Source organism: Pan paniscus, chromosome X (assembly GCF_029289425.2).
Source record: "Pan paniscus chromosome X, NHGRI_mPanPan1-v2.0_pri, whole genome shotgun sequence".
Taxonomy (NCBI): domain Eukaryota; kingdom Metazoa; phylum Chordata; class Mammalia; order Primates; family Hominidae; genus Pan; species Pan paniscus.
The window spans coordinates 67,509,453-67,648,693 of NC_073272.2; the positions used below are offsets into that span (position 1 = coordinate 67,509,453).

The following is a 139,241-nucleotide window of genomic DNA, read 5'->3' on the forward strand; positions in this document are numbered from 1 at the left end:
TTTTGGCTTTTGTTGCCGTTGCTTTTGGTGTTTTACTCATGAAGTCTTTCCCCATGCCTATGTCCTGAATGGTATTGCCTAGGTTTTCTTTTAAGGTTTTTATGGTTTTAGGTCTTACATTTAAGTCTTTAATCCATCTTGAGTTAATTTTTGTATAAGGTGTAAGGAAGTGGTCCATTTTCAGTTTCTGGCATATGGCTAGCCAATTTTCCCAACACCACTTATTAAATAGGAAATCCTTTCCCCATTGCTTGTTTTTGTCAGATTTGTAAAGGTCAGATGGTTGTAGATGTGTGATGTTATTTCTGAGGCCCCTGTTCTGTTCTATTGGTCTATATATCTGTTTTGGTACCAGTACCATGCTGTTTTGGTTACTGTATCCTTGTAGTATAGTTTGAAGTCAGGTAGTGTGATGCCTCCAGCTTTGTTCTTTTGGCTTAGGATTTTCTTGGCTATATGAGATCTTTTTTTTTTTTTTTTTGTTCCGTATGAAATTGAAAGTAGTTTTTTCTAGTTTTGTAAAGAAAGTCAAATTTTCTAGCTCTGTAAAGATAATCATGTGGTTTTTGTCTTTGGTTCTGTTTTGTGATGGATTATGTTTATTTATTTGTGTATGTTGAACCAGCCTTGCATCCCAGGGATGAAGCCAAATTGATCATGGTGGATAAGTTTTTGATGTGCTGCTGGATTCAGTTTGCCAGTATTTTATTGAGGATTTTTGCATCAATGTTCATCAGGGATATTGGCCTGAAGTTTTCTTTTTTTGTGTATGTCTCCTCCTGGTTTTGGTGTCAAGATGGTGCTTGCTTCATAAAATGAGTTAGGGAGGAGTGCCTCCTTTTCAATTGTTTGGAATAGTTTCCGAATGAACATTACCAGCTCCTCTTTGTACCTCTGGTAGAATTTGGCTGGGAATCCATCTGGTCCTGGGCTTTTTTTGGTTGGTAGGCTATTAATTACTGCCTCAATTTCAGAACTTGTTATTGGTCTATTCAAGGATTCAATTTCTTCCTGGTTTAGACTTGGGAGGGTGTATGTGTCCAGGAATTTATCCATTTCTTCTAGATTTTCTAGTTTACTTGCATAGAGGTGTTTATAGTATTCTCTGAGGATAGTTTGTATTTCTGTGGGATCAGTGGTTATATCCCCCTTATCATTTTTTATTGTGTCTATTTGATTCTTCTCTCTTTTCTTCTTTATTATTCTGAATAGAGGTCTCTTTTTTATTCTTTTGGTTTGTTTTTGACAGAGTCTCGCTCTGTCTCCTGGGCTGTAGTACAGTGGCGTGATCTGCAAGCTCCACCTCCCAGGTTCATGCCATTCTACCACCTCCGCCTCCTGAGTAGCTGGGACTACAGGCACCTGCCACCACACCCAGCTAATTTTGTTTTTTGTATTTTTAGTAGAGACGGGGTTTCACCGTGTTAGCCAGGATGGTCTCAATCTCCTGACTTCGTGATCTGCCCATCTCAGCCTCCCAAAGTGCTGGGATAACAGGTGTGAGCCACTGCACCTGGCCCAGTCTATCTATTTTGTTAATCTTTTCAAAAAACCAGCTCCTGTATTCAATGATTTTTTGAAGGTTTTTTTTGTTTCTAACTCCTTCAGTTCTGCTCTGATATTAGCTATTTCTTGTCTTCCTCTGGCGTTTGAATTTGTTCAGTCTTGCTTCTCTAGTTCATTGAATTGTGATGTTAGGGTGTTGGTTTTAGATCTTTCCCGCTTTCTCCTGTGGGCATTTAGTGCTATAAATTTGCCTCTAAGCACTGCTTCAGCTGTGTCCCAGAGATTCTGATACATTGTCTCTTTTTTCTTATTGGTTTCAAAGAACTTTTTATTTCTGCATTAATTTTGTTATTTACTCAGTAGTCATTCAGGAGCAGGTTGTTCAATTTCCATGTAGTTGTGCGGTTTTCAGTGTGTTTCTTCATCCCGAGTTCTAATTTGATTGAACTGTGGTCTAAAATGCTGTTTATTATGATTTCCATTCTTTTGCATTTGCTGAGTAGTGTTTTACTTCCAAATATGGGGTCAATTTTAGAATAAGTGTGATGTGGTGCTGAGAAAAATTTATATTCTGTTGATTTGGGGTGTAGAGTTCTGTAGATGTCTATTATGTCCGCTTAGTCCAGAGCTGAGTTCAAGTCCTGAATACCGTTGTTAATTTTTTGTCTCGTCGATCTGTCTAATATTGACGGGGGGTGTTAAAGTCTCCCACTATTATTGTGTGGGAGTCTAAGTCTCTTTGTAGGTCTCTAAGAACTTGCTTTATGAATCTGGTTGCTCCTGTATTGGGTGCATATATACTTAGCATAGTTAGGTCTTCTTGTTTCATTGATCCCTTTACCATTGTGTAATGCGCTTGTCTTTTTTGATCTTTGTTGGTTTAAAGTCTGTTTTATCAGAGACCAGGATTGCAACCCCTGCTTTTTTTTTTCTTTCCATTTGCTTGGTACATATTCCTCCATCCCTTTATTTTGAGCCTATGTGTGTCTTTGCATGTGAGATGGGTCTCCTGAATACAGCACACCAATGGGTCTTGACTCTGTATCCAATTTGCCAGTGTGTGTATTTTAATTGGGTCATTTAACCTGTTTACATTTAAGATTAATATTCTTATGTATGAATTTGATCCTGTCCTTATGATGCTAGCTGGTTATTTTTCCCTTTAGTTGGTGCAGTTTCTTCATAGTGTCAATGGTCTTTACAAGTTAGTATGTTTTTGCAGTGGCTGGTATGGGCTTTTTTTTTTCTTCCATATTTAGTGCTTCCTTCAGGACCTCTTGTAAGGCAGGCCTGGTAATGATAAAACCTCTCAGCATTTGCTTGTCTGTAAAGGATTTTATTTTTCCATCAGTTATGAAGCTTAGTTTAGTTGGACATAAAATTCTGGGTTGAAAATTCTTTTCTTTAAGAATGTTGAATATTGGCCCCCACTCTCTTCTTGCTTGTTGGGTTTCTGCAGAGAGATCCACTGTTATTCTGATGGGCTTTCCCTTGGGGGTAACTCGACCTTCCTCTCTAGCTGCTCAAAAAATTTTTTCCATCTTTTCAACCTTGGTGAATCTGGCAATTATGTGTTTTGGGGTTGCTCTTCTCAAGGAGTATCTTTGTGATGTCCTCTGTATTTCCTGAATTTGAATGTTGGCCTGTCTTGCTAGGTTGGGGAAGTTCTCCTGAATAATATCCTGAAGAGTGCTTTCCAACTTGATTCCATTCTCCCCATCATTTTCCAGTACAGCAATCAAACGTAAGTTTCATCTTTTACATAGTCCCATATTTCTTGGAAGCTTTCTTCATTCCTTTTTATTCTTTTTTCTCTAATCTTCTATTCACGCTTTATTTCATTAATTTGATCTTCAATCTCTGATATCCTTTCTTCTGCTTGATCAATTCGGCTGTTGATACTTCTGTGTGCTTCATGAAGTTCTCGTGTTGTGTTTTTCAGCTCCATCAGGTCATTTATGTTCTTTTCTAAACTGGTTATTCTAGTTAGCAATTCCTCTAGCCATTTTTCAAAGTTCTTAGCTTCCTTGCATTGGGTTAGAACATGCACTTTTAGCTCAGCGGAGTTTGTTATTACCCATGTTCTGAAGCCTACTTCTGTCAATTCATCAAACTCATTCTCTGTACAGTTTTTTTTCCCTTGCTGGCAAGGAATGGTGATCCTTTGGAGGAGAAGAGGCATTCTGGTTTCTGGAATTTTCAGACTTTTTGCACTGGTTTTTCCTCATCTTCATGGATTTATCTACCTTTGGTCTTTGATGTTGGTCACCTTCGAATGTGGTTTTTGTGTGGACGTCCTTTTTGTTTATGTTGATGCTATTTTTTTCTGTTTGTTAGTTTTCCTTCTAACAGTCAGGACCCTGTGCTGCAGGTCTGCTGGAATTTGCTGGAGGTCCAGTCCAGACCCTGTTTGCCTGGGTATCACCAGAAGAGTCTACAGAACAGCAAAGATTGATGCCTCTTCCTTCTTCTGGAAGATTTGTCCCAGAGGGTCACCCACCAGATGCCAGCCGGTGCTCTCCTGTATGAGGTGTCTGTTGACCCCTGCTGGGTGGTGTCTCCTCACCAGGAGGCACAAGGGTCAGGGGCCCACTTGAGGAGGCAGTCTGTCTTTTAGCAGAGCTCGAGCGCTGTGCTGGTAGATCTGCTGCTGTCTTCAGAGCCAGCAGGCAGGAATGTTTAGGTCTCCTGAAGCTGCACTTACAGCTGCCCCATCCCCCAGGTGCTCTGTACCAGGGAGATGGGAGTTTGATCTATAAGCCCCTGACTGGGGCTGCTGTCTTTCTTTCAGAGATGCCCTGCCCAGAGAGGAGGAATCTAGAGAGGCAGTCTGGCTACAGAGGCTTTGCTGAGCTGTGATGGGCTCCGCTCAGTTTGAACTTCCCAGCGGCTTTGTTTACACTGTGAGGGGAAAACCACTACTCAAGCCTCAGTAATGGCATTCCCCTCTCCCCTCACCAAGCTCAAGGATCCCAGGTCAACTTCAGACTGCTGCACTGGCAGCGAGAATTTTAAGCCAGTGGATCTTAGCTTGCCTGGCTTAGTGGTAGTGGGATCCACTGAGCTAGACCTCTTGGCTCCCTGGCTTCAGCCCCCTTTCCAGGGGAGTGAATGGTTCTTTCTCACTGGCATTCCAGGTCCCAATGAGGTATGAAAAAAATCTCTGGCAGCTAGCTCAGTGTCTGCCCAACCAGCCACCCAGTTTTGTGCTTGAAGCCCAGGGCCCTGGTGGTGTAGGCACCTGGGGGAATCTCTTGGTCTGTGGGTTCCGAAGACCATGGGAATGTATAGTAGCTGGGCTGGAATGCACTGTTCCTCACAGCACAGTCCCTCACAGCTGCCTTTGGCTAGGAGAGGGTGTTCCCCTATCCCTTGTGCTTCCCAGGTGAGGCAATGTCCCACCCTGCTTCAGCCCACCCTTCGTGGGCTGCACCCACTGTCTAACCAGTCCCAATGAGATGAGCTGTGTACCTCAGTTGGAAATACAGAAATCAACCATCATCTCCATTGATCTCACTAGGCACTACAGACTGGAGCTGTTCGTATTCGGCCATCTTGCCAGCCACCTATTTTTGCTCTTTGTTTTTGTTTTTTTTTTTAATCAATTTTTCCATAGCATTTGGTGTTGTTAAAATTGGTATCACTCCTTGAAACTGTGGTTTTATGTCTTTTAGAGGTATTCAAAAAGTCTCAACCATAACTTCTTCACATAATGCTTCTCCTTTTTCACTCTCATTTCCTTTGATAATCTATTTATACCTATGTGATACAGTTTGGGTGTTTGTCTACTCCAAATCTCATGTTAAAATGGGACCTCCAATGGTGAAGGTACGCCTAGTGGGATGTGTTTGGATCACAGGGTAGGATACCTCCTGAATGGCTTGTTGCTTTCCTCATGGTAATGAGTGAGTTCTCATTCTATGAGTTCACATAAGATCTGGTTGTTTAAAAGAGCCTGTTAGCTCCTCCCTCTCTCTCTTTCTCATTCTTGCCATACTGTGTGCCTGCTCCCTGCTTCACCTTCAACCAGGATTGTAAGCTTCCTGAGGCTCTCACCAGAAGCAGATGCCAACATCACGATTTCTGTATAGGCTGTAGAACTGTGAGTCAAAATAAGCCTCTTTTCTTTATAAATTGCCCAATCTCAGATATTCCTTTATAGCAAGGCAAATGGACTAATACACTATGCTAGACCTTTTCACTGTTTTTCATACATCTCTTATTCTCTCTAGTTACCACTTTTCTTTATCTAGCCTTCTTTGTTAATTGTGTTTTAGATTCAGAGGGTACATGTTCAGGTTTGTTATAAGGTTATGTCATGTGAATCTGAGGTTTGGGCTTCTATTGTTCCCATCACCAAAATAGTAAACACAGTACTCAATAGGAAGTCTTTCAGCCCTTGACTCCCCCTTCCCTTCTCCTTTTTTGAGTACCCAGTGTCTGTTGTTCCCATCTTTATGTTCATGTGTATCTAATGTTTAGCTCCCACTTATAAGAGAGAATATGCAATATTTATTTTCCTGTTTCTGTGTTAGTTTGCCCAAGATAATGACCTCAAGCTGCATCTATGCTGCTGCAAAGAACATGATTTTGTTCTTTATTATGGCTGCATAATATTCCACAATGTATTTGTACCAAAATTTTTTAACCCAATTCACTGTTAATGGGGACCTGGTTTGATTCCATGTCTTTGCTTTTATTTTCATTTGTTTATGTTATCTGTGATTTCTTTTAGCAATGTTATGTAGTTTTTTGTAGAGATTTTTCACCTCCTTAGTTAGATCTATTCCTAGCCATTTTATTTTTTATGGCTATTATAAATGGAATTGCATTTTTCATTTGGCTCTCAGCTTGAATATTACTCATGTAGAGAAATGCTACAGATTTCTGTATGTTTATTTTGTATGCTGAAACTTTATTCAACTTGTTTATCAGGTCTATTAGTCTTTCAGGAGTCTTTTGGACTTTCTAGCTATAGACTCATATTATCAGCAAAGAGAGATTATTTGACTTCTTCTTTTCCTATTTGGATGCCTTCTATTTCTTTCTCTTGACTAATTGCTCTGCTATCATTTCCAGTACTCTGTTGAATAGGAGTGGTGAAAGTGGACATCCTTGTCTTTTTGCAGTTCTTAAAGAGGATTCTTCCAACTTTTGCCTGTTCAGTATTATGTTGCCTCTGGGTTTGTCATAGATAGCTCTTCGTGTTTTGAGGTATGTTCCTTCAGTGCCTAGTTTGAATGCTTTTATCATGAAGGGATGCTGGATTTTATTGAAAGCTCTTTCTGCATCTATTGAGATGATCACATGGTTTTTTTTTTAAATCTGTTTATATGGTAAATCACATTTATTGATTTGTGTATGTTGAAACAAACTTGCCTCCCAGGAATAAAGGCCACTTGCTTGTGGTCCATTAACTTTTTGGTGTGCTGCTGAATTTGGTTTGCTAGTATTTGGTTGAGGAATTTTGTGTCTATGTTCATCAGGGATATTGGCCTCTAGTTTTCTTTTTCTGTTGAGTCTTTGCCAGATTTTAATATCAGAATAATACTGGTTTTGTAGAATCAGTTAGCGAGAAATATTTTCTCTTCAATTTTTGGGAATAGTTTCAGTAGGATTTGTACTAGCTCTTCCTTGTATATCTGTTATAATTTAGCTGTAAATCCATCTGGTTTAGGACTGGTTTTGGTTGGTAGGTTTTTAATTTACTGATTCAAGTTTGGAAATTGTTATTGGTCTGCTCAGAGTTTCAATTTTTTTTCTGATTCAATTTCGGGAGGTTGTGTTTTACCAGGAATTTATCGACTTCCTCTAGATTTTCTATTTTGTGTGCATAGAGGTGTTCATAATATTCTCCAAGGATCTTTTGTATTTCTGTGAGATAGGTTATAATGTTAACGTTGTCATTTCTGATTGTGCTTGTTTTGATCTCTAAATTTTTCTTTGTGCATCTAGCTAGTAGTCTATTGATCTTGTTTATTCTTTCAATTAATCAACTTTTTGTTTCATTGACCCTTGGTAGTTTTTTTCTCAATTTCCTTTAATTCTGTTCTGATTTTTGTTATCTCTTTCCTTTTGGTAGCTTTGAGATGCTTGTTCTTGTTTTTCCAGTTGCTTTAGGTGCAGTGTTAGGTGGTTAATTTGAGACCTTCTATCTTCTGACTGTAGGCATTTAATGCTATAACTTTTCTGTTAACACTGCTTTTGCCACATCCCAGAGGTATTTGTATAATGTGTCTCTATTTTCATTTGTTGCGAAAAGTTTTTTAATTCTTCCTTAAATTCATTTTTTACTCAAAAGTCATTCAGGGTCAATTTGTTTAGATTCCATATAATTGTGTGTTTTTTAGAGTTCCTCTTGGTACTGATTTCTATTTTTACTCTACAGTGGTCCAAAAGGATGGTTGGTATAATTTTAATTTTTTTAATTTATTGAGATTTGTTTTACATCAAGCATGTAGTTAGTCTTATAGTATATTCCATGTACTGGTAAGAAGAATGTATATTTTGTGGTTGTTGGGTGGATTATTCTGTAGATATCTATTAGATCCAATTGGTCAAATGTCAGATTTGGGTCCAGAGTTTCATTGTTAGTTTTCTGATTCTGTCAGTGGGGCACTGAAGTCTCCTACTATTATTGTCTGGCTGTCTAAGCCTCCTCCAAAGTCTAGAAGTAACTTATTAATCTTGGTGCTTTCAATGTTGGGTGCATATATATTTAGTATAGTTAAATCTTCTTGTTGGATTGAACCATTTATCATTATGTAATGTATTTCTTCTTTTTCACTGTTGTAAGCTTAACATTTGTTTTATCTGATACAAAAATAATGACTCCTACTTTTCTTTGTTTTCCACTTGTGTAATAAATATTTCTCTATCCTTTTACTTTGAGCCTATGGGTATTATTACATGTGACATGGGTCTATTGAAGACAGCAGAAGGATGGGTCTTGTTTTTTAATTTAATTTTCCACTTTATGTCTTTTATGTGGAGTGTTTAGATCATTTACATTCAAGGTTAATATTGATATGTGAAGGTTTGTTTTTGTCATAGTGTCATTAGCTAGGCGCTTTGTAGTCTCAATTATGTAGTTACTTTATAGTGTCCATGTGCTGTGTGCTTCTGTGGTAGTGAGTATCATTCTTTCATTTCCATGTTTAGAACTCCCTTAAGCATCTCCTGTGGTACCAAACTGGTGGAGATGAATTCCCTTAGTAATTGCTGGTCAGGGAAAGGCTTTTTTACTCCTTCATTTATAAAGCTCAGTTTGGCAGGATGTAAAATTCTTGGCTGTCCTTTTTTTTTTCTCTAAAAATGGTAGAAATGGACACTCAATATTTTCTAGCCTGTAAGTTTTCTGTTGAGGAGTCTGCTATCAGTCTGAGGGGTTTTCTTTTATACATAATATGACCTTTTTTTCTGGCTGCCTTTAAGATTTTTTTCTTTCTTGTTGACCTTGGATAGTCTGATGACTATATGCCTTGGGGTGTCTATGCTTCTGTTTGAGTACTTTCTACTGACTTATCTTCTAGTTCACCAGTCCTCTAATTATCCATATGTTACATGCTGTTAAACCAATTACTAAGTTCTTAATTTTAGTTATTGCATTTTCATTTCTGAAGTGTCCATTTTGATGCCATTGTATATTTAATTTCTCTATTGAAATTCTGTATTTTGTTATTTATTTTGTTGAATGTATAATCATGTTACTTAAGATCCAACTGTGATCGTTGCAAATATAGATCTACTGTGAGTCTGTTTTCTATCTATTCTTTTCTTTTAATCTTGTCTCCATGTGCATTGGTAACTTTTTTATTGATTGCTAGGCATTGAAAAACTACAGAGGCTCTGGGTGATATTACTTCTGTATCTCACAGACCAGACAGGTAGACTAGAAGCAAGTCACTTTAATTCAGTTTGGGATTAAACTGGTTTGAAATTGTGTTTCGGTATTCATTAAAACTGGTCTATTTTCAGTTCACTGTTATTCCTAGGAGCCAGACTTCACGCGTCCCATCTGAAAATATGAGGGGTTCATCAAGGCCTCTCAAACTTAATGGGTTTTTGAAGCAAAAAAAAATTCTTTTGCTCTGTAAACTGTCGAAGTTCTGTTCACCTGCTCAACCCCTTAGTTGTGGCTTTGACCAAGATTCCAACTTCTTAGCTTTGTGCCAGTTACAAATTAGTAAAGGCCTTCAGAGAAAAAAAGTGGTACAAATTTCAGACTTATTTTGTGCTTTTATTTCTTGAAGATCTTGTCTACTCAAATGCTGGTGGCCATGGAAGCTCTACAATTTATTTATATTTATTTTTCCCCATAATCATGTTTATTTTAACAATTTTATTTGCTTTCTTTCAGATAGGATTAAACTTTCTGTAAATTTAAGTTTATAAAATAAAACTAATAAGTTGATTAATTTTTAACAGAGTTTTATAAATACATGGCTTTTTCATTTTAAAATACTGGTTTTCTTATTTCAATATTTGTCAAAATTTTAGAATTACAAGATATTTATTTGATGGAATCATTTAGTTTTCTTTGATGTAAAGTTCTTTGATGTAAAGTTTCTTTGATGTAAAATTCTTTGATGTAAAGTTCTAAATTTTATGATGGTAAAAAACAAATAACATGAGAACTACTCTTAAAAAATTTTAAGTGTACAATACAGAATTTTTTTACTATATGCACATTGTACAGCAGACCTCTAGAACTTTTTTATCTTGCATAACTGAAACTCTACACCCATTGAACGCACTTCTCTGTTTTTCTATTTCCCCAACACCTGGCAACTATTGTCCTATTTCCAGTTCCTATAAGTTTGACTACTTTAGATACCTTATGCAAGTAGAATCATGCAGGAATTGTCTTTCTGTGACTGGTTTATTTCACTTAGAATAATATACTCAAGGTTTATCTGTGTTGTAGCATATCATAAAATTTCTTTATTTTTAAAAGATAAATAATATTTCATTTTATGTGTATAGCACTTTTTGAAAATCCATTCTTCCATTGATAGACATTTAGTTTGTTTTTATCTTTTGACTATTGTGAATAATGCTAAAATAAATATGCATACAAATATATCTTTGAATCCTGATTTCAATTATTTTGGATACCTGAAAATGGGATTGCTGGATCACATGGTAATTCTACCCTATTTTTTTTTTTAAGCCTTCATGTTATTTTCGGTAGTGCTGGGACTATTTAACATTTCTACCAGCAGTACTTAAGGGTTTCAGCTTCTCCACCTTCTCACAATACTAGCTATTATTATTGTTAATAATGACTTTCATAAAGGTTATGAAGTGATATCTCATGTGGCTTTAATTTGCATTTCCCTGATGATTAGTAATATTGAGCATATTTCTGTTTACCTTTGGCCACTTTATATGTCTCCTTTGGAGAAATGTCTATTCAAGTCCTTTGCCTATTAATTAAATCATTTTATTGCTATAGACTCATACTTCCTTATGTATTTTGCATATTAACCCTTATCAGATATATTGTTTGTGTATATTTTATTCCATTCCATAAGTTGCTTTTTTACTCTTAATAGTTTAAATGCTTTTGAGTATGGTGTAGTTCTACTTGCCTATTTTTGCTTTTCTTGTCTATGTCATTGGTATCATATCCAAAAATTTATTGCCAAAACCAATGGTATAAAGCCTTTCCTCCAATACTTTCTTCTAGGAATTTTATACTTTCAGATCTTAAGTTTAAGTCTTTAATCTATTTTGAGTTCAAATTGACAAATAGGATCTAATTAAACTAAAGAGCTTCTGCACAGCAAAAGAAGCTAACATCACAGTGAACAGGCAACATCCAGAATGGGAGAAAATTTTTGCAATCTACTCATCTGAAAAAGGGCTAATATCCAGAATCTACAAAGAAACAAATTTTGAGAAAAAAACAACCCCATCAAAAAGTGGGCAAAGGATATAAACAGACACTTCTCAAAAGAAGACATTTATGCAGCCAACAGAAACATGAAAAAATGCTCATTATTACTGGCCATCAGAGAAATGCAAATCAAAACCACAATGAGATACCATCTCACACCAGTTAGAATGGCAATCATTAAAAAGTCAGGAAACAACGGGTGCTGGAGAGGATGTGGAGAAATAGGAACACTTTTACACTGTTGGTGGACTGTAAACTAGTTCAACCATTGTGGAAGACAGTGTGGTGATTCCTCAAGGATCTAGAGCTAGAAATACCATTTGACCCAGCCATCCCATTACTGGATATATACCCAAAGGATCATAAATCATGCTGCTATAAAGACACATGCACACGTGTGTTTATTGCAGCACTATTCACAATAGCAAAGACTTGGAACCAACCCAAATGTCCAACGATGATAGGCTGGATTAAGAAAATGTGGCACATATACACCATGGAATACAAGGCAGCCATCATAAAGGATGAGTTCATGTCCTTTGTAGGGACATGGATGAAGCTGGAAACCATCATTCTGAGCAAACTATCGCAAGGACAGAAAACCAAACACCGCATGTTCTCACTCATAGGTGGGAATTGTGCAATGAGAACACTTGGACATAGGAAGGGGAACATCACACATGGTGCCCTGTCGTGGGGTAGGGGGAGGGGGGAGGGATAGCATTAGGAGATATACCTAATGTAAATGATGAGTTAATGTGTGCAGCACACCAACATGGCACATGTATACATATGTAACTAACCTGCATGTTGTGCATATGTACCCTAGAACTTAAAGTAACAACAACAAAAAAAAAAATTGGCCAGCCTTCTTGGAGGTTCTGAAAGTTAATCATTTCAGGGAATATGAACATACAATGGAACATTGGCCCAAGAACATTTTAAAAATTTCTTCTTATTATATCAATAATAATCAGTTGCAATTTGATCCCTGAAAAAAAAATTTAAAAAATTAATACTGAATCTCTTATATCTTAGATATTTTTCATTCAATCACTCCGTCTTTTGAATGGATAAATCAATCCGTTTACATTTATAGTTACTGATAGAAAAATCCTTACTCTTGCAATTTTAATTGTTTTCTGTATGTCTGATACCTTTTCCTCTCTTGCTTTCTTCTTCTGTGTTCTGTTGATTTTTGTAAAAAAAAATTTATTTTTTCTCTGTCTTTATTTTATTTTATTTTATTTTATGTTCAGAAGGTACATGTGTATGATCGTTACATAGGTACATTGCATGTTGGTGGGAACTGGGCTTCTTACATACCCATTAACCAAATAGTGAACATAGTACCCAATAGGTAATTTTTCAAACTTATGCCACCTAATGTCCTCCCTTTTTGTGGAGTCCCCATTGTCTATTATTTCAAACTTTATGTCCATATATATCCATTGTTCAGCTCCCACTTATAAGTGAGTATATACAGTGTTTCATTTTGTGTTTCTGAGTTTGTTCACTTAGGAGCCACCAGTTCCATCCATGTTGCTGCAAAGTACATGATTTCATTCTTTTTCATGGCTGTGTAGTATTCCATGGTGTATACATACCACATTTTCTTTATTCAGTCAATGTTAATGGACTCTTAAGTTGGTTCCATGACTTTGCTATTGTGAATAGTGCTGCAATTAATATATGAGTACTGGTGTCTTTTATGTATGATGATTTCTTTTCCTTGAGTAGATGCCCAGTAGTGGGATTGCTGGATTAAATGATAGTTCTATTTTTAGTCCTTTGAGAAATCTTCATACTGTTTTCCACAGAGGTTGAACTAATTTACATTCCCACCAACAGTGTATAAGGGTTTCCTTTTCTCTGTATCTGTGCCAATATCTGTTGTGTTTTGAATTTTTAATAATAGCTATTTTCATTGGTATAAGATGACATCACATTGTAGGTTTTAATTTGCATTCGTCTAATGATTAGTGATGTTGAGCATTTTTTCATGCATTAGTTGGCCATTTGTATTTCTTTAGATAAACGTCTGCTCATGTCCTTTGTCTGATTTTTAATGGGGTTGTTTTTCTCTTGTTCAATTGTTTGAGTTTCCTGTGGAGTCTAGATATTAGTTTTTTGTTAGAGGCATAATGTGCAAATGTGTTCCCCCATACAGTAGATTCTTTACTGTGTTGATCATTTCTTTGTTGTGTGAAGCTTTTTAATTTAATCCAGTCCCATTTGTCTATTTTTATTTTTATTGACTATACTTTTGAGGTATTAGTCATAAATTGTTTTCATAGACCAATGTTCAGGAAAGTTTTCCCTAGGTTTTTTTTAGTATATTTATAGTTTGGGGGTCTTAATATTTAAGTTTTTATTCATTTGGAGTTGATTTTTGTATATGGTGAGAGATAAAGGGTCCAATTTCATTCTTCTGCATATGGTTGGCCAATTTTCCCAGCACCACTTATTGAATAGAGTGTCCTTTACTCATTGTTTATTTTTGTCAACTTTGTCAAGATCAGTTGGTTGTAGGTGTGTGGCTTCATTTCTGGGTTCCATATTTTGTTCTATTGATCTATGCCTCTATTTTTATAGTAGTACCATGCTATTTAGTTACTATTGCCTTATAGAATAATTTCAAATAACTTCAAGTTAGACAACGTGATGCTTCCAGGTTTGTTCTTTTTGCTTAGGATTGCTTTTTCCTTTTGGTCTCTTTTTTGGCTACCTTGGGATTTTTTCTAACTCTATGAAAAGTGATGTTGGTAATTTGATAGGGATTACATTGAATCTGTAGATTGCTTTGGACAATATGGTCATTTTTACAATATTTATTCTTTCAATTCATGAGTATGGGATGTTTTTCCATTTATTTGTGTAATTTATGATTTCTTTCATTGGTGTTTTATAGTTCTCCTTGTGGAGATCTTTCACCCCCTTGGTTAAATTTATTCCTAGATAATTTTTGTACCTACTGTAAATGAGATTGTCTTCTTAATTTCTTTCTCAACTAGATCATTGTTGGTGAGTAGAAACGCTACTGATTTTTGTATGTTGATTTTTGTACTGCCACTTTATTGAACTTATTTATCACATCTAAGTTTTTTGGTGGAGTCTTTAGGTTTTTCTAGGTATAAAATCATATTGTCAGCAAAGAGAGACAATTTAACTTCCTCTCTTTCAATTTGGATGCCTTTTATTTCTTTCATTTGCCTGCCTGCTCTGGCTAGGACTTCCAGTACTATTTTGAATAGGAGTGGTGAAAGTCAGTATTCTTGTCTTGTTCCAGTTTTTAGGGAAAATGCTTTTAACTTTTCCCCACTCATTATGATGCTGTTTATGGGTTTGTCTTACATAGCCTTTGTAATTTTGAAGTATGTTCCTTCTATGCCTAGATGAGAGCTCTTATCATGAAAGAATGTCAAATTTTATCAAATGCTTTTTCTGCATCTATTGAAGTGATCATTTGGTTTTTGTGCTTCGGTCTGTTGATGTGAATCACATTTATTGGTTTGGATATGTTGAACCATTCTTGTATTCCTTGTATGAATCCCGCTTGATCATGCTGCATTAACTTTGTGACGTGCTGTTGAATTTTGTTTACTAGTATTTTGTTGAGGATTCTTGTATCTGTGTTTATCAGAGATATTGGCCTATAGCTTTATTTTCTGTTGTTGTTTTGTCCTTGTCTGGTTTTGATATCAGGATGATGCTGGCCTCTTGGTTAGGGACATTTCCCTCCCCTTCAATTTTTAAATAGTTTCAAGAGGATTGCTATTATTTCTTCTATGTAAAATTCTTAGAATTTGGCTGTGAATTCATCCAGTCTTGGGCTTTCCTTTGCTGGGAGATTTTTTATTCCTGATTCAACCTTACTCCTCATAATTGGTATGCTTAGGTTTTCTATTTCTTCCTGATTCAATCTTGGTAGGTTGTACGTTACTGAGAACTTACCCACTTCCTCTAGGTTTTCCAGTTTGTCAGCATATAGTTGTTCATAATAGTTTCTGATGATCCTTTGTATTTCTCTGGTATCAGTTGTAATGTCTCCTTTATTATTTCTGATTTTATCTGAGTCTATCCTTCATTCATCTAGTTAGTGGTTTATCAATTTTGTTTATCTTTGAAGAGTCAACTTTTCATTTTGTTGATCCTTTGTATTTTTTAGTCTCTATTTTATTTAATTTTTCTTTGATCAGTTTAATTTCTTTTCTTCTGCTTCTTTGCAGTTTGGTTTGTTCTTGCTTTTGTTATTCCTCGAGATGCACTGTTACATTGTTAATTTATAATCTTTCTACTTTTTAAAAGTAGATATTTATTGCTATAAGCTTCCTCCTTGGCCATGCTTTTGCTATATTCCACACGTTTTGGTGTGTTGTCTTTCAGTTTTATTTGTTTCAAGAATTGTTTTGTAATTCCATCTTAATTTCTTTGTTGACACAATGGTCACTCAAAAGAATGTTGTTTAATTTCCATGTATTTCTATGGTTTCCAAAAGTGTGAAAATTCTCAAAGTAATATCCAACTTAATTCAACAGCACATTAAAAGTACTATACATTATTATCAAATGGGATTTATTCCTTGGATACAAGGATCATTCAACATATGCCAATAAATAAATGTGATATACCACATTAACAGAATAAAAGAGAAAGATCATATGATCCTCTCAATAAATGCAGAAAAGCATTTGACAAACTCCAGCATTTCTTCATGAAGCAATTCTCAACCAACTGGGTATAGAAGAAATGCCTGTCAACATAATAAGGCCATGTATGACAAACCCACAGCTAGTATCACTCAACCATAAGCAGCAGAATGTTTTTTCTCTAAAATCAGGAACAAGACAAAAGTGCCCACTCTCACTTCTATTTGACAGAGTAGTCAAAGTCTTAGCCATAGCAACAGGAAAAAAAGAAATAAATGCCATCCAAATGTAAAAAGAAGTAAAATTGTCTCTACTTGCAGATGACATGATCTTGGATACAGCAAATTCTAAAGATTCCAACAATAAATGTGTTGGAAATAAGCAAATTTAGAAAACTAGCAGGATGTAAAATCAACATAAAAAATCAGTGTATTTCTATACACTAATAACAAAATATCTGAAATTAAATTTCTAAAAAATCTTCTTTAAATATCATCAAAATAATAAAATATGTAGGAATATATTTAACCAAGGATTTGAAAAATCTGTACCTTAAAATTGTAAGACATTGATGAAAAAAATGAAGAATAGACACAAATAAATTTTAAAAGTCCTTTGTTCATAAATTGGAAAATAAATATTGTTAAAATGTTCATAATTCCCAAAGTGATATATGGATTCAGTGCAATTCCTATCAAAATTTCAATGGCATTTTCCACAGAAATAGAATAAACAATCCTAAAATTAGTATGGAACCACAAAAGATCTCAAAGACTCAAAGCAATCTTGAGAAAGAGAAAGCTAGAGCCTTCACACTTCCTGATTACAAATTATATTACAAAGCCACAGTAATCAAAATAATATGATATTGGCATTAAAAGCTGACACATAGACCAATGAAACAGAACTAAGAGCCCAGAAATAGATCCGCACATACACTGTTAACTAATATTTGATAAGGATACCAAAAATGCACCACGGCAAAAAGATAACCTTCAATAAATGGTATTTGGAAAACTGTATATCCACAGGCAAGTTAATAAACTTGGACTCTAAAACTCACAAAAAGCAACTAGAGATAAATTAAAAATATAAACATAATACCAAGAACCATAAAACTTTTGGAAGACATTGGGTGGAGGGAAACACCTTCACATTGAGTTGGCAATTATTTTCGGATCCAACAGCAAAAGCACAAGCAACAAGACAAAAATAAACAAGTGTAACTACATCAAACTAAAAAGCTTCTGCATAGCAAAGAAACAGCAGAATGAAAAAGTAGCATATGAAATGGGAGAGAATATTTATGAAGCATATATCTGATAAGCAGTCAATATTCAAAATATATAAGAAACTCAAACATCTCAATAGCAAAAAAACAAACAAACAAACAAAAAAACAAATGTTTTAAAAAATGGACAAAGGGGCTGAATAGACATTTCTCTAAAGAAGACATAAAAATGGCCAATAGATACATGAAAAGGTACTCAACTTTACTAATCATCAGGGAAATGCAAATTAAAAGATTTACCTCATACCTGTCAAAAAGAGATAAACAAGTGTTGGCAATGATGCAGAGACAAGGGAAGCCTTTAACACTATTGGTGGAAATGTCAATTGTTATAGTCACCATGGGGAAGAGCATAGAGGCTCCTTCAAAAATTAAAAACACAACTGCCATATAATCCAGCAATCCCACTTCTGAATATATATCCAAAGGAAAGAAAATGAGTATCACACAGAGATACCTTCTCTCTTATGTTCATTGCAGCATTATTCACAATAGCCAAGACCAGGGAACAATGTCTGTTTATGGATAAATTAATAAAAGAATTGCGAGACCCATATATAGAATAGAATATTTTCCCTAAAAAAGAAGTAACTCCTTGAATTTGTAACAATGTGGGTAAGCTTTGAAGGCATTGTGCTAAGTAAAATAAGCCAGACACAGAAAGGCAAATACTGCATGATGTTATTTATATGTGGAATCCATGAATGCATTAGAAACAGAGTAGAATGGTGGTTACCAGTGTTTGGGGGTGAGGGAAATGGAGAGATATTGGCCAAAGGGTAAAAACAAACCCTACAGTTATAAGATGGTTAAGTTCTGTAGACCTAATTTACAGCATGGTAACTCTAGTTAGTAATAATGTATTATATACTTGAAATTTGCTAAGAGAGTAGATCTTAAGTATTCTCACCGCACAAAAAGGTAACTATGTGAAATAATAAATATGTTCATTAACTTGGTTGTGGCAATTATTTTAAAATGTATACATATATCAAATCATTACCTTCTGTATCTGGGCTAAGCTGACTACCATTGTCTGACTGAAAACTCATTCTTAAGGTGACACGCTTGAGAAAGGCTTAGGGGCCACAAGCTTATCTCCTGCTGAAGCTACTTCTACAAAGTCATCACTTATAAGCAGCTGAAGATTATCTCTTTCATAGGACCTTGCAAATGGCAAAAAGCAGCTAACACATACCAGTACCAGAGTTTTGGTCTCTATTAGCATGCGGTCTGGCTTTCGAAGTATCACTAGCAAAACTATTAACAAATATTCTTCCATAGCATAAATAGGGTTACTATCTTTCTAGCCTACACTTTTTGTGTTCTCTCTGCATGCTATTCACACACTAAATCCTATAACAGTGCCTCAACTCTCATACCAAATTCTATATTAATTAATTAATATATATAATGAGATTGATATAACAAAGAGACCCCAAAATACAATAGATTAAAAAGATAGAAGCTTATTTCTCACATAAAATTCAGGTAAGTGGAAGGAGGAAGGTAGAGCAAGATGGTAAAATAGAATCCTCTAGCAATCATTCCCCCAACCCCACAGGAACACCAAATTGATTATCTACTAAAACAAACACAAACAAACAAAAACAAAAAACTCCTTTACAAGAACCAAAAATCAGTTGAGAGATCACAGTACTTATTTTTAACACCATATTAAGAAAAGAGACAATGGAGACATGGCATGAAGACAGAATCTGTGCTCTCTGGGGAGGCAGAGTGCAGAGCTTGTGAGACTTTGCATTGAAATTCAGTGCTGCCCTGTCACAGTGGAAAACAACGTAGGCAGAACTCAGTCAGCATCCATGGTAGGAGATTTAGACCAGCCCTAATTAGAGGCAAATTGTACATCCCAGCAGTTGGAACCTGGTTTCCCACCAACTTTGCCACGGTGAACTAAAGTATTCTGGGATGCTAAATAAACTTGTATGGCAGTCGAGGTCACAAGGACTGCAATTCCTGTGCAAGTCCTAGTACTGTGCTGGGCTCTAAACCAGTGGACTTTGGGTACATACAAGTTAGTGAGACACAAGCTGGGGTGGTCAAGGGAGTGCTTGCATTACCCCTCCCTCAACACTAGGGAACACAGCTCGCAGCTCTGGTAGAGACTCTTTCTCTCTGCTTGAGGAGAGGAGAGAGGAGAGTAAAGAGGACTTTGTCTCACAACTTGGATACCAGCTCAACCACAGTAGGATAAGGCACCAGGCAGAGTCTTGAGGCCCCCATTCCCGTCCTTAGCTCCTGGATGATATTTTGAAACACATCCTGGGCCAGAATGGAACTCACTGCCTTCAAGGGAAGAACCCAGTTTTTGCAGAATTTATTATGAGCTGACTAAAGAGCCCTTGGGCCCTCAATAAGCAGCAGTGGTAGATGGGCAGTATTCACTGTGGGCATTGGGTAAGACTCAAAACCATGCTGACTTCATAACCAGCTGTGGTGGTTATGGGGAGAGACCTCTTCCACTTGGACAAAGGAGAGAGAAAAGGAAACTTTCTCTTGCAGTTTGGGTAACAGCTCGGCCACACTGGGGTCTTAGCTCCTGGATGGCATTTCTGGACCTGTCCTGGGACAGAGGAGAACCCATTACCCTGAAGACAGAGACTCAGTGAGGCAACAGAATAGGACCTGGAGACAGGGAACCTAAGGACTTCCTAGAATTAAATCAAATGGTAACACTTCAGCTATGAAAGGAAAAATGTCCTCTTCATTTACACAGGGCATACAACAAGTAACAAATGGGAACCTCTAGAGGATATTTAATCCCCAGAAAATTATGTAACTGGGCCCTTGAGCTGCTTGTCCGGGCTTGCTGAAGAGCCCTGAGGCCTCAAGTGAACGTTGGGGATAGGCAGTACTAACTGTGGACCTGGCATGGTGGTGGCCAAGGGAGAGATGTCTCTGCTTGAAGAAAGGAGAGGAAACAGTGGGAAGGACTCTGTCTTGTGGCTTGTGTGTCAGCTCAGCCCCAGTAGAACAGAGCACCATGTAGATTCCTAAGGTATCTGACTACATGCCCTGGTCCCAGACAGATTTCTGGGACACAGGCGGAACTGAGGAGAACTTGCTGCCCTGGAGGGAAGCATACAAACCTGGCTGGATTTGATAATTGCTAATTGTAGAGCTCTTGGGCCTTGAGTGAACATAGGCAGTGGTCACTGCAGGCTTTGAGCAAGATCCACTGTTATGCTGGTGTAAACCAAAAAGTATCTGAGACAAGTCTCAATCGAGTTAGAAAGTTTACTTCGCCAAGGTTAAGGACACATCAGTGAAACAGCCTCAGGAGGTCCTTACGACATGTGCCTATCATGGTTGGGGTACAGCTTGCTTTTATACATTATAGGGAGACATAATAAATCAATCAATACATGTAAGATTTACATCGGTTCAATCTGGAAGGGCAGGACAACTTGAAACAGGGACTTCCAGATCAGAGATAGATTTAAACATATTCTCATTGGAAATTAGTTGAGTTGTTATCTAGAGAAAGGAATGTACGGGTTAAGATAAGGGTTGTAGAGACCTAGGTTTTATCATGCAGATGAAGGCTTCAAGTAGCAGGCTTTAGAGAGAATAGACTGTAAATATTTCTAATCAGGCTTAAGGTCTTTTGTGTTGATATTAATGCTGGAGGAGTATAAAGAGACATGTCCAACCCCCACTTCCCATCATGTCCTGAACCAGTCTTTCAAGTTAAATTTTAGGGTGCCCTGGCTGAGAAGGGAAAAGAAAATTTCACAGGGCCTTCAAATTTTATTTTTGGTTTACATTCTTTCACTTCTGGCCAAGAATTGCTACATCAATGGCCACCAAATTTTAATTTTGTTCCATAGTATTGCTGGGGTGGCATGCCTGCCTGCCCCAGGCCCATCCTGTCCTTCCCTGGGATTCTAAATCCCACTGCTTAGGGACTTAGAGTCAAAAAGACTTACAGCCAATTAATTGTTCTAGGCCAGATAGGAATAGATATGAACAGGCATTCATTACCCCTTAAATTTATTATTATTTTTTAAGTAGAAAGCCAACAAACAAAAAGCCAAAGGCGAGGTTACAAAACGGACATTTTTAATTTATATGCTTTGAGTTACTCTAATCTTGGTTTTAGCTACAGACGTATGGCAATTAACTATACAAAATATACATATTGTTCTGAAAAAATATTTTAAGAAAATATGTATCTATTGGGACAACTCCTAACTGGGAGTATTATGCTTAGGAGGCTTTGTCACAAGGTATCTTTATCTTATCAGTAATTATTTTCTTCTAATTCTGCAGGAAGCAGGAAATTCTTTATGGTTGGGTAGATGCAAAGGTGCCACATAATAATAGCTCAGGAGGCAAAGTCCCTTGTTTTGCAAGCAGTTTAAACATCTTTGTACCCATCCTTGATTTGGAGGGTCTGAGCTTGACCTAATTTTACCCCTCAAAAGCAGCCCTTACAATCTCACATGACTGCCTCTTTTGCATCAGTCCCTGGGTGAAGAGGGAAGGTGCTTATACAGTCTTAGCAGTAGTGCATTTGCAGTGAAAAACAGATCAGGCCCAGTGGGATACCAAATGAGGGAGATTCACATTTCTGGTTTTCAGAATACGATGATGTTGGTTTCCTTGGAACTAAAACACAGAGAAATGAATAACAGTAATATTTTGACAATGAAAAGAGTATTTGCATGTCAGAACAGAAAAAGAAATCAATTCCATTAGGGTACCAACGAAAAATATCAAGAAAAATTATAATCTGGTACTCTCTAGGGGATAACTGTAGCCAAGAAATAATCCATGATTCAATCTGCACTGAAAGAAAACAAAACTTAGGGCTGAAATCTCGTATCAAGTGTTACACTTCTTCTTTGAAACAATTTCTTTTTCTCTCTAACCCTCCTTTTCTATTAAATAGAAATTACAGTAAGACCAATTTGTGTACAAAATGCGTTTTAAGCTTATTATACTTAGTCTGATTATTCGCATAAGGTGTAGCAAGAATTGATTGGCTATGTAGGCTCCTCTTAAGTTGGCTTTGCTGGAACTTTACCAAAAATGTGCTGTTTTAGTCAAAGTCTTAGTAAAATAACCAGTGTCTTCAATTGTTCTGTTCTAAAAGACTCTTAATAAATTTAGGCAAATAACTCTATTGTCATAACATCACAATCTGGATTTTGGAGAACTCAGAGAGAAAAGTAAATTTGCTTACAAAAACATATTTTACCCAAATGCTCTAAACTATAAATAAATTAAAAGAAAAACAAATTTGACCCTTCTTTAACCAGAGCAGCAGCCTTCCAAACAAGATGTTTATTCACTTTGGAACTGCCATTCACAAGCCAAACAGCTCATGGGAGCTATCAACTGCTATGGAATCCAGCAGCTCCTCACATAGTTAGAATCAGTACTAGGGAAAAAAGAGGTTCACTGCTCATGAGTATCTCCTCCTTTTATCCCCAGGTAACACGAGCCTATGTAAACCATTTATATTTTATCATGGAACTCTTTTGGGCACCATTATTTTTATTAGCACAGGGGTAGCCTCAGTTAACATTCGATAGCGAGACAGTAAGTGCTGCTGAAGTGGAAATTTACCAGTCCAGCCGTTGTTATTGGGAAGTACTCACAGCCTTTTGCCATAAGCCCCAATAAATGCTCCACAAGAGGTTACAAAGCGGAGAATTTTTCCTGACTAGCACTCCAGCTTCTACCCTGTATTTTTAGGCTCAGACAATCTTCTTAGTTTCCATTTAGTGTGTCCAGTGAACATTTCTCAAAAAGCAGATTTACAAATAGGGGAAACATCCCCTAGTTAGATGCAATACCCATTTTCATAAGACATTTTGGTAAAGGAATTACAATTATCTCACATAAACTCTTTTTAAATATCTCACATGTTATAATTCTATTAACTTGTATGTTTTTCATGTTGTGGTCCCAGGAAGTTTTCTACTCCCAGATCATTTTACCTTCTCTGGTGAAAAACAGTTTTGGGTTCCCAGCAGGGAGTGAGCCTAGGAATTTGGGCTCTGTTAAAAATTTTTAACTTGATTTGGCTCAGCATTGCCCCAGGCAATGTCAGCAGTCTCATGATAACATATGCCTTCTGATTTTTCTTTTTTTAATTTTCCGATTTGGGGCAAACAGTGAATAACCATCCAAAAATTTCTACCACCCTTCTGGGGAAATTAATTTAACTCATTTTTCCGTTCCTTTTTTATTTTTATTTTTTTGTTCATTATCCCCAATGCTTTAATAAGCAACTACAAGACCCATGAGAGATAGCAAATTTGATAAGGCTTCTCAAAGAGGCATATAATTCTGTGAGGGGGTACCCAAGTAAAAGGGGCCCACTTAAATTTATCATGACCTAATTATAGGCATATTCTTTATTATTATTATTATTGTTATTATTATACTTTAAGTTTTAGGGTACATGTACACAGCATGCATGTTCATTACATATGTACACAGGTGCCATGTTGGTGTGCTGCACCCATTAACTCATCATTTACATTAGGTATATCTCCTAATGCTATCCCTCCCCCTCTTCCCTGACCTCACAACAGTCCCCAGTGTGTGATGTTTCCCACCCTGTGTCCAAGTGTTGTCATTGTACAATTCCCACCTATGAGTGAGAATATGTGGTGTTTGGTTTTCTCTCCTTGTGATAGTTTGCTCAGAATGATGGTTTCCAGCTTCATCCATGTCCCTACAAAGGACATGAACTCATCCTTTTATATACCTGCATAGTACTCCATGGTGTATATGTGCCACATTTTCTTAATCCAGTCTATTATTGATGGCCATTTGGGTTGGGTCCAAGTTTTTGCTATTGTGAATAGTGCTGCAATAAACATACATGTGCATGTGCCTCTATAGCAGCATGATTTATAATCCTTTGGGTATATATCCAGTAATGGGATGGCTGGGTCAAATGGTATTTCTAGTTTTAGATCCTTGAGGAATCGCCACACTGTCTTCCACAAAGGTTGAACTAGTTTACAGTGCCACTAACAATGTAAAAGTGCTCCTATTTCTCCACATCCTCTCCAGCACCTGTTGTTTCCTGACTTTTTAATGATCACCATTCTAACTGGTGTGAGATGGTATCTCATTGTGGTTTTGATTTGCATTTCTCTGGTGGCCAGTGATAATGAGCATTTTTTCATGTGTCTGTTGGCTGCACAAATGTCTTCTTTTGAGAAGTGTCTGTTCATGTCCTTCACCCACTTTTTGATGGGGTTGTTTGTTTTTTTTCTTGTCAATTTGTTTGAGTTCATTGTAGATTCTGGATATTAGCCCTTTGTCGGATGAGTGGGTTGCGAAAATTTTCTCCCATTCTGTAGGTTGCCTGTTCACTCTGATGGTAGTTTCTTTTGCTGTGCAGAAGCTCTTTAGTTTAATTAGATCCCATTTGTCAATTTTGTCTTTTGTTGCCGTGCTTTTGGTGATTTAGACATGAAGTCCTTGTCCATTCCTATGTCCTGAATGGTAATGCCTAGGTTTTCTTCCAGGGTTTTTATGGTTTTAGGTCTAACGTTTAAGTCTTTAATCCATCTTGAATTGATTTTTGTATAAGGTGTAAGGAAGGGATCCAGTTTCAGCTTTCTACATATGGTTGGCCAGTTTTCCCAGCACCATTTATTAAATAGGGAAGCCTTTCCCCATTGCTTGTTTTTGTCAGGTTTGTCAAAAATCAGACGATTGTACATGGGTGGTATTATTTCTGAGGGCTCTGTTGTGTTCCATTGGTCTATATCTCTGTTTTGGTACCAGTACCATGCTGCTTTGGTTACTGTAGCCTTGTAGTATAGTTTGAAGTCAGGTAGCGTGATGCCTCCAGCTTTCTTCTTTTGGCTTAGGGTTGACTTGGTGATGTGGGCTCTTTTTTGGTTCCATATGAACTTCAAAGTAGTTTTTTCCAATTCTGTGAAGAAAGTCATTGGTAGCTTGATGGGGATGGCATTGAATCTATAAATTACCTTGGGCAGTATGGCCACTTTCAACATATTGATGCTTCCTATCCGTGAGCATGGAATGTTCTTCCATTTGTTTGCGTCCTCTTGTATTTTGTTGAGCAGTGGTTTGTAGTTCTCCTTGACGAAGTCCTTCACATCCCTTGTAAGTTGGATTCCTAGGTATTTTATTCTCTTTGAAGCAATTGTGAATGGGAGTTCAATCATAATTTGGCTGTCTGTTTGTTTGTTGTTGGTGTATAGGAATGCTTATGATTTTTGCACGTTGATTTTGTATCCTGAGAATTTGCTGAAGTGTGTATCAGCTTAAGGAGATTTTGGGCTGAGATGATGGGGTTTTCTAGATACACAGTCATGTCATCTGCAAACAGGGACAATTCGACTTTCTCTTTCCCTAATTGAATGCCCTTTATTTCTTTCTCCTGCCTGATTGCCCTGGCCAGAAATTCTAACACTATGTTGAATAGGAGTGGTGAGAGAGGGCATCCCTGTCTTGTGCCAGTTTTCAAAGGGAATGCTTCCAGTTTTTGCCCATTCAGTAATATATTGGCTGTGGGTTTGTCATAAATAGCTCTTATTATTTTGAGATATGTCCCATCAGTACCTAGTTTATTGAGAGTTTTTAGCATGAAGGGCTGTTGAATTTTTTCAAAGGCCTTTTCTGCATCTATTGAGATAATCATGTGGTTTTTGTCTTTGGTTCTGTTTATATGATGGATTATGTTTATTGATTTGCATATGTTGAACCAGCCTTGCATTCCAAGGATGAAGCCAATTTGATCGTGGCGGATAAGCTTTTTGATGTGCTGCTGGATTCAGTTTGCCAGTATTTTATTGAGGATATTTGCATCAATTTTCATTAGGGATATTGGTCTAAAATTCTCTTTTTTTGTTGTGTCTCTGCCAGACTTTGGTATCAGGATGATGCTGGCCTCATAAAAAGATGGGGATTCCCTCTTTTTCTATTGACTGGAATTGTTTCAGAAGGAAAGGTACTAAATCCTTTTTGTACCTCTGGTACAATTTGGCTGTGAATCCGTCTGGTCCTGCACTTTTTTTGGTTGGTAGGCTATTAATTATTGCCTCAATTTCAGAGCCTGTTATTAGCCTATTCAGGGATTCAACTTCTTCCTGGTTTAGTCATGGGAGGGTGTATGTGTCCAGGAATTTATCCATTTCTTCTAGATTTTCTAGTTTATTTGCATAGAGGTGTTTATAGTATTCTCTGATGATAGTTTGTATTTTCTGTGGGATCGGTGGTAATATCTCCTTTATCATTTTTATTGTGTCTATTTGATTCTTCTCTCTTTTCTTCTTTATTAGTCTTGCTAGTGGTCTATCAATTTTGTTGATCTTTTCAAAAAACCAGTTCCTAGATTCATTGATTTTTTGAAGGGTTTTTTTTTTGTGTCTCTATCTCCTTCAGTTCTGCTCTGATCTCAGTTATTTCTTGCCTTCTGCTGGCTTTTGAATGTGTTTGCTCTTGCTTTTCTAGTTCTTTTAATTGTGATGTTAGGGTGTCAATTTTTGATCTTTCCTGCTTTCTCTTGTGGGCATTTAGTGCTTTAAATTTCCCTCTACACACTGCTTTGAATGTGTCCCAGAGATTCTGGTATGTTGTGTCTTTGTTCTCGTTGGTTTCAAAGAACATCTTTATTTCTGTCTTCATTTTGTTATGAACCCAGTAGTCATTCAGGAGCAGGTTGTTCAGTTTCCATGTAGTTGAGTGGTTCTGAGTGAGTTTCTTAATCCTGAGTTCTAGTTTGATTGCACTGTAGTCTGAGAGACAGTTTGTTATAATTTCTGTTCTTTTACTTTTGCTGAGGAGTGCTTTACTTCCAACTATGTGGTCAATTTTGGAATAAGTGTGATGTGGTGCTGAGAAGAATGTATATTCTGTTGATTTGGGGTGGAGAGTTCTGTAGATATCTATTGGGTCTGCTTGGTGCAGAGCTGAGTTCGATTCCTGGATATCCATGTTAACTTTCTGTCTTGTTGATCTGTGTAATGTTGACAGTGAGGTGTTAAAATCTCCCATTATTATTGTGTGGGAGTCTAAGTCTGTTTGTAGGTCTCTAAGGACTTGCTTTATGAATCTGGGTGCTCCTGTATTGGGTGCATATGTATTTAGGATAGTTATCTCTTCTTGTTGAATTGATCCCTTTACCATTATGTAATGGCTTTCTTTGTCTCTTTTGATCTTTGTTGGTTTAAAGTCTGTTTTTATTAGAGACTAGGACTGCAACCCCTGCTTTTTCTGTTTGTTTGTTTGTTTGTTTGTTTTCCATTTGCTTGGTAGGTCTTCCTCCATCCCTTTATTTTGAGCCTATGTGTGTCTCTGAATGTGAGATGGGTCTCCTGAATACAGCATACTGATGGATCTTGAGTCTTTATCCAATTTGCCAGTCTGTGTCTTCTAATTGGAGATTTAGCCCATTTGCATTTAAGGTTAATATTGTTATGTGTGAATTTGATCCTGTCATGTAGTTAGCTGGTTATTTTCCTCGTTATTTGATGCAGTTTCTTCCTAGCATCGATGGTCTTTACAATTTGGCATGTGTTTGCAGTGGCTGGTACCAGTTGTTCCTTTCCATGTTTAGTGCTTCCTTCAGGAGCTCTTGTAAGGTACACTTGGTGGTGATAAAATCTCTCAGCATTTGCTTGTCTGTAAAGGATTTTATTTCTCCTTCACTTATGAAGCTTAGTTTGGCTGGATATGAAATTCTGGGTTGAAATTTCTTTTCTTTAAGAATGTTGAATATTGGCACCCACTCTCTTCTGGCTTGTTAGTCTGATGGGCTTCCCTTTTTGGTAACCCGACCTTTCTCTCTGGCGTCCCTTAACATTTTTTCCTTCATTTCAACTTTGGTGAATGTGATAATTATGTGTCCTGGAGTTGCTCTTCTCGAGGAGTATCTTTGTGGTGTTCTCTATATTTCCTGAATTTGAATATTGGCCTGCCTTGCTAGGTTGGGGAAGTTCTCCTGGTTATTATCCTGCAGAGTGTTTTCCAAGTTGGTTCCATTCTCCCCATCACTTTCAGGTACACCAATCAGGCGTAGATTTGGTCTTTTCACATAGTCCCATATTTCTTGGAGGCTTTGTTCATTTCTTTTTACTCTTTTTTCTCTAAACTTCTCTTCTCACTTCATTTCATTCATCTGATCTTCAATCACTGATACCCTTTCTTCCACTTGATTGAATTGGCTACTGAAGCTTGTACATGCATCACATAGTTCTCATGCCATTGTTTTCAGCTCCATCAGGTCATGTAAGGTCTTCTCTACACTGGTTATTCTAGTTAGCCATTTGTCTAATCTTTTTTCAAGGTTTTTAGCTTCTTCACGATGGGTTCAAACATCCTCCTTTATCTCGGGAAGTTTGTTATTACCGATCGTCTGAAGTCTTCTCTCAACTCATCAAAGTCATTCTCTATCCAGCTTTGTTCTGTTGCTGGCGAGGAGCTACCTTCCTTTGGAGGAGAAGAGGCACTCTGATTTTTAGAATTTTCAGCTTTTCTGCTCTGGTTTCTCCCCATCTTTGTGGTTTTATCTACTTTTGGTCTTTGATGATAGTGACGTACAGATGGAGTTTTGGTGTAGATGTCCTTTCTGTTTGTTAATTTTCCTTCTAACAATCAGGACCCTCAGCTACAGGTCTGTTAGAGTTTACTGGATGTCCACTGCAGACCCTGTTTGCCTGGGTATCACCAGCAGAGGCTGCAGAACAGCAAATATTGCAGAACAGCAAATGCTGCTGCCTGATTGTTCCTCTGGAAGCTTCATCTCAAAGGGGCACACAGCTGTACGAGGTGTCAGTCGGCCTGTAGTGGGTGGTGTTTCCCAGTTAGGGTACTCAGGGTTCAGGGACCCATGTGAGGAGGCAGTTTGTCCATTCTCAGATCTCAAACTCTGTGCTTGGAGAACCACTTCTCTCTTCCAAGCTGTCAGACAGGGACGCTTAAGTCTGCAGAATTTTCTGCTGCCTTTTGTTCAGCTATGCCCTGCCCCCAGAGGTGGAGTCTACAGAGGCAGGCAGGCCTCCTTGAGCTGCAGTGGGCTCCACCCAGTTCGAGCTTCCCAGACTCTTTGTTTTCCTACTCAAGCCTCAGCAGTGGTTGACACCCCTCCCCCAGCTTCACTGCTGCCTTACAGTTCAATCTCAGACTGCTGTGTTAGCAGTGAGCAAGGCTTCGTGGGTGTGGGACCCTCCAAGTCATGTGCAGGATATAATCGCCTGGTGTGCTGTTTGCTAAGACCGTTGGAAAAGTGCAGTATTAGGGTGGGAGTGTCCCTATTTTCCAGGCACCGTCTGTCGTGGCTTCCCTTGGCTAGGAAAGTGAATTCCCTGACCCCTTGCACTTCCCAGGTGAGGCAATGCCCCGCCCTGCTTTGGCTCACACTCCATGGGCTGCACCCACTGTCCAACAAGCCCCAGTGAGATGAACCTGGTGCCTCAGGTGGAAATGCAGAAATCACCCGTCTTCTGCATTGCTCACACTGGGAGCTGGGAGCTGTAGACTGGAGCTGTCCCTATTCAGCCATCTTGGATGGTTACAGGCATATTCTGTAGGAGAATGTCCCAGTCATCATAAAGTCAGTCCCACATGGCTTGCATATGAAGCATATCAACTGCTTCACCCGGGGAGCTCCACTTGATATTTTTTAAGAAGAGTCAGGCAGTCCCCTTCTCAGGGTAACAGACCTTACTGTGGTGTAAATCCAGTCTACTAGCCTGGGTATTCTCTCAGGAATAACCACCTGTGCATTCATATTATATATGTTCATCAGTAATTGTTCAATAGTGAGCTGTAGGCCCTGCATCAACTCAAACATAGTGTTTCATTCTGCAACATTTAAAATTGAGAATTCTGTCCTTAAAGTGTTTATTTTTACAATCCATTATAGTAAGGGTTTCTCAAGAAGCTGATGATATCTGATATGGTTTGGATTTCTGTCCCCACCCAAATCTCATATCAAATTATAATCCCCAATGTTGGAGGAGGGATGTGGTGAGAGGTAATTGTATCATAGGGGTGATTTTCCTCCTTGCTGTTCTTGTGATAGTGAGTAAGTTCTCTTGAGATCTGCTTGTTTAAAAGTGTATAGCACCTCCCACCATGATTGAAGTTTTCTGAGGCCTCCCTAGCCAGGCTTCCTGTACAGCCTGTGGAATTGTGAGCCAATTAAACCTCTTTTCTTTATAAATTACTGAGTATCAGGTAGTTCTTGATAGCAATATGAGAACAAACTAATACCAAAAAATGGTACTGGGAAGGGGGGCATGACCATAAAGATGCCTGAAATTGTGGAAGCAGCTTTGGAACTGGGTAGTGAAAAGGTTGACACAGTTTGGAGGGCTGAGAAGAAGACAGAAAGATGAGAGAATGTTTAGAACTTCCTAGAAACTTGCTGAATGACTGTGACCAAAATGTTGATGGTGATATGGACAGTGAAGTCCAGGCTAAGGTGGTCTCAGATGGAGATGTGTAACCATTTGGGAACTGGAACAAAGGTCACTCTTGCTGTGCCTTAGCAAGGAGACTGGAAGGATTGTGCCCCTGGTCTAGGGATCTGTGGAGTTTTGAACGTGAGACAGATGATTTAGGGTATCTGGCAGAAGAAATTTTTAAGCAGTAAAGAATTAAAGATGTGGCCTGAGTGCTTCTAACAATATATTATCATATGTGTGAGCAAAGAGATAATCTGAACCTGGAACTTATATTTAAAAGTGAAGCAGAGCATAAAAGTTTAGAAAATTTGCAGCCTGACCATCTGGTAGAAAAAAAAAGAAAGAAAAACCTGTTTTCAGGAGAGGAATTCCAGTCAGCTGCAGAAATTCACATAAGTAGAGGAGCCAAATATTGATAGCCAAGATAATAGGGAAAATGCCTTGAAGGCATTATAAAGACCTTTGTGTCAGTCCCTTCCATCACAGGATAGGAGGCCTAGGAGAGAAGAATGGTGTCCTCAGCTGGGCCCAGGGCCCCAATGCCCTGTGCAGCCTCAGGAAATGTTGCCCTGCATCACGGTTGATCCAGCTCCAACCATGGCTAAAAGGGGCCAAGGTACAGCTTAGGCCATTATTTCAGAAGTTGCAAGCCATAAGCCTTGGTGGCTTCCATGTGGTGTTAAGTCTGCAGGTGCACAGAGTGCAAGAGTTGGGGCTTGAGAGCCTCTGTGTAGATTTCAGAGGATGTATGAAAATGCCTGGATGTTCCAGGAAGAAGTTTGTTGCATGCAGCCCTCATGGAGAACCTCTACTAGAGGAGTGTGGAGGGAAAATGTGGGCTTGGAGCCCCCACAGAGAGTCCCCACTGGGGCACTGCCTGGTGGAGCTGTGAGAAAAGGGCCACCATCTTCCAGACTGCAGAATAGTAGATCCACCAGCAGCTTACACCATGCACCTGGAAAAACCACAGGCACTCAATGACATCCCTTCAGAGGAGCCATGAGAGCTGAGCCTGTGGAGGCAGAGCTTCCCAAGGCCGTGGGAGCCCTCCACTTGTATCAGTGTGGCCTGGATGTGAGACATGGAGTCAAAGGAGATTATTTTGGAGCATTAATATTAATGGCTGCCCTGCTGGGTTCAGACTTGCCTGGGGCCTGTAGCCCCTTTTTTTGGCTGATTTCTTCCTTTTGGAATGGATATATTTACCTGATGCCTGTACCTCCATTGTATCTTAGAAATAAATAACTTATTTTTAATTTTTCAGGCTCATAGGCAGAAGGGACTTGCCTTGTCTTGATGAGACTTTGGACTATGAACTTTTGTGTTAATGCTGAAGTGAGTTAAGCCTTGGCAGACTGTTGAAAAGGGATAATCATATTTTTCAATGCAAGAAGGATATGAGATTTGGGAGGGGCCAGAGGTGGAATGATAAGATTTGGATTTGTGTCTCCACCCAAACCTCCTGTTGAATTATAATCCCCAGTGATGGAGAAGGAGCCTGGTGGGTGGTGATTGGATCATGAGGGCAGATTTATCCCTTCCTGTTGCCATAACAATGAGTGAGTTCTCACAAGATCTACTTGTTTAAATGTGTATAGTGACTCACCCTTCACTCTCTTCCTCCTGCTCTGGTCATGTAAGATGTGCCTCCTTCCTCTTTGCCTGATAGCATGATTGTAAATTTCTTGAGGCCTCCCGAGCCATGCTTCCTGTACAGCCTGAAGAACCATGAGCCAATTAAAACACTTTTCTTTATAAATTATAGTCTCAGGTAGTTCTTTATAGCAATATGAGAGCAGACTAATACAATACCAATCTACACAATGGAAAAATTCCTTTATATTATTGCCTCTGATTTTAATAGTTACTTGGTTCTGCCCTTCCCCAACAAACTATGTTATTGGTAACCACATGTCATAGAGGTAACTTTTGTTGCCCTGGTTTAATTTTTCCTTCTACCCATTTAGTTTTCTTTATATAATTTTTTATTTAATTTAAATTGACTCTTAAATATCTCTTAACTAGGAAAAAAATATATTTTCTTCAGCAAAAACCACATCCTTGTGTGTTATAACTTTACCAAAAACAACTATTATGCTCCTATTATTTTAATTCTTAGTAACCCAAATTCCCAGTGCCAGGAAATGAAACTCAGGTTACTTAATTTAACATAATATGACTTTAAGATTTTAAAATATTGCAGAGAATTTTGAAATTAAATTTACCTAATTAATCTTACCAAAGATTGCCAAAGTCATCTGAATTAAAAGGCATCTTAGCTAGCTTTTATCAGTCTGATAAGCCCTTAATTTTAAGTCAAATGATTTGAGCTCTGTCTAAGAGTTTAATAGTGAAATATTACTTTAACATGACACATAAACATAACAGACATTCAGACAAAAGCAGACCCAAAAGATTTTTTACTTGCCTGTTTTTAAAAATTTCCTTATTTACTTTGGATTATTAATAAATAAAATGTTACAATAAAAGTTGAAGGGGAGAGTTACCATCCCAGGTCTTCTCAAGAGAGACAAGGAGCTGAAGCAGCACATTACAGTTTGTGAGAAGTAAATCTGAATATTTTCAAGAAGAAACAGATTATAGAATTTAAAATTAAAAATTTCTTGCATTAAAAATAACTCCATTTTTTTGAGACAGAGACTCACTCTGTCACCCAGGCTGGAGTGCAGTGGCGCGATCTTGACTCACTGCAACCTCTGCCACCTGAGTTCAAGCGATTCTCCTGTCTCAGTCTCCTGCATATCTGGGATTACAGACATGCACCACCCTGCCTGGCTAATTTTTTGTATTTTTAGTAGAGATGAAGTTTCACCATGTTGGCCAGGATGGTCTTGAACTCCTGACCTCAGGTAATCTGCCCACTTTGGCCTTCCAAAGTGCTGGGATTACAGGCATGAGCCACCACACCCAGCCAAGAATAACTCAATATTTTTAATGAAGTCTTTTTTCAAGCAGTTATTTGGTTTTTGTTTAAGTGTATTTTTAATACTATAGTCAAATATAATAAATAGTGCAATTATTTATTATAAATTCCTTAATTGTAGCCAATTAATCATGTAACATTTTCATAAATTACTTTTTTTACTAATCTTATTATGACTTAGACCATTCACGTCATGCTTGGACTTTCTCGTTTATCCTAAATATCCTGTTCTTTAACAATCCAGTCATTTAATTTTAGGAAAAAAATCACCATACAGACTCTTTCTCATATAAATTACTTTTTTAAAGCTTTCTTACCAAAAATACCTCTTTAATTCTGTAACTCTCTTTATATCTCTCTTATTTCCTGGTTCCTTTTGCCCTGTTTTATACATAAAATTTAAATAAGCTTCTAATTACACAAAATTATTTAACTTTTAACAAGAACACACAATTTTTAGAAAGAGTGTTTTCTACAATATATTTTTTATTGGAATATGCCAAGGCATTTAATGAAATATTTATTAATTATATTTATTAATTTAATATAACTTTATATACTTTTTTTTGAGACAGAGTTTTACTCTTGTTGTCCAGGCTAGAGTGCAATGGCATGATCTTGGCTCACCACAACCGCCACCTCTGGGGTTCAAGTGATTCTCCTGCCTCAGCCTCCCGAGTAGCTGGGATTACAGGCATGCACCACCATACCTGCTAATTTTGTATTTTTAGTAGAGATGGGGTTTCTCCATGTTGGTCAGGCTGGTCTCGAACTCCTGACCTCAGGTGATTCACCTGTCTTGGCCTCCCAAAGTGCTGGGATTACAGATGTGAGCCACTGCACCCAGCCTAGATTCTAAATTATAACAAGTTTGTCTGCAAGTATTTATACCATTACATTTATCTAATCATTTTATTTTAATAGTTTACCTAGACTATTTATAAAAACTGCAATAGTCATCATTTAAACTTATTTCCCTTTCAACCATTTTATAGCCTGAATTTCAGGTGCTTACCTAAGTAAGACCCTTAAGTATATGATTTTTTAACAAATAATTCAAGATTTACTTGTTTTCATTAAACCAATATTAATGTCTTATTTATCAAAAATTACACAAGCAAAGATTATTCTGTTTTGGGCTGCATTTATAGTTTAACAACCCTTATGCCAAATTTTGACACCTTCTCGTATTTGGCAGGAATAAGTATGAAATCTCATGATCAATAAATGCAAACAAAAATGTATGCTGAAAATTCTTAAGAAATTTATAATATTACTTTACCAATAATTTTAAAGCTAGCTTATTAAAGATTTTACTTAAGTCATGTGAACTTGGAAAGCATCTGAGCTCATTATTTAATTTATGAGTACTCTTTAAGCCAAATTTCGTACCTTGTGACCAAAAACACATAACAAAATACATATGTGTACATATAAACACACACATACACACTCATACAAAGATTCTATAGCTTTTACTTCAGAATTATGGCCATGAGATATAAATACAAATTCATTGGTTTTCAAGCAATAACCAAAAATAGGTTGAATGCAAGCAGTGGATTTTATCTCAGTAGAAAAGTAACCACAGACTTAAAGCAACCCGAAAAGAAAGCAGAGAGAGAAAGAATTCAGGAGCTTTATAGCTGCAGGTTAACCTTTGGGCTCTGAATTTTCCTTGATGTAATTTTGCACAAAAAGTCCATAATATGACCACTTTATACAAACACTTGAATGGAGAGTTGCCACAAAACCAACAGAGCCCCTGAAATGGAGTCATTCTCCTTGATTTTCTCATTCTTAGATTATTAGCATTCTTTATTTCTTACCTTTTCTTTTTTTTAAAGGAGAAACTATGCTGTGGCCTAGGGTTTAGTGGAGTGAGTTGAAGTGTACTGGTTGTGAGTGGGACTCCCTAGTATATCATCACTGCGTTATTTCCACCTTCTTATGTGTCTCAGTTTCTATCTCTGGAGGACTAGCACCTCTGAGAGGGCTCAAAATGTGGAGTGACCAGCTCCTATATCTGTTCCCTGGATGAGCCTTTTAAAACTAACTTCGTTGGGGGATCCCTGTAGGGCCACTGCACATCATGAGGGGGTCAACCCCCCAGACACTCCCAATCAGCCTCCAGTCACACAGGGTGCCTTTCATCTGGGAGGCGCAAAGTGCCCTTTCTCTTCAGAGCTGAGAAAACTCAGTCTCTCATTTATCCATGAAAACAACGGTTGAGGTCCACATGCAAATGCACAGAGAAGCCAGTTGAGATTAATTTCAGGAGGAAAGACAATGGAGAAGACTCTTTAGAATGCACCTTTAAATTAGAGTTAGGATCCTAAACAACAATTTCCTAGGAGGAAAAAAGACCACTTCCTGTAAACTGTCAGCAGCCACCTTTAACTTTGCAGTTCACGTCCACAATTACACCAAGGTCAAATCATCTTATATACAAGGTCATCTCTGGTACCTCCAAAACCCAAAGAGGTCAGGTAATGCAATACAGAAAAGCAGAGCTGTAGGCCTAAGAAGAACCTGCCCATGACCCTTAAAACTCCACAAGGAAAATGGAACACCCTCAAAAGGGCCAAAGTGAGTGGCACATTTGTCTGAGTTCTTTAAGAAGATCAAGTCATTAGAAGTCTTCTCTATATTTTTCTTGGTACCAAAGATAGCAAAAGGCAAAGGAGAAATAGGGTGGAAGAAAAGTAAATGAGAGAACTTTTTTTTTTAAACGGGAAGCAAATACAGAAACCTAGTGCGTAGTTTTGTTTGTTTTGTTTTGTTTTGTTTTTCTCTTTTGCAGCTGTGAGGAATTTTAGCTAATTCAGAGTTCTTGTTCCCCATAATTTGGAATTCTCATTTAGATTTGGCCAAGTCAGGTAAAGTTGGTCAAGTCTAATGGGAGAAAAAACAGAACAAAAAAACCCTACAAGAAACCCCTACAATATGATTACTGAGCACTCTGATGGTAAGAATAAATTAAGGCCAGCTGGTTGTTAATTGTAACTTTAGCCAAAACAAAACCCCAATTCCACTACTTACCTAGGAATTGGTCTCAGGCTGAAGAATCCTCTCTACCATTATAGGAGCAGAAAAATCTCAAACTCACCTTCACTGTTGGAAGTGAGCTCAAATTCCAGAAAGAAATTACCTGCCTTCCATCATCATGGAAGCAGGAAAACTTGCCTTCCTTGTTAGAAGCAAGTAAAATTCCAGAAAAGGAGTTGGACAGCACAATAAACTTTAGATCTCAACCAAATTTTGGGAGATCAGGGGTTCTCTGAAAGGAAGAGAGCTCCCAGGCCTCAGAAAAGTGTCCCACTGGTTTGAGTCATAAAGATAGCTCAAACTGGTATCAAGCACTAATAGGAGATTTGTCAAAAGTCAGGGCCACCTCCACTCAGTCACTTCACGGTCACGAATTTGTAAACCAAATGTTTCTGAGACAAATCTCAATCAATTTGGAAAGTTTACTTTGCCAAGGTTAAGGATGTATCTGTGACACAGCCTCAGGAGGGCTTGATGACATGTACCCAAGGTGGTCAGAGCACAGTTTGGTTTTATACATTTTAGGGAGATATGAGACATCAATTACTATATGTAAGATGAACATTCATTCGGTCCGGAAATGTGGGACTTGCCAAACCCAGAGAAGACTACCTGAAGGCATTTAATAATCAAACTCCCAAGGTCAAGGATAAAGAAAGGCTTCTAACAGCAGCAAGAGAAAAATAAATAGCATACAATAGAGCACCAATATGTCTGGCAGCAGACTTTTTAATGAAAATCTTACAGGCCAGGAGAGAGTGGCATGGCATGTTTAAAGGGCTGAAGGATAAAACATTTTACCCTAGAATAGTATAACTGGGAAAATATCCTGCACGCATGAAGGAGAAATAAATAGCTTCCCAGACAAATAAAACCTGAAGGATTTAATGAACAGTAGACCTGTCCTAAAAGAAATGCTAAAGGGAGATGTTTAATCTGAAATAAAAGGATGTTAATAAGCAATAAGAAATTATCTGAAAGTACAAAACCCACTGGTAAAAATAAGTACTCAGAGAAATGGAATATGATGACACTGTAGTGGCATTGTGTAAACTACTCTTACCTTAAGTAGAAAGACTAAACAATGAACAAAGCATAAAGAATGGCTATGACAATTTTTCAAGACATAGTATAATAAGAAATAAAGTGAAACAAAAAAAGTTTGAAAGTGGGGTGATAAATTTAAAGTGTAGAGCTTTTAGTAGTGTACTTTCTGTATGTTTGTTTGTTTGCTTGTTTATGTAATCAGTGTTAAGTTGTCATCAGTTCAAAGTAATGGGTTATATAATAATATTTGCAAACCTTGGGGTAGCCTCAAATCAAAAAACATACAATGGGATACAAAAAATATAAAGCAAGAAATTAAAGTATATCAGCACAGAAAAAATACCTTCATTTAAAGGAAGACAGGAAGGAAGAAATGAAAAAAAGAGAAGACCACAAAACAACTAGAAAACACATTTCAGAATGGCAGAAGTGAGTCTCTACTTATCATTAATAACATTAAATATAAATGGATCTCCAATAAAAAGATATAGAGTGGCTGAATGAATGATAAAACAAGACCCAATGATCTCTTATTTGCAGGAAACACTCTTCTTCTATAAAGATATACATAGACTAAAAATAAAGGGTTGAAGAAAGATACTCAATGCCAATGGAAACCAGAAGAGAGCAGGAATATGTATACATATATTAGAAAAATAGATTTCAAGACAAAACATGTAAGAAGAGACAAAGAAGGACATTACATAATGAAACATCCTGAAACATTATATGATTGTGGGTATATATGCACCCAACACAGGAGCACCCAGATATGTAAAGCAAATATTATTAGAGCCAAGGATAGACCCCAGTACAATAATAGCTGGAGAATTCAAAACCCAATTTTCAGCATTAGACAGATAATCCAGCAGAAACTCAACAACAAGAAAGAAAATTGGATTTAATCAGCACTATTGACCAAATGAACCTAATAGATATTTACAGAATATTTCATCCAACAGCTGCAGAATACACATTCTTCTCCACAGTAGATGAATCATTTATGACATGGTCACTTCTTCCTTACAGGCCAGTAGAGAGTGGTGTGGCATGTTTAAAGTGCTGAAAGAGAAAAAACATTTTATCCTAGAATAGTATAACTGGGAAAATAATCCTGCAAGTATGAAGGATAAATAAATATCTTCCCAAACAAATAATACCTGAGAGATTTTATGAAATGTAGACCTGTCATACAAGAAATGCCAAGACAGACCAAATGTTAGGCCAAAAAATAAGTCTTAAACATTCCAAAACCTTTAAATAATACCAAGCATCTCCTCTGATCACAACAAAATAAAACTAGAATCAACAACAAGAAAAATGTTAGAAACTACACAGATACTTAGAAATTCAATGATATGCTCCTGAATGACCATGAGTCACTAAAAAAATTAAGAAGAAAATTTAAAAATTTCTTCAAATAAATGATAATGGAAACACAACATACCAAATCCTATTGGATGCAGTAAAAACAGTACAGGGAAATTTGGTCTTGGCTGTGAGTTTGTCATAAATGGCTCCTATTATTTTGAAGTATATTCCTTCAATACCTAGTTTATTGAGAGCTTTTAACATGAAGGGTGTTGAATTTTATCAAATGTCTTTTCAGCATCTATTGAGATAATCATGTGGTTTTTGTCTTTAGTTCTTTGTATGATGGATCACATTTATTTATTTGCGTATGTTGAACTAACCTTGCATTCCAGAAATAAAGCCTACTTGATCATGGTGGATTAGCTTTTTTATGTGCTGCTGGATTTTATTTGCAAGTATTTTGTTGAGGATTTTTGCATCAATGTTTATCAAGGCTATTGACCTGAAGATCTCTTTTTTCGTTTTATCTCTGCCAGGTTCTGGTATCAGGATGATGCTGGCCTCATAGAATGAGTTGGTGAGGAGTTCCTCCTCCTCAATTTTTTGGAATAGTTCCTGTAGGAATAGTATCAGCTCTTCTTAGTACATCTGGTAGAATTTGACTATGAATCTGTCTGGTCCTGGGCTTTTTTTGGTTGGTAGGCCATTTTGTCACTAATTCAATTTCAGTGGTTATTATTGGTCTGTTTAGGAATTCGATGTCTTCCTGGTTGAGTCTTGGGAGGGTATATGTTCCAGGAATTTATTCCTTGTTTCTAGGTTTTCTAGTTTGTGCGCATAGAGGTATGCATAGTAGTTTCTGAAAGTTATTTGTATTTCAGTGGCATCAGTAATAACATTCCATTAATTATGTCTGATTGTGTTTATTTTTATTTCCTCTGTTTTCTTCCTTATTAGTCTAGCTAGTGGTCTATCTATCCTATTAATTTGTTCAAACAAAAAACTCCCAGATTTGTTGATCTTTTGAATGGTTTTTGTGTCTCCATCTCCTTCAATTCATCTCTGATTTTGGTTATTTCTTGTCTTCTGCTAGCTTGGGGGTTGGCTTACTCTTGGTTCTCTAGATCTTTTAGTTGTAATATTACATTGTAAACTAGAGGTCTTTCTAACTTTTTGATGTGTACACTTAGTGCCATAAGTTTATCTCTTAAGACTGCCTTGGTTGTTTCCCAGAGATTCTGATATTTATTATCTTTGTTCTCATTCGTTTCAGAGAACTTCTTGATTTCTGCCTTAATTTCATTATTTACTCAAAAATCATTCAGGAGCAGGTAATTCAATTATCATGTATTGCACGGTTTTGAGAGTTTTTTTAAGTTTTTATTTTTATTCTGCTATGGTCCAAGAGTGTGTTTGGTATGATTTTGGTTATTTTGTACTTGGTGGTGATTGTTTTATGTCTGATTATGTGGTTCATCTTAAAGTATGTGCCATGTGACAATTAGAAGAATGTATATTGTGCTGTTTTGGGGTGGAGAGTTGTGAAGATGTGTATCAGATCCATTTGGTCCAATGTTGAGTTCAGGTTCTGAATATCTTTGTTAATTTTCTGCCTTGATGATCTGTCTGATACTGTCAGTAGAGTGTTGAAGTCTCCTACTGTTTCTGTGTGGGAATCAAAGTCTTTTTGTAGGTCTCTAAGAATTTGATTTATGAACCTTCATGCTCTTGTGTTGAGTGCATATATACTTAGAATCGTTAGGCCTTCTTGTTGAATTAAACTCTTTACCATTATGTAATGCCCTTCTTTGTCTTTGTAAACATTTATTGGTTTAAAGTCTGTTTTGTCTAAAATCAGGATTGCAACCCCTGCTTTGTACTGATTTCCATGTGCTTGGTAGATTTTTCTCCATACCTTTATTTTAAGTCTATGTTGGGGGGGGTGGTCATTGAATGTAAGATGGGTCTCATAAAAACTCCATATCCTTGGGTATTGCTTTTTTATCTAGCTTGACACTCTGTGCCTTTTAAATGGACCATTGAGCCTGTTTACATTCAAGATTTGTATTGACATGTGTGGATTTGATCCTGTCATTTTGTTGTTAGCTGGTTATTATGCCAGCATGTTTGTGTGTTTTTATTATAGTGTCACTGTTCTGTGTACTTAAGTGTGCTTTTGTATTGGCTGAAAATGGTCTTTCCTTTCCATATTTAGTTATTCTTTCAAAATGTCTTGTAGGGCAGATATGGTGATAACAAACTCCCTCAGCATTTGCCTATCTGAGAAAAAAAATTATTTCTCCTTTGCTGAAGAAGCTTTGTTTGGCTGGTGATATGGTTTTGATCTGTGTCCCCACCCAAATCTCATGTTTGATTTTAATTCCCAATGTTGGAGCTAGGGCCTGGTGAGAGGTGATTGGATCATGGGGGTGGTTTCTAATGGTTTAGCACCATTTTATTGGACCATTGCTGTCCTTGTGATAGAGTTTTCATGCGATATGGTTATTTAAAAGTGTGTAGCACCTTCTCCCTCTCTCTTTTCCCCCTGCTCTGGCCATGTAAGATGCTGCAGCAGGAGGAAGAGATTCACCTATCACCATGATCGTAAGTTTCCTGAGGCCTCCAAGAAGCTGTGCAGAAGCCATCATTCCTCCTGAACAGCCTGTGAAACCATGAGCCAATTAAATCTCTTTTCTTATAAATTAGCCAGTCTCAGGTATGTCTTTATAGCTATACAAGAACCAACTAATACAACTGGACATGACATTGTTGGTTGAAGATTTTTTTTCTCTTTAAGAATGTTGAATATAGGCCCCCAATTTCTTCTGGCTTAGAGTGTTTCTGCTGAGAGGTTCATGGTTAGCCTGATATGGTTCCTTTCCTAGGTGATGTGCCCTTTTAACATTCTTTTTTTCATTCCAACCTTGGAAAATCTGATGACTGTTTCTTGGGGATAATCTTCCTGTGTAAAATCTTGCAGGTGTTCTCTGTATTTTCTGAATTTGACTGTTGGCCTCTCTAGCAAGGTTGGGAAAGTTTTTATAGATAATATCCAGAAGTATGTTTTCCAAGTTGTTTACATTCTTCCTGTCCATTTCAGGGATGCCAATGATTCATAGATTTGGTCTTTTTATATAATTTCATTTTTTCTCATGGATTTTGTTTGTTCCTTCATTCTCTCTTTTTTTTTTTTCTGACTGTCTTATTTCAGAGAGCCAGTCTTCACATTCTGACATTCTTTCCTCAGCTTGGTCTATTATGCTATTAATACTTGCAATTGCATTGTAAAATTCTTGTAGTGTAGTTTTTAGCTTGATCAGATCAGTTAGGGTCTATATTGTACTGGCTATTTTGTCTGTCAGCTCCTGTATAATTTTATTATGATTCTTAGTTTCCTTGGATTGGATTTTGCCATTCTAGTGAATCCTCATGATCTTGTTCCTATCCATATTCTGAATTCTATTTCTGTCATTTTAGCCAACTCATCTTGGTTAAGAACCCTTGTTGGAGAACTAGTCCCACTGTTTGGAGGACATAAGACACTCTGGCATTTGAGAGCCAGAGTTCATGCATTGGTTCTTTCTCACCTCTGCATGTGGATGTTTCTTTAACTGCTGGGCTGGGTTTGTTTGTGGTTTTTGAGATGAAGTCTCACTCTGTCACGCAGGCTGGAGTGCATTGGCACGATCTTGGCTCAATGCAACTTCTGCCTCCCAGGTTCAAGCGATTCTCTTGCCTCAGCCTCCAGGGTAGCTGGGATTATAGGTATGTGCCACCATGCCTGGCTAATTTTTGTATTTTTTTTTTTTAGTAGAGATGGGGTTTCAACATGCTGGCTAGGCTGGTCTTGAACTCCTGACCTCAAGTAATCCACCTGCCTCAGCCTTCCAAAGTCCTGGGATTACAGGCATGCACCACCATGCCTGGCTAATATATATATATATATATATATATATATATATATTTTTTTTTTTTTTAGTAGAGTTGTGGTTTCACCATGTTGGCCAGGCTGGTCTCGAACTCCTGACCCCAAGTGATCCATCTGCCTTGGCCTCCCAAAATGCTGGCATTACAGGCATGAGCCACCACACCCAGCCAAACTACTGAGCTGTTTCTGATTGAAGTGGTCATGTAGGGGCAGAATGGTTTTCCTGGCATCCCAGGCCAGGCAGCCCTGCCCAGTGAGGAGAATTGAGGACTGGAAACTGTGTGGAGAACAGTCTGACCACTTTTCCATGAGGTGGGTGCTCTTCTGGGTGTCCAGACAAGCCCTTGGGCCTGCACACTCTCCAGAGCCTGGAAACATCAAGGGCAAGAGCTGCAAGACAGCAAAGATGGCAACCCACCTCTCCCACTGGGAGTTCTGTCCCAGGGAATTACAGAAATGCTACTGGCTTGATAGTCCCAGGGGGTGGGTGAAGACCCAAGCCACAAAGATCCTCCCAGTGAGAAGATATGGGATTCAGGACCCTCATAACAAACAGTCTGGGCAGGTTTTTTGTAGGGCTGCTGCAGTATGCTGAGGATCTGCTCTAGTTCCTAGTCACCTGGGATTTTTCAGTACCTGAAGGTATCAACAATGAAGGCTGCAAAACAGCAAAGACTATAGCATGCCTCTCCATCCGGGAGCTCTGTCCCAGAGAGGTATGAACCTGTTGCCAGTCCAAACACACTGATGGGAGTGACTGGGGACCACAGTCAGGAGATCCCACCCCGTGAGGAGGAATGGGCCCAGGGACCTGCATTAAAAAGCAGTCTGGCTGCATTTTCATAGAGCAGCTGTGCTGTGTTGGTTGTCTACTTCAGCCCCCAGTCACCTTGGACCCTCCAAAGCTGAAAGGAAACTACTGATAAGGCTGCAAAACAGCAAAGATGGTGGCCTGCCCCTCCCTCTGGGAGTTCTGTCCCAGGGAGTTTTGGAACTACTGCTGGCTGGAAAACACCAGCAGGGGTAGCTCTAGACCTTGGTCAGAAGGTTCTGCCCAGTGAAGAGAAATGGGATCCAGGACCCAAGTGAAAAAGCAGTCTGGTTGCCTCTTCGTAGAAATGCTGCACTGTGCTAGGGGGCCACTCCAGTCCCTAGTCAGCTCAGACTCCCAGGAGCCTGAAGGCATCAATGGCTAAGGATGTAAAACAGCAAAGATGATGGCCTTTCCCCTCCCTCTGGAAGCTCCTTCTCAGTGGGGTGTAACACTGCTACCCATGGCTGGCTGGAGTTCCAAGTCAGTGGGTCTTGTTCTTAGAGATGCCATGGAAGTGGGGCTGGCAGACCATCACTGCTCAGCCCCCTGGGTTCAGCACCTTTTTTATAAGTATGTATTCAGCCACTTTTGCTGGGAAGCCTGGGTATCTAAAGCTTCCAGGGCTTTGTACGTGCCTAAGCTGATGCTCTGCCAAGACTCCATGCAGCTCTGCATGTCAGACTGAAGGCCCTGGTGGGGTGGGATCGCAACAGGATCACCTCACCCAAGGGTTGAAAGATTCATGGATGAAGCATGGGTCCCTGGGGTCACTCACTCACCACTTACCTGGGCAAGGGAGACTTCACTGGCTTTGTGTTGCTCCCAAGTGGGCAATTATTCAGCCTTGCTTTCTCTGTTCTCCATGGGTCGAGTTATTTTCTTAATTAATGCCAATGCATGTAACTGGGTGTTTCAGTTGAAGGTGCTGTATTTACTTGCACCTTTTATTTCTCTCCGTCAGAGTGGCACACACTAGGTGCTTCTAGTCAATTAATTTGGCCAGTAATTGGTCTTTTTAAAAAGATGAACAAAATTGACAAACCTTTAGCTATTCTAAGAAAAAACAGAGAGGAACTAACTAACTAAATAAATACAGAGATTAAAAAGAAGACATTACAACTCATATTGCAGGAATTCAAAAGATCATTAGTAACTACTATGAGCAAGTATATGCCAATAAATTGGAAAACCTAGAAAAAATAGATAAATTCCTGGACACCTACAACCTACAAAGATTGAACTGTGAAGAAATCCAAAAACTGAACAGACCAATAACAAATAACAAGATCAAAGCTGTAATAAAGAGTCTTTTGGTAAAGAAAATCCCAGAATCCAATGGCTTCAGTGCTGAATTCTACCAAATATTTAAGAAGAACTGACACCAATTCTACTCAAACTCTTCCAAAAAATAAAAAAGGAGGAAAGTTAAAAAGCTTCTGCACAGCAAAAGATATGATCAACAAAGTGAAGATACAGCCCATAGAATGGGAGGAAATCTTAGCAAACTATCCAACTGACCAAAATATAGAAGGAGCTCAACCCAGTCTATAGGAAAAGAAATTCAATAATCCAATCAAAAATGGGGGAAAATTTGAATAGACAGCTCTCAAAAGAAGACACACAAATGGCAAACAAAGCATAAGAAAAGATGCTTAACATCATTAATCATCAGAAAAATGCAAATCAAAACTACCATGAAACATCATCTCAACCCAGATAAAATGGTTTATATCCAAAAGACAGGCAATAACAAATGCTGGTGAGAATGTGGAGAAAACGTAATCCTCATATACTGGTGGAGGGGAGTAAATTAGTACAACCACTACAGAGAATAGTTTGGAAGTTCCTCAAACATCTAAAAATGAGCTACCATATGATCCAGCAATCCCACTGCTTAGTAAATACCCAAAAGAAAGTAAATCAGTATATTGAAGAGATATCTTTACTCTTACGATTGTTGCAGCACTGTTTACAATAGCTAAGTTTTGGAAGAAACCTAAGTGTCTGTTGACATATGAATAGATAAAGAAAATGTGGAACAGACACACAATGGAGTACTATTTAGCCATAAAAAGAATGAGATCCAGTCATTTGCAACAACATGAATGGAAATGGAGATCATCATGTTCAGTGAAATAATCCAGGCACGGAAAGACAAACATTGCATGTTCTCATTATTTGTGTGATCTAAGAATTAAAAGAATAAAACTCATGGACATAAAGAGTAGAACAATAATTACCAGAGGCTGGAAAGGGTAGTGGGGTCCTTGGGTGGGGGACAGAGGAGTGAGGATGGTTAATCAGTACAAAAAAATAGTAAAAATGAATAAGACCTATTATTTGGTAGCATAATAGAGTGACTATAGTAAATAATAATTGTACATTTGAACACAGTTTAGAGTGCAATTGGATTGTTTATAATTCAAAAAATAAATGTTTGAGGGGATGAGCACCCCATTCTCCATGATGTGCTTATTTCACATTGCATGCCTGCATCAAAATATCTCAGTTACCCCATAAATATATACACCTACTATATACGGTACACACAAAAACTAAAAATTAAAATTAAAAAAAGAAAAACTGAAGGTATCACATTACCTGACTTCAAATTATACTACAGAGCTATAGAAATCAAAACAGCATAATACTGGCATAAAAACACACACACAGGTGAACAGAACAGAGAACCCAGAAACAAATCTACACACCTACAGTGAACTCATTTTTGACAAATGTGCCAAAAACATACACTGAGGAAAAGAGAGATTCTTTAATTAATGGTGTTGGGATAACTGAATATCCATAGGCAAGAGAATGAAACTATGAGCCTACCTCTCACCATATATAAAAATCAAAATAAGCTGGATTAAAGACTTAAATCTAAGACCCCAAACTGCGAGGAAACATTGGGGAAACTCTCTAGGACATTGATCTGGGCAAAAATTTCTTGAGCAATAATTCTCAAGCACAGGCAACCAAGGCAAAAATGGACAAATGGAATCAGAAGATATTGAAAAGTTTCTGCACAGCAAAGAGCACAATCAACAAATTGAAGAGACAACCCACAGAATGGGAGAAAATATTTGCAAACTATCCATCTGACAAAGAATTAATAACCAGAATATATAGGAGCTCAGACAACCCTCAAGAAAAAAAATCTAATAGTCCAATTAAGAAATGGTCAAAAAATCTGAACAGACAGTTCTCAAAAGAAGACCTACACATGGCAAACAGGCATATGAAAAGGTGCTCAACATCATTGATAGTAGAGAAATGCAAATCAAACCTACAATAAGATATCATCTCACTCCAGTTAAAATGCCTTATATCTGAAAGACAGGCAATAACAAATGCTGATGAGAATATTCAGAAAGGATAACACTCATACAGTATTGGCAGCAATGTAAATTAGTACAGCTACTATGAAGAATGGTTTAGGGATTTCTCAAAAAACTAAAAATAGGGCTACTATATGATACAGCAATCCCACTGCTGAGCATATAATCAGGAGAAAGGAAATTAGTATACCAAAGAGGTATCTACACTCCCATGTTTGTTGCAGCACTCTTCACAATAGCTAAGATTTGAAAATAACCCAAATGTCCATCAATAGATGAATGGATAAGGAAAATGTGGCACTTATACACAATGGAGTACTATTCAACCATAAAATGAATGAGGACCTGTCATTTGCAAGAACATGGATGGAACTGGTGGTTATTGTTAAATGAAATAAAGCTGGCACAGAAAGACAAATGTCACATGTTCTCACTTATTTGTGGGATCTAAAAATCAAAACAATTAAACTCATGGAGATAGAGAGTAGAAGGATGGCTACCAGAGACTGAGAAGGGTAGTGGCAGGGAGAAGGTGGAAATGGTTAATGGGTACAGAAAAAAATAATTAGAAAGATTGAATAAGACCTAGTATTTACTAGCACAACAGTCACCTGACTTAAATTATTATAGTCAAAATAATTTAATTTTACATTTTTAAATAACTAAAAGAGTATAATTTATTGTTTGTAACACAAAGGATAAGTGCTTGAGGGGATGGATATCTCATTTTCCATGATGAGATTATTATGTATCACATACCTGTATCAAAATATCTCATGTACCTCATAAATATATACACCTATTATGTACCCACAAAAATTAAAAATAACAAAATAAACTTAAATCCTTTCTGAGACTTCTCCTGAACCCATCATGTACAAACAATTCTAACAAATTTCCTCTCTCCCACCACATATTTATTCTCTACCTCAGTATTTGCTTATGTTTATAGCACTTCAAATTTTGTACATATGTTTAATTTATTCATTTGTTTACTTGCATATTCTCTCTTTTCCCTACTAGACTATAAACTCAACAAGGACAGAGATATTTTCCCACTCACAAACATACACTCAACTTCTGACATATTTCTGTCATATTCTAGGCTGACAACTAATGCTTCTCAAGGGATTGAATCAATCTATCAGTTCAAATGTCATCATTGCTCATCTACCCAGGTGAGAGATAGAACTTGTAGTCTAAGGATCCTTCCTATTCTCACATGCTATGACACTGTAATTTTGTTATTACATTCCATTAAATTTTCTAGGCTCTTTGGTGTGAATTTATTTAATTATGTTTATTCCAAAAGGAATTGACCCAAGAACTGTGATTGCAGACATATACCACTGGGTAGGTAGCCAGAGCTTCCCTGCTGTTAGATATCAACTCTCAAGCTAGAGCTTATATTCCTTACTCTCTATTGTAAAACCAAGAAGAAAAACAGCAGAAAAGGTCATTACCTACTATTTTTTCAGCCACGTGCTGGCCATATTCACATCCAGAATTTCACTTGATCTCCCCAAATGTTTTTCATTCTTCACTGGAAGGGAGATTTTTCTCTAATATTCCCCAATTGGCTAATTATGCTCTGGATAGAGCCCCATTCAGAAATGTATGAATCCAGTCTTTTCTCTTTCCAGGGAAAATACATGGGGAAGAAAATTTTTTTCATATTTATTCTTCATGGAGATAGATGGCTGGATGCTGACTTATTCCAGCAGTCTGCCCCGCTATACCTGGTCAAAGTAAAGCTGTGGCAGCACTTTGGAGTTTATGAAGTACTTTTACCTGTGGTTCTTGTCACAGCCCAGTGAGATAGATGAGCTGAGCCTTATCAATCATCCCTGTTTCTTAAGTTGAAGGAACTGAAGACCACGAACCATAAGGGATTCCAACAAGCAGTAATGATAACTACCTTTTATTAGTTATGTATTTTTCTTGACACTTTGTCTACATTACCTCACTTGAGCCTCACAACAACCCTAGAAAGTGAGTATTACTAGACTCTTCATTGCACAGATATTAAAACTGAGGCTCTGAGAAACTTGCCAAAGCTCACACAGCTACTAAGCTACTAAGCCAGGACACCATGGTGTGTCTAATTATAATCCCATGCTCTTAAAATCACTCTACAATAAGAAAGGTTAAGATTGGAATTCAGACATCCATCCTGCCAAATCATTGTTCAGCCTTTCCTTTTATACTAGATGGCCACTCTGCCCCAACTCTGGGAGGACGAGTAGGACAAGGTCCTGCCATCATTGCTTTCCCAGTCAGTGTTGCCCTCCACTCTCTACTATGGGGAGTGAACTCCTCTTTACATTGTTGCCAATTGCTTGTTTCATTGCTGGGAGTGTAAAATGTTTTACAATTATGAGCCTTTGATGATAGACTTCTAAACGGCCTATCTGAGGGACAGGTGTGGGGAAGCTGGTAACCATAAGGGGGAAGTAAGATCATGCAGGAACATTCACTGGAATAGGCAGGTAGTGGCCCTCATATGAGAGAGGCAAGAGCCTAACAACTCTGAAGCAGATATACAGAGTATAAGGAAGAGGCTGAAAATTCAGCTTAGATGCTGTGCTTTAAAATCAGGTCATCTGAGCCCAGGCTGACTAGGGACCTCACAGGGACGTCGTGGCTGGGTAAAATAATAAAAATAAAATAAGATCAGCTCATCTTACCAAGGAAAAGAAAAAAAACAAGGCCAACCCATCCATAAAACTATCAATAAAATGAAACTTGGACACTACTGTGATCCCATTCAAGGCCATTATTTTGCCCTCTTATTTTATTTTTGCCATCTTTGCTTGTGACTCCCTTATACAGCCTATCTGGCCTATAATTTTTTGTCTTTTCCTCTCATCACTGGCTTGTGCTCATTCATTGGATTTCATGATAGAATATGTCTTCCCACATGTATGCTTGAGGTAATGGATATCTCAATTATCCTGTAATGATTTGATCATTGCACATTGTATGCACATATCAAAAATATCACATGCACCCCATAAATATGTACAATTATTGTGTATCAATTAAAAAATCAAGAATATATCTTTCCAGGTTTGACTGCTGGCCTTTCTCAGACGAATGTTGTGCTTGCTTTTCTGTGGCTTTTCTCCTTGAAGCTGTAGTAGCATGCTAAGCAAACCAGCTCTTCTCTAGGGACTCCAGACCAATATTTGGAGCTTTCCATGGAGGATGTCTTGGTTACAAAGTTAGAAAGGGCAAACCCATCAGCTGCAATCAGCAGGTGAAGGAGTCCAGTTTCACAGGGGGACAGCAGAGCCTTAATACGAAGGAGTTAATGTATATCAGGCAAATGGAGATCCCCCTAAAGATCTGGCCCCAGACACAAAATCAGGTTTCTGGGAAATGAAGCCTTTTAGGCCCTCCAGAGGAAGAGCAGCAGGAGCTGGATGCCCAGTCAGTAATGGTCATCCACCAAGATCCCAAGTGAGAGAAATATCTCTCTTGAGGGTGAGGGTAGTCTTGGGTCATAGCAGTTGCAGGACAAGAGGGTAGCACAAGCCTCAAACAAAGGGGACTGACTAGTAATTGGGGCTAATTTCCAAAGACCTAGCACAACAGCCTGCATGAATCTACCTTGCGCTAAATTCTGGACATCTTTGGCACCACTACTATCCAATATTTCCATCTTGAGGCAAAGAATGAGAATTGGGACCAGATGCCTTGTAAGCTGTGAGTCAGCCAGGCCATGCAGCAGCTAGATTGAATTTAAAATTATGTTCTCTGTTAACACCACTCTGCTTTTGTGATTGCTTCCTCTTCCTTTAATTTCCTCATAAATGTTTCTTTTGGAAAATTTCAACCCTGCCATAGCTGAGCTAAGGGGAAAGGGATTTGGACAGATTTCAACTGACCAAAGAGAGGGATGAGACCAGATGTTCAGCATCTTGGAAAGAACTAGTGAACTTGGGCACAGAAAGAAGTGTAAATCCAAGAGAGGTAAAATTGTGAACATCAATTCCATCCTGTCCAGGGTTTTCCCTCCCAACACTCCTTAGTAGTTGGCTATATGACTCTCTTCCTGAGCCCGATGATCCACATACACCTTATGTGTCCTACTTGGAGGTGGGGCTGTCAGAACCACTAAGAATAAAAGATGACCTCAATGTTAGTCTCTCAAAATGCATAGGGTCTCAAATATCAGAATTGGACGGCTTCCATAGAGATCAATTAATTTAGTGGTTCTCAGCCCTGATTTAACAGCAGAATCACCTGGGGGTTGGGAGGGAGGTAGTAAACCTTTACAAAAATACGAGTCCCCTTGGCCTTATCTGCAGAGATTCATATTTAATTGCTTATGGGTAGGCCCAGGCATCAGTAGTTTTAAAATCTCCCCAGAAAATTCTAACATGCAGCCAGGGTTGAGAAGCATGGTTTTAATCCAAACTTTTCATTGTATAGATGGGGAAAATGAGGTTCACAGAGCAGAAAGAAGTGTTCCAGGTGTCATAACAGGTCAGTGAAATAATCTAGAATATGAGCCTTCTGATTTCTAATCTCATATTCTTTCTAGTGCTCCACACTGTTTCTCAAGGTAGAAAGCTAGGATGGTTCTGAGTTCCCTCTAAACATCAAACATATCTACTTCTGTGTGGCATAAAGTCTACCATTACCATTTCACTTAACCATCTTCATACACATTCTATATAACCCTTGACTAAGAAAACTGTTAAAAAGATATTAAATGTAAGGGTTGCTTCTTATGTAAAGTGAAATACCATTGTGTCTCGCCGCTCCAAAGCCAAAAAATCCTTAACATCAGCTCATGAAAAACATCTTTAATGGGATAATTCTGGACATTTATATCTGCTTTTTATGAGTATTTTCCTCAGTAATTGAATATGGCTGCAGAGTATACTTATTAGTAAATCTGATTTAATTAACAATCCCACACTATTATAAACACAGGTGGTTTCCAGTTGTTTTGCTATTACATACAGTACTTCAATGAACAACTAGCAGTTAAATGTTGGCTGACATATATGATAATTCCTTCTGGAAGTATAAAAGCAAACTATAATAATACAAATGATAATATATTTTTAAGCTCCAACTTATCCTTCAGAATGAATGTGCTGATTTATACTATCATGGAGTGTATGTAGAAATGACCAATTCATATTCTGCCCAATACTGTACTATCAAAGAGAAAAATGGTACCTTTAAACTTAGTGGGTTTAAAATATTTTTGTTGTTTTTATTTTTCCATACTTTGTTGGGGTACAGGTAGTGTTTGGTTACATTAGTAAGTTCTTTTTCTCTTTTTCTTTCTTTCTTTTTTTTTTTTTTTAGATGCAGTCTCAGTCTGTCACCCAGGCTGGAGTGCAATGGCGTCGTCTCGGCTCACTGCAACCTCCGCCTCCCGGGTTCAAGCAATTCTCCCACCTCAGCCTCCCGAGTAGCTGGGACTACAGGTGTGTGCCACCACACTTGGCTAATTTTTGTATTTTTAGTAGAGATGGGGTTTCACTATGTTGGCCAGGCTGGTCTCGAACTCCTGATGTCGTGATCCACCTACCTTGGCTTCCCAAAGTGCTGGGATTACAGGTGTGAGCCATTGCCCAGCAGAGTAAGTTCTTTAGTGGTGACTTGTGAGATTTTGGTCCACCCATCACCTGAGCAGTATACACTGCACCCTGTTTGTAGTCTTTTGTCCCTTGCCCCACTTCCAACCTTCCCCTCGAGTCCCCAAAGTCCATTTTGTCATTCTTATGCCTTTGCATCCTCATAGCTTACCTCCCACATATCAGTGTGAACATACGATGTTTGGTTTTCCATTCCAGAGTTACTTCACTTAGAATAATCGTCTCCAATCTCATCCAGGATGTTGTGAATGCCGTTAATTCAATGCTATTTATGGCTGAGTAGTATTCCATCATATAAATATATATATATATATACACACAGTAGTATTCCATCATCTATACATACCACAGTTTCTTTATCCACTTGTTGAGTGATGGGCATTTGGGTTGCTTCCATGATTTTGTAATTGCAAATTCTGCTGCTATAAACATGGATGTGCAAGTATCTTTTTTGTATAATGACTTCTTTTCCTCTGGGTAGATACCCAGTAGTGGGACTGCTGGATCAAATAGTAGTTTTACTTTTAGTTCTTTAAGGACTCTCCACACTGTCTTCCAAAGTGGCGGAATTAGTTTACATTCCCACCAGCAGTGTAGAAGTGTTCCTTGATCACTGCATCCACACCAACATCTACTGTATTTTTAATTTTTTGATTACAGCCATTCTTGCAGGAGTAAGGTGGTATTGCATTGTGGTTTTGATTTGTATTTCCCTGATCGTTAGTGATGTTGAGCATTTTTTCATGTTTGTTGGCCATTTTATATTCTCTTTTGAGAATTGTCTATTCATGTCCTTAGCCCACTTTTTGATGGGATTGTTCCTTTTTTTTCTTACTGATTTGTTTGAGTTCATTGTAGATTCTGGATATTAGTCCTTTGTCAGATGTATAAATTGTGAAGGTTTTCTACCACTCTGTGAGCTGTCTGTTTGCTCTGCTGACTGTTCCTTTTGCCATGTAAAAGCTCTTTAGTTTAATTAATTCACAGCTATTTATCTTTGTTTTTATTGCATCTGCTTTTGGGTTCTTGGTCATGAAATCCTTGCCTGAGCCAATGTCCAGAAGGGTTTTTCAGTGTTATCTTCTAGAATTTTTATAGTTTCAGGTCTTAGATTTTAAGAACTTGACCCATCTTGAGTTGATTTTTGTATAAGATGAGATACGAGGATCCAGTTTCATTCTCCTACATGTGGCTAGCCAATTATCCCAGCACTATTTGTTGAAAAGGATGTCCTTTCCCCATTTTATATTTTTGTTTGCTTTGTCAAACATCAGCTGGCTGTAAGTATTTGGGTTTATTCCCAAGTTCTCTGTTCTGTTCCATTGGTCTATGTGCCTATTTTTATACCTATACCATGCTGTTTTGGTGACTATGGCCTTATAGTATAGTTTCAAATCAGGTAGTGTGATGCCTCCAGATTTGTTCTTTTTGCTTAGTCTCGTGTTGGCTCTGTGGGCTCTTTTTTGGTTCCATGTGAATTTTAGAATTGTTTTTCCTAATTCTGTGAAGAATGATGGTGGTATTTTGATAGGGATTGCATTGAATTTGTAGATTGCTTTTGGCAGTATGGTCATTTTCACAATGTTGATTCTACCCATCCATGAACATGGGATATGTTTCCATTTGTTTGTGTCATCTATGATTCCTTTCAGCAGTGTTTTGTAGTTTTCCTTGTAGAGATATTTTGCCTCCTTGGTTAGGTATATTCCTACTTATTTTATTTTTCTTTTTTTGCAGCTATTTTAAAAGGAGTTGAGATCTTGACTTGATTCTCAGCTTGGTTGCTATTGGTGTATAGAAGAGCTACTGATTTGTGTACATTAATCTTGTATCTGGGTCAGGCATGGTGGCTCACACCTGTAGTCCCAGCTTTGGGAAGCTGAGGTGGGAGGATCACTTGAGGTAAGGAGTTTGAGACCAGCCTGGCCAACAGGGCAATACCCCATCTCTACTAAAAATACAGAAATTAGCTGGACATGATGGTGGGCTCCTGTAATCCCAGCTACTTGGGAGGCTGAGGCAGAAGAATTGCTTGAACCCAGGAGGCAGAGGTTGCAGTGAGCCGAGCTTGTGCCACTGCACTCCAGCCTGGGCGACAGAGCAAGGCTCCATGTCAAAAAAAACAAAACAAAACAAAACAAAACAAAAAAAACCTTGTATCTGAAAACTTTGCTGAATTCTTTTATCAGTTCTAGGAGCTTTCCGGAGGAGTCTTTAGGGTTTTTGAGGTAAACAATCATATCATCAGCAAACACTGACAGTTGACTTCCTCTTTACTGGTTTGGATGACCTTTATTTCTTTCTCTTGTCTGATTGCTCTGTCTAGGACTTCCAGTACTATGTTGAAGGGGAGTGGTGAAAGTGGGCATCCTTGTCTTTTTCCAGTTCTCAGAGGGAATGCTTTTGACTTTTCCCCATTCAGCATTATGTTGGCTGTGGGTTTGTCATAGATGGCTTTTATTATATTGAAGTATGTCCCTTGTATGTCAATTTTGCTGAGAGTTTTAACCATAAAGAGATGCTGGATTTTGTTGAATGTTTTTTCTGCATCTATTGAAATCATCATGTGATTTTTGTTTTTAATTCTGTTTATGTGGTGTATCACATTAATTGACTTGCATATGTTAAACCTTCCCAGCATCCCTGGTATGAAACCCACTTGATCATGGTGGATTATCTTTTTGATATGTTGTTGGATTTGGTTAGCTAGTATTTTGTTAAGGATTTTAACATCTATGTTCATCAGGGATATCAGTCTGTAGTTTTCTTTTTTGGTTATGTCTTTTCCTGGTTTTGGTATTAAGGTGATGTCAACTTTATAGAATAAATCAGGGAGGGTTCCCTCTTTCTCTGTCTTGTGGAATAGTGTCAAAAGGGTTGGTACCAATTCTTCTTTGAATGTCTGGTAGAATTCTGCTCTGAATCTGTCTAGTCCTGGACTCTTTTTGTTGTTGGTAATTTTTTAATTACCATTTCAATCTTACTGCTTGTTATTGGTCTGTTCAGGGTATCTAATTCTTCCTGATTTAAGCTAAGAGGGTTGTATTTTTCCAGGAATTTATCCATCTCTTCTAGATTTTCTAGTTTATGCCCATAAAGATGTTCATGGTAGCATTGAATAATCTTTTGTATTTCAGTGGTGTCAATTGTAATATCTCCCATTTCGTTTCTTAATGAGGTTATTTGGATTTTCTCTGCTCTTTTCTTGGTTAATCTTGCTAATGGTCTACCAATTTTGTTTATCTTTTCAAAGAACTAGCTTTTTGTTTCATTTATCTTTTGTGTTTTTTGTTTGTTTGTTTCAATTTCATTTAGTTCTGCTCTGATCTTGGTTATTTCCTTTCTTCTGCTGAGTTTGAGTTTGGTTTGTTCTTGTTTCTCTGGTTCCTTGAGGTGTGACCTTACAATGTCAGTTTATGCTCTTTCAGTCTTTTTGATGTAGGCATTTAGGGGTATGAACTTTCCTCTTAGCACTGTCTTTGCTGTATCTCAGAGGTTTTGATAGGTTGTATTATTATTTTCATTCAATTAGAAGAATGTTTTAATTTCCATCTTGATTTTGTTTTTGACCCAGTGATCATTCATGAGCAGGTTATTTAATTTCCGTGTACTTGCATGTTTCTGAAGGTTCCTTTTGGAGTTGATTTCCAGTTTTTTTCCACTGTGGTGTGAGAGAGTGCTTGATATAATTTCAATTTTCTTAAATTTATTGAGGCTCATTTTGTGACCTATCATACGGTCTGTCTTGGAGAAAGTTCCATGTGCTGTTATATAGGTTACCTGGTGCTTTTGTCTCACAGCTTTTAAGATTTTTTCTTCATCTTAACTTTAGATAACCTGATGACAATGTGCCTAGGTGATGATCTTTTTGCAATAAATTTTCCAGGTGCTTCTTGTATTTGGATGTCTAGGTCTCTAGCAAGGTCAGGGAAGTTTTCCTTGAGTATTCCCCCAAATATGTTTTCCAAACTTTTAGATTTCTCTTCTTCCTCCGAACACTAATTATTCTTAGGTTTTGTCATTTAGCATAATCCCAGACTTCTTGGTGGCTTTGTTCATATTTTCTTTCTCTTTGTCTTTGTTGGATTGGATTAATTCAAAGACCTTGTCTTCAAGCTCTGAATTTCTTTCTTCTGCTTGTTCAATTCTATTGCTGAGACTTTCCAGAGCATTTTGCATTTCTGTAAGTGTGTCCGATGTTTCCTGAAGATTTGATTGTTTTTTCTTTATGCTATCTATTTCCTTGAATATTTGTTCATTCACTTATTGTATCATTTTTTGGATTTCCTTGCATTGGGCTTCACCTTTCTCTGGTGCCTCTGGTTAGCTTAATAACTAACCTCCTGAATACTTTTTCAGGTAAATCAGGGACTTCTTCTTGATTCGGATTCATTGCTGGTGAGCTAGTGTGATATTCTGTGGGTGCTAAAGAGCCTTGTTATGTCATATTAGCAGAGTTGGTTTTCTGGTTCCTTCTCATTTCTGTAGGCTCTGTCAGAGGTAAGGTCTAGAGCTGAAGGCTGTTATTCAGATTCTTTTGTCCCACAGGGTTTCCCCTGATGTAGTATGCTTCCCCTTTTCCTATGTATGTGGCTTCCTGAAAGCCAAGCTGCAGTGATTGTTATCTCTCTTCTGGGTCTGGCCACCCAGCAAGTCTACCAGGCTCTGGCTGTTACTGGGAGTTGTCTGCACAGAGTCCTGTGATGTGAACTAACTATGGGTCTCTCAGCTGTGGATACCAGCACCTGTTCCAGTGGAGGTGGCATGGGTGTGAAATGGACTCTGTGAGGGTTCTTAGCTTTGGTGGTTTAATGTTCTATTTTTGTTCTGGTTGGCCTCCTGCTGGGAGGTGGCACTTTCCAGAGAGCATCAGCTGTGGTAGTATGGAGAAGAGCTGGTGGTGGGCGAGGCCCTAGAACTCCCAAGAGTATATGCCTTTTGTCTTCAGTTACCAGGGTGGGTAGGGAAGGACCACTGGGTGGGGGCAGGGCTAGGTGTGTTTGAGCTCAGACTCTCCTTGGGTGGGTCTTGCTGTGGCTGCTGTGGGGGATGGGGTGAGGTTCCCAGATCAATCGAGATGTGTGCCTAGGAGGATTACGGCTGCCTCTGCTGAGTCACGCAGGTTGTCAGGGAAGTGGCAGAAAGCTGACAGTCAAAGGCCTCACCAAGCTCCCACGAAATCCAAAGGGCCAGTCTCACTCCCACCATGCTCTCCCTAACAGCACCGAGTGCGTTTCCAGGCAGTGGGTGAGCAGGGCTTGAGAACTCCCCAGGCTACCTGCCTCCCAGCTGTGAAAGAAAAGGGCTTTGGGTCTTCTCCCACCTGTGGAGTCTGTACACTGGATTCATGCCCTCCCAAAGTTCTGGTCAGGAGGTTTCTTGCCCGGTTCAAATTGTTACAAAGTTCAGCTGGAGACTTTCTTCTCCCTGTGGCATTTTCCCTGCCCCTCTGGCCACCCTCCTGAAGGATCCCTGTGATGCCAATCAAGAATGACCTGCTTGGGGACCCAACAAGCTCCCAGGGCCTTTCCTGTTGCTTCCCCTGCCCCTGTATTTCTCTTGGCTCTCTAAATTGACTCAGCTCCAGGTAAGATCAGAAACTTCTCCCTCAAACTAGACCTTCAGTTTCCCTAGTCGGGGTGTGTGTTCGGGAGTGGAAGATCTCCCTTTCCCACTTCCCCAGTTTGGGTACTCAAAGTATTTGGGGTGTCTCCCAGGTCCTGCAGGAGCAGTCCACTTCCTCCGGAGGGTCTGTGGGTCCTCTTGGGATTCCTAGTTTGAACTTGCAGTTGTTCTGGAGCTAAAATTCATGATGCGAGCCTCCACACGCAGCTCTGTCTGTCCGAGTCAGGGCTACAATCTAGTCCTGCCTCCCATTCAGTATGATGATCGAGTCTCCTAAACTTAGCTGTAAATTGAGTTTAATTTTATTTTTTAATATCATTTTGCATGTATTTAGTGGCCATTTGTATTTCTTAAGGTTTCCCTGTTCATGCCCTTTGCCCACTGTGATAGGCAATATTCTAAAATGACTTTGAAGATTCCCAACCCCTGGTGTACATGGCCTTCCATAGACTATGGCTAGAACTTATGAATACGATGGGATAGTTACTCTTGATTATGTTATGTTATAAGGCAAGGGTGAGATTGACTATCATGACCGCGTTATGTTATATAAAACTTTGACATAAAATACTGAAAGCAATTATCCTACTTTGAAGAAGTAAGCTACCATGTTATGAGAGGACCACTTAGCTAGGACCAGAGGGTGGTCCCTAAGAGCAGAGAGCAACCCATCCTTCCCCAGTTGAGAGACAGAAAGAAAATAGAAACTAAGTCCTATGACCTCAAGGAAATGAATTCCGCTAATAACCTCCATGACATTGGAAGAAGACCCTGAGAGCCAGTGAAAGTGATATTCTAGGACTTCAAAAGCTAAGTAATAAGAAGCCTTGGCCGGGCGCGGTGGATCACTCCTGTAATCCCAGCACTTTGGGAGGCCAGTGTGAGTGGATCACGAGATCAGGAGTTCTAGACCAGCCTGGCCAACATAATGAAATCCCGTCTCTACTAAAAATACAAAAATTAGCTGGGCATAGTGGCATGCACCTGTAGTCCCAGCTACTCGGGAGGCTGAAGCAGGAGAATCACTTGAACCCAGGAGGCAGAGGTTGCGGTGAGCCAAGATCATCCGAGTGCACTCCAGCCTGGGCAACAGAGTGAGACTCTGTCTCAATAATAATAATAATAATAATAATAATAATAATATCTTGTGGCTTCTACCTGGGTTTCTTGCAATGTTCTTTTTTTGGACTCTTCATCAAACCCAGTCTCCAGGCTGAAAGAAGCCCAAGCCACATAAACTATGTGTAGCCACTCCGATGACAGCTTCAGCTGTTCCAGCATCAACTACCAGCCATATTAGTGAGCTATCTTGGACATTTCAGGCCCAGTGTTCTCCCAGATGACTGACAATCCAATGTGTAGGAAGAGAACTATTCCACTGAGCCCAGATAATTACAAGACACGATAAAAGTGACTCTTGTTTTAAGCCTCTAAATGTTGTGATTTTTTTATGCAGCAACAGATAACAGGAACAAATTGGCACTTGGTGGGTTTTAAACCAAAGCAAATATATGCCCATTGGATTTGTTATGCAGCAATATATAACCAGAACATATATTAATATATTTAATCCTCTTGATAACAAAATGGAATAGGTACTATTATTATCTCTATTTTACAAATAAGAAAAACAGAATGTTAAGTAATTTGTCTAAGAGCACACTGCTAATAAGTGATTGAGCCATAACTCAAACTCAGCTAGTTTGACTTCAGAGTTTCTATTCCTGATTAATATGTCGTACTGCTGACTATGAATGCAAAAACTTTAAATAGAATATTGACAAATTAAATCCAAAAGCATATTTAAAGAATAGTACAGCATAACGAGGTGGAGTTTATCTCAGCAATGAAAAATGGCACATTAGAAAGCCTTTCTTGAACAGATTAAGGAACAAAATATCATATAACCATCTCACTAGATGTGGAAAAAGTGGTTGGTAAGAACCTCACATCCATTATTTCATGGAAAAAAAAATCTTAGCAAACTAGCATTATCAAGGAACATCCTTAAGTTGAAAAATATTCTTCCAGAAACTTGCAGGACATAAAATACATAATTTTAAGATAACAAAATCATTTCCATTAAAGTCAGGAAAAAATATCTAAATAAACCTAAAGCACAAATCTTAATGGTGAAACAGTGGAAGCATCACCATCAATGTCAGAAAGAAGACCAAGATGCCCACTATCACCACTACTACACAACATTATTCTGCCAATTTTAGGCAATAAAATAACCCAAGAAGACAAAATAAGAGACATAGAGATTGAAAAAGAAGAAAGATATGTCTTAAGAGGAACAACTATTATTAAATTAAGAAATGACAACCACAAAATACTACTTTAATAGCCTTCCTACAAATCATTTATCACCAAATTGAAAACATAACAGCAAGCCCAGAATGGTCCAAGTACCCACTATAGGCCCAGTTACCTGGGAGACTGAGGTGGAAGGATCTCTTGAGCCCTGGAGTTTGAGGCTATAGTGAGCTATGATCACGTCATTGCCCTCCAGCCTGGCCCACAGAGTGAGACTCCATTTCTAAATAAACAAATAAATAAATTACATAAAAATGTTAAAGGAACATAAATTATGTCACAATAACAACGTAAAAATAAAACACTTAGAAATAAGGATAATAAAAAATATTCATGACCTTTGAGGAGAAAACTATAAAATTTTACTGATGGATATAAAAGATGACCCAGATAAATGGAGGGATATACCATGCTCATGAATGAAAAACTAAACATTTTAAAGTTATTCTATATGCATATTAATTCAAATTCATTAATTATTTCAAACCATTTTGTGACATATATATTTGGACTTCTTGCTATGAAAATTTTTAAACTTAATATTTGCACAATTCAGTGGGTCCTGGAAAACAATATTTAGTCTCTGCTTATAGGGTAAAAAGCTCAATATATAATTTATTAAATTGTTCCTCATAATTATGTGGCTCACAGAAATACCATTTGACCCAACAATCCCATTACTGGGTATATACCCAAAGGTATATAAATCATTCTACTATAAAGACACATGCACACATATGTTTACTGCAATACTACTTACTTTCTTCTCAACAGGAGAAGAAAGACATGGAACCAACCCAAATGTTCATCAGTGATAGACTGGATAAAGAAAATGTGGTACATATACACCATGGAAAACTATGCAGCCATAAAAAGAATGAGATCAGGCCCTTTGCAGGGACATGGATGAAGCTGGAAACCATAATTCTCAGCAAACTAACACAGGAACAGAAAACCAAACACTGCATGTTCTCATTCATATGTGGGAGTTGAACATTGAGAACACATGGACACAGAGAGGGGAAAAACACACACCAGGACCTGTTGGGGGCTGGGTGGTCAGGGTAGGGAACTTAGAGGACAGGTCAATAGGTGCAGGAAACCACCATGGCACATGTATACCTATGTAACAAACCTGAATGTTCTGCACATGTATCCTGTTTCTTCTTTTTTTTTTTTAGAAAAAAATAAAGAAAAAAGGCTCACATAAAAATTAATAATAATAGTTATGTGGTTCAAAGCCTCTGTATTCTTAATTATATTTGCCTACTTGATCTGCCAAAAAATGAGTTATAGTAGAATTTCACAGTACAAGTTTTTTGGGGAAGTTTACTTTTAAAGAAATTTTGCTTTATGTACTCGAATACATTAGGAATTAACATGAAAACATTACTGATAGTTATATCTTCATCTACTAGTAGAAGAATCCATTAAAAATGCCTTCACACAGTGAAGAGGGTAGGAAAGACAGTCTTGAGTTGCATACGCCATCTCTCCCCCATTCTCAGCAGTGGCTGCATGGTAAAGAGAGTATGTGTGCTTGAGGGAGAGAGAGTGTAGTGGTTGTGGGACTTTGCATTGGAACTCAGTACTGCTTTGTCACATGGAAAGCATGGGGCAGAATTCAGCTGGTGACCATGGAGAGAGCATTTAGACCAGTCCCAGGCAGAGGCAAATTGTACATCTCAGTAATTGGAACCTGAGTTCTGGCAAGCTCTGCCACCATGAACTAAATTGTTCTGGGGTTCTAAATGAACTTGAAAGGCAGTTGAGGCCACAGGACTGCAATTCCTTGGCAAGTCCTGATGCTGTGCTGGGTTCAGAACCAGTGGATTTGGGGTACATGCAACCTAGTGAGACACCAGCTGGGGTAGCCAAGGTGCTTGCATCACACCTCCTACAACCCCAGGCAGAAGCGCTCATAGCTCTGGGAGACACTCCTTCTTTCTGCTTGGGGAGAGGAGAGTAGAGAGTAAAGAGAATTTAAGTCTTGCAACTTAATACCAGCTCAGCCACAGTAGAACAGGACATCAGACAGAGTCCTGAGGTCCTCCATGCCAGGCCCTAGTTCCCAGATGATATTTCTAGACATGCACTGAGCCAGAAGGGAAACTGCTGCCTTGAAGGAAATAACCCAGTCCTAGTAAGATTCATCATCTGCTGACTAGAGAGCTCTTGGGTCTTGGTTAATCAGCAGTAGTCGTTGGGCAATACTTGCCATGGGCTTTGGGTGAGACTCAGAGCCATGCTGGCTTTCGGTGTGACCCAGCACATTCACAGCTATAGTGCTTATGGGGAGAGACTCCTTCTGCTTGAGCAAAAGAGAGGGAACAGTAAAGGGGACTTTGTCTTGCAGGTTGGAAACCTGCTTGGCCACAGTAAGGTAGAACACCAAGCAAGTTCCTGGGGTCCCAGATGCCTAGCCTTGGCTTCTGGGAGGCATTTCTGGACCTGTCTTAGGTGAGGGGAGAGCCCCCTCTGCCCTGAAGGGAGAGACTCAGGACTGGCAGAGATCACCACAAGCTCACTGAAAATTCCTTGGGCCTTCAGTGAACATCAGCAGTAGCCAGGCAGTACTCACCATGTGCCCAATGTGGTAGTAGTCATGAAGAGAGATGCCTCTGCTTGATGAAAGGGGAGAGAAGAGTGGGAAAGGCTGTCTTGTGGCTTGTGTGTCAGCTCAGCCACAGTAGAATAGAACTCCAGGTAGATTCCTATGGTTCCCATCTCAAGGCCCTGGCTCTGAGACAGCATCTACAGACTCGCCCAGACCTGGAAGGAACTTGCAGGGAGGGGAACATCACACACTGGGGCCTGTCTAGGGGTGTGGGGCAAGGGGAGAGATAGCTTTAGGAGAAATACCTAATGTAGATGCGGGTTGATGGGTGCAGCAAACCACCATGGCACATGTATACCTGCACGTTCTGCACATGTATCCCAGAACTTAAAGTATAATAATAATAATAAAAAGTTTGGGGAAAAAAAGGATCCTCCAGAGAATTAAGCAATAATTAACTGGTTAATTTTCTGAATTTTAACTTTCATTTAAATGTGTAGAGATGGCCTGACTTTTTTTAGCCCAGTTAAGTTTTTCTATGCTAAGCTTCACATTTCCTGTTAGAAGATCATTTGGGTTCTGTTGAAAAAAAAAAAAAAACTGTTCAAAGAATGAGGATTTGTACTGCCAATCACATATATTAAAAACAATAACTTTATAAATATTTAAAATCAAATAAAGAAATAAATAAGAGCTCCAATATGTCTGGCAGCAGACTTTTTAGTGAAAACCTTATTGACCATGAGAAAGTGACTTGACATATCTAAAGTGCTAAAGGAAAAAAATCTTTTGTACTGGAATAGTATATCCATCAAAATACCCTTCAAATGTGATAGAGAAACAAAGACACTCTCAGACAAACAAATTCATCAACACCAGACCTGTCATACAAGAAATGCTAAAGAGAGTTCTTCAATCTTAAGGAAAAAGCTATTAACGAGTAATAAAAAATCATTTAAAGGTACAAAACCCACTGGTAATAGTAAGTACACAGAAAAACATATAATACCTATAACACATTAATTATCATGTGCAAACTGCTCATATCTTGAATAGACAGAACAAAAGATTAACTGCTCAAAAATAGCTACAGCAAATTTTCAAGACACAGACAATATAATACAATATACATAGAAACAACAAAAAGCTAAGAGATAAATTATAGAGCTTATATTAGTTTTCTCTTGACTTGTTTGTTTGTTTATGCAGTGTTAAGTTGTCAACAGTCTAAAAAATGGGTTATGAGATATGATTTGCAAGCCTCAAGGTAACCTCAAATCAAAAAACATACAACAGAAACACAAAAAATAAAGAGCAAGAAATTTAACATAGCACCACAGAAAATCACCTTCACTAAAAGGGAGACAGCAAGGAAGGAAAGAAGAAACAGAGGACCACAAAACAACCAGAAATCAGCTAACAAAATAGCAGAAGTAAGTTTTTACTTATAAATAACAACATTGACTGTAATGGACTAAACTCTCCAATAAAAAGACATATTTGGCTGAATGGATAAAAAACAAGACTCAACAATCTATTGTCTATCAAAAACATACTTCACCTATAAAGACACACAAACTGAAAATAAAGTGATAGAAAGATATTCCATGCAAATAGAAATTAAAAAGGAGCATTTCATTAAAAATGAAAGCCCTATATGAAGACCCACAGCTAGTATCATACTAAATGGGGAAAAACTGAAAGCCTTTTCTCTAAGGTCTGTAATACAACAAGGATGCCCACTTTCACCATTATTATGAAATTATGATATTATTATGAAATTATATTATTATGATTTTAGCAATACTTATATCAAACAAAATAGATTTCAAGCCAAAACTATAAAAACAGAGGAAGAAGATTGTTATACAATGATAAATGGGGTCAACTTGGCAAGAGAATATAACAATTGGAAATATATATACACCAAACACTGGAGGACACAGATATATAAAGCAAAGATTATTAAAGGTAAAAAGGGAGATAGACCTCAATACAGTAATAGCTGGAGACTTCAACACTCTACTTTCAGTATTGGATAGATCACCCAGACAGATGATCAACAAAGAAACATTGAACTTAATCTGCACTATAGACCAAATAGACCAAATAGATATTTATGGAATGTTTCATCAAACAACTGCAGAATACAATTTTTTCTCATCAACACATGGATCATTCTCAAGGATAGACCATATGTTAGGCCAAAAAACAAGTCTTTAAAAAGTCAAAAAAAAATTGAAACAGTATTTTCTCTGATTAGAGTGGAATAAAACTACAAATCAATAGCAAGAAGAATTTTGCAAACTATGCAAACATACGGAAATTAAACAATATGCTCCTGAATGACCAGTAGATCAATAAATAAATTAAGAGGAAAATGTAAAAATTCCTTGAAACAACTGAAAATGGAAAGACAAAATACCAAAACCTATGAGGTACAACAAAATCATTACTAAGGGGAAAGTGTAGAGCAATAACCATCTACATCAAAAAGGTAGAAGAACTTCACATAAACAATTTAATGATGCATCTTTAAAAATTAGAAAAGCAATAACAAACCAAACCCAAAATTAGAAGAGGAAAAGAAAAATAAAGACCATAGAAGAAATGAATGATATTAAAATTTAAAAATAAAAAACAACTAAATAAAAATTGGATGTTTTAAAAACATAAACAAAGTTGACAACCTTTAGCCTGATTAACAAAGAGAGAAGATACAAATGAATAAAATGAGAGATGAAGAGAGACATTACAACTAATACTGCAGAAATTCAAAGGATCATTACTAGTTACTATGAACAACTATATGCCAATAAATTGGTAAACCTACAAGAAATTGATAAATTCCTAGACACATACAACAAGACTGAGCCATGAAGAAAATATGAACAGACCAATAATAAAGTAATTTGATTAAAGCCATAACAACAAGTCTCCCAGAAAAAAAAAAAAAAAAGCCCAGTGGGAGTTTCACAGGTGAATTTTGCCGTACATTTCAAGAAGAACTAATCACAATCCTACTCAAACTATTCTGAAAAATAGAGGAGGGGAGAATACTTTCAAACTCATTCTATAAGGCCAGTATAACCCTGATACCAAAACCAGAAAAATATACATCAAGAAAAAAAAAAAAGAAAAATGACCATTGAATATCCCTGATAAACAATGATGCAAAAATCCTCAACAAAATACTAGCCAACCAAATTCAACAACACTTTAGAGTGATTATTCATCATGAAAAAGTGAACTTTATCCCTGGGATGAAAAGATGGTTCAATATATGCAAATCAATCAATGTGCTACATCATGTAAAAAGAATGAAGAACAAAAAAATATGATTCTTTCCATTGATGCTGAAAAAACATTTGATAAAATTCAACATCCCTTCATAATAAAAGTCCTCAAAAACTAGGAATAGAAGGAACATACCTCAACACAATGAAAGCCCTATATGAAGACCCACAGTTAGTATCATACTAAATGGGGGAAAAACTGAAAGCCTTTTCTCTAAGGTCTGTAATACAACAAGGATGCTCACTTTCACCATTATTGTTCAATGTATTACTGGAAGTCCTACTTAAAGTAATAAGATAAGAGAAAAAAATTAAAAGGAATCCAAATTGGAAATAAAGAAGTCAAATTATCCTTGTTTGCAGATGGTATGATCTTATATTTGAAAAAACTTAAAGACTCCACCCAAAAACTATCAGAACTGATAAACGAATTCAGTAAAGTTTCAAGAGGCAAAATCAACATACACAAGTTAATAACATTTCTATATGCAAGTAGTGAGCAATATAAAAATGAAGTCGTAAAAGTAATTCCATTTACAATAGCTACGAATAAAACACAATGTCAAAAAATAAACTTAACCTAAGAAGTGAAAGATCTCTGCAATGAAAACCATAAAACATTGATGCAAGTAATAGAAAAGGACACAAAAAAATGGAAAGATATTCCATGTTTGTGGACTGGAAGAATTAATATTGTTCAAATATCCCTACTACCCAAAGCAGTCTGCAGATTAGGTGATATTCTTATCAAAGTAACAATGACATTCTTCACAGAAATAGACAAAAAAAATCCTAAAATTTATATAGAATCACAAAAGACACAGAGTACCCAAACTGATCCTGAGCAAAAAGAACAAAAACACATTACCTTCAAATTATCCTGCAAAGCTGTAATAACTAAAACACCATGATACTGGCATAAAAGTAGATGCGTAGACCAATGAAATAGAGTAGAGAACCAAGAAATAAATCAATACATCTACAGTAAATTCATTTTTGACAATAGTGCCAGGAATATACATTGGGGAAAGGACAGTCTTTACAATAATTGATGCTAAGAAAACTAGATATCCATATGTAAAAAAGTGAAACTAGACCCCTAGCTCTCATCATATACAAAAAATCAAATCAAAATAGATTAAAGACTTAAATCTAAGACCTCAAACTGTGAAACTACTTAAAGAAAATACTGGGAAAATTCTCTAGGACATTGGACTGGGCAAAGATTTCTTGAGTAGTACCCCACAAGCATAGGCAAACAAAGTAAAAATGGACAAATGGGATCATATCAGGTCAAAAAGCTTCTGCACAGCAAAGAAAACAATAAAAAAAAATGAAGAGACAACCCACAGAATGGGAGAAAATATTTGCAAACTACCCATCTGACAAGGGAAAACTTAAAGACTCCACCAGAAAACAAACTATCAGGAGTGATAAACAAATTCAGTAAAATTGCAGGATACAAAATCAACATACACAAATCAGTAATATTTCTATATGCAAACAGTGAGAAATATAAAAAGGAATATAGAATGAGCTCAAACAACTCTCAAAGAAAAACAATCTAATAATCTAATCAAAAGAATAGGCAAAAGATCTGAACAGACGTCTCTCAAAAGAAGATATACAAATGGCAAATAGGCATATCAAAAGGTTCAACATCACTGATCATCAGAGAAATGCAATTCAAACCTACATAAGATGTCATCTCACCCCAGTTAAAATGGCTTATATTAAGAAAACAGGCAACAACAAATGCTGGCAAGGATGTGGAGAAAGGGGAACCCTCTTACATTGTTGGTGGGAATGTAAATTATTATTACAACTACTATGGAGAACAATTTGTCTGTTCCTTAAAAAACTAAAAGCAGGTCGGGCCCAGTGGCTCCCGCCTGTAATCTTAGCACTTTGGGAGGCTGAGGCGGGTGGATCACCTGAGGTCAGGAATTTGAGACCAGACTGGCCAACGTGGTGAAACCCCGTCTCTACTAAAAACACAAAAATTAGCTGGGCATGGTGGTGGGTGCCTGTAATCCCAGCTACTTGGGAGGCTGAGGCAGGAGAATCGCTTCAACCCGGGAGGCAGAAGTTGCAGTGAGCCAAGATCATATCATTGCACTCCAGCCTGGACGACAAGAGCAAAACTCCACATAAAAAAAAAAAAAAACCCTAAAAATAGAGCTACCATATGATCCAGCAATCCCACTGCTTGGTATATAACCAAAAGAAAAATAAACGGTGCATCAAAGGAATATCTGTACTCCTATGTTTGTTGCAGCACTCTTCTCAACAGCCATAATTTCGAAGCAACATAAGTGTCCATCAACATATTAATGGAAAAAGAAATTATAGTAGTTATACACAATAGAGCACTATTTAGCCACAAAAAGTAATGAGATACTATCATTTGCAACAACATGAATGAAACTGGAGGTCATTATGTTAAGTGAAATAAGGCTGGTACAAAAAGACAAACATCACATATTTTCACTTATTTCTGGGATTGAAAAATCAAAATAATTAAACTCATGGACATAGAGAGTAGAAGCATGGTTACCAGAGCCTAGGAAAGGTATTGGGGTTGAAGGAGAGGTGGGGATGGTTAATGGGTACAAAGAAAATAGAAAGAATAAAGGCCTGGTATTTGCTAGCACAGCAGGATGACTATAGTCAATAATAATTTAATTGTACATCTAAAAATAACTAAAAGAGGATAATTGGATTGCTAGTAACACAAAGGATAAATGCTTGAAAAGGTGGATACCCTATTTTCCATAATGTGATTATTATGTATTCCATGCCTGTATCAAAACATCTCGTGTACTCCATAAATAAATGCACCTACTGTGTATCCACAAAAAATTAAAATTAAAAATAGAAGATATACAAATGGCAAGCAGGTGTATGAAAAGGTGCTCAATGTCATTGATCATAAGAGAAATGCAAACGAAAACCACAGTATCATCTGACTCAAGTTAAGATGGCTTATATCCAAAAGACAGGCAATAACAAGTGCTGAAAAGAATCTGGAGAAAACGGAACCCTTGTACACAGTTGGTGGGAATGTAATTTAGTACAACAACTATGGAGGACACTTTGGAGGTTCCTCAAAAAAATAGAAAAAGGACTATCATATGATTCAGCAATCACACTGCTAGATATATACCCCAAAAAGGAAATCAGTATATCTGAGGGATATCTGCATTTCCATGTTTCTTGCAACATTATTCACAATAGCCAAAATTTGGAGGCAACCAAAATGTCCATCAACTGAAGAATAGACTATATTTGGTACATATGCACAATAGAGTACTATGGAGCCGTAAACAAGAGTGAGATCCTGCCATTTGCAACAACATGGATGGAACTGGAGATCAGTGTGTTAAGTAAAATAAGCCAGGCACAGAAAGACAAACATTGCATGTTCTCACTTATTTGTGGGATCCAAAAATTGAAACAATTGAACCCATGAACATAGAGAGTAGAAGAATGGTTATCAGAAATTGGGAAGGGTAGTAGGTAGGTGAGGAGGAGGTGGGAAGGTTAATGAGCACACAAATAATAGAAAAAATCAGTATGAGCTATTTGATAGCACAACAGAGGGAGTATAGTCAAAATAATTTAATTGTACATAATAAAATATTTAAAAGAGTATAACTGGATTATTTGTAACATAAAGGTTAAATGCTTGAGGGGAAGAATACCCCATTTTTCATGATGTGATTATTACTTATTGCATGCCTGTATCAAAGTATCTCATGTACCCCATAAATATACACATCAACTATGTATCCACAAAATAAAAAGTAAATTAAAAAACGAGATTCTGCCATTTACAACAATAAGAATGGAACTGGAAGTCATTCTTTAAGTGAAATAAGCCAGGTACAGAAAGATGAACTTCACATGTTTTCAGTTATTCCTGGAGCTAAAAATTAAAACAATTGAACTTAGAGAGTAGAACAATGTTTACCAGAGGCTGGGAAGGGCAGTATGGGGTTGGCGGGGAAACGAGGAAGGTTAATGAGAACAAAAGATAGTTAGAAAGAATGGATAAGATCTAATATTTGATAGCACAGTAGGATGACTGCAGTCAATAATAATTTATTGTACATTTCAAAATAACTAAAACAGTATAGTTGGGTTTTTTGTAACAAAACAAAAGGATAAATGTTTGAGGTGATGAATTCCCCTATTTACCCTGATGTGATTATTATGCATTGATTACCTGTATCAAAATATCTCATGTACCCAATGAATATATACACCTACTATGTTCCCACAAAAATCAAATATTTAAAAATATCTTACATCGCAAAACAAGTCTTAAAACATTCAAAAACTAAAATAATATCCAGCAACTTCTCTGACCACAATGGGACAAAACTAGAAATCAATAACAAGAGGAATTTTGGAACTATACAAATACATGGAAATTAAACAATATGCTCCTGAATGACAAGTGGGTCCATAAAGAAATTAAGAAGGAAATTGAAAAATTTCTTGAAACAAATAATAATGGAAACACAACATACCAGAATCGATGGGATAGAGCAAAAGCAGCACTAAGAGGGAAGTTTAAAACAATGAGTGCCTGTATAAAAAAAAAAGAAGAAAAACTTCAAATAAACAATTTAATAATGCATCTCAAAGAACTAGAAAAGCAAGAGCAAAGCAAACCCAAAATAAGGTGAAGAAAAGAAATAATAGAGATTGGAGCAGAAATAAATGAAATTGAAACAAAAAAATCAATGTGTAACTAATGGTTGGTTTTTTTAAACGTTAAACAAAATTGACAAAACTTTAGCCATACTAAGAAAAACAGAGAGAATATCCCAATAAATATTATCACACATGAAAAAAGAGACATTACAACTGGTATTACAAAAATTCAAAGGATCATTACTGTCTACTATGAACAACTATATGCCAATAAATTGGAAAATCTAAAAGAAACAGACAAATTCCTAGACACATATAACCTAACAAGATTGAACCAGGAAGAAATCCAAAACCTGAGGAGACCAATAACAAGTAACAAGATCAAAACTGTAATAAAAAATATCCTGGGAAATAAAAGCCCAGGACCCAATGGCTTCACTGCTGAATTCTAACACATTTAAAGAACCAATCCTACCCAAACTTTCCCAAAAAATAGAAGAGGAGGAAATACTTCTAAACTCATTCTACAAGGCCAGTATTACCCTGATACCAAAACCAGACAAAGACATGTCAAAAAACAATCAAAACAAAAGAACAGACAAACACACACAAAAAACTACAAGCCAGTATCTCTGCTGAATATTGGTACAAAAATCCTCAACAAAATACTAGGAAACCAAACTCAACAATACATTAGAAAGATCATTCGTAATGACTAAGTAGGATTTATCCCTGGCACACCAGTCAATGTGATACATCATATCAACAGAATGAAGAACATAATCTATATAATAATTTCAATTGATGCTGAAAAGCATTTGATAAAATTTAACATTCCTTCATAATAAAAACCTCTAACAAACTGAGGATGGGAGGAACATACCTCAACAAGATAAAAGCCATATATGACAGACCCACATCTAGTATCATCGAATGGGGAAAAACTGAAAGCCTTTCCTCTGAGATCTGGAACATGACAAGGATGACCATTTTCACCAGCATTATTCAACATAGCACTGGAAGTCCTAGCTGGAGCAATCAGACAAGAGAAAGAAAGAAAGAAAGAAAGAAAGGGCATCAAAATAGGAAATGAAGAAGTCAAATTATTCTTAATTGCAGATGATATGATCTTATATTTGGAACAACCTAATGACTCTACCAAAAAACAAAAAAAAACTAGAGCTAATGAAAAATCAGTCAAGTGACAGAATACAAAATCAATACATAAAATTAGTAGCATATCTATATGATAAGTAAACAATCTGAAAAAGAAATAAAAAAGTAATCCCATTTACAATAGCCACTAATAAAATTAAATACCCAGGAAATAACCAAAGAAGTGAAGGATCTCTATAATGAAAACTTTAAAAAGCTGATGAAAGAAATTGAAAAGGACACCAAAATGTGGAAAGATATTCCATGTTCATGGATTACAAGAATCAATATGGTAAAAATGTCCATACTACACAAAGCAATCTATAGATTCAATGTAATCCCTATCAAAATACCAATGACATTATTCACAGAAATAGAAAAAAAAAATTGTAAAATTTATATGGAACCACAAAAGACACAGAATACCCAAAGCTATCCTGAGCAAAATTTTTTAAAACTGGAGGAATCACATTACCTGACTTCAAACTCAGAGCTATAATAACCAAAACATCTAGTACGGTCACAGAAACAGACACACAGACCAATAGAACAGAATAGAGAATCCAGAAACAAATCCACACACCTACAGTGAACTCATTTTCAACAAAGATGCCAAGACCATACACTAAGAAGAAGAGAGTCTTCAATAAATGGTGCTGGGAAAACTGGAAATTCATATGCAGAAGAATGATACTAGAGCTCTATTTCTCACAATATACAAAAATCAAATTAAAATGGATTAAAGACTAAAATCTGAGACCTCAAACTATGAAACTACTAAAAGAAAACATTGGGGATACTCTCCAGGACATTGGTCTGGCTAAAATTCCTTGAGCAATACCCTGCAAACACAGGCAACCAAAGCAAAAATGAACAAATGGGATTACATCATGTTCAAAGGCTTCAGCACAGCAAAGGAAACAGTTTTAAAAGGGAAGAGACAACTCACAGAATGGAAGAAAATATTTGCAAACTACCCATCTGACGAGTGATTAATAACCAGAATATAGAAGGAGCTCAAACAATTCTATAGGAAAGAATCTAATAATCCAATCAAAAATAGGCAAATATTTGAATAGACATTTCTCAAAAGAAGACATATACATGGCAAACAGGCATATGAAAAGGTGCTCAACATCATTGATCATCAGAGAAATGCAAATCAAAACTACAGTGAGATATTTCACCCCTGTTAAAATGACTTATATCCAAAAGATAGGCAATAACAAATGCTGGTAATGATGTGGAGAAAAGGGAACCTTCATACACTGTTGGTGGGAAAGTAAATGAGTACAACCACTATGGGAAACAGTTCAGGGGTTCCTCAAAATCTAAAAATAGAGCTACCATATGATCCAGCAATTCCACTGCTCAGTATATACCCAAAAGAAAGGAAATCAGTATATCAGAGAGATATCTGCACTCCCATGTTTGTTGCAGCTCTTTTCACAATAGCCAAGATTTGGAAACAACCTAAGCACCCATGAACAGATGACCAGATAAAGAATATGTGGTACGTATACACATTGAACTACTATTCAGCCATTAAAAATGAATAAATGTCTGTCATTTGCAACAACATGGATGGAACTGGAGATCATTGTGTTAAGTGAAACAAGCCAGGCAACAGAAAGACAAACATTGCATGTTCTCATTTATTTGTGGGATGTTAAAATCAAAACAATTGAACTCATGGACATGGATAGTAGAAGAATGGTTACCAGAGGTGGGGAAAGGTAGTGGGGGGTTGAGGGGAAGTGGGGATTGTTAACAGGTACCAAAAAAATAGTTAGAAGAATGAATAATAACAAGATCTTGTGTTTGGCAGCACAGCAGATTGACTATAGTCAATAATAATTTAATTGTCCATTTTAAAATAACTAAAAGACTATAATTGGGTTGTTTGTAACACAAAGGATAAATGCTTGAGGGGATAAATACCTCATTTTCATTATGTGACTATTACAGTTTCCATACCTATATCAAAACATCTCTTGTACCTCATAAATATATACACCTACTATGTACCCACAAAAATTTAAACAAATAATTTTAAAATTTATTTTTAAATTAACATGGGGAAATTCTCAACATCATTAGTGGTCAGGAAAATAGAAACTAAAACAATGTTTCCATTTCTTACCTGTCAGATAGACAAATACTACAAAAACTACCATTTCAAGTGTTGGCAAGAATGTGGGGAATTGGAAACCTTCATACACTGCTGGTGGAGATGTAAATTACTATAACCACTTTGGAAATCTATTTGACTGTAACTGGAAAAATTACAAATCAACATATCTTAGGATCCAGAAATTGAATTTCTTTATTCCTTAGCAAAACTCTTGTGCTCTAAGACACACATAAAAATATGTTTATTCCGGTAATATTTGTAATGGAGAATACTTGGCAACAATATAAATTTTTACCTATAGATGTGATATATTTATATAGCAGACTATGAAATCATGGTAGAAAAATAAATGTAGTATAGGTTTATAAACATAAAACCATTTCAACATAGAAATACATCATATCAATAGATCTTAATAATATAACATGTAGTCATCCCTTGGTATCTGTGGGGGATTGGTTCCCCCACAGACACCAAATCTCAAGAATGCTCAAGTCCCTTATATAAAATGGTGTAGTATTTGCATATAATCTACACACATCCTTCCGTTTACTTTAAATCATCTCTAGATTACTTATAATACCTAATGCAATGTAAATGCTATATAAATCGTTGTTATAGTGCATTGTTCAGGGAATAATGACAAGAAGTCTAATCATGACCAGTACAGATGCAACCATTCTTTTTTTTTCTAATATCTTCAGTCTGTGCTTGGATGAATCCAGGGGTATGGAATTCATAGATATAGAGGGCCAATTGTAAATCAAATGATATTATTTGTGTACATTTATAAAGTACACACAAAACATTATTTATTTTCATAGATGCATAGCTATTAATATAAAAAGCAAAACCAGGAAAGCATACATATTAAATTGATTATTGTAGTTCCTTCTGGAAAGGAAAAAGTGAAACTGGAATGAGGATATAGAGAAAGAAAAATTTAACTTCACCTGCAATAATGTACTTTAAGTACTTTTTAATAAAAAATTCTTGAAGCAAATATGATGAAATATTAATATGAAATATTCATTGCTACAGAGGTGTTTGTTCTATTGTTCATGTAGCTTTAATTTTTTTCCATTAAGTATTCCATAAAGTTAATTTTTCCTAAAAGTTATAACCAAAAAGCCTAAAATATGTCGTTTTAATATAACACAACAAAGAATTAAAAGAAGATCAACCTAACTCAAAGTCCATTCTTTTTGCTTTTTCCTTCTCTGTGACAGGTTTAGTCCTTCAGTGAGTACATGATACCCAGAGGATATAGAGAATAGCAGAAGGTAGTAACCCAAATGATCAATTGATTCCAAAAGGTCCAGCAGTTTGTAATGGAAGGGCTACTGGGCAAATGCAATGCAGTGATGGAGAGACCTGGAATAGGACTTACCCAGAGATCCAGGCAACATCTTAGAGGTCTGTCCGTAGGCAGCAGGGAATCACGGGTAAGAGTGATTGTGAGGATCAGCGAACCTATTGGGAAGTGGGCTGGGATCTGAACAGCTGAGTTCTCAATATCCGTGACCCTTTCCTATACTGTTCAACTATGGTGGACACATTTCTGAACTTCGAGATAATCACTAAAAATAAAGTGAATGTCTGCCCACATCTACTAACAATTAAATAGATATTGGCCCTGACTATAATTTTGCTTCTGATAAGAAAATATGTTGGCTGGAACCCCAAAACTCTGATTTCTTGGAATAGCTGCAGACCATGATGCTAAGTCCTCAGAGAACATACTTCTCAGAGGACAGACAGACACTCCAGGCTTTCATGTCATAGGTCTAGACCCAAGCCCCTGTGTTGCTTCTTAATCCCAGGATGAAGCTGGGACTGTCAGGAACCAGAGACAGTGCTATGCAGCCTACCCTAAGGCCTGCTCCCACATTGGTTCCTCAGAATCTTACAGAGATTGTGGTCCTCTCGATCTTATTTCTCCACTTGCCAGCAGGGTTCCTGAAAACTAAGCCTAAAGAAAGACCCTCCAATTCATATATCCTTGATTTTCTGAATCCAGTAACTTCCTTTTTGTGTCTTAGATGGCTCCATTTTACTCTTGTCTTTTGGATGAAAAAGGGAAGAGTAGTAGTCTTAGATTGTCCCTAATGGTTAGAGAGTGCCACTACTACTCTTAACATCATGTGGAGCTCCTACTGGACAGAGAATTTGGAGCTACTTCATTTGGGTATTTGGGTGCTTTTTGGATTACACTTTATTTTAAAAATATGGCCATGTGAGATGTAAAAACAAGGGAACCAATATTTCTAGAGTATCTTCTTTGTGTCAAAAGCCAGAAACGCAACATTCTGAGAATGAGCTAGAGTATCCCAGAAAGGCATGAGGCAAAAATATATAAAACACCAGCAGCAGTGGACATCTCCTTCCTCCATGAAAAAGGCCAATGAGCAAAATCAAGGCAATGAGCTTCAATGAAAACCCAACAGGTATCATGATCCAAAGGGGTTTAGTGTGGTAGAATGCCACACGAATGGGGAAAGGAGAAAGATGCTATCAGCCACTAGTCGTTCTAAGAATCAACTGAAGCCCAGGTTTCTTTCCAAAGGAGAGAGAAGAGGGCTAAAAAGAGCTAAGCTAAGATTTTGGCCCACCAGCTAACTGAAAGAACTTCACTCATCTCGGACATTTGGCTAAGTATGTGAGGGCTTAAGAAACTGAGCATCATAGGCCTGGTCAGAGTTCAGATTCAACATCAACATACATCAGCAGTTATTAATTTTAAAATGTTACAGGAAAAAATATAATACCTGTTAACATGGAACAAAAGCTGAAAAAAACATTACTTATAAATATTTTTTAAATCTGAATAAGTGGAGATATATGCCATTGACATGGATAGAATGATGCAGTATTAGACAGATGACCATTCTCTCCAACTTGCTCTATAAATTTGAAGGGACTGCAATAAAATCTAATATGTTTTATGTAAACAAAAACAACAAGCTTATTTTAAAATTTATTTAGAAAAGAAAATGCACAAATACAGCCAAGGTATTTTTGGAAATAAAAACAACAAAGAAAGGTTTGTCCTACCAAATATCAAAACATGTTATGAAACTATAATTTTTGAAATTACATAATTGGTATAAGAATAAAAAAAGTAATGGACAAAATGGAGACCAGGAACATACTATAGATACACAGATGTATAGATATAGATGCAAATGGATATATGACAATAGTGATATTTCATATTCTTGTGGAAAGGATGGTTGAGTTTAATGCATAGATAGGAAACAATTGGCTATCCTTTTAGAAAGAAGATAAAGTTAGACCCCTATCTGACAGTATTTACAAAAGTAAATTTGACATTAATTAAAGAGTTAATTAAAGAGTTTAATTAATTAAAGACATTAATTAAAGAGTTTAATTAATTAAAGACATTAATTAATTAAAGAAATGAGGCTCAAATGTCACTTATAATCTTGACAATTCTAATTTAATAAAAATGAGATTCTTTTCTATCAAAATGGCAAAATTTTTAATGCTGATAATACCAATGTTGAAGCCGTGAAGAAAAATTCTCTCATACATTGTTGATGAATATATAAATTGGTAAAGGCTACTTTGGAATGCAATTTGCATTCAAAGAAATTCAAAATAGATGCATAACTTAATGAAATAAGTAATTGTGCTAATTTACATTCCCACCAGCAGTATGTAAGAGTTTCAATTCTTCCACATCACAACCAACACTTAGTATATTCAGTCTTTTTTATTTTAGTTATTCTAATGGTTAAGTGACTTTTGATGGTGGTTTTAATTTGCATTATCTTGATGGGTGGTGATAATGAGTGTCTTTTCATGTGCTTATTGGCCTTTCATATAAAGTCATATGCTACATACACTGTTTCAGTCAACGATGGACCACATTCTTAAAGGTTATTTTCACTATAGATCTCTAAATTAACTACTTTTCCTTAGCACTTTAATGATGCTGTCCCACTCACTTCTGGCCTTCGTGAATTCTGATGAAAGTGAAGGATAATTTGAATTATTCTCCTTTATATAAGGTATCATTTTGCATGGGCTGCTTTCCAGATTTTTTCAATCTTCTATTGCCAGCATTTTGATTCTGATGTAATCAGGCATGCTTTTGTTTATCCTCTTTAGGGACTGATGTGGTAAATGAATCTGTACCTCGACGTGATTTACCAAATTTTGAAAGTTTTCAGTCATTTTGTATTCTAGTAATTTTTTCTGTCCAGTTTTCTCTCTCCTCTTCTTCTAGAACTATCATTACCCATTTGTTAAAATTTTTGTATTGTTTTACTGGTCCCAGAGGCTCTGTTCATTTTTAAATATCTGTTGTTTTTTTTCCTCCTGGTTTTCATATTAGATCATTACTATTGATCTTTCCTCAAGTTTGGTCACTTTTTATTATATCATTTCCATTATACTATTAAGTCACCTGTATAGTGTGTTTTATGCTGCTGTGTTTTGCTTTATGACAAAACACCTGAGACTGGGTAATTTATAAAAACAGAAGTTTATTTCTCACAGTTATGCTGCTGTGTTTTGCTTTATGACAAAACACCTGAGACTGAGTAAATTATAAAGAACAGAAATTTATTTCTCACAGTTTTGAAGGCTGAGAAGTCCACAATCAAGGCTCTGGAATCTTGTGAGGACCTTCTTCTGTGTCCTCACATGACAAGAAGCAGAAAGGGGCAAATCCATTCCAGCAAGCCTTGTTTATACTGGCATCAATTCATTCATGAGAGCAGAGTCCTCATGACTGAAATCTCCCATTGGGCCCCACCTCCCAACACTGTTGCATTGAGAATTAACTTTCTAACATATGAATTCTGGGGGACATATTCAGACCACAGCATCCCTCTAGTGATTTCTATTTAAGAAATTGGGTTCCCCAATAAATTTATCATTTAAGAGCTTCTTTACATTTTCTAATTCTCTGCTAATATTGCCTAGCTTACCATTTATTATGAGAATGCATACTTTTTAAAACTCACCAAGCATAGTTATAACAGCTGCTCCAAAGTCCTTGTCTAATAATTCCAACATCTGAGTCATCTTGGAATTGCCATCTTTACTCTTGAGAGTGGCTCACATTTTCCTGGCCCTTTATATGTAGAATAATGTTAGGTTGTTTCTTGGACATGGCAAATGTTATGTTGTAGAGACTCTGACCTCCTTTATATTCCTCCTAAAAGTGTTGATGCTTTTGTTTTAGCAGCCAATTAACTCAGTTAGACTCAAATTTTAAGCTCTGTCATACCTGCGGTGGGAGGCAGCTCAATCTCAGTTCAGGTTGCTTTCAAACTGTTTCACACATGCATAGCTTAGCCAATGACTTGGCATAGTTTTTACACAGAATGTAGGGTTTGCCTTTTCTGGATCTCTTCTTTTTGGATCCCCTCCCCTAAGTCTCTATAGCCCTCATTACCCTGAGCTCCTTTCTCTAGCCCTTCTATCCAGAAAGACAGCAGACTTTTGATGAGAATTTTCTCTATCCCATGCTGTGACACAACTGTGGCTTCCCCCAGGGAAAAGTAATAAAAATGGGAAACTTATCCCATGTTGGTCACTTCTTCCAAATCTAGATTCTCCTACAAAATATAACTTTTTTTAGAGACAGTGTCTCACTCTGTCACCCAGGATGGAGTGCAGTGGCATGATCATAGCTCACTGCAGTCTCAACCTCCTAAGCTGAAGCAATCCTCCCACCTCAGCCTCCCAAGGAACTGGGACTACAGGTGCATACCACCACACCGAGCTAATTTTTAAAATTTTTATAAAAACAGGGTCTCATTATGTTGCCCAGGCTGGTCTCAAACTCCTGGCTCAAACTCAAGTGATCCTCTTACCTCAGCATCCCAAGTAGCTAGGATTATAGGTGTGAGCTACCATACCTGACCAAAATAACACTTCTTTTGTTTGCTTCCCAGAGACTTTGGGAGTTGTTCTATTATATTTTGCTCAGAGCTTATTGTTGTTACTTCAGGAAGATTGATTTGTTAGAAACGTATTCCTCCATAAATGTATTAGACCATTCTTGCACTGCTATGAAGAAATACTTGAGACTGAGTAATTTACAAAGAAAAGAGGTTTAATTGGCTCACAGTTCCACAGGGTGTACAGGAAGCATGGCTGGGGAGGCCTCAGGAAATTTACAATCACGGCAGAAGGTGAAGGGAAAGCAAGTACATTTTATACAGTCAGAGCAGGAGGAAGAGAGACGGGAGGAGGTGCTACACACTTTTAAACAACTAGATGTCGTGAGCACTCACTCACTATCATGAGAGCAACATCAAGGGGGAAATGTGCCCCCATGATCCAATCACCTCCCACCAGGCTTCACCTCCAACATTAAGGATGATAATTTGACAGGAGATTTGGTTGGGGACAGAAATCCAAACCATATTATTCCACCCCAGCCCCTCCCAAATCTCATGTCCTTCTCAAAGTATAAAATACAATCATGCCTTCACAACAGTCCCTCAAAGTCTTAACTCATTCCAGCATTAACTCAAAAGTCTAAAGTCTCATCTGAGACAAGGCTAATCCCTTCCACTTATGAGCCTGCAAAATTAAAAACAAGTTCATTACTTCCAAGATACAATGGAGGTATAGGCATTGGATAAATACACCCACCCCAAATGGGAGACAATGGCCAACAGAAAGGAGGTATAGGCCCCATGCAAGTTCAAAACCCAGCAGGGCAGCCATTTAGTTTTAAAGCTCCCAAAATAATCTCCTTTGGCTCCATATCTCACATCTAGGGCATACTGGTGCAAGGGGTGGGCTCCCAAGGCCTTGAACAGCTCTGCTTCTCTGGCATTACAGGATACAGCCCCTGTGGCTGCTTTCATAGGCAGCTTTTCCAGGTGCACAGTGTAAGTTGTCAGTAGATCTACCATTCTGGGGTCTGAAGGATGGTGGCCCTCTTCTCACAGCTTCACTATGTAGTGCTCCAATGGGGACTCTGTGTGGGGACTCCAACCTTACATTTCCCTTGACACTGCCCTAGTAGAGGTTCTTCATGAGGGACCCACCCCTGTAGCAGGCTTTTGCCTGGACATCCAGGGATTTCCAAACATCTTCTGAAATCTAGGTGGGGGCTTCCAAGCCTCAACTTTTACACTGTGTGTGCTTGCAGGCTTAACACCACATGGAAGCCACCAAGGCTTATGGTTTGCAGCTCTGAAGAATCAGCCTGAACTGTACCTTGGCCCCTTTTAGCCACAACTTGAGCTGGAACAGGTGGGATGCAGGGCACTGTGTCCCAAGGCTGCACAGAGCAGCAGAGCCCTGGTCCTGGCCAAGGAAAACTTTCTTCCTTCACACGCTTCCAGGCCTGTGATTGGAGGGGCTGCTGTGCAGAGGTCTCTGAAATGCCTCTGAGGCTTTTTTCCTATTGTCTTGCACTGACTCCTGTCAATTAGCAATTGACTCCTCTTTACTTAGGCAAATTTTTGCAGTCAGATTGAATTCATCCCCTGAAAATGGGTCTTTCTTTTCTACCACATGGCTGAGCTGCAAATTTTCCAAACTTTTATGTTTTGCTTCCCTTTGCTCACATATGTGAGAATATGCTGTTAGAAGCAACCAGGCCACCTCTTGAATGCTTTGCTGCTTAGAAATTTCTTCCACCAGCTCTCTTGCTCTTCTGCCTAGTGCTATATAAGGATAGAGCTTTTCTCTCCTTCAGAGGACATAGCAAGATGCAATCTTAGAAACAGAAAATGCCCCTCACCACATAACTGAGCCTACCAGCACCTTGATTTTGGATCTCCCAGCCTCCAAAACGATTCAGGGGAGAGGAGCCAAGATGGCCGAACAGGAACAGCTCTGGACTACAGCTCCCAGCATGAGCGATGCAGAAGAGGGGTGATTTCTGCATTTCCAACTGAGGTATCGGGTTCACCTCACTGGGAAGTGCCAGACAGTAGGTGCAGGACAGTGGGTGCAGCGCACCGGGCATGAGCCAAAGCAGGGTGAGGCATCACCTCACCCGGAAAGCACAAGGGGTCAGGGAATTCCCTTTCCTAGTCAAAGAAAGTGTTGACAGATGGCACCTGGAAAATTGGGTCACTCCCACCCTAATACTGTGCTTTTCCAACGGGCTTAAAAAATGGTGCACCAGGAGATCATATCCTACACCTGGCTCAGAGGGTCCTACACCCACAGAGTCTCGCTCGTTGCTGGCACAGGAGTCCGAGATCAAACTGCAAGGCAGCAGCGAGGCTAGGGGAGGGGTGCCTGCCATTGCCGAGTTAGCTGTTTGATTAGGTAAACAAAGCGGCTGGGAAGCTCGAACTAGGTGGAGCCCACCACAGCTCAAGGAGGCCTGCCTGCCTCTGTAGGCTCCACCTCTGGGGGTAGGGCACAGACAAAAAAAGGACAGCAGTAACCTCTACAGACTTAAATGTCCCTGTCTGACAGCTTTGAAGAGAGTAGTGGTTCTCCCAGCATGCAGCTTGAGATCTGAGAACGGGCAGACTGCCTCCTCAATTGGGTCCCTGACCCCTGAGTAGCCTAATTGGGAGGCAGCCCCCAGTAGGGGTGGACTGACACCTCACACAGTTGGGTACTCCTCTGAGACAAAACTTCCAGAGGAATGATCAGGCAGCAGCATTTGCGGTTCACCAATACACACTGTTCTACAGCCACAGCTGCTGATACCCAGGCAAACAGGGTCTGGAGTGGACCTCTAGCAAACTCCAACAGACCTGCAGCTGAGGGTCCTGTCTGTTAGAAGGAAAACTAACCAATAGAAAGGACATCCACACCAAAAACCCATCTGTACATCACCATCATCAAAGACCAAAGGTAGATAAAACCAGAAAGATGGGAAAAAAACAGAGCAGAAAAAACTGGAAACTCTAAAAATCAGAGTGCCTCTCCACCGCAAAAGGAATGCAGCTCCTCACCGGCAATGGAACAAAGCTGGGTGGAGAATGACTTTGATGAGTTGAGAGAAGAAGGCTTCAGAAGATCAAACTACTCTGAGCTACAGGAGGAAATTCAAACCAATGGCAAAGAACTTAAAAGCTTTGAAAAAAAAATTAGACGAATGGATAAGGAGAATAACCAATGCAGAGAAGTCCTTAAAGGACCTGATGGAGCTGAAAACCAAGGCATGAGAGCTACATGAAGAATGCAGAAGACTCAGTAGCCGATGTGATCAACTGGAAGAAAGGGTATCAGTGATGGAAGACGAAATGAATGAAATGAAGTGAGAAGAGAAGTTTAGAGAAAAAAGAATAAAAATAAATGAACAAAGCCTCCAAGAAATATGGGACTATGTGAAAAGACCAAATCTACATCTGATTGGGGTACCTGAAAGTGATGCGGAGAATGGAACCAAGTTGGAAAACACTCTGCAGGATATTATCCAGGAGAACTTCCCCAATCTAGCAAGGCAGGCCAACATTCACATTCAGGAAATACAGAGAACGCCACAAAGATAGTCCTTGAGAAAAGCAACTCCAAGACACATAATTGTCAGATTCACCAAAGTTGAAATGAAGGAAAAAATGTTAAGGGCAGCCAGAGAGAAGTGTCGGGTTACCCATAAAGGTAAGCGCATCAGACTAACAGCGGATCTCTTGGCAGAAACTCTACAAGCCAGAAGAGAGTGGGGACCAATATTCAACATTCTTAAGGAAAAGAATTTTCAACCCAGAATTTCATATCCAGCCAAACTAAGCTTCATAAGTGAAGGAGAAATAAAATTCTTTACAGACAAGCAAATGCTGAGAGTTTTTGTCACCACCAGGCCTCCCCTAAAAGAACTCCTGAAGGAAGCACTAAACATGGAAAGGAACAACCGGTACCAGCCACTGCAAAAACATGCCAAATTGTAAAGACCATCAAGGCTAGGAAGAAACTGCATCAACTAACGAGCAAAATAACCAGCGAACATCATAATGACAGGATCAAATTCACACATAACAATATTAACTTTAAATGTAAATGGAATAAATGCTCCAATTAAAAGACACAGACTGGCAAATTGGATAAAGAGTCAAGACCCATCAGTGTGCTGTATTCAGGAAACCCATCTCACATGCAGAGACACACATAGGCACAAAATAAAGGGATGGAGGAAGATCTACCAAGCAAATGGAAAACAAAAAAAGGCAGGGGTTGCAATCCTAGTCTCAGATAAAACAGACTTTCAACCAACAAAGATCAAAAGAGACAAAGAAGGCCATTACATAATGGTAAAGGGATCCATTCAACAAGAAGAGCTAACTATCCTAAATACATATGCACCCAATACAGGAGCACCCAGATTTATAAAGCAAGTCCTTACTAACATACAAAGAGACTTAGACTCCCACACAATAATAATGGGAGACGTTAACACTCCACTGTCAACATTAGACAGATCAAAGAGACAGAAAGTTAACAAGGATACCCAGGAATTGAACTCAGCTCTGCACCAAGCCGACCTAATAGACATCTATAGAACTCTCCACCCCAAATCAACAGAATATACATTCTTTTCAGCACTACACCACACCTACTCCAAAATTGACCACATAGTTGGAAATAAAGCACTCCTCAGCAAATGTAAAAGAACAGAAATTATAACAAATTGTCTCTCAGACTACAGTTCAATCAAAATAGAACTCAGGATTAAGAAACTCACTCAAAATCGCTCAACTACATGGAAACTGAACAACCTGCTCCTGAATGACTACTGGGTTGATAACAAAATGAAGACAGAAATAAAGATGTTCTTTGAAACCAACGAGAACAAAGAAACAACATACCAGAATCTCTGGGACACATTCAAAGCAGTGTGTAGAGGGAAATTTATAGCACTAAATGCCCACAAGAGAAAGCAGGAGAGATCGAAAATTGACATCCTAACACCACAATTAAAAGAACTAGAAAAGCAAGAGCAAACACATTCAAAAGCTAGCAGAAGGCAAGAAATAAATAAGATCAGAGCAGAACTGAAGGAAATAGAGACACAAAAAACCCATCAAAAAATTAATGAATCCAGGAGCTGGTTTTTTGAAAAGATCAACAAAATTGATAGACCACTAGCAAGACTAATAAAGAAGAAAGGAGAAAAGAATCAAATAGACGCAATAAAAATGATAAAGGGGATATCACCACCAATCCCACAGAAATACAAATTACCATCAGAGAATACTATAAACACCTCTATGCAAATAAACTAGAAAATCTAGAAGAAATGGATAAATTCCTCAACACATACATCCTCCCAAGACTAAACCAGGAAGAAGTTGAATCTCTGAATAGACCAATAACAGGCTCTGAAATTGAGGCAATAATCAATAGCTTACCAACCAAAAAAAGTCCAGGACCAGATGGATTTACAGCCGAATTGTACCAGAGGTACAAAGAGGAGCTGATACCATTCCTTCTGAAATTATTCCAATCAATAAAAAAAGAGGGAATCCTCCCTAACTCATTTGATGAGGCCAGCATCATCCTGATACCAAAGCCTGGCAGAAACACAATGAAAAAAGAGAATTTTAGACCAATATCCTTGATGAACATCAATGCAAAAATCCTCAATAAAATACTGGCAAACCGAATCCAGCAGCACATCAAAAAGCTTATCCACCATGATCAAGTGGGTTTCATCCCTGGGATGCAAGGCTGGTTCAATATACACAAATCAATAAATGTAATCCAGCATATAAACAGAACCAAAGACAAAAACCACATGATTATCTCAATAGATGCAGAAAAGGCCTTTGACATGATTCAACAACCCTTCATGCTAGAAACTCTCAATAAATTAGGTATTGATGGGACATATATCAAAATAATAAGAGCTATCTATGACAAACCCACAGCCAATATCATACTGAATGGGCAAAAACTGGAAGCATTCCCTTTGAAAACTGGCACAAGACAGGGATGCCCTCTGTCGCCACTCCTACTCAACATAGTGTTGGAAATTTAGGCCAGGGCAATCAGGCAGGAGAAGGAAATAAAGGGCATTCAATTAGGAAAAGAGGAAGTCAAATTGTCCCTGTTTGCAGATGACATCATTGTATATCTAGAAAACCCCATTGTCTCAGCCCAAAATCTCCTTAAGCTGATAGGCAACTTCAGCAAAGTCTCAGGATGGAAAATCAATGTACAAAAATCACAAGCTTTCTTACACACCAATAACAAACAGAGAGCCAAATCATGAGTGAACTCCCATTCACAATTGCTTCAAAGAGAACAAAATACCTAGGAATCCAACTTACAAGGGATGTGAAGGACCTCTTCAAGGAGAACTACAAATCACTGCTCAATGAAATAAAAGAGGATACAAACAAATGGAAGAACATTCCATGCTCATGAGTAGGAAGAATCAATACCGTGAAAATGGCCATACTGTCCAAGGTAACTTATAGATTTAATGCCATTCCAATCAAGCTACCAATGACTTTCTTCACAGAATTGGAAAAAAACTACTTTAAATTTCATATGGAACCGAAAAAGAGCCCACATCACCAAGTCAATCCCAAGCCAAAAGAACAAAGCTGGAGGCATCACACTACCTGACTTCAAACTATATTAAAAGGCCACAGTAACCAAAACAGCATGGTACTGGTACCAAAACAGAGATATAGACCAATGGAACAGAACAGAGCCCTCAGAAATAATGCTGCGTATCTACAACTCTCTGATCTTTGACAAACCTGACAAAAACAAGAAATGGGGAAAGGATTCCATATTTAATAAATGGTGCTGGGAAAACTGGCTAGCCACATGTAGAAAGCTGAAACTGGATCCCTTCCTTACACCTTCTACTAAAATTAATTCAAGATGGATTAAAGACTGACATGTTAGACCTAAAACCATAAAAACCCTAGAAGAAAACCTAGGCAATACCATTCAGGACATAGGCATGGGAAAGGACTTCATGTCTAAAACACCAAAAGCAATGGCAACAAAAGCCAAAATTGACAAATGGGATCTAATTCAACTAAAGAGCTTCTGCACAGCAAAAGAAAATACCATCAGAGTGAACAGGCAACCTACAGAATGGGAGAAAATTTTTACAATCTATTCATCTGACAAAGGGCTAATATCCAGAATCTACAATGAACTCAAACAAATTTACAAGAGAAAAACAAGCAACCCCACCAAAAAGTGGGCAAAGGATATGAACAGACACTTCTCAAAAGAAGATATTTATGCAGCCAAAAAAACACATGAAAAAATGCTCATCATCACTGGCCATCAGAGAAATGCAAATCAAAACCACAATGAGATACCATCTCACACCAGTTAGAATGGCGATCATTAAAAAGTCAGGAAACAACAGGTGCTGGAGAGGATGTGGAGAAATAGGAACACTTTTACACTGTTGGTGGGACTGTAAACTAGTTCAACCATTGTGGAAGTCAGTGTGGCAATTCCTCAGGGATCTAGAACTGGAAATACCATTTGACCCCACCATCCCATTACTGGGTATATACTCAAAGGATTATAAATCATGCTGCTATAAAGACACATGCACATGTATGTTTATTGTGGCACTATTCACAATGGCAAAGACTTGGAACCATCCTAAATGTCCAACAACGATAGACTAGATTCAGAAAATGTGGCACATATACCCCATGGAATTCTATGTAGCCATAAAAAATGATGAGTTCATGTCCTTTGTAGGGACATGGATGAAACTGGAAACCATCATTCTCAGTAAACTATCGCAAGGACAAAAACCAAACACCGCATGTTCTCACTCATAGATGTGAATTGAACAATGAGAACACATGGACACAGGAAGGGGAACATCACACTCTGGGGACTGTTGTGGGGTGGGGGGAGGGCGGAGGGATAGCATCAGGAGATATACCTAATGCTAAATGACGAGTTAATGGGTGCAGCACACCAACATGGCACATGTATACATATGTAACAAACCTGCACGTTGTGCACATGTACCCTAAAACTTAAAGTATAATAATAATAAAATAAAAACTATATAAAATTAAAAAAAGATTCAGGGGGTACAAGTTCAGGGGGTATATTATGTAATGCTGGGTTTTGGGCTTCTAGTGAATCCATCATGCAAATATTGAACATAGTACCCACTACATAGTTTTTCAACCCTCATAACCCTTCCAACCTTTTTTTTTTTTTTTTTTGGAATTCCCTGGGTCTTTTGTTTCCATCTTTCTGTTCATGTGTACCCATTGATTAGCTACCACTTATGAGTGAGAACATGTGGTATTTGATTTCTGTTTCTGAGTTATTTCACTTAGGACAATGTTCTCCATCTGCATCCTTGTTGGTGTGAAGAACAGGATTTCATTTTTTATGGCTCTGTGGTATTCCTAGATGTATATGTCCTAAATTTTCTTTATCTAATCCACCAGTGATGGACACTTGGGTTGACTCCATGACTTGGTATTGTGAATAGTGCCACGATAAACTTACCAGTGCAAGTGTCTTTTTGATAAAACAGTTTATTTTTCTTTGGATAGATACTCAGTAGCGGGATTTTTAGTTCTTTGAGAAATCTAAGTACTAATACAGAGGAAATTAAAGTTTCACCTAAATTTTTATTTTCATCTTTTATTTTTTATCTGAGACAGGATCTCTGTCATCCAGACTGGAGTGCAGTAGCATAACCACTTACTACACTCTAGACCTCCTGGGCTCAAGCAGTCCTCCTACAACAGCCTTCTGAGTAGCTGAGACTGAAGGCTTGCATCACCACACCAGCTAATTTTTAATTTTTTGTAGAGACGGGGCCTCCTTATGCTGCCCAGGCTTGTCTGGAGCTCCTGGGCTCAAACAGTTCTCTCATGTTGACCTTCCAAAGTGCTGGAATTACAGGCATGAGCCACTGTGCCAACTCTCTGACCTAATTTTTTAAAGCACAGGAATATAATGCTACTTTCATCATTTTCATTCAGTTGGAAAAATTATGGTAAACAAGGTCTGAAACTTAGACATTTCTCAAAAACCTAAACCATTTAAAATGACATTTACATTTCATACTTTTTTCTTTTTCATAATAGTTTCCTTTCCTTTGTAATATTATAGCTGAAAAGAATTCAATTGAATAAAATCAGATTCTTCTATAGTCATAAAAGGCATAGTTATGATTTTCCGATTTATAATTAACAATTTACTTTTGGCAGCAATTAAATATTGAAGCTTTATTATGTACCAACTGAAAAAAAAAAAAAAGAAATTTCTTCCACCAGAAACTCTAAATCTTCACTCTCAAATTCAAAGTTCCACATATCCCTAGAGCAGGAACACAATCCAACTAGGCTCTTTCCCAAAGCATAGCAAGAGTGACTGTTACTTCATTTCCCATAAGCTCCCATTTCCATCTGAGATCTCTTCAGCCTGGACTTAACTGTCAATATCACTGTCAGCATTTTTGTCACAATGATTCAACAAGTCTCTAGAAAGTTCTAAACTTTCTCTCACCTTCATGTCTTTTTTCTGAGCCCTCCAAACTGTTCCAACCTCTGCCCATTACCCAGTTCCAAAGCTGCTTCCACATTTTCAGGTATCTTTATAGCAATGTCCCACTCCTTGATACCAATTTTCTGTATTAGTTTATTCTTAGACTTCTATAAAGAAATACCTGAGACTGGGTAATTTATAAAGAAAGGAGGTTTAATTGGATCACAGTTCCACAGGCTGTATGGGAAGTATGGCTGGGGAGGCCTCAGGAAATTTAAAATTATGGTGGAAGGCAAAGGGAAAGCAGGCGCATCTCACATGGCTGGAGCAGGAGGAAGGAGAGAGGAGGTGCTACACCCTTTTAAACAACTAGTTCCCATGAGTCCTCAATCATTACTATGAGAGCAGCACCGAGAAGGAAATCTGCTCCTATGATCCAATCACCTCCCACTAGGCCTATCCTCCAACACTGGGGATGACATTTGACATGAGATTTGGTTGGAGACACAGACACAAAACATATCAATACGGAAAGCAGTACTGCATAAATTAGAAATGAATTTTTATAAATGAAGGCTACACTTAAGGTCATGTATTTATTACATGGCACTGCCCTCAAAAACCATTCTTTTTTCCATGACACAATATTTATTTTTTTCTTTTTTGGGTTCATGATTTTTTCTTATATTATTTTTAGTTTTATTTTATTTTTGCTTGACACATAATAATACTACCTGCTAATTACACTGATTTGATAATTACGCAATGTATACACATACTGAAGCATCAAATTTTACCCCATATTCTTTCTTTAATTTTTTTAACTTTCATTTTAGGTTCAGGAGTACAGGTGCAGGTTTGCTATATAGGTAAGTTGCATGTCACAGGAGTTTGGTATACAGATTATTTTGTCACCCAGGTAATAAGCATAGTACCTGATAAGTAGTTTTCTTTATCCCCTCCCTTCTCCCATCCTCCACCCTCAAGTAGGCCCCAGTGTCTTTGTTCTATTCTTTATGTCCATGACTTCACAATAATTTTCAAACAATACTCACAAAGAGGAATATACACTATTGCTATTAAAATGAAATTTGAAGTAAATTTTCATGATATTTCTATCCTGAATGAATTTCTCAAATATCTTCTTGAGACCTTCTGGGACAATGCCTGCCACTGAGTACAGTAAGGTGGTCAAGCCATGGCTGAACTGCCACTAAATTACTTTCCCTCTGGATAACACATCCATCCTGAGAGCTTGCCTTTAAGCTTTATAGATTCATAAACATCATGGCCTCAGCTTCCCTGGGGGTGAATTGCTCTGAATAATTGATTTATATTCACTGAGGCACCAGAGACTAATTTATAAACTGTCATTTATTAATTTTCTGTAAGCAATACAACTCCTGAGCAGACTGAGGACTCATGTCAGCTTATTGTCTTCTCAGTAGGAAAACACACTTGGGAAAGCAAATCAAGATCAGAAGTCCCTGAGTGAACAGTCAGGGCAAAGAGAGCACATGCTTTGAAGGAGAATATTCATCAAATCCTAATAGCTGTTATCTTCTGTCCTTTCTAGCCACTTCTAGCTGAAATCATAAATGCCTTCTGCCTACCTTGCCCAGTCCTGAACTGGGGATAAAAATTTCAATTCAGCAGTAGGTTGGAGTGTGAGATTAGTCTTCCTTCTTGCATTGGTTTTGATAGTTTTTAGTCCAGTTTCTTGTTGAATCTGAGACTCTGCTCAGACTGACTCCTGATCTGTCTTGCCATGCCCCTGCTCCAGAGCTTTCCCTACTGTTCTTTTCCCCACCCCAGCCATATAGAGCCTTGATGATATGACCTGTCTGAAACCTAGGTTCTCACTACTGGCAACTATCCACTCATCAACTGAGACTACACAAATTATGTTAAAGGTCTACTAAAACATCTTTCTCCACTGTCATCATCATCATCATCATCATCATTCCATGCTAGGAGTTTCAGTAAAAAGGCTTTTACTTCCTGCGAGGTAGAAAAGGCAGGTATAATTATTTTCACTTTATAGTTGAGAAACTTGGAGCTCAGAGAAGTTATTTTGAAAACAGAACTGGGATTCACATTTACTTTCCATCCTCAAACTCTTTTTCCTACAATAGTGTTTCACCCAAGATACTCATTATAATGCAGATTCTTAAGCCCCAACACAGACTGCTTTTATCAGGTTCCCCAAGGAGGAATTTTTGTAAATAATTTTTAAAGGTCCTCCCAGGTGTTTCTTATGGATTGACAAAATGGCAAATACCACACAATACCCTGGCTACCTATAAGAGTTGGCCAGTTAGTATTTGATCTCCTCTGTATAGTGCTGGAAATATCCTGGAAACATGTTGTCTTCATCTATTTTGTGCTGCTATGACAGAATACCATAGACTGGGTAATTTATAATGAACAGAAATTTATTGATTCACATTTCTGAAGACTGGGAAGTACAAGATCGAGGGGCCAGCATCTGGCAAGGACCCTCTTGCTGCATTATCTCATGGTTGAAGAGCAAAGACAGGGGAAGAGAGAGAAAAGGTGAGCATACCTGTTCTTGTATAATGGACTCACTTGTGATAATAAATGCACTCCTGTGATAACATTAATTCATTCATAAGGACAGAGCCCTTGCAGCCTAATTACCTCCCATTAGGTCCCACCTCCCTATATTGTTGCACTGTGAGTTAAGTTTCCAATACAGGCTTTTGCAGGGACACATTCAAACTATAGTGCATGTTCATGTGGTCCTAGGCCTTTGCATCATGTCATTTTAAGAGCTTCTATTTCTTGAGACGGGCCACTTCAGATAAGGAATCATACCAGGTTGAATGTTAATTCCAGAGGTATTTGGCTACAATTTTTATACACTTTACTTCCTGCAACTTTACTTCTAGGAAACTCCAACCCTTGTGATTCCTTTAAACTTTGTTTTTATATTATTTTTTGAGTCTTGCTCTGTTGCCCAGGCTGGAGTGCAGTGGCATGATTTTGGCTCACTGCAACCTCCACCTCTCAGTTTCAAGTGATTCTCGTGCCTCAGCCTCCCAAATAGCTGGAACCACAGGCATGCACCACCATGCCCGGCTAATTTTTTTTTTTTCTAAGTAGAGATTGGGTTTCACCATGTTGCTAGTCTCAAACTCCTGGCCTCAAGTTATCTGCTTGCCTCACCTCCCAAATTGCTGGGTTTACAGGCCTAAGCCACCACACCTAGCCCCCTTCAACTTTTTTTTTACATGAGTCCCAAATAATTCATGCTGTTGTGTCTTTTTTTCCACCAATACAACGCTAATTTTCGCTCCAAATGTAATAGGTATTGCAGCTAACTATTGTTTTGTCATGCAAGGATTTGGTTTCTCTGTAAAACTAGGGACTTTCCATTGCCTCCATGGGTTAAAAAAATGCAGAAAAGTTAGAATAGTTGCCATCACTTTAGGGAGAATCTGCATATCAGCAATTGCAAAATATTGCTTGAAGTCCCCTTCAAGTCTGGATGTTCTAGCTTTACAGCTTCTTCTTTAAGGAAACATATACTCTTCTACTTTGGAAACCAGTCACTTATTCCGACTCTTTTAGGAAGCCAAGTTGGGAACTAGCAACAGGACTATGGGAAAGGAGGCTACTTAGATCTGCCTAGTCTAGGGAAAATACAGAGTCCTCTTGGCTCTGTCAGGTTTAGCCTAGCTCACTAGGACTAGAGTTCAACAGTAAGATTTCGTCATCAGGCCTTTCATTTCCTCACACTACTCCCTCTGCATGTATTTCCCTCTTGGACTTCACAGGCTGAGAATAGGATTTTAGGATCTTGTGTGTAGGCTCTCCTCTGTTCTCTTCTCTTTTATCCTTTTCTCTTCCTTATTCCATTTCTTTCCCTTCCCTGACATCTCCTCACCTCCCCTCCCTTCCACACTTCTCCTTTCCTCATTTTTCTTCTCTTCCCCTTTGCTCTTTCACCTTTTTCTCTCTGCTCCTTTCTCTTCCATTTGTTCTGATTACAGCAGCAGCATGTTAACACATCCTTGTCTTGAATAGAGGTCCTTGACTTCTTGAGACTATTCTCCAAAAATAGAACAGATTCCAAGATCCTATCACTCCCTTTCTACTCAGTACCATGGCCACATCTTTCCAACTCCTAAAAATAAATTCCCCAGTGGTAGATCCCTGCACTCTGTGGCTCAAGGAGGCAGCTGGCTAAACTGAAGTCTAAGCTAAGCTTTACGTTAATGAAGAATGGTCAACTGGTGAAGGAGAAAATGGATAAAATTGACTATGCCACTTTCTAAATCTGTGACCTTAGCTGTGTCACTTAACCTTTCTGGATCTTACTTTCCTCATATGATAGATGATAGATAGATAGATAGATAGATAGATAGATAGATAGATAGATAGATAGATTCCCTATACTTCCCGAATCTATGACCTTAGCTATGCCACTTAACTTTTCTGGATCTTACTTTCCTCATATGATAGATAGGGAAGGGGGATTTGGCAACAACAACAAAAACCTCTAAGTGGTTTTCTAACTGTAGTCTACAGATCTCTGAAGCCAGCACACTTCACTTCAATTTGTTTTTTGTTTATCTGTTGTATAAAGAGGTTCTAAGTAAAACTACATTGGAACCAAAGGTATAACCACTAAAAACATTTTTAACTACTTACCCAGATAGTTTTTGAGGGCCAATCCAATCCTAACATGTTTTCATCAGGGAATAGAAGCTGATTTCAGAAGAATGAGCACATTTTTGGTTGACTTACCCAAAGGATAAATTTAATAAGTGGGAATTTCCGTCTGAGTAGCCCAGTCAAGCCATGACTGGAACGACTGGTGAGAAATATATTTGAGGGTCAGTCTGCGGTCATTAACAAATCATCCTAAGCCTATGACCTCTCTTGCCCTTGTGTCATGCATTTCATAGATACTGAGCTGATCATAAGTTGTCGCCCTCACATTGGATAGTCATTTGTGAGGGCCTCATATGTGATAGGCTCATGGGTCAGGGGTAGAGGTGATATTACAAAAAGTTCATAGATTGACTCAGTTATTACAAGAACACTTTGAGGTATCACATTCTTACTTTACAGTAAGAAAAGTAAAGCTCAGAGGGATGAAGAGATTTGCCTAAATCACATTTATTCCTTTGTAATTTATTCAACACACAAATTCACACAACTGGTAAGTGGTGGATCTGAGACGCAAATCTATTTCTGCCTTGCCTAACAATATCATTTGTTACCTGATAAGTTCTCTGATTTTCACTTGCCTAGATCTCTTATCTATCCCTTTCTTCCTGTTCCTACAGCTACTGTCTTAATTCAGACTCTCATAATTTATCCTCTGGACCCTTCCAATTGCCCATTCCAAATGCCAAACAAGAGTTCTTGGCATCTTGTCTCTCACTTCTCCAATCTATTCTTCACCTAGTTCAGTAAACTTTATATAACAAAAAATCTAACCATGTCACTTCCCTTCCTAAACATTCTCAAAATCTCCCATTGTCTTTAGAGAGAAGTCCAAACTGAACGTGAAACATAATACCACCCAGTTGTTTTAATGCCCAAAGCCTTAGAGTCATTCTTGATTTCTCTTCTTCCTTTACCACCATATCCATCAGTAAGTTCTGTCAACTGGATATTTAAAACATATTCTGAATCTGTGCACATCACACCACATTCACGGCTATGACCTCTGGCTGAGCTGCTACAATATCTGCCGCCTAGACTGTTGCAATAGCCTCCAGACTGGTCACCCTGCTTCACTCTGCCTCCTTACCATCTACTCTGCACACAATAGCCAGAGTAGTCTTTTTATTATTTTTAAATGTTTTACAGAGTATTCTTTTTAAAATGCAAGCCAGATCATGATATTCACTGGCTGAACACCTCTAATGACTTCCTTTTAAATTCATAAAGCAAACTTCAGCCCAATTTGGTTCTAAGAAATCACTCAGCACTTAATACTGTCTCCTCTCCACTGTTTCTGAATTGGTCTCATGTTCTGATAACTTCAGTACCTGCTCTGGCCCTCTTCACCCGTGGTAATAAATTTCTATAACCAAAGAAACCACATTTTCTGCCAGGCTAGCTCCTTTTCATTTTCAGATAAATTGGGCTGCAAGGTTTAATTTATAAATTATGCCTGGGGCTTGGCCACATATAAAGTGATCAGCAATCTGCATAATTAACTTGATTTCCAAATCATGCTAACCTCGCATTCCCTAGAATACTATATAGCCTTATGGTCAGACTGAGCTGAGTTCAAATTCTTGCTCTGCCACTAACTAGCCGTGTGCCTGTGGACAAGTGACTTAACCTCTCTGAGCCTCAATTTCTTCATCTATAAGATGTGAATTCAATAGAAAAACAAAGTTGAACTGTGTTGTTATGCACTATAAGCCTTCCTTCCCCTCATGCTAACCATTGACTTGACAGCAACTCTATTTAATATACACAACTGGGTCCAGTAATGGCAACTCTCATCCAGCCCCAGGAGGCTGGTATCAAACAGATCCTGGCTCATTATTCTCCTCCATCTCTTCCCGCAATCAGTTTGTGAATGCTGAGCTCTGAAGACAATAACCCTGAATTACATCTAGGAACCAGAATTCACCCCTAACTTTCCAAATAAGACCAGCCAAAGATGCTCCTATCTCACACACAATATAAGGAAATTATCCAGGGTGACCATATCTACCATCTGTTTGACAATTGTTCTTCTGGCCTGTATGTATTTTTAGGTCTAGATGCTGGGACTTCAGCATGTGAGAGGCCCTGTGGCACACTGAGAAGATCATAGAAACTTTAGAGTAAGAGAGGCCTGATTAAAATCCTGTCCTAATAGCTATAGGACAAGAAGCAAGGGTAATTTCTTACCCTCTTTAAAACTTAGTTTCCTCTAAGATTCCAGTGATTTAGCCCATAATGTGTTCTTAATAAATACAAGGTTTCTCCTCATCCCTCCTCTCAAGGAGGAAATGGTTGGCATTAATCTAAATTTTGGAAGATGGGGTGACGGGAAGTGGTTGGTGGATTTGCCCTTAGAAATATAAGGAGAACTTCTGGAATTCAAAGAGGCTGCCAGAAGCGTTACAATAGGAGTCAGAGTGTGAAACAAGGACCCAGGTATACACAAGACAATTAGATTCCTTTGGCCCTCTTTGCATAATTCCTTTCTGGTTTCCTTGCAGTGTCCCTTCTTTCTTTTTCCTACAGTGTTCTCTCATTTTGACTCCCTGTTTCCAAACAACTCCCCGCCCTCCCCCACCCACAAACACATACAATGAATAACAGTAAAACCCTACAAGCACAAAAAGTTTCTCTTGAAGAAAGCAACAAAGAGAAGGATCATCTCACTCCCAACTCTGGGAGAGTGGTGTCTCGAGAGACAGAGTGGTAGGGGAAGTTTGAAAAAGAGAAAAGCAAGTGAAGTCCTTAGGGCCTGTGACAAGGAAGAGAAGGGGAATTTGACCAAGGAAGTGGTGGCTGAGGGCAGTCAATCTGATTTAAAATATGTTGTGTCCTCCCTGCCTACATGTGGACCACAGAGCAACAGACCAAAAGATACTCATATCTTTGGCCAGAAACCACAGTTTAACATATTTATGCATATTCATGAGGCAAAACCACTCCACAACACACTGTATTCTTATTCCTATTGGAGTAGTAAGTACGTGTTCCTTTCCCATTTCTCCTGCTGATACCTCAGCCAATTCCTGAGCCTTTTTCCATGCTACAATTCAACCCAGAAAGACAACTTTAATTGCCAATTTATCTCAGACAACATCTCTCTACTCAGCTATAGAAGGCAACAACATTTAGTGAAAATATTTGAATAATGGGACTTTGCCTCAAATCTAAGTTTTGCTACTTAATAGGTATATAAACTTGGGCCAGATCCTTCACCTCTCTAAACCTTCATTTCTGGGTTTATAAAATTGGAATTTTGGTATATTCTTTACAGAGTTCTTGTAAGGACCGAATAAAATGGGGCTTATAAATGATTTGGCAAATGATGAATGACTGAATGAATACATGTTAATTTACCTCTCCATCACACAGAGGAATTGTGAAACTTCAGAACACAGGCTACCATAGTCTGTGACTCAATCAGTCAAGCCCTATGGTTAAAGCATAGCATTTGCACCCAGTATACCTGGGTTTGAATCCTAACTCTATTGCTTATTAGTTTTTTCAACTCTTAAACAGGGAAGATGATTATGATGATAATACTAGTAGCTATCCCATGTGAGATTTAAATGAATTAATATGTGTTAATGCTTAGAATGGTATAAAGCACATAGTATGTAATCAATAATTGTTACTGTTCTCATTCTCCTACTAGAATGTAAACTCCATAAGAGTAGGAATTTTGGTCTGCTTTATTCACCACTGTTCCCCAGCAAATGAAACATCGTGGGTACTTGGTATATATTTATTGAATGAATGAGTGAGTCAAACTCACTTAATCTCCTCCACCCCCTCCCAAGTTTGTTGACTAGATTTCAGTATTTGATACAGACTAGTAATATGAAATTTCAGAGCAACAGAAGGCATCCCAGTCCCTAGCCCTTTTCCCACTTCCAGCTTAGCCAACATGCACCTGTCCACATCCCTCACTGGGTCCTCTTTTTGACAAGGTAGATTGCTTCTAGTTTGGGTATCAGGATATTTCAAAAGCTATTGTGTTTCCCTTTCTCTGGGTATTAACTGGGAGTTAGTAGGCTAAGACTCTGTCCTGGACATATCAATTATAATGTCTCTCACACATGTAGCCTTTCTTAAGAAAACTGCCTTGCTGAAAGCCTTAATGAGGGGCATCGTTAGGCAGCCATGCTTTGAACTACACGATGTGCCCCCTCCCAATTCAGCCACAAATAATAGGACAGAAGTAAACACTTAGCTAAGGGAAGACAATCCATACATAGTCTGACTGGTGACAAGTCATTAATGATGTAATCTAGAATTATGAGATAATCTAACACAATCACGTTCTCTCATAGGAATTTGAGTTGAGAAGTTCCTGCTGATACCTGCCATTTTGCTCTGCCTCTCCATCACTCAGTTTTGCAGGCTGCATAGGAAGTATGGTGCCAGAATCTGCTTCTGGCGAGGGCTTCATGAAGCTTATAATCACGATAGAAGATGAAGGGGAAACTGGTATATCACATGACAAGAGAAGGAGCAAGCAAGACAGGAGAGAGGTGCCATAATCTTTTAAACAACCAGATCTTGTGTGAAGTCATTACCACTCATTACTCCAAGGAGGGCACCAAGCCATTTATGAGGAATCCACCCCATGACTAAAAGACCTCCCACCAGACCCCCCTTTCAACATTGGGAGTCACATTTCAACATGAGATTTGGAGGGGACAAATACCCAAACCTTATTAAGAGAAGAAAGCAGTCAGCAGCAGGAACTAAGGATGAAAGGTCATTGTGTAGACAGATTCAAAGGGCTATGGCAGGCCAAGTAATCTAGTTAGGAGAGAGTACAAAATATGAGAAAGTAAAAGCTAGTAGTAAAGCAAATGTGTAGATAAAAGGAAAATGGAGCAGATACTAGGTCATATTCATAGCAGCACACAGCAGATCATATTATCTAGTGCTTCTATAAAGAATGACTAGAAAAGGTAGTTAGAACAAAATCATCTGTTTGAAAACAACAGAGAACTGCTGAGGCAACAAAAACTAGAGGTGCTAATACTACAGAGGAAAAAGTACTTTGAAGAGGTAAGCAGAATTTGTTATCTGCTTTTATCTCGAGATAAATTTGTTTTATCCCAAATTTGTTATCCACTTTTATCTTGGGATACATGCCTATTCTGGACATGCACAGAAGAACGGGAATCCAGGATTTTCATAGTAGGGAGTTTCTTCTAGACGTGATATGGTTTGGATATTTGTCCCCTTCAGATCATGTTGAAATGTGACTCACAGTGTTGGAGGTGAGGTCTGGTGGAAGGTGTTTGGGTTATGGGGGTGGATCGCTCATAAATGGCTTCGTGCCCTACCCAGAGTAACGAGTGCTAATGAGTTCATGCAAGAGCTGTTGTTTTAAAATTATGGCACCTCCCTCCTCTCTCTCTTGTTCCCACTCTCACCATGTGACACGCCAGCTTCCTGTACAGCTTTCAAAACTGTGAGTGATGGAGAGGCAGAGCAAGATGGCATAATATAAGGCTTCACCTCTTGTCACCCGCCACCCTGTAAGGACACCAGTTTAACAATGATCTACACACACACACACAAAAACACCTTCATCAGAACCAAAAGTCAGGAGGGCACTCACGGTACCTGGTTTTAACTTCACATCACTGAAAGAGGCACTGAAGAGGTAGAAAAAACAGTTTTGAATTGCAAGTTCTATGCCTCCCCCACCCCCTAGTAGTGACGGCATGCTGCAGAGCATCTCACTGTGCTGAGGGAGGGAGAGTGCAGTAATTGTGAGGCATTGAATTCAGTGCTGTCCTGTTAGAACAGAAAGGAAAACCAGACCAAACTCAGCTGATGCCTGCCCACAAAAGAAGCATTTAAGTCAGCCCTAGCCAGAGAAAAATTGCCGATTCCGATAGTCCAATATTGACTTTCACAAGCATCACACTGTGGGTTAATGAGCCCTGGGGCTCCAAATAAACACAAAAGGCAGTCTAGGCCATAAGGACTGCAACCCCTGGGTAAGCCCTAGTGCCGAACTGGGCACAGAGACAGTGGAATGAGGGGCACAGAGCCTATTGAGAGACAAGTTGGGGCTGCTAAGACAGTGATGGCATCACCCTTCCCTAACTCCAGGCTGCATAGCTTGCAGCTCTAAAGGAGACCCTTCCTTCTGCCTGAGGAGAGGAGAAGGTAGAGTGGGGAGGACTTTGTCTTACCTCTTGGATGCCAGCTCAGCCACAGCAGGATGGGGCACCAGTTACATCCTTGAGCCCCTGTTCCAAGCCCTAGTTCCTGAACAATAATACTAGACACACACTGGGACAGAAGGGAAACCACTGCCTTAAAGGGAAAGAATCTGTCCTGGCAGCATTCATCACTGCAAACTGAAGAGCTCTTGGGCCCTGAATAATGAGCAGCCATATCCAGGTACTACATCAAGGGCTTTGGGTGAGAGCCTGAGGCTTGCTGGCTTAAGGCGAGACTCAGCACATTCATGTAAGTGCTGGCTATGGGATGAGACTCCTTCTGCTTGCAAAAAGCAGAGGAAAAAGTAAAAGAGATTTTCTATTGCACCTCAGGTAACAGCTCAGCCATAGGGTGGTAGAGCACCAAGAGGGCTCTTGGGATCCCTGATTCCAGGATTTGGTTCTTGGATGGTATTCTGGACCTACGCTGGGCCAGAGGGGAATCTATCATCCTGAAATGGGAGTCCCAGGCAAGGCATCATTCACCACAAGCTGACTGAAGAGCCCATGGAAGTATTTCTTATTGGCCTGTGGTGGTGGTTCTGCCTTCAGAAAGGGGAGAAAAGAGTAGGAAGGACCGCATCTAGTGGTTTAGTGTCAGCTCAGCCATAGTACACCAGGTATACTTCTATAATTTTTGAATCTAGTTCCTGGCTTGCAGAAGTCACCAATGGACCCACCTAAGGACTTGGGGAACTCACCAGTCTAAAGGGAAGGACACAGGCCTGGCCAGCCTTGGCGCCTTGGAACCTGCTGGTTGTAGAGCCCCAGGACCTTGAGCAAACATAGGTGGTAACCAGGGAGTATTTACAGCAGACCTTTGGCAAGACTTGGTGCTGTGCTGGCTTCAGGTCTGAACCAGTGCAGTCTTAGTGGTGATGGCCACAGGTGTGCTTGTTTCACTCCACCCACAGGTTTAGGTGGCTCAGAACAAGGAGAGATGACAACTGGAAGAAAGCAAGGGAAGAGAATAAGAGTCTCGGCCTGGTAATCCAGAGACTTCTCCTCAATCCTGTCCAAGACAATCAAGAGAGTACCTCTAAGGGTCTGCAAGAACCACTGTGTTACTGGGCTGAGGGTGCCTTCTAAAGCAGATACAGTTTAGATTACAACACCCAAGTCCTTTTGAATATCTGGAAAGCTTTCGCAAGCAGGATGAGTATAAACAAGCCAAGACAGCGAAAACAACAGTAAATACCTAACTCTTCAATTCCCAGACACTGAAGAACATCTACTAGTAGCAACACCATCCAGGAAAACATGGCTTCACCAAATGAACTGAATAAGGTGCCACAAATGAATCCTGGGAAATAGAGATATCTGACCTTTCAGATAGAATTCATAATAGCTGTTTTGAGGAAATTCCAAGAAATTAAACATAACACAGAGAAGAAATTAAGAATTCTATGTGATAAATTTAACAAAGAGACTGAAATAATTAAAAAGAATCAAGCAGAAACTCTGGAGCTGAAAAATTGAATAGGCTTACTGAAAAATGCGTCACAGTCTCTTAATAGCAGGATGGATTAAGCAGAACAAAAAATTAGTGAGCTTGAAGACAGGGCTATTTGAAAATGCACAGTCAGAGGAGACAAGAGGAAAAAAAGAATACCAAACAATGAGGCACACTAACGGGATCTAGAAAATAGCCTCAAAAGGGCAAATCTAAGAGTTATTGGCCTTATAAAGGAGGCAGAGAAAGAGACAGGGTTAGAAAGTTTATTCAAAGGGATAATAACAGAGAACTTCTCAAACCTAGGAAAAAATATATCAATATGCAAGTACAAGACAGATATAGAACACCAAGCAGATTTAACCCAAAGAAGACTACCTCAAGGCCTTTAATAATAAAACTTCCAAAGATCAAGGATAAAGAAAGGATACTAAAAGTAGCAGGACAAAAGAAACAAATAACATACAATAGAGCTCCAATATTTCTGGCAGAAGACTTTTCAGTGGAAACCTAACAGGCCAGAATAGAGTGGCATGACATATTTAAAGTACTGAAGGAAGAAACCTTTCTCCCTAGAATAGTATATCTGGCAAAAATATCCTTCAAACATGAAGGAGAAATAAAGACTTTTCCAGCCAAACAAAAGCTAAGGGATTTCACCAATATCAGACTGTCCTACAAGAAATGCTAAAGGGAGTACTTCAACCACAAAGAAAAGGACATTAATGAGCAGTAAGAAATCACCTGAAGGTACAAAACTCACTGATAAGTAACAGTAAGTACAGAAAAACACAGAATACTATAACACTGTAAATGTGGTATGTAAACTATCTTATTGTAAGCAGAAAGACTAAACACTATACCAATAAAAAATAACAACCACAACTTTTCAAGAAATAGTACATTAAGATATAAATAGAATCAACAAGAAGTAAAAAGAAAGATGATGGTGCTAAGTAGTAGATTTTTTACTAGTTTTTCTTTTGCTTCCTTATTTGTTTGTTTGTTTAGGCAAAAAGTGTTAAGTTGTTATCAGTTAAAAATAATAGGTTATAAAATAGTATTTCCCCAACCAAAAAAAGTCCAGGACCAGATGGATTCGCAGCCGAATTCTACCAGAGGTACAAGGAGGAGCTGGTACCTTTCCTTCTGAAACTACTCCAATCAATAGAAAAAGAGGGAATCCTCCCTAACTCATTTGATGAGGCCAGCATCATCCTGATACCAAAGCCTGGCAGAGAAACAACGAAAAAAGAGAATTTTAAACCAATATCCCTGATGAACATCAATGCAAAAATCCTCAATAAAATACTGGCAAAACAAATCCAGCAGCACATCAAAAAACTTATCCACCATGATCAAGTGGGCTTCATCCCTGGGATGCAAGGCTGGTTCAACATACACAAATCAATAAACATAATCCAGCACATAAACAGAACCAATGACAAAAACCACATGACTATCTCAATAGATGCAGAAAAGGCCTTTGACAAAATTCAACAGCCCTTCATGCTAAAAACTCACAACTAATTAGGTATTGATGGGACGTATCTCAAAATAATAAGAGCTATCTATGACAAACCCACAGCCAATATCATACTGAATGGGCAAAAACTGGAAGCATTCCCTTTGAAAACTGGCACAAGACAGGGATGCCCTCTCTCACCACTCCTACTCAACATAGTGTTGGAAGTTCTGGCCAGGGCAATCAGGCAGGAGAAGGAAATAGAGGGTATTCAATTAGGAAAAGAGGAAGTCAAATTGTCCCTGTTTGCAGATGACATGATTGTATATCTAGAAAACCCCATTGTCTCAGCCCAAAATCTCCTTAAGCTGATAAGCAACTTCAGCAAAGTCTCAGGATACAAAATCAATGTACAAAAATCACAAGCATTCTTATACACCAACAACAGACAAACAGAGAGCCAAATCTTGAGTGAACTCCCATTCACAATTGCTTCAAAGAGAACAAAATACCTAGGAAATCCACTTACAAGGGACGTGAAGGACCTCTTCAAGGAGAACTACAACCCACTGCTCAATGAAATAAAAGAGGATACAAAGAAATGGAAGAACATTCCATGCTCATGGGTAGGAAGAATCAATATCATGAAAATGGCCATACTGCCCAAGATAATTTATAGATTCAATGCCATCCCCATCAAGCTACCAATGACTTTCATCACAGAATTGGAAAAAACTACTTTAAAGTTCATATGGCACCAAAAAAGAGCCCACATTGCCAAGTCAATCCTAAGCCAAAAGAACAAAGCTGGAGGTATCACACTAGCTGACATCAAACTATTCTACAAGGCTTCAGTAACCAAAACAGCATGACACTGGTACCAAAACAGAGATATAGACCAATGGAACAGAACAGAGCCCTCAGAAATAATGCTGCATATCTACAACTAACTGATCTTTGACAAACCTGACAAAAACAAGAAATGGGGAAAGGCTTCCCTATTTAATAAATGGTGCTGGGAAAACTGGCTAGCCATATGTAGAAAGCTGAAACTGGATCCCTTCCTTACACCTCATACTAAAATTAATTCAAGAGGGATTAAAGACTTAAATTTTAGACCTAAAACCATAAAATCCCTAGAAGAAAACCTAGGCAATACCATTCAGGACATAGGCATGGGCAAGGACTTCATGTCTAAAACACCAAAAGCAATGGCAACAAAAGCCAAAATTGACATGGGATCTAATTAAACTAAAGAGCTTCTGCACAGCAAAAGAAACTACCATCAGAGTGAACAGGCAACCTACAGAATGGGAGAAAATTTTTGCAATCTACTCATCTGACAAAGGGCTAATATCCAGAATCTACAATGAACTCAAACAAATTTACAAGAAAAAAACAAACAACCCCACCAAAAAGTGGGCAAAGGATATGAACAGACATTCCTCAAAAGAAGACATTTATGCAGCCAAAAGACACATGAAAAAATGCTCATCATCACTGGCCATCAGAGAAATGCAAATCAAAACCACCATGAGATACCATCTCACACCAGTTAGAACGGCAATCATTAAAAAGTCAGGAAACAACAGGTGCTGGAGAGGATGTGGAGAAATAGGAACACTTTTACACTGTTTGTTGGGTCTGTAAACTAGTTCAACCATTGTGGAAGTCAGTGTGGCGATTCCTCAGGGATCTAGAACTAGAAATACCATTTGACCCAGCCATGCCATTACTGGGTATATACTCAAAGGATTATAAATCATTCTGCTATAAAGACACATGTACATGTATGTTTATTGTGGCACTATTCACAATAGCAAAGACTTGGAACCAAGCCAAATGTCCAACAATGATAGACTGGATTAAGAAAATGTGGCACATATACATCATGGAATACTATGCAGCCATAAAAAATGATGAGTTCATGTCTTTTGTAGGGACATAGATGAAGCTGGAGACCATCATTCTCAGCAAACTATTGCAAGGACAAAAAACCAAACACCACATGTTGCCACTCATAGGTGGGAATTGAACAATGAGAACACATGGACACAGGACATCACACACTGGGGCCTGTTGTGGGGTGGGGAGAGGGGGGAGGGATAGCATTAAGAGATATACCTAATATTAAATGAGGAGTTAATGAGTGCAGCACACCAACATGGCACATGTATACATATGTAACAAACCTGCACATTGTGCACATATACCCTAAAACTTAAAGTATAATAAAAAAAAAAATAAAATAAAATAGTATTTCCAAGCCTCATGGTAACCTCAAGCAAAAAATAAAAATAAAAAACATACAATGGTGCCAAAAAAACTGAAAAGTAAGAAGCTAACTTCTATCACCAGAGAAAATTATCTTCACTAAAGTATGATAGGAAGCAAAGAAAGAAAGAAACGAAGAACACAAAACAACCAGAAAACAAATAACAAAATGGCAGGAGTGACTCCTTACTTACCAACAATAGCATTGAATGTAAATGAACTAAACTCCACGTAGACCGGCTGAATAGATGAAAAAAAAAAAAAAGATGCATTGATTTGTTGCTTTCAAGAAACACCCTTTACCTATAAAGACACCCATAGACCAAAAATAAATGGATGGAAAAAGATAGTCCATGTTAATGGAAACCCAAAAAAGCAGGAGACATTATACATATATCAGACAAAATAGATTTTAAAACAAAAACTCTAAGAAGAGATAAACAAGGTCACTATACAATGATAAAGGGGTCAATTCAGCAAGAAAGTATAACAATTTTAAATATATATGCATCCAATACTGGAGCACCCAGATATAATAAGGAAATATTATTAGAGCTAAAGAGAAAGATAGGCTCCAATGCAACAGTAGCTGGAGACTTCAACACTGCACTCTCAGCATTGGACAGATATCCAGACAGAAAATCAACAAAGAAAATGAGATTTAATCTGCACTATAGACCAAATGTATCTAACACATATTCACAGAATATTTCATACAATGGCTACAGAATACACATTCTTTGCCTCGGCATATGGATCATTCTAAAGGATAGACCATATGTTAGGTCACAAAACAAGGTATAAAACATTCAAAAAATGTAAATAATATCAAGCATCTTCTCTGACCATAATGGAATAAAACTAGAAATCAATAATAAGAGGAGTTTGAAAACTACAATAAATACATAAAAATCAGACAATATGTTCCTGAATGTCCAGGGAGTCAATGAACAAATTAAGAAAGAAATTTAAAAAATTCTTGAAACAAATGATAATGGAAACATAACATACCAAAACCTATGATATACAGCAAAAACAATACTGAGGTAACTTTATAGCTATGAGTACTTACATCAAAATCAAGAAAAACTGCAAATAAACAATCTAATGATGCGTCTCAAAGCATTTGACAAAGTTCAGCATTACTTTATGATTAAAACTCTCAGCAAAATTGACATACAAGAGACATATCTTCAAAGTAATAAAAGCCATCTAAGGAAAACACACAGCCAAGATAATACTGAATGGGGGAAAGCTGAAAGCATTCCCTCTGAGAACTGAAACAAGACAAGGATGCCCACTCTCAACACTTCTCTGCAACATAGTACTGGAAGTCCTCCCCAGAGCAATGAGACAATAGAAAAAAAGTGAAGGGCATCCAAATCGGTAAAGAGGAAGTCAAACTGTCACTGTTTGCTGATGATATGATTGTTTACCTAGAAAACACTAAATACTCCTCCAGAAAGGTCCTAGAACTGATAAAAGAATTCAGCAAAGTTTCCAGATACAAAGTTAATGTACACAAATCAGTAGCTCTTCCATACACCAACAGCACCAAGCTGAGAATGAAATAAAAAACTCAACTCCTTTTAAAATAGCTGCAAAAAAAAATACTTAGGAATATACCCAACCAAGGAGGTGAAAGACCTCTAAAAGGAAAACTATAAAACACTGCTGAAAGAAATCATAGATGACACAAACAAATGGAAACACAGGCCATGCTCATGGATGGGTAAAATCAATATTGTGAGAATAACCATACTGCCAAAAGCAATCTACAAATTCAATGCAATCCCCATTAAAATACCACCATCATTCTTCACAGAATTAGGAAAAACAATTCTAATATTCACATGGAACCAAGAAGAGCCCACAGAGCCAAAGAAAGACTAAGCAAAAAGAACAAATCTGGAGGCATCACACCAATTGATTTCAAACTATTTATAAGGTCTTACTCACCAAAACAGCATGGTACTGGTATAAAAATAGGCACATAGACCAACGGAACAGAATAGAGAACCCAGGACTAAACCCAAATACTTACAGCCAACTGATCTTTGACAAAGCAAACAAAAACATAAAATGGGGAAAGGACACTGTTTTAAACACAAGATGGATCAAGGTCTTAAAATCTAAGACCTGAAACTATAAAAATTCTAGAAGACAACATTGAAAAACCCTTCAGATATTGGCTTAGGCAAGAATTTCATGACCAAGAACCCAAATGCAAATGCAATAAAAACAAAGATAAATAGCTGGGACTTAATTAAACTAAAGAGCTTTTGCACAGCAAAAAGAACAGTCAGCAGAGCAAACAGACAACCCACAGAGTGGGAGAAAATCTTCACAATTTATACATTTGACAAAGGAATAATATCCAGAATCTACAACGAACTTAAACAAATCAGTAAGAAAAAAATGAACAATCCCATCAAAAAGTGGGCTAAGGACATGAATAGAAAATTCTCAAAAGAGAATACACAAATGGCCAACAAACATATGAAAAAATGTTCAATATCACTAATGATCAGTGAAATACAAATCGAAACCTTACAATGCAATACAATGCAATACAATGCAATACAACCTTACCCCTGCAAGAATGGCCATAATCAAGAAATCAAAAAACAGTAGATGTTGGCATGGATGTGGTGATCAGGGAACACTTCTACACTGCTGGTGGGGATGTAAACTAGTACAGCCACTGTGGAAAACAGTGTGGAGATTCCTTAAAAACTAAAAGTAGAACTACCATTTGATTCAGCAATCCCACTACTGGGTATCTACCCAGAAGAAAAGAAGTCATCATACAAAAAACATACTTGCACATACATGTTTATAGCAGCACAATTCACAATTGCAAAAATGTGGAACCAACCCAAACGCCCATCGATCAATGAGTGGATAAAGAAACTGTAATTATATACATATGAAACTGTAATATATATATGAAACTGTAATATATATGCATATGTATACACATATATATGCAATATATATGTGTGTATATACACGCACACAATGGAATACTACTCAGCCATAAACAAAAATGAGTTAATGGCATTGACAGTGATCTGGATGTGATTGGAGACTATTATTGTGAGTAAACTAACTCAAGAATGGAAAATCAAACATCAAATGTTCTCACTCATAAGTGGGTGCTAAGCTATGAGGATGAAAAGGCTTAAGAATGACACAGTGAGGCCTGGCACAGTGGCTCAGGCCTGTAATCCTAGCACTTTGGGAGGCTGAAGCAGGTGGATCACAAGGTCAGGAGTTGGAGAGCAGCCAATATAGTGAAACTCCATCTCTACTAAAAATACAAACATTAGCCAGGCATGGTGGCATATGCTTGTGGTTCCAACTACTCAGGAGACTGAGGAAGAAGAATCAGTTGAACCTGGGAGGCAGAGCTTGCAGCGAGCCAAGATTGCACCACTGCACTCCAGCCTGGGCAAAAGAGAAACACCCTGTCTCAAAAAAATAAATAAATAAATAGACACAATGAACTTTGGGGACTCAAGGGAAAAGGGTGGGAAAGGGGTGACAGATAAAAGACTACACATTGTGTGTAGTGTATATTGTATATTGCTCAGGTAATGGGTACACCAAAATCTCACAAATCACCACTAAAGAACTTACTTATGTCACCAAACACTGCCTGTTCCCCAATAGCCTATGAAAATTAAAAAGTTTTTAAAAAGAACTAGAGAAGCAAGAGCAATCCAGATTCAAAATTAGTAAAAGAAAAAGAAATAATAAAGATCAGAGCAGAAATAAATGAAATTGAAATAAAAAAATACAAAAGATCAATGAAACAAAAACTTTTTTGAAAAGTTAAATAAAATTGACAAAACTTTAGCCTGACTAAAATATCAGAAAGAAAATTGGAATAAATAGGATCAGATATGAAAAAGGAGATATTACAATTGAGGCTGCAGAAATTCAAAGGAATATTAGTGGCTAGTGGCTACTGTGAGCAACTATATGTCAATAAATTGGAAAATGTAGAAAAAATGAACAAACTCATAGACACATACAACCTAACAAGATTGAACCAGGAAGAAATCCAAAACCTAAACAGACCCATAACAAGTAACAAGATTGAAGCCATAGTAAAGTCTCTGCCAGGAAAGAAATGCCCAGAACCCATTGGCTTTACTGCCGAATTCTACCAAACATATAAAGAACTAATAGCAATTTCACTCAAACTATTCCAAAAAATAGAGGAAGAGGGAATAATTTCAAACTCATTCTATGAGGCCAATATTACACTGATATCAAAACCAGACAAAGGCATATGGAAAAAAAAAACCCACAGGCCAACAATATCTCTGATGAATGTTGTTATGAAAATTCTCAACAAAATACTAGCAAACTGAATTCAACTATACATTAGAAAGATCATTCATTTTGACCAAGTGAGATTTATCTCTGGAATGTAAGGATGGTTCAACATACATAAATCTGTCAATGTGATACATCATATTGATAGAATAAAGGACAAAATCCATATGATCCTTTCAATTGTTGCTGAAAAGTATTTCATAAAATTGAATATTTCTTCATGATAAAAACCCTCAAAACTATCGCAAGGACAAAAAACCAAACACCACATGTTCTCACTCATAGATGGGAATTGAACAACGAGAACACATGGACACAAGAAGGGGAACATCACACTCTGGGGACTGTTGTGAGGTGGGGGGAGTGGGGAGGGATAGCATTAGGAGATATACCTAATGCTAAATGACGAGTTAATGGGTGCAGCACACCAGCATGGCACATGTATACATATGTAACTAACCTGCACATTGTGCACATGTACCCTAAAACTTAAAGTATAATAATAATAAAAAAATAAAAAGAAGAAAGAAAAATAAATAAATAAATAAAATAAATAAATAAAAAACCCTCAAAACCTGGGGAAAGAGGGAACATACCTCAACATAATAAAGGCAGTATATGACAGATTCATAACTAGTATCATGCTGAATGGGGAAAAATGGAAAGTCTTTTTTCTAAGATCTGGAACATGACAAGGATGCCCACTTTCACCACTGTTATTCATCATAGTACTGAAAGTCCTGGCTAGAGGAATCAGACAAGAGAAAGAAATATAGGAAATCCAAATTAGAAAGGAAGAAGTCAAGTTATCCTTGTTAGCAGATGATATTATCTTGAATTTGGAAAAATCTAAAAACACCATTAAAAACTATTTAGACAATGGTTGAAGGATCTAGCACCAGAAATACCATTTGATCTAAAAATCTCATTACTGGGTATATACACAAAGGATTATAAATTATTCCACTATAAAGACACATGCACACGTATGTTTATTGCCGCACTATTCACAATAACAAATACTTGGAACCAACACAAATGCCCATCAGTGATAGACCGGATAAAGAAAATGTGGCACATATACACCATGGAACACTATGCAACCATAAAAAAGGATGAGTTAATGTCCTTTGCGTGGACATGGATGAAGCTGGAAACCATCATTCTCAGCAAACTACCACAGGAACAGAAAACCAAACACCGCATGTTCTCACTCATAAGTGGGAGTTGAGAAATGAGAACACATGGACACAAGGAAGTGAACATTACACACTGGGGCCTGTCAGGGGGTACAGGGCTAGGGGAGGGATAGCAATAGGACAGATACCTAATGTAGATGATGGGTTGATGGGTGCAGCAAACCACCATGGCACATGTATACCTATGTAACAAAATTAACAACTTCTATATGACAACAGTAAATAATCTGAAAAAGCAATAAAAAAAGTAATCCCATTTACAATAGCCATAAACAAAATGAAATAACCAAAAATTAACCCAAAAAGAGAAAGAGCTCCACAATAAAAACATTAAAACAGTGATGAAAAAAATCGAAGAGGACATCAAAATTTGAAAACATATTTCATGTTCATGAATTACAAGAATTGATATTGTTAAAATATCCATACTACCCAAAGCAATCAACAGATTCAATGAAATTCCTATTAAAATACCAATAACATTCTTCAGAGGAATAGAAAAAACAATCCTAAAATTTGTATGAAACTACAGAAGTCACAGAATAGCCAAAGCTATCCTGAGTAAGAAGACCAAAATTCGAGGAATTACATTTCCTGACTTCATATTATACTAAAGAGATATAGTAATCAAAACAGCATGGTACTGGCGTAGAAACAGACACATAGACCAATGGAACACAATAGAGAATGCAGAAACAAATCCACACTTTTACAGGGAACTCATTTTTAACAAAGGTGCCAAGAACATACACTGGGGAAAAGACAGTCTCTTCAATAAATGGTGCTAGGAAAAGTGGACATCCATATACAGAAGAATAAAACTAGACCCCTATCTCTGGCCATGTACCAAAATCAAATCAAAATGAATTAACGATTTAAATCTAGGACCTCAAACTATGAAACTACTACAAGGAAACATTGGGGAAACTCTCCATGCCATTTGTCCTGGCCAAAATTTCTTGAGCAATTTCCAACAGGCACAGGCAAACAAAGCAAAAATGGACAAATAAAATTACATCAAGTAAAAGCTTTAGCCTAGCAAAGGATACAATCAACAAAGGGAAGAGAAAACCCCCAGAATGGGAGAAAATATTTGCAAACTACCCATCTGACAAGGGATTAATAACTAGAATATAGAAGGAGCAAAAACAACTCTTTAGCAAAAAATCTAGTGCTCCAATTAAAAAAATGGGCAAAAGATTTTAATAGACATTTCTCAAAAGTAGACATGGACATGGCAAACAAGCATATGAAAAAGCATCAACATCGTTGATCGTCAGAGAAATGCGAATCAAAACTACAATAAGGTATCATCTCACCCCAGTTAAAATGGCTTATATCCAAAAGACAGGCAATAACAAAGGTCGGCAAGGATGTGGAGAAAAGGAAACCTTCGTACACTTTTGATGGGAATGTAAATTAGTACAACCACTATAAAGAACAGTTTGGAACTTCCTCAGAAATCTTGAAATTGAGCTACTATATGGTTCAGCATTTTCACTGCTGAGTATATACCAAAAATAATGGAAATCAGTATATTGAAGAGATATCTGCACTTTTGTGTCTGTTGCAGCACTCTTCACAATAACCAATAATTGGAAGCAACCCAAGTGTCCATCAACAGATGAATAGATTAAGAAAACATGGTACATATACACAATAGAATACTATTCAACCATAAAAAAGAATGAGATCCAGTCGTTTGCAACAATATGGATGTAAGTGGAGATCATTATGTTAAGTGAAATAAGCCAGGCACAGAAAGACAAACATGGCATATTCTCACATATTTGTGGGATTTAAAAATTAAAACAATTGAACTCACGGAGATAGGGAGTAGAAGGATGGTTATTAGAGACTAGGCAGAGTAGTGGGGGAATAGGGTAGGTGGAACAGTTAGTGGGTACAACAAAAATAAAAAAATGAGTAAGATCTATTATTCAATAGTACAACAGTGTGACTATAATTAATAATAATTTAATTATACATTTTAAAAAACTAAAAGTGTAAAATTTGATTTTTTGATATAAAGGGTAAATGCTTGAGAGGATGGATATCTCATTCTCCATGATGTGATTTTTATGCATTGCATGCCTGTATTGAAACATCTCCTGTGCCCCATAAATATTTAAGCCTACCATGTACCCACAAAAATTAAAAATTAAAAAAAAATCTGTGAGCCAATATAAACCTCTTTTCTTTATAAATTACCCAGTGACAGGTATTTCTTCATAGCAATGCTCAAGAAAGGAGAGGGAAAAGTAATAAAAAATAGATTTTAAAAGAAGAATTTCTCCAGATATTTGAAATAGATAAAAAAGAATCACAAGGAAAATTTAAAACTGAAAAATATAAATCCTAAATATACAAATGAATTTGATGGGTTTAGCTGAGGATCCCTTGTACATGATATGACAACTGGATATCCATATGAGCTATAGTTTGAATGTGTTCCCTAAAGTTCATGTGTTAAAAACCCAATCTTCAACAATATTGAGAGATGAGACCTTGAAGGGATGAGGAGGTCATGAGGGTTCTGCCCTCATGAATGGATTAATGCCATTATCCCATTATCATAGGAGTGTGATAGTTATCATGGGAGTGGATTTCTGATAAAAATAATGAGTTTGGCTGCCTTTCTCTTTCTCATGCACATGCTGTCTTGCCTTTCTGCTTTCCATAATGGGATGGTGCATAAAGAAGGTCCTTGAAAGATACTGGTACCATGAAGTTGGACTTTTCAGCCTCCAGAACTGTGAGAAATAAATTTCTCTTCTTTAAACATAAATTACTCAGTCAGTGATATTCTGTTATAGTAACACAGAAAAAAAATAACACAATATGCAAAAGCATATAAGACAAATTATTCTGACTATAAGACAAATTATTCTGACTATAAGACAAATTATTCTCATGCTGCTCTCAAGATTTTCTCCCTGTCTTTGGCTTTCGGCATTTTTACTATGATGTGTCTGTTTGTGGATATCTTTTTGTTTATCTTACTTGGAGTTTGTTGAGCTTTCTGGATGTGTAGGGAAACTCAGTAAGATTAACAAATGACTTCTCAGCAGAAATAATTGAAGCCAGAGGGATTGGGATAACATATTCAAAGGCCAAACGGGGAAAAATTGTCAGCCAAAAAATCTGTGTTCAGAAAAGCTACTTCAAAAATGAAGTCAAAATAATGACATTCCCAGGTAAACAAGTAGTGAGAATTTATTGCTAACAGACCAGTAGTGAAGCAGATTCTTCAGGCTGAGAGCAAATGGTAATTCAAACACACACACACACACACACACACACACACACACACAAATAAAAAGCACTAATAAATGTAACTATGTAAATAAAAAAGATAGTATGAGTGCATATTATTTTCTTCTTTCTTCTATTGACTGATGTAAGAAAAAAATTGATAAAACTATGTATATAATGTATTCTTGGGACTGGACATGGTGGCTCACACCTATAATCCCATCACTTTGGGAGGCCAAGACAGGAGGATTGCTTGAACCCAGGAGATCAATACCAGCCTGGGCAACGAAGTGAGGCCCCATCTCTACCAAAAATCTAAAAATTAGCTGAACATGGTGGCATGCACCTTTAGCCCCCACTGCTTGGAAGGCTGAGGTGGGAGGATCATTTCAGCCCAGAAGTTTGAGGCTGCAGTGCACCATGATCATACCACTGCACTCCAGCCTGTGTGATACAGTGAGGCCCTGTCTCAAAAATAAATAAAAATAAGAAACAAAAAATAAAATGTATTGTTGGGCCAATAACATATGGAAATGTAATACATTTGACAGTTGCAGCACCAAGGAGGTGAGTGGGTGAAAAATGTGTATTGAGCTAATTAAGTGTAGATGGTAACTCACATACAAAAGAACAAATGAGGAGAACAAAAATTGATGAAATTTAAAAGTTAATATAACAAAAACTAAAACTATATACTTGTTCTTCAATTCATATGAGACATAAAATTATACAAAATAACAATTATAACCAATGCAATGTTGAGTTTTAAACACTTATAGGTATAATATGTATAACAATAATACCACAAAATGGGGGAAAGTGAAACAGTGCTATGTAGGAATAACATTTTTCTATCTCGCTGGAATTAAATTGGTGTAAAACCAAGCTTAACTCTGAGAAGTGTAAATGTACATTGTAAGCTCTAGAGCAACCACTAAGGAAATAATTTAAATATGCATAGTGAAATAATCATTAAAGAAATTAAAATGCTGCATTAGAAAATATTTATTTAATTCAAGAGAAAGCAGAAAATGAGGACTAGAGAAAAAAAGGCACAAAAACATGGAACACAAAAAATAAAATGGCAGATAAAAATCCAACTACATCAATAATAACATTAAAGGTGAATGGATTAAATAATCCAGCCAAAAGGCAGAAGTTGTCAAAGTGGATAAACAAACAAAAAAATGACCCAACTATATATTGCCTGCAGGAGATACATTACAAATTCAAAGATACAAATACACTGAAGATAAAAAAGTGAAAAAGGATGTGTCACACATTTAGCAAACAAAAGAAAACTGTAGTGGCTACACTAATATCAGACAAAATAGGCTACAACAAAAAGTATTACTAGACATAAAATGTTACATTTTATAATGATAAAAGGGTTAATTCATCAATAAGATATAGCAATTATAAATACATATTCATCTAGCAATTGAGTATTAAAGTGCTTGAAGCAAAAACTGACAAAAATGAAGCAAAAAATAGGCACTTCCAATGAACTAGCTGGAGATTTCAATACTCCACTTTTAGTAATATGTATAAAACTACACAGAAGGTGACCTAAGGAAATAAAAGACTTGAACAACCCTATGAACCAACTAGAACTAACAGACATCTATAGAACACTCCACCTAACAACCAAGGTCTATATATTCTTTTCAAGTACATATACAACATTCTATGTGATAGACAATATGCTAAGCCATAAAGTGCATACCTCAAAAAATGTAGAACAGAAATAATACAAAGTATATTATTCAATCACAATGGAATGAAATTAGAAATCAGTGAGAAAGAAATATGGGAAATTTACAAATATGTGAAAATTAAACAATATCCTCTCGAACAACCAATAAGCCAAAAGAGAAATCAAAACAGAAATTAGAAAATATTTTCAGAGGAATGAAAATGAAGACACAACATACTTAAACTTATATGATGTGGCTAAAGCAGAACTTAGAGAGAAAACTACAGCTGTATATGACTATATTAAGAAAAAATAATTACTTCAAATCAATAACCTAATCTTCCACAAAACACACTGTAAAAAGAAATGCAGATCAAACCCAAGGCAAGAAAACAGACCAATAATACAGAATATGGAAGAAATTAACTAGTAGAACATACAAAAACAATAGAGAAAATCAATGAAATCAAAAGCTGGTTCTTGGAAATGATCAACAAAATTGAAAAAAACTTTGGTTATATTGACCAAGAAAAAAATAAAGAAGACTCAATTACTGGAACCAAAAGCAAAATAGGTGATATTACTACTGGTCTTATGGAAATGTAAAGGATTATAAAGGAATATTATGAACAATTTTATGCCAATAAATTAGATAAATGAAATGGAAAAAATTCCTAGGAAGACACAAACTAGCAACACTGACTCAAGAAGAAATAGAAAATCTGAATAGATGTATATAACATTTGAAGGTATTGAATTAATTTTCAAAACTGCCTACAGAAAAACGCTCAGGCTCATATGGTTTTGAATTCTACCAAATGTTTTAAAAATACAGAACATCGATGTTTCACAACAATTATCAAAATATAGATGAGAAGGGAACACTTTCGAACTAATTCTATGAGGCCAGTATAACCTTGATACCAAAAGCAAAAACATCACAAGATATGAAAACAAAAAACCAGTATCTCTTACGAATATAAGTGCAAAAACTCAACTAAATATTAATAAACTAAATCCAGCAACATATAAAAACACTGTACAATATGACCAAGTAGGCTTCATCCCAGGAATTAAAAGTTGGCTCAATATCTGAAAATCAGCTAATGTAATCCCCATATCATTAGAATAAAAAACAAAAATCACACGATCATCTCAATACCTGCAGGGAAACATTTGACAAAATCTACTACCCTTTCCTTATAAAAATACTCAATAAACTAAGAATAAAAAGGAACTTCCTCAACTAGATAAAGCACATCTATGAAAATTCCACATCTATGAAAATTCTCTCTCCTCTTTCTCCTCCTCCTCCTCCACCTCTCTCTCTTTCTGTCTCTCTCTCTCTGTTTCTTTCCTCCTGTATCCACAGCCTTTCTTTCTACTTATTTCTTTTCCTCAGCCTATAAAAAAAATCAAGTGCCTTCCATTCCTTCTAACACATAAGTCATGTCATTTCTTTGCTCAGAAACACTAATGGCTTCCCAACCCACTGCAGAGGAAAGTCAAAGATATTACAATGTCCACAGTAACTCTCTGATCTCATCTCCTACTATGTTCCCCCTCACTCACTCCATTCTAACCACACTGTCTTGTTTTTTGGTCTTCACCAAGTATATGCCCCACTCAGGGTCTTTGCATGGATCATTCCAGGTTTTTTCTACCTGGAATTACCTTCAATACCCATGTCTTACTCTTTCACTTTCTTCCCATCTACACTCAAATGTATTCTTCTTATAGAGGACTTCCCTGGTCACTCTATTTAACATAGTACTGCACCCTCATATTTCCTCTTTTCCTTATCCAGCTTTATTTCTGTGCCTATCTCCACCACAGAAATTTGGGCTCCATGAGAATGGAGACTTTGTTTATCACTATGTGCCAGCATATTGAATAATACATGGCACTGATCAAGTAAAAGCTGACCCTGATGTCCAGAACTGATCTGATATTCACAGTTAGACCTCACTCACAGCCAGGCCATTTTGTTATCCTGTTGGACATAAACAATGTCACAGAAAACAACCTCAGACAAGGTTACTCTGAGATTATGACAAGTGAATCAAACAAAACAAGGCTTCCTTCATAATTTTGTCTAAGTACAGACAAAATCTAGATGACTGTGCCACCCATAAAACACCCAATCACAAAATTACCACTGCTTACTGACAGCGTTTAATCTAAAGCTAACCTCCACTTTCTTTGACTGTCTCCAAAATAATTCAAAAAGCCCATATCCTATAATAGATTATCTTTAACATCCTCTTACTGAGACACCCAACAGTTCCCCATGGTGTATGATTTTTCATGCTGTGATGAGCAACAAACTCAACTTGTTTAACTAAAATGTGTCCTTGGTGGTCTTTGGTTGAAGGGTCTTGACAGAATTGGAGATTCGAGTAAGGTTCAGTTGAGACTCTCACTGCCTTGGACTGGGATCCTTAGTGAGTAACAGTGTGCACATCTGAGATCCCTTGTATCTCTATCTGCTTAAGTTGCCACATGCCTGTGGCTGAAAAGGAAATTTATGCTGAATTGGGCTCTTACTACTTCACTGAAGCCCATCAGGATTGGCTTCATTTTGTTTTCCTAGAAATAAATTCCCTTGAGAGATTTTTGGTTATCTGAACAGATTTTTATTATTCTTTGGTGAATTTTTCTTCTAGTATCTAATACCTGCTTGTCTAATTCATTGTCTATCTGTATGCTTGTCTAGTTTCATCAATGTTGTTTGTTTGTAAGATGAAGGGTCTACAGGAAGGGAAGGGACATTGGCTCAATAAGTCTGTCCTCAAGCTAGCCTTGGGAACTGAGACGCTCAGAAAATTTCTTATCAGACAAGTGTCCTTAGGACAAACTTTCTCCCAGGTCATTATAGGGCTTCTTCAGTCTTGTTTTTGTGTCCTTGAGAACTTCTGGTATTTTAGTTTTTTCTGCCCAGCATCAGGAGGTTTCTTCAGCCCCTAATCAGGGACTACTGGTCCTTTAACCAAACTCTGGAGACACAGATCATACAAGCACCATTTTTACAGACATATTGCAGTTCTCATGGGGTCTTTTTGAGCTAAAATGGCACCTCTTTCAGGAAAAACACCCATTTTATTTTTGTTTTCTCATTGTAATGTTAACTCCTTGCATATTTTTCAAACTGGCACACTCTCACCAAGAAAAATTGGGAATGACAGTGGCCATATTGGGGAGCTTTGATATGGACAAACTGTTTTTTAAAAGATGCCTTAAAACTAAAGAAAACAAAATTCTGACTGTTTAATAGTCTGCTCTGATTAACTGGTGTGAAGAGGCTTCTAAATGCAAATCAAACTAAAAAATTGCTTCCCTAAAATGTTCTTTAGTAAAACAAATGCAAAACATAAGAAACTGTCTCCTTAATCAGCACTTTCAGACAATACTTAAGATTAGCTTCTGATATTGACATACTCAAATGTCCTTTCCACATTTTCATTGATTATTGAAAGTCTGAAATTGTAGATATGAGATGTAAGCAAAAACTGACTCAGAGGTTGCCCCAATATATGAACTCCAACTTTTGGCTGAACATTTTAAAGATAATGTAGATACTGGAAGATAGAAAGAACAAAACCTCATTAAAAAAAAGTGTTACCTAAAAGAGAGATTATTTGGTTTAATGTGAAAAACATCCCCTTCTTTGTTGTTTTCATACTTTGAGGTTTAATAAGTGCAGAATTTTTTATTATACAACTTGATAAAATTGTCAAGGACCCAAATTATATCAAAATGTGTATGATACTCTCTCTTTTATGCATATGCATCAAAGTATCTTTTATTGCATCTAAATTTTCTTCTCTTTCCTTACAGAAGGCAAATAATTAGCTATTTCTTCAAAGCTGGCTCCCTCTCATTTTTCTATACTATTTTCTCTTTTTCCCCTCCCTTATAAGGCTTGAAAGATTAACTGACTTAAAAATCATTCAGTTGTTAGGTGCATAGAGTAGAAATATTTAGTTTAGATAGTCAAAATTGTTGAAAGAAAGAAAAGTAGATTGAACTATGCTTTTCATGGACACTAAAAAGTATATTTATATGATAGCTTTTATAACTATAGCTATGACATCATAAGAAAATACTTCAATTTCAAGATAAAATTTTATATGATTTCATCAATAATTGAATTACAAAAAAAGTTACCATAATATTTTTGTTTGTTTAGGACCAAGGTTAAATTATTCAAATTTTGTAATAGCCCAGATTTAGTTTTGAGTTAAATTAGTTCTCAGTGTTTCTACAGTTTTTTTAAATTAAAAATTCTATTTTTAAAATTATGTTTACCAGACTACCTACAGGCTTTTCTGTGTCCCAGAACTTCTCGCTTGTAGAAAGTATCTTTCAGCAAAGGCACAGACACGGTGCTGGGCTCAGTGGGGAAGTCTGTGGTTCTGTCTCAGCAGTTGAGCAACCCAAGTGCTTATGAAGGGACTTGGAGAAAGTGACTTCTTCTCCCCCTTGCCCACCACTGCAGACACAGCTAGGGCTTCTCCCACAGGACCTCAGCCCAGGTGCACCTGTAGACAACTTTTTTGGAGCACTTCAGGGTGACTGCATCCCCATGGGAGGCATAACCCCTGGGTTCACACCTGCAAGAGAGATGTAGTTCCACTCTTTATGTACATAGAATGTTGGCATTATTTCAGATGGACAGAGGTATCTCTCTAATCTAATATCTGGAACAGTAGGACAGGGGCATGATGGGGGAGGTGGAATGCTTTCTTTCCAGCTTGGTAGTGGAGCTGAGGGGGCTCCCTCCCTTCCTTCTGTGAAAACTGCAGCACGTTTCACTAGGAGCTCCCCCAGCTACCTCTGTAAGGGCTGGGACTTTTGCCCACCATTGGGGCATTGAATATACCCATCTGCTTCAGCTACAGCCAGTTCTTACTTGTGAACACCTCCTACTTGCCTGAAGACTGAATTGTTTAATCTAGTGGAAAAAAATACTGGGGAGGAAAAAGTGCACACAATTGGGGAATGAGACCTCTGCCATTCTGACCCCACAAGAGACAGTGAATCTGCTGTCACACCCAGTACATCACTACTACAAGCAGCATCTGACAAAGCCATTGCACAAAAATTCTCTATAACCAAGGAATTTATGCAGACTCCCACTGAAAGAACCCAGAGTCTAACCTAGGTGATCATAAACTATATATATTAATGTCACATCTTCTTCAATGGGAAAACACCCCAGCTGAAAAAAAATGATTTCAAAAATAATAAGAAATAGTCTATGTAGGTGAGAAGGAAGCAGAAAAATAATTCTGGTAATATGAAAAAACAAAGTTTTACAATACCCCCAAAAGATCACATAAATTCTCTAGTGATGAATTCAAACCAGAATGAAATCTTTGAAATTCAAGACAAAGAATTCAAAAGATTGATTATAAAATTGCTCAGGGAGATCCAACAGATAGCTGAAAACCAATATAAAGAGAACAAAAAAATGGCCAGGCATAGTGGTTCATGCCTGGAATCCCATCGCTTTGGGAGGCCAAGGTGGGAGGATCATTGGAGCCTCCAAAACAAATTTTAGAAAAATTAAAAAATTCAGAGTATGAATAAAAATTTTTCCAAAGAGATCGATTTTTTAAAAAAAATAGAAATTCTGGAAATTAAAGACTGTTTTAGGGAATTACAAAATGCAGGGGAAAATTTTAACAATAGTCTAGACAAAAAAAAGGAAAGAATTTCAGAGCTTGAAGATAAGGTCTTTGAATTAACCAAATAAGACAAAAATAAAAACAATAAAATAAATGAACAAAGTCTCTGAGAAATATGGGATTCTGTAAACCATCCAAACCTAAGAATCATAGGCGTTCCTGAGGGAGAAGAAAAAGCCAAAATTTGAAAAACCTATTTGAGGGAATAATTGAGAAAAACTTCACTGGTCTTGCTGGAGATTTAGACATCCACATACAAACAGCTCAAAGAACTGCTGGCAGATTCATTGTAAAAAGAATCTTTACATTGTAAAAAGAACCTTTACGTTGTAAAAAGAGTCTTTGGTGGCTTAAACATCATCAAAGCATATAGTTATCAGGCTATCTAAAGTCAATGTAAAGGAATGAATTCTAAAAGCAGTGAGACAAAAGCAACAAATAACTTATAAAGAAAAACCTAGCAGACTAATAGAAGACTTCTCAGCAGAAATCTTACAAGCCAGAAAAGATTGGGGGCTTATCTTCAGTCTCTTCAAACAGAATACCTGTCAGCCAAGAATTTTGTATTTTGCAAAACTAAGTGTCACAAATGAAGGAGAAATAAAGTCTTTCCCAGACAAAAAAAAAAAAAGAAAAGAAAAAGTTGATGGAATTTGCCACCACTAAACCAAACCTACAAGAAATAATCAAAGGAGCTCTAAATATGAAAATGAAAGATTGATACATACCAATATAAAAAAATGACAGGGCTTAGAAAACAGTAACACAATGGGAAAAGCAAAGGACATACGTAATAGCATACTTGATGACTGTAACAGTACCTCACATATAAAGATTAACTTTGAATGTAAATGGTATAAATGCCCCAATTAAAAGATATAGATTGATAGAATGGATTAAAAACCATAATTCAAATAGCTGCTGACTTCAAGAGAACCACTTAACTCATAGAGATTCTTACAGACCCAAGGTAAAGGAGTGGAAAAAAATATTCCATACACAAGAAATCAAAATTAAGCATAAGTATCTATTAGATAAAACAGATTTCAAATTTTAAAAAAAGACAAAGAAGGTCATTATATAATGATAAGTAAATAAATTCAACAAGAAGATATAACAATCCTAAGTATACATAAACCTAACACCAGAGTTCCAGATTTACAGGACAAATACTGCTAGACCTAAGAAAAGAGATAGATAGCAATATAATAATAGTGGGGGACTTCAAGACTCCACTGACAACACTGGATGGATTATTGAAGCAGAAAATTAACCAATAAAAAAAATGCTGGACTTAAACTTGACTCTAGTGAGGGAAGAGAGAGACCCTCTCATATTGTTTTATATTGTTTTATACTCAATGCCTGTTTTAAGAAAAAAACAAGGAAGTGAAATCTAAGACAGGCAGCCCGGCGCCAGGCCCAAAACCGGATCTGGGCCTGCCTGGCCTAAACCTAGTAGTTAAAAATCAACTCATGACTTAGAAACTGATGTTATTCATAGATTCCAGACATTGTATAGAAGAACATTGTGAAACTCCCTGCCCTGTTCTGTTTCTCTCTGACCACCGGTGCATGCAGCCCCTGTCATGTACCCCTTGCTTGCTCAAATTAATCACGACCCTTTCATGATAAATCTTTAGTGTTGCGAGCCCTTAAAAGGGACAGAAATTGTGCATTTGGAGAGCTCGGATTTTAAGGCAGTAGCTTGCCAATGCTCCCCGCTGAATAAAGCCCTTCCTTCTACAGCTCGGTGTCTGAGATGTTTTGTCTGCAGCTCGTCCTACTACACTAGAACAAATGGACCTAACAAACATTTATATAACATTCTATCAAAAAAAATTGCAGAACATACATGTCACAGACATCCATGTGAAGAGACCACCAAAGAGGCTTTGTGTCAGCAATAAAGCTTTTTAATCACCTGGGTGCAGGCAGGCTGTGTTCGAAAAATGAGTCAGTGAAGGGAGATAGGGGTGGGGCCGTTTTATAGGATTTGGGTAGGTAGTGGAAATTTACAGTCAAAGGGGGTTGTTCTCTTGTGGGCAGGGGCAGGGGTCACAAGGTGCTCAGTTGGGGAGCTTCTGAGCCAGGAGAAGGAATTTCACAATGTTAATCAATCAGTTAAGGTGGAGCAGGAACAAATTACAATGGTGGAATGTCATCAGTTAAGGCAGGAAATGGCTATTTTCACTTCTTTTGTGATCCTTCAGTTGCTTCAGGCCATCTGGATGTATACCTGCAAGTCACAGGGGATATGATGGCTTAGCTTGGGCTCAGAGGCCTGACAATACATTCTTCTCATCATCACATAGAACATTTTCCAAGATACGTCATATGATAGGTCATAAAACTAGTCTCAATAAATTTTTTAAAAATGATATCAAGTACTTTCTCAGACCACAGCAGAATAAAATTAGAAATCAATTCCAAGAGGAACTCTCAAAACTATACAAATATACAAAAATTAAACAATCTGCTCTTGAATTATCTGCAGACAAAACATCTCAGACACCGACCAGTGATGAAATCAAGATGAAAATTTAAACGTTTTTCAAAATCAATGATAACAGCAACATGAGTTATCAATATATTGGGGATACAGCAAAAGCACTGATAAAAGCAAAGTTCATTGCACTAAGTACCTATGTCAAAAAGACACAAAGGCTACAATTTGACAACCTAATATCACATCTCATGGAAATAGAAAATAACAAAACAAACCCAAAGTGAGCAGAAGAAAATAAATAATACCAGAGCAGGACTAAATTGAATTAAAACAAAAAAATTACAAAAAAGCAACTTTTTAAAGTTTGTGTTTTGAAAAGATAAACAAAATTGATACACTACTAGCTAGATTAGCCAAGCAGAGGAGAGAAAATTCAAATAAGCTCCACTAGAAAGGAAAATGGAGACATTACAATCAATACCACAGAAATACAAAAGATCATCCAAGACTTCTATGAATACAAATTAGAGAATCTAGAGAAAATTGATAAATTCCTGGAAACACACTCCCAGGCTTGAATCAGGAGGAAATTGAAATCCTGAGCTAAACAAGAAGTAGTGAGATTGAATTAGTAATTAAAAATATTCCCGCAAATAAATGCCAAGTATCAGATAGATTCACAGCCAAATTCTACCAGACAAACTACTTACCAACCCTACTGAAACTATTCCAAAAGATAAAATAGGAAGGAATCCTCCCTAATCAATGTAGCCAGTATCACCCTGACATCAAAGAAGGAAAGGATACAAGAAGAAAAGAAAACCAAGATCCCTGATGAACATAGATGCAAAAATTCTCAACAAACTACTAGCAAACAAAATCCAACAACACATCAAAAAGAATTCACCATGATCAAGTGGGCTTCATTCCAGTGTGCAATGATGACTAAACATACACAAATCAACAAGCGTGATTCCCCACATAAGCATAATTTAAAAAACAAAAACCATATGATTTTTCAATAGATGCAGAACAAGGATTTCATGAAATCCAGCCTCTCTTCATGATAAAGACAAAAAGCCCTCAACAAATTAGGCATAGAAGGAACATATCTCAAAAACTGAAAGCCATATATGAGAAACCCACAGCCAGCATCAAACCGAATGAAGAAAAGTTTAAAGCATTCCCCTTTGGAGCTGGAACAACATAAGGATGCCCACTTTCACAACTCCTATTCAACATAGTACCCGAAGTCATAGCCAGAGCAATCAGGCAAGAGAAAGAAATGAAGGCATCCAAATTGGAAAAGTGAAAGTCAAACTATCTCTCCTTGCCAAAGATAAAATCTTATACCTTGAAAACCCTTAAGATTCCTCCAAAAGACTCCTAGGTTTCACATATGAATTAAGTAAAGTCTCAGTTACAAAATTCAAATACAAAAATCAGTAGCACTACTATATACAAATAACAACCATGCTGAAAATAAATCATGAACTCAATACCATTTACAATAGCTAGCAATAAAACAAAATACCTAGGAATATACTTAACCAAGGACATGAAAGATCTATATAAGGAGAACAACAAAACACAGATGAAATAAATTATAGATTACAAAAACAAATGGAAAAACATTCCATGCTCATCGATTCAAAGAGTTAATATTGTGAAAATGACCATACTGCCCAAAGCAATCTAAGATTCAATGCAATTTTTATCAAAATACAAATATCATTTTTCACAGAATTAGAAAAAAAATTCTAAAATTTGTATGGAACAGAAAAGAGCCCACACAGTGAAAGTAATCCTAAGCAAAACAAACAAATAAATATGGAAGCATCACAATACCTGACTTCAAATTATGCTACACAGCTACAGTAACCAAAATAGCATAGTACTAGTATAAAAGTAGACACATAGACCAATGAAACAGAATAGAGAACCCAGAAATGAAGCTAAATGCCTACAACCAACTGATCTTCAACAAAGCAGACAAAAACATAAACGGGGAAAAGGACACACTATCCAATAAATGGTGCTGGAAAAATTGGATAGCCACATGCAGAAGAATGAAACTTGATCCACGTCTTTCACCATATACAAAAATTAACTCAAGATGGATTAAATACTTAAATCTAAGACCTGAAACCCTATCTAAAAGAAAACCTAGGTAAAACTATTGTAGACGTTGGCCTAGGCAAAAAATTTATGAAAAAGACCCCAAAAATAAATGCAACAAAAACAAAAATAGATGAATGGGACTTAAACTAAAAAGCTTCTGCGTAACAAAAGAAATAATCAACACAGTAAACAGACAACCTACAGAATGGGAGAGAATACTCACAAACTATGCATCTGAGAAAAGAGTAATATCCAGAATTTTCAAGGAAGTCAAACAAATCAACAAGAATAAAAAGCAAATAATTCCATTAAAAACTGGGTAAGTGACATGAATAAATATTTCCTAAGTTATATGGATGGCCAACAAGCATACGAAACAATGCTCAACATCACTAATTACAAAAGAAATACAAATTAAAACCAAAGTGAAATACCACCTTACTCTTGTCAGAATGACCATTTTTTTTAAGTTAAAAAAAAAAAAAGGTGTTACCACAGATGCAGAGAAAAGGCAACCATACAGGTATACACTGCTGGTGGGAATGTACAACCTCTATGGAAAGCATCATAATTTCTCAAAGAACTAAAAATAGAACTATCATTCAACCCAGCAATCCCCCACTGGATATCTATCCAAAGGAAAAATAATCGTTATACAAAAAAAGACATTTATATGTTTATTGCAGCATAATTCACAATTGTGAAGATACGGAATTGAATATATATATATATATTCATATGTTGATATTTATATGTACACCTATATATGTATGTGTATATGGAGAGAGGTATATACATATAGGTACCTAAGTGCATATATATATGTGTGTGTGTACACCTATATATGTACACACACACACACTAAACACACACATATACACACCATGGAATACTACTAAGCCATAAAAAAGAATAAAATAAATTATTTTGCAACAACCTGCATGGACCTGGAGGCTATTATCCTAAGTGAAGTAACTCAGAAATAGAAAACCAAATATCACATGTTCTCACTTATAAGTCAAGGCTAAGCTATGGCTATACAGAGGCATACAGAGTGGGGCAATGAACACTGAAAACTCAGAAGAGGAATGGAGGAAGGGGAGCAAAGGATAAAAAAGTCACCTGTTGGGTGCAATGTACATTATTCAGATGATGGGTACACTAAAAGCCCAGAATTTACCACTGTACAATTCATCCATGTAACCCAAAACCACTTGAGCCCCTAAAGCGAATGAAATTAAAAAAAAAAAAAAAAGAAATTGTATTCAACTAAATAAAATAAATATAAGGGCTATTGTTAACGGGTTTAGTTATAAAATTCATACAATGCTGCACTTCATAAAGATTTAATGTGTGAATTAAATTTTATTGTCTAGCTTTTTAACTAACTTTAAACACTTAGACCCAAGTTAATTAATAAGTAACCTTTAAATGTCAGTATAGTTTCCAAAAAGAAAAAATATATATGTGCAAAAACATATTATTAAACATAATTTATATTTGCCTTTAATTATTAAAATGCCAGTAGATAAAATATGCAAATGCTTTGGGATAACAATGCATGTATATCTAATTTTGCTTCTCAAATTTTTAAAATAACATGAGATAAATGCAGCTGGAAAAAAATAACTGGATAGTTTTTAACCTCCTGTCTTCTGGGTTTCTTTTGTGGGTAAAGAAAAAAAAAGAACAAATTGGTTTCTATAAAGGGAGGGGGATGAAGACAGTTGGTTAATGGGTACAAAAATACAGTTTGAAGAAATAAGTTCTTTGGCCGGGCACAGTGGCTCAGGCCTGTAATCCCAGCACTTTGGGAGGCTGAGGCAGGAGGATCACTTGAGGGTAGGAGTTTGAGACCAGCCTGGCCAACATAGCAAAAGCCCATCTTTATTAAATATATTTTAAAAATTAGCCAGGTGTAATGGTGTGTGCCTGTATTCCAGCTACTTGGGAGGCTGAGTGGGGAGGATTGCTTGAGCACAGGACGTGGAGGCTGCAGTCAGCTGTGACCCCCCCACTGCACTCCAGCCTGGGTGACAGAGCAAGACACTGTCTCAAAAAAAAAAAATGAAGAAGAGAAAAAAGAAGAAGCAGAAGCAGAAGGTGGAGGAGGAGAAGGAGGAAGAGGAAGAGGAGGAGGAGGAGGAAGAAGAAAAGGAGAAAGAGAAATAAGTTCTAGTGTTTAATAGCACAGTAAGCTAATCATAGTTAAAAACAAATTATTGCATGTTTCAAAATAGCTAGAAGTTTTGAATTGTTCCCAATGCAAAGAAATAATAAATACTTGAGGTGATGTATACCTTAATTACCCTGATTTGTTCATTACACACTGCGTGCATGTATCAAAATAATAAATACGTGCAATAATCTGTGTCAATGTTTAAAAATTAATTTAAAAATTGGTTATTTTTTTCAAACACTCCTCAGCAAATGCAAACGAATGGAAATCATAACAAACCATCTCTCAGACCACAGTGAAATCAAATTAGAACACAGGATTTTTTTAATGATCGTCATTCTAACTGGCATGAGATGGTATCTCATTGTGATTTTGATTTGCATTTCTCTAATGACTAGAGATGATGAGCTTTTTTACTATGTTTCTAGGCCACATAAATGTCTTTTTTTGAGAAGTGTCTGATCATAACCTTCACCCACTTTTTAATGGGGTTGTTTGGTTTTTTTCTGGTAAATATGTTTACATTCTTTACATTAAAAAGTCTGGAAACAACAGATGCTGGAGACAATGTGAAGAAATAGGAACGCTTTTGCACTGTTGGTGGAAGTGTAAATTAGTTCAACCATTGTGGAAGACAGTGTGGTGATTCCTCAAAAATCTAGAACCAAAAATATTATTTAACTCAGCAATCCCATTATTGGGTATATACCCAAAGGATTATAAATCATTCTACTATAAAGACACAGGCACACGTATGTTTATCGGAGTACTGTTCACAAGTACTTGGAACCAACCCAAATGTCCGTCAATGATAGACTGGATAAAGAAAATGTGGCAAATATATGCCACGGAATATAGTACAGCCATAAAAAAGGATGAGTTCATGCCTTTTACAAGGACCTGGATGAAGCTGGAAACCATCATTCTCAGCAAACTACCACAGGAACAGAAAACCAAACACTGTATGTTCTCACTTACAGGTGGGAGTTGAACAATGAGAACACATGGACAAAGGGAGGGGAACATTACGCACTGGGGCCTGTCAGGGGTTGGGGGATAGGGGAGGGATAGCATTAGCAGAAATAACTAATGTAGATGATGGGTTGATAGGTGCAGCAAACCACCATGGCACCTGTACACCTATGTAACAAACCTGCATGTTCTGTACATGTACCCCAGAACTTAAAGTATAATAATAATAAAATGTCATTGCCTCAGCCATCCCCAATTCCTCTGAGTTATAGAATTCCCACATCCTCTCAGAATTTCTCCAATACCATATGTAACCAACACAGAGGGAGTGAAGCAAGTGTCAAGCTGCTTATTAAAATATAACACTTTTTAAGGAACTAAGGATTAAGAAACTCAATGAAAATTGCACAACTACATGGAAACTGAACAACCTGCTCCTGAATGACAACTGTGTAAATAACAAAATTAAGTCAGAAATAAATAAGTTCTTTGAAACCAGTGAGAACAAAGGAACAACGTATCAGAATCTCTGGGACACAGCCAAAGCAGTGTTAAGAGGGAAATTTATAGCACTAAAATGCCCATATCAGAAAATGGAAAAGATATAAAATTGACACCATACCATCACAATTAAGAGAACTAGAGAAGCAAGAGCAAACAAATTCAAAAGCTAGCAGAAGACAAGAAATAACTATGATCAGAGCAGAACTGAAGGAGATAGAGACACAAAAAATCATTGAATCAAGGAGCTGGTTTTTTTTTTTGAAAAGATTAACAAAATAGATAGACCACTAGCTGGAGTAATAAAGAAGAATAGAGAGAAGAATCAAATAGACACAATAAAAAATGATAAAGGGAATATCACCACTGATCCCACAGAAATAAAAACTACAATCATAGACTACTATAAACACCTCTATGCAAATAAACTAGAAAAATCTAGAAGAAATTGATAAATTCCATGACACATACACCCTTCCAAGACTAAACCAAAAAGAAGTCAAATCCCTGAATAGACCAATATCAAGCTCTGAAATTGAGACAGTAATTAATAGCCAACCAATCAAAAAAAAAAAAAAAAAAAGCCCAGGACCAGATAGATTCACAGCCGAATTCTACCAGAGGTACAAAGAGGAGGTGATACCATTCCTTCTGAAACTATTCCAAACAATAGACAAAGAGGGACTCCTCCCTAACTCATTTTATGAGGCCAGCATCATCCTGATATCAAAACCTGGCAGAGACAAAACAAAAAAAGAAAATTTCGAGAGAGGAGCCAAGATGGCCGAATAGGAACAGCTCCAGTCTACAGCTCCCAGCGTGAGCGACGCAGAAGACGGGTGATTTCTGCATTTCCATCTGAGGTACCGGGTTCATCTCTCTAGGGAGTGCCAGACAGTGGGCGCAGGCCAGTGGGTGCGCGTACCGTGCGCGAGCCGAAGCAGGGCGAGGCATTGCCTCACCTGGGAAGCGCAATGGGTCAGGGAGTTCCCTTTCCGAGTCAAAGAAAGGGGTGACGGACGCACCTGGAAAACTCGGGTCACTCCCACCCGAATATTGCGCGTTTCAGACCGGCTTAAAAAACGGCACACCACGAGACTATATCCCACACCTGGCTCGGAGGGTCCTACGCCCTCGGAATCTCGCTGATTGCTAGCACAGCAGTCTGAGATCAAACTGCAAGGCGGCAGCCAGGCTGGGGGAGGGGCGCCCGCCATTGCCCAGGCTTGCTGAGGTAAACAAAGCAGCCAGGAAGCTCGAACTGGGTGGAGCCCACCACAGCTCAAGGAGGCCTGCCTGCCTCTGTAGGCTCCACCTCTGGGGGCAGGGCACAGACAAACAAAAAGACAGCAGTAACCTCTGCAGACTTAAATGTCCCGGTCTGACAGCTTTGAAGAGAGCAGTGGTTCTCCCAGCACGCAGCTGGAGATCTGAGAACAGGCAGACTGCCTCCTCAAGTGGGTCCCTAACCCCTGACCCCCGAGCAGCCTAACTGGGAGGCACCCCCCAGCAGGGGCACACTGACACCTCACACGGCAGGGTATCCCAACAGACCTGCAGCTGAGGGTCCTGTCTGTTAGAAGGAAAACTAACAAACAGAAAGGACATCCACACCGAAAACCCATCTGTACATCACCATCATCAAAGACCAAAAGTAGATAAAACCACAAAGATGGGGAGAAAACAGAACAGAAAAACAGGAAACTCTAAAATGCAGAGCACCTCTCCTCCTCCAAAGGAACGCAGTTCCTCACCAGCAACGGAACAAAGCTGGATGGAGAATGATTTTGACGAGCTGAGAGAAGAAGGCTTCAGACGATCAAATTACTCTGAGCTACGGGAGGACATTCAAACCAAAGGCAAAGAAGTTGAAAACTTTGAAAAAAATTTAGAAGAATGTATAACTAGAATAACCAATACAGAGAAGTGCTTAAAGGAGCTGATGGAGCTGAAAACCAAGGCTCGAGAACTACGTGAAGAATGCAGAAGCCTCAGGAGCCGATGCGATCAACTGGAAGAAAGGGTATCAGCAATGGAAGATGAAATGAATGAAACGAAGCGAGAAGGGAAGTCTAGAGAAAAAAGAATAAAAAGAAATGAGCAAAGCCTCCAAGAAATATGGGACTATGTGAAAAGACCAAATCTACGTCTGATTGGTGTACCTGAAAGTGATGTGGAGAATGAAACCAAGTTGGAAAACACTCTGCAGGATATTATCCAGGAGAACTTCCCCAATCTAGCAAGGCAGGCCAACGTTCAGATTCAGGAAATACAGAGAACGCCACAAAGATACTCCTCGAGAAGAGCAACTCCAAGACACATAATTGTCAGATTCACCAAAGTTGAAATGAAGGAAAAAATGTTAAGGGCAGCCAGACAGAAAGGTCGGGTTACCCTCAAAGGGAAGCCCATCAGACTAACAGCGGATCTCTCGGCAGAAACCCTACAAGCCAGAAGAGAGTGGGGGCCAATATTCAACATTCTTAAAGAAAAGAATTTTCAACCCAGAATTTCATATCCAGCCAAACTAAGCTTCATAAGTGAAGGAGAAATAAAATACTTTACAGACAAGCAAATGCTGACCGATTTTGTCACCACCAGGCCTGCCCTAAAAGAGCTCCTGAAGGAAGCGCTAAATATGGAAAGGAACAACCGGTACCAGCCGCTGCAAAATCATGCCAAAATGTAAAGACCATCAAGACTAGGAAGAAACTGCATCAACTAACGAGCAAAATCACCAGCTAACATCATAATGACAGGATCAAATTCACACATAACAATATTAACTTTAAATGTAAATGGACTAAATTCTCCAATTAAAAGACACAGACTGGCAAGTTGGATAAAGAGTCAAGACCCATCAGTGTGCTGTATTCAGGAAACCCATCTCACGTGCAGAGACACACATAGGCTCAAAATAAAAGGATGGAGGAAGATCTACCAAGCCAATGGAAAACAAAAAAAGGCAGGGGTTGCAATCCTAGTCTCTGATAAAACAGACTTTAAACCAACAAAGATCAAAAGAGACAAAGAAGGCCATTACATAATGGTAAAGGGATCAATTCAACAAGAGGAGCTAACTATCCTAAATATTTATGCACCCAATACAGGAGCACCCAGATTCATAAAGCAAGTCCTGAGTGACCTACAAAGAGACTTAGACTCCCACACATTAATAATGGGAGACTTTAACACCCCACTGTCAACATTAGACAGATCAACGAGACAGAAAGTCAACAAGGATACCCAGGAATTGAACTCAGCTCTGCACCAAGCGGACCTAATAGACATCTACAGAACTCTCCACCCCAAATCAACAGAATATACATTTTTTTCAGCACCACACCACACCTATTCCAAAATTGACCACATAGTTGGAAGTAAAGCTCTCCTCAGCAAATGTAAAAGAACAGAAATTATAACAAACTATCTCTCAGACCACAGTGCAATCAAACTAGAACTCAGGATTAAGAATCTCACTCAAAGCCGCTCAACTACATGGAAACTGAACAACCTTCTCCTGAATGACTGCTGGGTACATAACGAAATGAAGGCAGAAATAAAGATGTTCTTTGAAACCAACGAGAACAAAGACACAACATACCAGAATCTCTGGGACGCATTCAAAGCAGTGTGCAGAGGGAAATTTATAGCACTAAATGCCCACAAGAGAAAGCAGGAAAGATCCAAAATTGACACCCTAACATCACAATTAAAAGAACTAGAAAAGCAAGAGCAAACACATTCAAAAGCTAGCAGAAGGCAAGAAATAACTAAAATCAGAGCAGAACTGAAGGAAATAGAGACACAAAAAACCCTTCAAAAAATTAATGAATCCAGGAGCTGGTTTTTTGAAAGGATCAACAAAATTGATAGACCGCTAGCAAGACTAATAAAGAAAAAAAGAGAGAAGAATCAAATAGACGCAATAAAAAATGATAAAGGGGATATCACCACCGATCCCACAGAAATACAAACTACCATCAGAGAATACTACAAACACCTCTACGCAAATAAACTAGAAAATCTAGAAGAAATGGATACATTCCTCGACACATACACTCTCCCAAGACTAAACCAGGAAGAAGTTGAATCTCTGAATAGACCAATAACAGGAGCTGAAATTGTGGCAATAATCAATAGTTTACCAACCAAAAAGAGTCCAGGACCAGATGGATTCACAGCCGAATTCTACCAGAGGTACAAGGAGGAACTGGTACCATTCCTTCTGAAACTATTCCAATCAATAGAAAAAGAGGGAATCCTCCCTAACTCATTTTATGAGGCCAGCATCATTCTGATACCAAAGCCTGGCAGAGACACAACCAAAAAAGAGAATTTTAGACCAATATCCTTGATGAACATTGATGCAAAAATCCTCAATAAAATACTGGCAAACCGAATCCAGCAGCACATCAAAAAGCTTATCCACCATGATCAAGTGGGCTTCATCCCTGGGATGCAAGGCTGGTTCAACATACGCAAATCAATAAATGTAATCCAGCATATAAACAGAGCCAAAGACAAAAACCACATGATTATCTCAATAGATGCAGAAAAAGCCTTTGACAAAATTCAACAACCCTTCATGCTAAAAACTCTCAATAAATTAGGTATTGATGGGACATATTTCAAAATAATAAGAGCTATCTATGACAAACCCACAGCCAGTATCATACTGAATGGGCAAAAACTGGAAGCATTCCCTTTGAAAACTGGCACAAGACAGGGATGCCCTCTCTCACCGCTCCTATTCAACATAGTGTTGGAAGTTCTGGCCAGGGCAATCAGGCAGGAGAAGGAAATAAAGGGTATTCAATTAGGAAAAGAGGAAGTCAAATTGTCCCTGTTTGCAGACGACATGATTGTTTATCTAGAAAACCCCATCGTCTCAGCCCAAAATCTCCTTAAGCTGATAAGCAACTTCAGCAAAGTCTCAGGATACAAAATCAATGTACAAAAATCACAAGCATTCTTATACACCAACAACAGACAAACAGAGAGCCAAATCGTGAGTGAACTCCCATTCACAATTGCTTCAAAGAGAATAAAATACCTAGGAATCCAACTTACAAGGGATGTGAAGCACCTCTTCAAGGAGAACTACAAACCACTGCTCAAGGAAATAAAAGAGGATACAAACAAATGGAAGAACATTCCTTGCTCATGGGTAGGAAGAATCAATATCGTGAAAATGGCCATACTGCCCAAGGTAATTTACAGATTCAATGCCATCCCCATCAAGCTACCAATGACTTTCTTCACAGAATTGGAAAAAACTACTTCAAAGTTCATATGGAACCAAAAGAGAGCCCGCATCGCCAAGTCAATCCTAAGCCAAAAGAACAAAGCTGGAGGCATCACACTACCTGACTTCAAACTATACTACAAGGCTACAGTAACCAAAACAGCATGGTACTGGTACCAAAACAGAAATATAGATCAATGGAACAGAACAGAGCCCTCAGAAATAACGCCGCTTACCTACAACTATCTGATCTTTGACAAACCTGAGAAAAACAAGCAATGGGGAAAGGATTCCCTATTTAATAAATGGTGCTGGGAAAACTGGCTAGCCATATGTAGAAAGCTGAAACTGGATCCCTTCCTTACACCTTATACAAAAATCAATTCAAGATGGATTAAAGATTTAAACGTTAGACCTAAAACCATAAAAACCCTAGAAGAAAACCTAGGCATTACCATTCAGGACATAGGCGTGGGCAAGGACTTCATGTCCAAAACACCAAAAGCAATGGCAACAAAAGACAAAATTGACAAATGGGATCTAATTAAACTAAAGAGCTTCTGCACAGCAAAAGAAACTACCATCAGAGTGAATAGGCAACCTACAACATGGGAGAAAATTTTCACAACCTACTCATCTGACAAAGGGCTAATATCCAGAATCTACAGTGAACTCAAACAAATTTACAAGAAAAAAACAAACAACCCCATCAAAAAGTGGGCGAAGGACATGAACAGGCACTTCTCAAAAGAAGACATTTATGCAGCCAAAAAACACATGAAAAAATGCTCATCATCACTGGCCATCAGAGAAATGCAAATCAAAACCACTATGAGATATCATCTCACACCAGTTAGAATGGCAATCATTAAAAACTCAGGAAACAACAGGTGCTGGAGAGGATGTGGAGAAATAGGAACACTTTTACACTGTTGGTGGGACTGTAAACTAGTTCAACCATTGTGGAAGTCAGTGTGGCGATTCCTCAGGGATCTAGAACTAGAAATACCATTTGACCCAGCCATCCCATTACTGGGTATATACCCAAATGACTATAAATCATGCTGCTATAAAGACACATTCACACGTATGTTTATTGCGGCATTATTCACAATAGCAAAGACTTGGAACCAACCCAAATGTCCAACAATGATAGACTGGATTAAGAAAATGTGGCACATGTACACCATGGAATACTATGCAGCCATAAAAAATGATGAGTTCATATCCTTTGTAGGGACATGGATGAAATTGGAAACCATCATTCTCAGTAAACTATCACAAGAACAAAAAACCAAACACCGCATATTCTCACTCATAGGTGGGAACTGAACAATGAGATCACATGGACACAGGAAGGGGAATATCATACTCTGGGGACTGTGGTGGGGAGGGGGGAGGGGGGAGGGATAGCATTGGGAGATATACCTAATGCTAGATGACGAGTTAGTGGGTGCAGCGCACCAGCATGGCACATGTATACATATGTAACTAACCTGCACAATGTGCACATGTACCCTAAAACTTAAAGTATAATAAAAAATAAAAAAAGAAAAAAAAATAAATAAATAAATAAAAAAGAAAAAAAAAAAAAAGAAAAAAAAAAAAAAAAAAGAAAATTTCAGGCACCACTCCTATTCAACACAGTATTGGAAGTTATGGCCAGGGCAATCAGGCAAGAGAAAGAAATAAAGGGTATTCAAATAGGAAGAGAGGAAGTCAAATTATCTCTGTTTGCAGATGACATGATTGTATATTTAGAAAACCCCATTGTCTCAACCCAAAACCTCCTTAAGCTAATAAGCAACTTCAGCAAAGACTCAGGATACAAAATCAATGTGAAAAAATCACAAGCATTCCTATACACTGATAATAGACAGAGAGCCAAATCATGAGTGAATTCCCATTCACAATTGCTACAAAGAGAATACAATATCTAGGAATACAACTTACAAGGGACGTGAAGGACCTCTTTAAGGAGAACTACAAACCACTGCTCAAAGGAATAAGAGAGAACACAAGCAAATGGAAAAAAAAATTATATTCATGGATAGGAAGAATCAATATCATAAAAATGGCCATACTGCCCAAAGTAATTTATAGATTCAATGCTATTTCCATCAAGCTACCATTTACTTTCTTTACAGAACTAGAAAAAACTACTTTCAGTTTCATATGGAACCAAAAAAAGAGCCTGTATAGCCAAGACAAACCTAAGCAAAATAACAAAACTGGAGTCATCACGCTACCTGACATCAAACTATACTACAAGGCTACAGTAACCAAAACAGCATGGTACTGGTACCAAAATAGGTATATAGACCAATGGAATAGAATGGAGACCTCAGAAATAGCACCACACATCTACAACCATCAGATCTTTGACAAACCTGCCAAAAACAAGCAATGGGGAAAGGATGCCCTATTTAATAAATGGTTCTGGGAGAACAGGCAGCCATATGCACAAAACAGAAACTGGACCCCTTTCTCACATCTTATATGAAAATTAACTCAAGATGAATTAAAGACTTAAATGTAAAACCTAAAACCATAAAAACCCCAGAAGAAAATCTAGGCAATACCATTCAGGATGTAGGCACGGGCAAAGACTTCATGACTAAAACACCAAAAGCAAAGGCAACAAAAGCCAAAATTGACAAACGGGATCTAGTTAAATGAAACAGCTTCTGCACAGCAAAAAGAAATGATCATCAGAGTGAACAGGCAACCTAGAGAATGGGAGAAAATTTTTGCAATCTATCCATCTGACAAAGGGCTAATATCCACAATCTGCAAAGAACTTAAACAAATTTACAAGAAAAAAAACAAACAACCCCATCAAAAAGTGGGTGAAGGGTATGAATAGACACTTCTCAAAAGAAGACATTTATGTGGCCAACAAACATATGAGAAAAAGTTCATCATCACTTGTCATTAGAGAAATGCAAATCAAAACCAAAATGAGATACCATCTCAAGCAAATTAGAATGGTGATCACTAAAAAGTCAGGAAACATTCTGGTGAGGCTGTAGAGAAATAGGAACACTTTTACACTGTCGGTGACAGTGTAACTTAGTTCAATCATTATGGAATACAGTGTCAAGATTCCTCGTGGATCTAGAACCAGGAATAACATTTAACCCAGCAATCCCACTACTGGGTATATACCCAAAGGATTATAAATCATTCTACTATAAAGACGCATGCACATGTATGTTTATTGCAGCACAATTTACAATAGGAAAGACTTGGCACCAACCCAAATGCCCATCAGTGATATACTGGAAGAAGAAAATGTGGCACATATATACCATGGAATACTATGCAGCCATAAAAAAGAATAAGAGTTCATGTCCTTTGCAGGGACATGGATGAAGCTGGAAACCATCATTCTCAGCAAACGACCACAGAAACAGAAAACCAAACACATGTTCTCACTCATAAGTGGGAGTTGAACAATCAGAACACATGGACACAGAGAAGGGAA

The 139,241-nt window shown here is 37.7% G+C and overlaps 1 pseudogene; it reads right to left on the reverse strand.

Moving 5' to 3' along the window:
• Positions 1-50,304: 50,304 nt before the first annotated feature.
• Positions 50,305-121,689, reverse strand: LOC129395227 (uncharacterized; annotated as a pseudogene).
• Positions 121,690-139,241: the final 17,552 nt, after the last annotated feature.